This window comes from Phalacrocorax aristotelis, chromosome 2 (assembly GCF_949628215.1).
Source record: "Phalacrocorax aristotelis chromosome 2, bGulAri2.1, whole genome shotgun sequence".
Lineage (NCBI taxonomy): Eukaryota > Metazoa > Chordata > Aves > Suliformes > Phalacrocoracidae > Phalacrocorax > Phalacrocorax aristotelis.
This window is the reverse complement of record NC_134277.1, coordinates 81,250,865-81,395,043: the sequence shown is the minus strand read 5'-3', so window position 1 is coordinate 81,395,043 and position 144,179 is coordinate 81,250,865. Positions and strand designations below refer to the sequence as shown.

The 144,179-nt window shown below is 36.8% G+C and overlaps 1 long non-coding RNA gene across 4 annotated transcripts; it reads left to right on the top strand.

Moving 5' to 3' along the window:
• Positions 1-58,314: 58,314 nt before the first annotated feature.
• LOC142053107 (uncharacterized) lies at positions 58,315-119,629 on the top strand. 4 transcript variants are annotated; one of them, XR_012659093.1, is made up of 6 exons: positions 58,315-58,456; positions 61,045-61,118; positions 68,879-68,927; positions 109,567-109,699; positions 114,905-114,993; positions 115,714-119,629. It is a non-coding gene; the product is annotated as an uncharacterized LOC142053107 (long non-coding RNA). The 4 variants fall into 4 exon arrangements; XR_012659091.1 differs by lacking the exon at positions 109,567-109,699 and adding an exon at positions 62,142-62,204; XR_012659090.1 differs by lacking the exon at positions 109,567-109,699.
• The last annotated feature ends 24,550 nt before the right edge of the window (positions 119,630-144,179 follow it).

Genomic DNA, 144,179 nt, shown 5'->3' with positions numbered 1-144,179 from the left:
GATTTATTGATCTTATTACTATTGGTTTTGCAAACTATCTTAATCTAGTTTAATGTCCTCCTTTGCTTCCTTTGTGATTTTAATCAGATAATTCAGTCATTTTGAAGCTCCTCCTTATCTTACTGTAGATTAGTTTTTACTATGCAGGTACAATTATTTCTGTTTTCTCTACTTGTGGCTTGCTACATCTGTCTTTTATCATGCTTTGCATTTTTAAAAATTTGATCTGCCTTGCCATCTGCATTATTTCCCTAGAAAAAATTCAAATATTAGGTGCAAATCTTCAGAAATTTTTTCATAACAACTTGGTAAATGCAAAATATTTTGTCATTTTTTAACTATATTATCAGGCTTGAACATCCAAGGTCATCTATAAAACCTTCTATGGTATTTTCAGGCAGTTATGCCTCACATTTCTATGTATATGAATTGTGTACTACATTTTTTCCTAGTGAATGAATGAACATAAATTGGAAACATATTTGGTAAATATTTTTCTTTTATTTCAGAAAATAATATGAATTTGTTTATATGCGAAAGATCTTGTATCACCTGGAAGACTCATAATGATATCTAAGACATAGATAAGAAAAAGCTTTGCAACTGATTTAAGTACATATATACAAATATTTTTCCAGTATCTGCAAAAACAGGAGGTGAAATGGGGAATCTATTTTTCAGTTGAAGATCAGGATTCATGACCAGGAGAGAGGGTAAGGAAGAAGAAAAAAAATTACTTATATAGCATTGGATCTAAATACACTGTTTCTGAGAACAGTGAAAGAAGTGAAGAATAATAACAATTTTTTTAAAAAAAAAGTAATAGGGGCTGAACTGAAATGCATCTTCAGAAGAAGGAAGAAGTTTTTTGGGAGATAGGTTGAAGGTACTACTAAAATAGATTTATTAAAAGAAAATAATATTTGACCTCAAATTCTGTTTGAATTGTGTAGAAAAGAAAGAGTTTAGGATGATACCAGTTACATGGTATTTATAAGAGATGGTGGCAATACTTTTAATACAAAATTCCATAAATATATTTCTTTTTTATAATTGCATCTTTTATCACATAACAGAATAGTGTTACCCAGGCATTAGAATGAATAATTTACTTTCTAGCAAGCTGGAGGAAAACCAGTCTTGCCAGAGAGCACAGAAGTGAGCTGTTGCTATGGCTTCCAGAAGGATCACCTTGCTTTCTTTACTTCAGGGGCAAATTTAAGAAATGAGATATGCTCAGTTATCAATGGCTGGCATGCCTGGGACCTCACCAACAAAGTACTGGGACTGGGAGAGATATAAGACAAAATTGATACAAGGCTGTGGTTTCTTTTAAGGTAGAAAACAAACAGGAGCCTGTTTCAAAATTGCTTTTTTAATAGAAAAGCAGGTAGTCTGTAAATATTATATAGAGGAGAAACGTATTTCTGTAAAAGAATGACATAAGGCAATGATGTATACTATAACTTCTGCACATGTCTGTGTATAACACTGAACAAATGTAGAATGAAATTATTAAAAAATTGGGGATCCAATATTATCTACATTAAAATGGCTTTTCTTTTCTGGAAATAACTTCAGGGTGAATGAACTTCCAAGTTACAGTAAGCTGGCATAAAGCTCTTCACTGGCTCTTTTTCACAAATCCTGGAAAACAGCTGAAGAAGAAAAAAAAGAAACAAAAAATTACCCTGTACAAGTAGCCATGCAAATTTCAGAGCTGGAAGGTTCCTTTTTGTTGGTTCAGGGCAATACAGCAGTGTCCTTAAGTGCACTGAAAAGGAGCTACTGATCCAGAGAATTCCGGTATCTTTTCGTACAACTTCCCTGAAGATCAGGAGCTCTAAGGAACGTTTTTCTAATACTTTATGGTTTGGATTCAGAGGTTCATGACTGCCCTGGGTTTGTATGGGATATAGTTAATTTTCTTCATAGTAGCTAGCATGGTACTATGTTTTGGATTTGTGCTGGAAACAGAGTTGACAACACATTGATTTTTTTAGCCATTGCTGAGCAGTGCTTATTCAACATCAAAACCTTCTCTGCTTCTCATCCCACCCCACCAGCAAGTAGGCTGGGGGTGCACAAGAAGCTGGGAGGGGACACAGCCGGGACAGCTGACCCCAACTGACCAAAGGGATATCCTACACCATGTGCTGTTGTGTTCAGCAATAAAAGCTGGGGGAAGTAGGAGGAGGTGGTGACATTCACAGTTATAGCATTTGTCTTCCAAAGTAAAGGTTACATGTGGTGGATCCCTGCTTTCCTGGAGATGGCTGAACACCTGCCTGCTGATGGGAAGTAGTGAATTAATTTCTTGTTTTGCTTTTTGTGCATGTGGCTTTCACTTTATCCATTAAATTGTCTTTATCTCAACCGACGAGCTTCCTCACTTTTATCTTTCCAATTCTCTTCCCCACTGCACAGTGTGGGGAGTAAGTGGGTGGCCATGTGGGGCTCAGCTGCTTACTGGGGCTAAACCACAACAAACGTTCATATAATTCACATACATAGTCAATATTGTTGCTCATCAGGCCTATGCAAAGTTAGGTTTCTGCTGTTCCTTTTGGTCTGAAGCTATCTTCAGTCCTATCCTGTTTAGTACCAAATTAATCAAGTGATGTATTTTGTGTACTGACCTGGAAAGAGAATGAAAAAAAAAGTCCAATATGAGTATCACTAGGGACATTCTCAGGTGCTCTATTGCTTGGCCTTAACAGATGGAAAGGTACAAGATGGAAAAAAAAAAATCTTCCTCTCACTAATGTTTTTTTCTGAGAAACAAAACAGAGTTTTGATGGAACAATTTTAATGGAAAATTGGAAACTCAGAAAAAGAAACAGAAACCTTCCACAACTAAATATTAAAATGAGGTTTTGTAAAAGTAAATTATTATCAACACTTTCCTAATTAAATAATAATAACGCCAAGTCCCTCTAAATGAAAAAATAAAAAAGCAAAAGAACCCTAATGACCCAAAGCATACTTTTACTGAAAAGTACCTGTTTTTGGAAGAGATAACAGCTATCTTGAGCCCTTTTAAGTAAAATACTTCAGGAAACTGCTTTTGGATTGCTATGATAGGTGATATAAATAAAACAATTTCTTCAGCAATGGCACTTTCAGTATGTGAAATGGCATATGTAAGAGGTACTTGCCTGACAGCACTGTGGTAAAGTAACTGGTCCAAATAACAGCCTGGGGCACCTCTAGGATTAATTAAAAATAATTAGTTTATTTATTGGCTTGGTTTTAAGTATTTGAAAGTGTATGTTGGATTACTGTTAGATTTGTCTAAGTGATACTGTAACTAAATGGTAATAAGTTTTTTGCTGATTTTGGTTGTTTTATTTCTTTTATTTTTTCTGGAAGGTAAGATGTTGACATGGGGACTGTGGTTTTAATTGCTGCACTCGCTGAAAGTTCTGTACAGCTCTTCTGTTTTGCACAGATGTTGTAACAGGGAACATAGTAAAACAAGTCACTTAAAGGTTTTGCATGGAATGATCAGTGAATGCCACAGAAGTATAGTCAATATAACTATAAAAAGTTATATTTACATATGTATGGGAACAGACACATACACAAGTACAGACATGACAATACAGACATTTACGTAGCAGAAAGGCATAAACCTGAAAGGAGGTTGTAGCGAGGTGGGGGTCAGTCTCTTCTCCCTATCAACAACTGATAGGATGAGAGGAAATGGCCTCAAGCTGCACCAGGGGAAGTTTAGGTTGGACATTAGAAAAAAATTCTTCACCTAAAGGGTTGGCAGGCATTGGAACAGGCTGCCCAGGGAGGTGGTGGAGTCTCCATCCCTGGAGGTATTTAAAAGAAGGGTAGACGTGGTGCTTGAGGATATGGTTTAGTGGTGGACTTGGCAGTGATAGGTTAGTGGTTGGACTCGATGATCTTAAGGGTCTTTTCCAACCTTAACGATTCTGTGATTCTATGACATTCCTACATTCAACATGATAGACCATATGCACGTAGTACACAGAAAAAGTCTAAAATACCAACAGGCACTGACAGTTTTGAGATTTTTATAAGACATGCAGATATAAAAATGCATTAACATGGGAAGGTCTGGTCAGTTTTGGAATGTGTCCCACTACCCAGTCATAGTAACATAAGCTGGGGTTGCACTAAGAGCATATACTTAATTGTAACATAAATTCAAGCTTTTGTAAAAAAGGACAGTCCCACATTCCTGCTTCTGCCTCTAGCCTGGCATTTCTTGCATTCCTGTGTCTGAGCACGAGCAATATATGCAGCTTCTTAGATCAAGGTGAACCCTCTCAGAAATACTAGTTTAGCCTCCTGATCTGGCTTGTCACAGGTGCAACTGCTTATACAGACAAAACAGCTACCTAGGTTCAAGACGACTCCTTGCAACAGCAGCCTGTATTTATGCCACCATGAACTGGGTAAGGAATTTCAACACGAAATGCAACACAGCCTAACCAGAATGCTAAATCTGATTAGATGGTAGTTAAGAATCCCCATAATTCCAAGCATAGATTAAAAGCAATGAAAGTATGGAATTATGCTCTTTTGAGAAATTCTAGCCTTAAGACATTTTTTATCCAGCACACTTTTGTACTACTCCTATACATCAGTGTCTATATACCAAATACCCAGCCTATCCATGTTAAGTTCCTGTATTGTTTTAAAAAATCGGAAATATCCGAAACTGCATGTAAAGATAGTAGTTTGAATTATTTGTTCATATTTTGTCTTGTCTTCCACTCCTTTCATATCCCTGCTTATTGCTAAAAGCGCCCTCTTCTGTGGAAGTCATAATACCATGAAAATTGTAGAAATACTATGAGAAAAGAGGTAATGGTTAAGAAGCCTCACTATTTGTGTGTGGAAATGCCTAAAAGAGGACTGATCTTTTTTCTACAGGTAGTAAAACAGCCTATGAAAAATACTGAAGAAGCTAAAATAGATTAAAAAATATTTAATGCACACCTGGTATTTGAAAGTCCAGAAATATGGAAAGGAAGACAGCTACTGCAGTATCTGGTGATCACGGTGGTCACACAAAAGCAAAAACAATTCTCAGAGCAAAGGTTGTGGGTAAAAAATGTGGCAAACTGTTGGGGAGAGGTTTAAGTTAGTCTACAAGTTCACTTACTTGGTTGAACAATGAAAGGTTGAAGTAACTTTTAATATGGCACTCTATGCCCCAGATTAGCACTGCCATAGCTTTCTGAACTCAATGTTAGTGAATATGAACTGTAAAACTAAAATTGCTGACAGTTCTTAAATTCATGTGGAGACCCTTTCACGTTTTTATCTTGAAAAATGCGCTTCAGTATCTCGGTTTGAATGAGAAAATCTTAGGAATGTAGGGCTGACAAGGACCACCTAGGTCACTGAATCCAACCCTGATAGTTACCAGTATGAGAAATCTTTCCTCCAAATGGGTTGACAAACTGCCTGCTTTAGCTGGGCCTTCACTTAATGAGTTGAACACCCAAGCACCACCACTGTCACCCAAGTTTAAGTACCAAAGTTTCAGGATTACATTGTGACACAGGAAAAAAGCAGGATATCTTAAGATCACAGTTTCCTGAAATATCAAGGAATAAAGTTAGAATAAAATTTACATATATACTATACCAGCTGTGGCTTCCTTTCAGTAAATTATAAACCTCCAAATAAAGAGAAACCAAAGATTTAAGACAGTCATTAATAGAGAGACAAAATATTGGAAAGAGAAAGGGAAAGGGGAAAGGGGGAAGGGGAAGGGGAAAAGGGGGAAGGGGGAAAAGGGGAAGGGGGAAAGGGGAAGGGGGAGGGGGAGGGGAAGGGGAAGGGGAAGAGGGAGGGAGGGGAAGGGGGAGGGGGAGGGAAAAGGAAAGGAAAAAAGGAAAGGAAAAAAGGAAAAAAGAGAAAAGGGAAAAGGGAGAAGGGAAGGGAAGGGAAGGGAAGGGAAGGGAAGGGAAGGGAAGGGAAGGGAAGGGAAGGGAAGGGAAGGGAAGGGAAGGAAAGGAAAGGAAAGGAAAGGAAAGGAAAGGAAAGGAAAGGAAAGGAAAGGAAAGGAAAGGAAAGGAAAGGAAAGGAAAGGAAAGGAAAGGAAAGGAAAGGAAAGGAAAGGAAAGGAAAGGAAAGGAAAGGAAAGGAAAGGAAAGGAAAGGAAAGGAAAGGAAAGGAAAGGAAAGGAAAGGAAAGGAAAGGAAAGGAAAGGAAAGGAAAGGAAAGGAAAGGAAAGGAGACATTAAGTAAAATGAAAACTCAAAATGAGCTTGGAAGCATGAACTTCCTAGATTGTGTCAGTTGCACGCACAAAAATGTATTTGACACCTCTTTTATCAAACCAATATACTGACATTATTGAAATATCTGAACTGGATGTATTTCAATAAATTCTTTTAGATTGCCATACCCAATTCCTTTAGCAGCAAAAACATTCCTAGAAGTCTAATAGTGGAGGCATAGTGTTCCCACCAGCTACACTATGTCACTCTGCTTTCATGGAAGTTCTGTGATCAATCTGCTAATTTTTGCTAACATTTAAAATATGATACAGACTGATAATTTATACTATTTGATGAAGTACCTATGGTACTGTAGACATCAGTGTAAAAATTTCATACTCTTTAAGCAGGAAATTTAAATTCACAGATCTAGATACACTTTGAGGAAATCTGGACATGCGATCAAATACAGATTTTTGTCCAAGGACAGAGCAGATTTATTTTATTTTGTGTAAACCATGAGAATTTCCATTGGCATATTTTTGCCTGGAAAATAGAAAAAAAATTAAAAAATTTATCTTTTTTCCCCTTTAGGAATTTTCAAACTAAAATAAAAATGCCTTTTAAAAATTGCAGTCACTGAAAATAGCTCTTTTCACTGTTTTACAGTGTTTAGTTCAGAGAACACTGGTGATGGATTCACATCAGCTTACTTGAGCTGAAATAACATCGTGAAAGAAATAAGCGCTAAAGTTTGCCAATATTTACACACACTGAAATGCTTATCAAAATTGCTCCTAATTAGAACCACAAAAATGCAGCTAAAACACTCTTTGCTTTCTTTTTTTTTCTTTTGTTTTTGGGTTTTTGTTTGGGTTTGTTTTGTCGTTTTGTTTTTGGGTTTTGTTTCTTTTTTGCATAATTGCCACATGGCTAGGAATTCTTTGAGCAGACTAGAAGACAACAAACAAGCAGCTAAGTTACCAGATTTGTGCAGGCAGCAGTAACTACTATTTTAGAGAACCCAAGTAATTATAGGATAGCTCCATGGCAGCTAGGTTTCACTTCACAGAAATGACGATGTTGCACATCAGCTCTGGCATGCAGTGAGGGAAAGTTCATTTGCCTTAGGTGTCCTAGAGGTTGTTCATCATTTAGATCACTCTGGAGGTTGGTTAATTCACTACTCACTCTCCAACGACCTTCAAGGAGCCATTTGTTCAGGGAAAATTCAACCCCTTTTTCATTTTTTATAAAAACAAAATCAGTGAAGATGGACAGCTTGGAAGATTTAAAAATTACCATTTATCAAGTACATTTTATAAAGAAATTGGATTTCAGAAAAGCCTCCCTCTGCATCTCACAAAGTAAGTGTAATAAACTTTCTTTTATGATGGCCTTGGGAGAAAATACTTCACTAATGAAAAGTCATGTTTTGTGTATTTTATGTTGCCTTAAGGACATGTCTGTGCTGTTAAGTTTGCTAGTCCCCATCTGAAGAGTTTGAATATTGTTATTCTTGATTATATGTACCATATATTAATGCTGACTTGGTCTTCAGAGACATTCTTTCATATAGTTGGAACAGTGTTGCATACTTCTTCACTTCTCCAGGTGTTTCCATCAATTAAAACTTCAGTCAACTCCTGTGTGAAACAGAGAGAAAGGGTAAGAGAAATGAAGACTGGGTAGAAAAGAGCTTCTTGTGGTATGATGTTAACACATTTGACACGTTTACTTTATCTTATTTTATGCTCTAAATAACATTTCTTTTTAACACTCACTGAGGATTTACAATTTGCAGTTTTATTCTTTCATGTAAGATTCTCCTTTATGACCCTAGTGGGAAAAAACCTTTAACTAAACTCTTTATATTTCCAACTGAGAGAGCCATGAATGAAGCTGCATGACTGCTGACTGTTGAAGAAGGTTGACTTACTACCTCTAGTCTAGTTAACAGAGGAGATGAGCATGGACTCCAGAGACAGACAACCTCAAATATTGGAGAAAATAAAAAGAGACATCCACTACTCTAAAATTGTATTAATGCTTATAAATAGAAAAACTCACTTGCAGAAGTGCTCTTATCCTCTTGGGTCATTTGTAGCAGTCTTTGTAGATAGTTAGCATGACATGATCTTAATTGCTTTCCTCCCCTTCAAGGCTCCAACAAATTTCACTGGCTCCCTCCCCATCCTTTAGAAGTACAGCCCTTGTTCCGTGAATCCCTAAGCTAATAAAAGGTTTCTGTCTGGACCTCAAGAATATTGTTTTCACCCATCATTGCCTGATATGATCTCTTTGCATGTGTAACCTCTTATCTGAACAGAAATTTATCTGAACAGAGCTAGGTAATGCAAAATCCACCTTCTGTTTCCAACTTCCAGATAACCCCTCTTCTAGAAACTAAACTTGTCATATCCCTTTCTTGTTTTAAAAAGCAAGGAGAGAAATTCTGACAATTCAGGTGTCATGAGACAGCAGCATCTCTCCATCATGTGCCAAGAATACAATGGTTAATCTTATACTGTTCTATGCTTTCTGGTGAACAGATAAATACTTATAGATGATGTTTGGTTTCAGGACTGTTGTTGTCCCCAGGTGTGAAGTAGGTTTCTAACTTCTGATATGAGCTCTCCTATCTGCTTACACTCCTTTCAACAAAACTTGCATTGCTTTGTAGCACCTCATCTCTCACATAAAAAAAAGGAAATATCCTGTAAATATTGCTGCTTTTGATAAGGCTACCACTAGACTATGAACTAATTCATTTTCTGTAGTACAAAACCCCTCCAGTCCTTGGTTGGAACCCCTGAGTCATGACAATATTGTAATTTGTTGACAGAGCTCCATATCATCCTTTCAGAATCGGAATTAAAGTTAGGTAGAAAATATTCTTCTACCTGATATTCTTTCTGTCTTTATCACATGTCCAACTTTTGTTTTTCCCATGGCAGGTCCGTATTGTTAGACTCAACAAATATTTGTTCAATTAAAATATTTTTTTCAATCCTTTGCTTATGCTTCTTCACTTTGTGGTTGTTTTTTTTTTTGTTTGTTTCAGTGTGGAGCAAGAAGGAATGTTCCAATCTGAGATAAGAACATGATTTTACAAAGATTTCTTTCAAACTGTGTTACAAAAACATTGTTTTTATTGAAGGGTATGCTGAATAAGAGTAGGAGAAATGGTTCTATGTACATCCAAGGCAAAAAAAAAAAGTCTGAGTTCCTTATATATATGTCATTCCTTTAAGATTGATGGGAACTCTGTGTGCATAAGTACTACATGAGTGGACCCTTAAAGCACACTGAGGAGGAGGCTGTGTAGCATTTAAAATTCAAACACAGCTTAATCTTGGCCATTAGTCAAGATCAGGCATCTTGGAAGACTTCCAGTTTCACAAAGTAACCCCTGTGAAAGTCCTTTAAAGGAACTCTGTCTTAGAAAAAATCCAAACAAGTGAAGCTTTGATCCATAAATCATCAGAGAAAGCGAAGAATGGCAAGCTTAACTTTATATTTAACAATAGTCTCTGATCTGAAAAATCATGTTGGAGTGAGTTCAGAAAAATGTCTGTTCTGTCTTAGGATGTAGCCCTTTGGAATATCTATTTCAGCATCTGAACAAAAAAGATCATTTTTAAAAATCACAACATCGATATTGAACTATTATAAATAATGAAAGATAACTTGTTTGTCTCAGAATTCTCTTTAAATTCTTTCAAAGTTCTAGTTTGCTCTTAATTATGAACAATTTCCCATGCAAGTAAAAATGAGTGTTAAGCATGCAGTATGTGACACATTTGCTAGTTTTGTGAAAGACTGGTTAATCCCATGCACTAGTGCTCTGTTGTAAATGGGGTGAAAGGAATTCCTCCTATGCATTGTACCTGCATGCTTTTCCTACAGGTCTCCTCTTCAGAGAAGAGAGAAGCACTTTTCTCTTCAGACAGAGAGAAGGCCTCTGTAAGAACTGCTCTTTTTTTTTTCCCTCCACATTTGTGGATGCTACTGAGAAATGCACACAACTTTGACATTGTTCCTCACTGTGGTCATGCCAGTATGCTGGGATTTTTCACAGTGTTACAAAAAAGGACCTGCTGCAACGTACTTTTTTCCCAGGTTACTGCAAAATTTCATTGCTCTTGCCTGTGGCCTTACCTGCAAACTGATCCTCTAACTGTGAATCCTAATTCCCCTCTCTTCATTAAAAATAATGATCCAGAATTTTTGTTGTGCTATTATTCAAGATGGTAGTGCAAAGGAAATGTTGCTAGGTATATAAACAAAGTCTGACAGTTCAGAGGTCTATTTGAAGTCACTGAATAGCTCTGCACTTACTACATGCCTGACATGCAGTTCTTCCTGTGGCTCAGCACACTTATTTTCCACCCATCTGAAGGCTTTTTCATTAAGGAAGGATGGAGGGACCAGTATGCCGTCCACCAGAATAACATACATAGCCAACGTGGCAAGCTCTTGCTTGCAGCTAGGAAGGAGTGACTCACAGGTTGTGTGAATTGTTCTTGTATGTTATATATAGGGTGGTGGTGAAGCTGCTCTCTCCTGTTTCCCAGGAGTAATGTCCTGAGTATTATCAAGCATTATATAGTCTCTAAAACCACATGAGAATTTAGTTCATAAAGGAATAGGCACCTGAACACTTTACTAATCCAGAAAGTCCATTAAACCGTGTATGAAATAATCCTGCTGAGAACTCAGCTTGCGTTTAGTGTTTTCTATTAATAATAATCTTTTTCATGCTGGGTGGTTGAGGAAACGATAGTAATTTCTCAGCTGAATAGTATAAATTTGCAATACATATTTTCTTCTAAAATCTATTATCTTTAGATAAATGTTTTTTAAATTGCATAATATGAGGAAAGAAAGGGTTAAAGTACGGCCTCAAATCCCTCACAATTAAAAATATGTCTTAATACATCTTTTGGAAAGATTTAAAGAATGCAATACTGTCCATTCCCTGCTGTGAGAAATAATTTCCTGGAATGTACTGTGGAGAAACTCTTTATAACCTCTCTCTCCTTCTTCTCCATGCCATCTGTGGAAGCAAGGGTGAGACAAACTGGTGTATGAATTGAACCTATATCTTCTGCTGGAATCATATACTGGGAGACAGGAGATGATAAGTTATGCAACAGACACCAAGAGGTAAGGAACCTACTCATCTAGCCGTTCAACAACTGGACAGTCAGTCAAGATCCATCTCTAAGGAACTTTAACAGCAGAGTGAAAGTCTGTTCCCTTCCAATTCCAATGTCTGGACTTATTTCCTATTTAAAGGGAGCTTTGGAGTGGTCCTATGACCTTCTTAAATTCCCCAAAGTAATTTTAGCCCTACTTCAAGAAAAGCACCCATAAGTGGATTTTATTCTCTAACCCACTTCTGTACAACAAAGAACTCAGGAACCCCAGAAAGAGACTGGGGAAGTGTCATTTAAGCGTACCACCTAATGTGCTGTGAGCTACTTCACTCCCCTTGCTGTAATCCTGTTTGTGTGACAGCTATGAGTAAAGTGACCTCTCTACACTGTAAAACTGGGCCTATATTGACATAAAAAAATTATTATCCAGTTTACCAATATTATTATGCAGGTTCATAATGTCTTCTCAGAAAACTTCCTTTCAGGTCTACATGGGTGACTACTTTCCCCTCTCCCTGTATTAGACCTGCAAATGCAACATGAATGCTGAGCTTACTGCTGTTTTGTGATGGTCTCTTTGCAACTTCTTTCCAAACAGGTAAGACCGGAAAACACACAGACGTGGTATAAGTGACCTGCTCCTTTCTGTTCATTAACAGAGACAAAATTCCAGGCTTTTTTGCTGAGCAGGTTATGGAGCAGCTGTAAATATGATAGGATCCAATTTCATCCCATTCACCTCTAGTCCTCTGTCAAAGCAGGTAGAAAGTACTGAAGTCTCCTTCAGCTAGACCATGCAGGTGTGCCCAGCAGCATACCAAATTAGCATGCATATTTGGACTGACAAATCTGTTGCAGCTATTCCTAAACCAATACTTTCAAATTTGCTGTTTGAACAGCACATAAGTCTGGTTTAAATGTGACCGTAAGATTACTTTAACTGTATGTTGTACAAGTACCCCATTGCTTTTTAAGCTGATAATATTTTTTTTTCTTTTTCTTTCCTAATAAGTGTCACAAATGTCACTCTGGGTATAACTGGAAGTGGACAACAGAAGCCTCGTTTACAATATTCTTTTCACATATATTGAACCTACATACCTCTGGTGGACCAAAAAAGTCCAGTGAGCTATGTGGAACATGACAGTGATTTTTTTTCCTTTGCATAAAATAAAGACTGTGTACGATATAGAAGGTTGCCGTAAAACAGACGTAGAGATGCCAAAATATTATTTGAGAGTTTTATTTTTAAGCATTGAGCCTGCTATGAATGATATAGAGAAGGTAAATTTAGGAAAAACTTGGAAGTATCATTTAGAAGAAATGTTGCAACTAACCAACACTGAAATAGCTGGAAGTAGATTTCAGTTGCTGCTCAACACCTTGTATCCTTTACTGGTCTCAGCTAAAAAAAAAAGACCATCAGAAAATAATAATAATAAAAAAACAAACCAAAACAAAAGAACCCAAGGGTTGTATGTCTAGATAAAAAACAAAACAACAACAACAACAAAAAAAACACCAAAAACAAAAACAAAAAACCCACCACCACCCCCAAAACCCCAGTCAGTTTTTTTCTTGCAGTATGAAATGTAAGCTGCACAACTATAAGAAACTTTAAATAAAATCTTTTCTTAATTCTTTCAAAGCCACTACACTAATATATAATTTTTGAATGGAGCATACATTTTCAAGTTTAGGTGGAGAAATACCTCTCACAAAGAAAAACTAACTGCAGACATTGCATCGCTCCTCTTCTCTGTCCTTTCAGCACAGAATTTAAACATTGTCTAATATCCTACACAGACTGGTGGTTCCACATCACATTGGTTTTATAAGTTTTAGGGCGTACCTATGTGTATAAGAGTCAAGCAGACTTTAAAACTTCAAAGCACAACTTATTTGAAAGCATTACGTTTCAAATAGTCCTTAGTTAAGCAAGATGTAGTTTCTTTCCTGCTCATATGCTTTCATGTCACTCCAAAGTTTGTGTGACGCTCAGGTTCACCCAGTCTCCAGTAATCATGAATATGAAAAATTACATTCCAGTTTTAACATCTGCTGAAATCAACAACCTGGTAAGGTCATACAGTAACAAAATACATTTGAATAAAATTTGAAAAAAAGTTATAGGGGATCTTCTTGCTTATGCTTATATTTTGTGGGTGAGATGTATTGACATTATTGCTGACAGATGAATAGATAACACTTTTTTAAAGTACCTCTGATGAAAGATACTCCAGTCTGCCAAGTAATCTGTTCCAGTGCCTAGTCTCTAACCTGAATCCTTCTTGTTGAAATTTAAGAAAATTATTTCTTTTCTTCTCCATATCTGCAATGGAGAACAGATTGTTTCTGATAAGTACTTGTAGGAATGGGACAGGTGGTATATTTCTATCTTCTTGTTTTGAATGTTATGCTCCTTTCAGGAGAGGGATTAACTCAGATACTCATCTGGAGACAGAAGAGACTTGTTTCTTCCCAGGAAACAGCTGAATCTGGCAAGGAGCAGGGCTCCTGGAAACCGCATGCTGTGGCAACCAGAAGAAGGGAGTGAGAAAGTCACTTGAAAGATGTAGAAGTTTGCAGGTGGAGGAGAACCTGAGCTGCTGAGAAGAAATGGAGCAGACAGGAAATTTTCAGAGGTGTTGGAGAGGGTGCACAGGGAACTGGGCATGATTCACTGTGACTTAGTCACTGAGGCTGGAAGGAAAGAAATAGTGGGATGGGAGAGACAGTACTGCATATAAATCCTTTATATTTCTAATCTGTCTGTATTTAAAAAGCTAGGAATTCTAGTTAATAGTTTAATAATCCCTGGCTTTTGTGAGTTTAAGAACAATTGGTTCTTCTTTGGGGATTTCACTATAAAGAAAAAAGTAAGTAGAGACTCATTGCAAAAGCCTGACTGACTTAGGGTCCTGCCTGAGGAGCTTCTTTAATTTCTATCATATTCGCTGCTGTCTTATGTTTTTGATAGTAAATACACATCTTTCCTGAAGTGCAACATGTAAAACTGCATACACTATTATAGCTGCGGCCTTACCAATCTGCATAAAGTAGGAAGATGTGTAAACATCTGTATCATTACACAGATATGAATAACGTGATCAGTAGTTCATATGTCTGTTCATAAATTTTTGGGAGATGTTTGTTTATTGTAAAAGCATAATGTCAGTACATTGGCAATTAGTCATCTGCCAAAAAACCCCCAGATCCTTTCTTGGAGAATTATCAAGTTCTAGATGTTTAATTTTTTTTTATCAGTACAGCTGGTTATATCTGTTCAGTGTAGTATTTCGTAGTTCCACTATTTAATCTATCCCTATTTCTGTATTTCTATTTATTACAGCATCCAGAACAAAGGCAGACTTCTTTTTGCAAATGGACCAGCTCTACTCCAGGCAAATTAACCAGTCAGGTTTGCATATTACAGTGGTTCTAGCTTTACTCTTTTTCTGTGGTTTGCTCATGGGGATGTCTCATACAACACAGCATCTAAAGCCACCATGACATCATAAGTGCTTGTACTTTTCTGAATTTGAGGCTGCTAAATGTCACTGACCAGTCAGTGCCAGTGACATTTGGGCCACCCACACACTTTGGAAACTCCTGTGCTGCAGTTACAGGCTCTTATCATTTTCAGCCATCCAGAGTGTTATTGCTCAGATGCTAGCCTCCACTGCCTGCTTCAAAATCTGTTTCCAATATATTCCTCTCAGGAAACAGTTTGCCTAGCCACATCTAATTTCCCTTTTCAAGTATTTGGTTATTCCTGTCACATTGTGTCATGTGATCTCCTGGCTATGGTCATTTCACTGATGTTTGACATTAATTTCTTAGCTTGCTCAAACTTATATTCACCCACGAACATGCAGCCAATCATTATTAGTATCAGGTAACACAGTCCTCCTTTAACCTCTGACTATCCTATACGATATTGACAAATTTTTGTTTCTCCAATATCCAAATTTGTTTCTTGCTCATACTTAGCTGCTTGATTTTGTCACTCACTTCATCACATAGATGTAAGGATTTCACCAGATAAATAAAAGCCGTTTCTTAAGTAACACATGTACCTTACATTTAGCTTTTTTCTGTATAACTAAATCATATACACATTAATTCCTATTTTTGAAGTTTATATATAATGTAATGTAGCCTTGTAAGTTCCAGATTTGGCCTGTATAGCACTGCTTCATCCTTGCTTCCTAGCTTACATGTGACATCTATTAACGCTCTCCTATTCAAAGGCCTGTTACCCTGTCAGAAGAGGAAAACAGACTGGTCTGATAGGATTTGTTCTTGACAAACCTACACAGACTCTCATTCATCTCCTTGTTGTCTTCACACTGTTTAAAAGTAGTTTGGGGTTTTTTGCTTTTAAAGAATCTTTTTTACTCTGAGGAATGAAGTCAGACTAACTGCTGTATAATTCTCCAGCTTCTTCTTTTCTCTTCTTTTATGTACAGGTTTTTGTGGGTTTTTTTGTTGTTTTTTTTTTTTCCAAATCATTTGGTACTGTAGCTATCTTCTAAGAGTTTTCATAGATAACCACTAAAAGTTTTTTGATTGCATCAGCCAGTATCCTAGGATGAAGTTCATCAGATCACATTGATTTAACTTCTTTAAGTGCTCTGCAACTCATGTCTTTCCTATTCCATGTTGAGATCTTCTCCTTTTGTTGCTGATATTAATTATGCTAGGCACTTCTCCTTAATGGACATTTTTACTGCAGATTGATGCAAAAAAAAGCTATTAAAAGCTTCAGCCTTCTCTGTGTTATCTGTACATAGCTTTCCTTCTTGATTAGTAGCAGAACAATGCTTTCTTTGGTCTTCCTCTTATACTTAGAAACTGATTTCTTGTCATTCTTACACTTTCTGCTAATTGCATCTCATTTGTGTCTTGACCTTTCAGTTTTTTTCTTCTACCCCTAAGCTTTATTTTTGTCCTCAGTAATCTGTCCCAGTTTTTAGTTTCTAAGTGTTTCCTTAATGTATTTGAAGCCAATGAAGAACCCATAGTTTAACCAAGCTGATCTCCTACTAAACTTTCTATATTTTTCTGAATTTATATTTATTGTCTCAGTAATATTTCTATGAAGAATTGACAGTTTTTCCCAAATTTACTCTTTTTTGTAGTCTTATCTACTAAAAGAAATACTCACTACTGAGTTTCCAAGATTTTTGCAGTTTAGCTTTATGAGTAGATCAGTCTTCACAGTCCAAGGTAACTCAGGTAGAGAGCTGGGTAACCATTCATGACTTAGTAACATTTATATTGTATTTTATTACTTGACAATAAAAATATTAGAAAAAAAATTTCTTAAATGTCCTGCATCCATGCAAACTTGACATTTTTACAATGTTTTTCTTTTTTACTCCGGTTATTTTTACTGCCATGTTTTTTTTCTCTTTCTATGAAGTACCAAAGCCATTAAATAAACTTCTGGGTTTTATTAGAGAGTATGTCACCAACTAGGACAATCCATACTGTTTTCCAAGTTCTTTTTCATAAGGCATGTGAACAAATATTCTGCTATGGGGAGACCTGGTTTGACATCAGTTGTGAGGACAGAGATGCGTTATTACAAAAAAAAACCCAAGCCTTTGGTTCTTTTTAGAATTTTTTAAAATTATATTTGCTCTATAAAATTCCACATTCATTTCCATACACGGATATCTGAGACAATAATTGCCCAACCGATAGTATGTGATCACCTTTGTGATTGTATGTGACCACCTTTGTTAGAAGCCTGACATATATGTGTAATGGAAATAAATTACAAATAAATATATGCAAATTTGTGGTACTAATTACTTGAGTCTCTGTTATATTTTTCTGCATATCCAGCCTGCTTTGTAAAGGCATTTATTGGCTTTGTGTGGCAAGGTTTTGGTAGTGGGAGGCTACAGGTGGGTTCTCTGAGAAGATGCTAAAAGATTCCTCTATGTCCGATAGAGCCAATGCCAGCTGGCTCCAGGACCGACCCACTGCTGGCCAAGGCTGAGCCCATCAGTGGGAAGGAGTGAGGTCCTGACAAGTGGCAGGGACATGAGTGACAGCGGCCAAACCCCCTCACATACAAAAGCAGCCCTCAGGGAGCGCAAGTGACGAGGGTGTGGCAAATAGGGTGTGTCACGGCAGTTCCTGTAGGAAAGGCAATGTGTCCCTCCCAGCTCAAGAGGTAAGTTCAGTAAGTTCAGTGGGTGAGAGGGAGCGTAGCCATGGCATCCACCTGGCAGAAGGCTCTATCCTCTGCACTAGCCAGAAAGGATGTATCAACCCAGACTGGGCTCCCAGGAAAACACACAGCCATCCAGGTCTCCGGCTGTGAGGAGTGCCACCAGCTTGCTCTGGAAGCAGATGGCAGCAGAAGGGGACAACTGTGTAAGGTGTGATCAGATGGACAATCTACTTGGCCTGGTGGCAGAGTGTCGTGGTTCAGCCTCAGCTGGCAACTAAACACCATGCAGCCGCTTGCTCACTCCCCCCACCCAGATGGGATGGGGAATAGAATCGGAACAACAAAAGAACTTGTGGGTTGAGATAAGAACAGTTTAATAATTACAATAAAATAATAATTATAATAACGGTTATGATAATAATGACAATAATGTTAATATAATAAAATGGAAAAGGAAGGAAAAAAAAGAAAAAAAAACCACAGAAACACAAACGATACAGCCACTCACCACCCGCTGACCAACGCTGCCAGTCCCCGAGCCGCGATTGCTGCCTCCCTCCCCCCGGGCCAGCCCCTCCCCGTTAACATACTGGGCACGACGTTACATGATATGGAATATCCCTTTGGCCAGTTTGAATCTGCTCTCTTAGCTGTGCCCCCTCCCCTCCTGGCTTCTTGTGCACCCGGCAGAGCGTGGGAAGCTGGAAAAGTCCTTGACTAGTACAAGCACTGCCCAGCAACAACTAAAACATCTTGTGTGTATCAACATTATTTTCATACTAAGTCCAAAGCACAGCACTACGGCAGCTGCAGTGAAGACAATTAACTCTATCCCAGCTAAAACCATGACACCTTTGACACAGTCCCCCCACAGCATCCTTCTCTCTAAACTGGAGAGATATGGATTTGATGGGTGGACTGTACAGTGGACAAGGAACTGGCTGGATGGTCGCATCCAGAGGGTAGGGGCCAATGGCTCAATGTCCAGATGGAGACCCATGACAAGTGGTGTCCCTCAGGGGTCCATACTGGGACCAGTGCTGTTTAACATCTTCTTCAATGGCTTAGCGGGGTCATGTCCACCCTCAGCAAGTTTGCAGATGACACCAAGCTGAGCTGTGCAGTTGACATGCCAGAAGGAAGCGATGCCATCCAAAGAGACCTGCACAAGCTGGAGAAGTGGGCCTGTGAGAACCTCATGAGGTTCAACAAGGTCAAGTGCAATGTCCTACACCTGGGTCGGGGCAACCTGTGATATCAATACAGGCTGGGGGACAAAGGGATTGATAACAGCCCTGCAGAGAGGATTTGGGGTTACTGGTGGATGAAAAGCTGGACGTGAGCCAGCAATGTGTGCTCACAGCCCAGAAAGCCAACTGTGTCCTGGGCTGCATCAAAAGAAGTGTGGCCAGCAGGTCAAGGGAGGTGATTATGCAACTCTACTCTGCTCTGCTGAGACCTCACCTGAGTGCTGTGTCCAGATCTGGGGCCCTCAACACAAGAAGGGCATGGACCTGTTGGAGTGGATCCAGAAGAAGGACAGAAAAATGATACAAGGACTGGAGCACTTCTCCTATGAAGAACGGCTGAGAGAGTTGGGGTTGTTCAGCCTGGAGAAGAGAAGGCTGCGGGAAGACCTTATTGCAATACTTTATTGCAGTACTCTTTCAGTACTTGAAGGGGGACTATAGCTTCTGTCCATCCCCTCAGACATCTAGGTGTGGCTGTTCTCTGTTCCACACCATGCTCTCCCTACTTAGTTTTCAAGTTCCCAGCTTTGACTGTCTCAATGCTCCTTTTGCACAGTTTGCAAGCCCTCTCCCCCAGACTCAGCTGTTTATCAGGAAAGCACTTTCTCTTTTGAGGGTCAATCTAACTTATTCAGTTTTCTAACCAGATATAAGGGGCAAACTGCAATCAAACCAGTGAAACAATCTGTCACATTGCCCAGACTCTTTCTACCTCATTTAGAAATTATTAAGTCCTTATCAGTACCATACATCCTGATTATAAAGTATAAATATCTATACGATATCATTTGCAGAAGGGGAAAAAATATGGAATGAAAACATTCAGTTTAGTGGGCTCCTCATGTTGACATACATACAAAGAGATGAGGCCCACTTAGAAAATCCTAGGAATCATTGAGTAGTCAAGGTGTTGTATTTGTTTGTATATGCTTATGACCTATTATTGAAAGCAGACATCTGGGAGAAAACAAGGGTATATAGAGGGCGATCAGTAGCACAGGAGCTGCATTTGTCTGACGTAAGTTCTGAGTCAATCAATGAAAAGAGTGGAAGAAATGTTTGAGTATGGGGGATGGAATTAGGGCTGTGTAACTAGTAGTTGAGTGTTTTAGTATAGGGCATGTGGTGCAGATTTTCAATGCTCTTGAAAAAACAAGGAATACTTAGCTTCTAGTTTAACTTATTGAAATATTTTGTTTGTGAAGACTTCTGTGTGCAAAAAGGGATTATAGGAACCTGAGAACACATAGATGCTGTCATTTCCTCAAGCCATGGAAACTCCATGTGAAATCTAAATGCTTGGGTGCAATGTGACCTTTCTCTGGAAACAGAGGAAATCATCCCTGTGAGGACTGGGCAGTTGTCACCATGGACCATGGTTTCACCTAGAAAATAGCACAAACAGGAGTAGAAGCATTTTGTATGATTCTTTTTTTACAGGAGCAGTGATGGAAAGGGCACTAATTCCTATCTTAACCCAGGAAAACAGGCGAAAGGGGAGTGTGATGCTTTTTGGCAATGGGCCCTTCAGTTGAGGAAGAAAAGATATCCTTCCGGCAGGACTATTTTTTTTTAGGCAGCATTGAACGTGTGAAAAATGGGGATGTTTTGTCAGGGTGCTGGACTTATGTTTCCTAGGGTTCATTTAATGGAGGTATGAGGAGTCTCAACATCTACTGCTTTGATCTACCAAACTGGTCCGTTTATACCAAATTACATGATAATGCAGGTGTAGTCCTAAAGAGGCAACAATATCTGAGGGGAGGTGAGAGGGCTGAAAGGGTATAGGGTAGTGGTTGATTAAGAGAAATAGTGTTGTCAGCTGGCATGACTGCACTCAGGAAACCTCTTTTATTCATTCTTAATTACATTTAAAATTAGTTTGGTATTTCTGACATATATTTTGCTGTTCTGAAAATGCAGGTATCTGCTTGAGACATTCCCATTCACAGGGCTGCAGCAGCTGATTGAAGGAAACTCTTCCTTCTTGTTTTTGAGGCCTCAGGGACTCTCCAAAGGGATATATCTGAATCACTTCAGCTTTTGTGTCAATCAGAATCAATTAACACCTCTTCCACCTCATCACAGACCACAGCTCCACACCTTGTTTTACTTGTTTTTCAGTTGTGCATGGAAAATAAATGAAGACCTGGTTGGCTGAAGTAACACATTGATCTTCCTTGAAATATGAAAGCAGTGCTGAATATACTCATATTAGTGAGAGGAATGTTTACGGGAATATCATGAGCTTTCTATAAGAAAGCTTTCATTTGAATATTTGTCCTTCAATAAGTCTGATGATTTTATTTTTAATTAACATGGGATAAATGACAGTTAAAATTAAAACCATTTATATTTAGCAGCACTAGCATAAAGAAATAGCATTCCTAAATTAAAATCTTAAACTGATATTAGCGTTGAGAAAAGAATATTTCAAATAGCTGAGAACTGGCATGTATCACTGTCAAAAGGGAAACACATGCTGTAGTATATTCCCATTGATTTGTTTATAATTTATAAATTTCTTTTTAAACTAAATATATAAATAAAAATAAACTTATTACTATTTGCCACTGAAAACTGTTACTTCTCACCTTAGTTCTAATAACTTATTGAGAAATGGTTCCAAACAGTGTATAGGATGAACATTTCCTTTACAGAAGTATTTTAATATATCTTAATGCTTAAAATTTCATAGGTCTGTGGAAAATAAACAAAACCACAGCACACTAAACAAAATGTTTTTCTCATTTAATTGCAATAAGACACTTCTGTAAACGCTGAGTCTTTCATTTGTGATGTTCTAATCAATAAGCAATTAGAATATATTTCTTCCTATCACTGCTAGTTTTGCTCTACAAGAGTAAAACATAACATTTAGTAATGCATAGTGGAGTTAGAAATTGTATTACATTGTATTCTTTTATACTAAAAATAACCTTTCTTTATCTTCATTCCTTAGCTACTACAAATTTTAACTTCTTTATTTAGTGCAAGATATCTTAGTGTTGTATATTTTTGGCTAGAGATTAATGCAGATTTTATTTCACTTCTCTAGCTGAATTTGCAATTCTAGGAATAGTGATATGTGGTACAAAATAAGTACATATTATATATTGAAAACAACTTTGCATTACAAAAATAAAAATAGCTAGCACATGATAAACAACCTTATCAAATACCTTTCTAGTAAATCCTGTTACTCTGAAAACACTTTACAATCAATTTGAGCTTCTTCCTTACAAATCATAGCCTCTGCAGAAAAGATCTGATCAAAATATACAAGGCTGGGCTGTAAAAATAGGCTTTGTTCTAGGATGTGATTGGTTCTTACTCTTCTACCAATAATTATCTTCCAGAAAAAATTAAGTACGCTTCAACCAGCAATCTCATATGTTATAAATGTACCTGATTATTCTCTCTGTGTGTGTTTGAATAACAAACTTCTTTTAAGGATTAAAACCAATAAGAATTGCTTTTAGTCATATAAAGTGACTATTAAGTTCTGTCTAAGAAAGTTGCAACCTTTGATCTTTTTTATTTTAATAGCTCAATTACATCAGAATGAAATTTGAGTTATGCTTAACAAAATCAGAGATTACATTGTGTTTGAGATGACATTGTTGAAGACAAGATTTTTTTCCTCATTTCTGACAGAGCCAGTAGCAATGAGGAAAACAGCAGCAATGACTGCAGGTTTAGTCGGGATAATATATTTGTTACACTCATATAATCAAGGTGCCTGTAAGGATTTTGTTCTATGGCAATTTCCATAATAAGTCTCCTGCATATACCAGCCCTTGCAAAATGGGATGAACCTAGCCTTAGTCTTAGACAGAAAGCCGGGGTCATTAAATAGGAAAAAAATGAGAAAATATGACTATTCAGCAGCCATTTAAGATTTTTTACTCCAAAAAAGTTTCTGTTCAGAAATACACATTGTGATTAGAAATGCTTTTCCAGTTACTTGCAGGGTTCATCTTATGTCCCACTTCTTTACTAGCAGCTGGCATCTTGGAGTTAAACCTCCTGTGATAAACTGTTCCTTTCTGTTCCTGAGCATTTGTGCACCTTAAGTTCTACTGTCTTCACACAAATTGGAAAATACAACCTGGATGACATAAACTTATAGAAAGAAAAAGGGGACTGAAGCAGCTGTACATGATAGCTGAATGTTTGATTTAATGCATCTTCTTTGTTTGTGTTTTTTATGCTTTTTCTTCATTTGTGTTCATGTTTCTGGCGACACATTTTCCATGTGGCAAACTTGCTGTGAATGAGGTTGGAATGGGTGTGAAGAGCAATAACTCCTAAAAATCCTGGATTTTCAGCAAAAAGTGGTTGATAGAAAAACCTTGGAAATACCCCAATCTTTTTCTTGGAAAGCAATTACTTGGCAAGGAAATAAGACAGAATCCATCTTTGAAATGCTGCTTTTACAAAATAAGGTCTTATAAAAGAAGAACTGACATTTAACATGATGAGTTATGAGTAATTCCGGCTGAGATGGAAGGATTCTGTTTTTCCCTCATATTCTCCATTATGGAGCTTGTTAAATTTATCTGTATTGTAAATAATGTTCAGAAAAGTATGTTTGTTTTGAAATTTTTTATATTTGTCTATCTTTTTTCTTTTAAGTAATGATTTCATTGTTTCTCAATCTTCAGTTGTCACCAGAATATGCGTACATTATCATAATTTAAGTATGGAAAACCAAGGTTTTGTTCTTCCTGAGTTTGAGGGTCCATTGATCAAGCTACCTGCTCCAACTAGTCTGCAAATTCTTTGCAAAATTTTGTTTACCTGATGTCTCTTTTCCAGGTTGCTGATGACATAGACTTTAAAATTGTGGCTGGCATTAAAATGATAACGTAAAGGGTAGGACCAACAGTATTTCTAAGAAATTTGACAATTTACTTTATGGTCTTAGTATTTCATAAGCTAATGAGCTATCACAAAATATCTGGTACATATTGGTATGAGCTGTGCATTTAGCCATTGCAGGTAAGTCTAAATTATTCAGAAGAAAATTTACTTTTCATGGTCTCGACAGGACTTTTTTAGATACTTCGGGTCTTCATGGCAAATGAAATAGGCATTTAAAATAGAGGAATAAGGGGTAACATTCTATTTTAATTAAAATTGAATTGATATCTGGATCAGGCAGTTATGAAAATCTCACAGAAAAATTGGCAAAGAGAGGGAAAACTAACTATTTGGAAATGACAAAGTAATCAATAACAAAAAAAAAAGTCATCAGTAAAGAATACAATAGTTAATAGTTATACTGGAAAATAAAAAGGTGGAATATAATATTTTTTCTCTTAAAATCAAGTTATTTCATTTTTAGCTATGCACTTTGTCTAATTCTAGTTTTCTATGCACCATTATGAAACCCTAAAGGAAAACAGGTTGCATAGGATGAAGAAATGAGAAGGGGATATTGACATAATTTGCTTCCTTAAAATACAGTGAAATACCAAGCATTATTCTAGCATTACGATATTAGTTTGAGGATCCCATAATATTGATTACTGAAGTATCAAATGGGGGGAAGAGCTGAAAAACAACGTGAAACTGAAATGAAAAGATGTTAATACTCACTACCATCTGTGAATTCTGAGTGACTCAGTGAAGCTGATTTTAGAGAACGTCAGTCTCTTCAGTTAAAAAAGATGCCATAGGAGAGCAAGTACTCTAGAAATACATATACATATGAAAGTTCAATCAGTACAATTTTTTAAAATACTTTGTTCCAGGTAGATGTGGTAGGTTGGCCTTGGCTGGCTGTCAGGTGCCCATGAAACTTCTCTATTACTCCCCTTTCATCAGCAGGACAGGGAGAAAATACAGTAAAAAGCTCATGGGTAAGACAAGGACAAGGAGATCACTTACCAATTACAGTCATGGGCAAAACAGACTCACCTGGGGGAAATTAATTTAATTTATTGCCAATTAATTGTAACAGAATAGGATAGTGAGAAATAAAAAAAAACTAAAAACACATTCCTTCTGCCCCTCCCTTCTTCCCAGGCTTCTACCTCCTTCCCCTGAGTGGTCAGGGGGATGGGGAATGGGGCTTATGGTCAGTTCATAGAGCTCTGTCTTTGCCACTCCTCCATCCTGACACTCTTCTGCTCCAACAAGGATTCCTGCCCATGCACTGCAGTTCTTCATGAACTGCTCCAGTGTAAGTCCTTTCCATGGAGTACAGTCCTCCAGGAACAGAATACTCCAGCATGGGTCCCCCATAGGGTCACAGGTTCTGCCGGAAAAGCAGCTCCTGTGTGGACTCATCTCCAGAAGGCCACAGGTCCTGCCAGGAGCCTACTCCTGCATACCACCACATGATGCAGCTTTCTTTAGGGCATATCCACCTGCTCTGGCAATGAGTCTGCCATGGGCTGCAGGTGGGTATCTGCTCCACCGTTACCCACCATGGGCTTCAGGAGAACCTCTGCTCTGGTGCCTGAAGCACCTCCTCCCTCTCCTTCTTCACTGACCTTGGTGTCTGCCAGAGTTGTTTCAACCACATTTCCTAAGTCCCGTCTCCCAGCTGTTGCACAGCATTTTTCACTGCTTCTTAAATACACTGTCACTTGAGGCACTACCACCTTTGCTGATTGGCTCAGCTTTGGCCAGTGGCAGGTCTGTCTTGGAGCCTGCTGGAGCTAGCTCTGTCCAACATGGGGACATCTTCTGGTATCTTCTCACAGAAGCCGCCCCTGCAGGCCTCCACTTCCTCCTCCCCTGCTACAAAAACCTTGTCACATAAACCCAATACAATAAATTATTTAAATAAATGTTTTCTTTCTCAGTGGTCAAGACATTGAATATATCTTCCCTTATATGCACTAAAATGACTGTTATACAGTTGTTCGTCACAAAATACTGTGATTTTTCTACCAATGCAATCTTCATAACAAACCAGCATGGAGAAGGAAATCCATGTTGAAATGTAAATATCCATTTGGAGAGAAATTTGTTTTTGAATCTGAGTTGTTGCATTTAAAAATTTTGAGGTTCAGAACTTTAAGTTTTGCAGCTATTGTAGTCATTTAAGCATCTTTCTGCTTTGTATCACTGGTGATTTTTACTAGCATACTAAACACACAGATATTGCTTAAAGCCATCTCTATGCCCCAAAATAAAGAACCTGATAACTGTCATCTATGATATAACACATGAATTTAAGAGTTAATAAATTAATATAGGACAAATGTAATTTTGCCTGTCCCATAAAGAAAACATATTTTCCAGGTGTATTTATAACTATAATATTGCTGCAATATTGCTGTTTCTATACAAGTCTTCTCCTCTAAACTTTATTGATAATGTTATAAAACCACTCCATCTGTGATCCATCTTGCTTAGACTGCCATTCTCATCCATTACTAGTAACCTACAGATACAGTAAGTTAAAACATTGCTACAGGAAAAGGTCAGTGATGTTATCTGACAACATTTTCTTTCTGTTTTCTGTATTTTTTTTTACCCTGTACAAGTTGTTTTAGTTTGCTGAACATATGGTACACACAGATCGTAGATTCAGTCTTACTGTCAGTTGCTCAGGTATAATTGACAGCTAAAAAGTACCATTAATAGACCTTAAAGTATTTTGTAGAGTAAGTTGTTTTTAAGATGTGGGTATTTAAGTGGGAGCTGTGATAACTCTGGGACGGACAAGTTCATCCCTTCTTTTTTATTTTTTGGTTCTGCTTCATTATTTCTATTCTTTCAGTTATAGGTGTTACAGCTTATTATTTTAGCAACTAGTCCATGGCTATTTCTCTGTATTTCTGATCGTGAGATGAAACAGCATTCAATCAGTGTATTTTCTCTGTCATGATGGCTATGGCTGAGAAGGCGCTCGTCAGCCGTTAGTTTCAAATGCTTATAACTTTGAAGGAGTTACCCTGTGGCTTGACATTTTATGCACTCATTGTTAGCTCCTAGGGATGGTTGCTCAAAATTGTGATGAGTACCTTTTTGCTTAGATTTTCATCAGCTTACACACTTTAAAGCCTTTCCTCCTTTCAAGCTCATACACACTAGCATAAAAGATAATAAATCCGCTATACTTTTAGCCTCTGATAGACCAGGTATTTCTCCTACATGTAGAAATACTTGACTTAAAGGAAAGAGGATGGTTGCCGTGCACTTTATTGCATGAATTATTATAATTGAATGGGAAATGGACTAACGATTCAAATAAAATTGCAGGAAATAGAAACCACTATTCGCTTGTGCAGGAACGCCAAAAAATAGAACAGAAAAAACGTGTTGCTGGTTATAAGGACTAAGAAACAGCAGGCTGACAATACAGCCATCTTAAATATTGCTCTGATTGAGTAGCTGGATGATCAAGTAGGTGTACATAGACTGAATCATTACGGTTGGTTCAAGGTGTGTGGAAGGGAAGCAGAAGTGTGAAGGCAAGAAAGCAAATGGGAGACTTCTTTCACTGAGCTAAATCGCATAATTCTATTGCTTTGCATTCATGCTCCCTCTCATTAGCTTTAATGTGTATATTTTGGAAAAAGTAACATGAGCTAGAAAGTATTGACAACTCCATTTTAAATTTGGGGAAGTAAGTCAGATAAAGATAAGTAACCTGAGCTTTCTTAATTCTCCCTGAATCTGAGAAACTCCTTCAAAATCTTTGTCTCATCCCATAAGCATTTTATTGCCTGAGCTTTTACCAGAAAAGCTTTCTCAATGCCTAAGTAGCCTTCTTCACCATGCAAAAGTGCAAGACGTTGGCAGTGTGAATCAGTGCACATCCTTTTTTTTTGTCGTTAAAGAGGCTGGTGCAATCAGCATTCAAAGCATGTATGAGAAAGGAAGAAAAAATGTTTGTAGCCTATAGCCAGATGTTAACCAAGATGTTGTTCAATGAGGGGGAAGATGAAGTTTTGAATCCTCACAGGTTAAGAGTGGGGCTGAGCCTGGGTGTTTTCTGTATTTGAGGGGAGCAGTTTAATAAACTTTTCCCAAGCTTTAAAGAAAGGAATAATCTTTGAGAAATGCTATCAGTACCTAACTCTGGGACCAGATTTTGGAATATGAATCTCAAGTGGAGTTAGAGTACTGACCCTTGAAAAGAGGTAATTCTGGAGACATTTTTTCGTTCTATGCTTTTTTTTTTATTTTAATGGCATCATATTCTAGAACTGTTTAATACCTTTGAGTTATCTAATTCTTCCCAGATACTACACAGGTTTTTTGATAGTCTGTCCAGAGCATAGACTAGTTTTTGGGCCAAAGCCTTATAGCTGGTTACTTATATATTTGGAACAGAAGCACGTGTCCTGGAAATAAGTCCACATCTTCTTCCAGGAAGAAGCTTGTTTCAAGGCAAAATTAAAATCCCAATCCAATTCTGTAATGTTCTTTTGAATTTCTAGAAACGGACTTCATCTAGCACTTATGTTACTTGTATTTAAAGTAGTATCATTAGGAACTGGTCCCTGAAAGTCTGACTTCCTTTCTCTTCAGTCTGACTTTGAATTTAAGTGCTATTTTTCTCACAATCATATCTACAAGCAATTCATATTTTGTGAAGTTTAAGCTAGAAATCAGACCTTTGTTCCAAAGGTATTCTAACAGATGCAGCTGACTCTGTCTTAACTTAGCTAGACTCCAGCTGATTCCTTCTGTCATTTCTAATGTCTCACTGAAATCCCTTGCAAGATGAAGGAAACAGCCGAGTGACAGCAATATCTGTGACAGTCAGTAGCCAGAAAACAGATGACAGGTGAAACCTCTTCACTGTGTTCTCAGAAACTTCTAGCTGTGAAACGCATCTTCTGACTACGCTCTTCCAATGCATAGTAACAGAACATGTTCAAGGTTAAAAGGTACATATCAATAAGCCACAGTTTGTTCTTGGCTTTAGCTCTGTACAAAAGGCAAATACCAGATGCTACAGCCTTATGATGCTGCACATGAAAAGCTAGCATGTCATAATAGGCAGCAAGAAAAGGTAATTCATATGGCTGTATCCAGAGCAGAACCACCTTCATATCACTGAGAGCTACAGCATCTGTTTCTTAGGTCAATGTTCAATTTCATGTTTCCTTTTTGACAGTGAACAAACACTTTCCTACATGTGAGAGAACATTTTTTTTTTTCTCAGAAACAGCTTTTGTAAAACTCTTCTAAAGATAAAAACTAATGCTACCAAAGAAAGGACTAGTTAGGTCCTAGGACTTATCTTCTATCATGAAGTTCAAGTCCATCATCCTAGGCAGTACCCCTGAAAAGTCTGGTGGTTTAGAATTAGTCTTAGCTGATAAAGACAGAGTATGGAAGAAATTTCAGGTTGCAGCAGTCAATGTGTATCACAATTTAGTCATTGCACAAAGTCCCTCAAGAAACTTTATATCTTTACCAAATGTTGCTTTCAGCAACAGGTCATCAAGGTCACAACACATTGGCACACAGCACTGAAACACTCATGCAAAAGCACAGGACTGCCTCTCCTTGGTGAAAGTCAGACATAGGATATTCTAAGATATCAGTGGAAAAGGAAAAGACATAGTTGGAGCCCTGACCATCCCCTCTGTCCGAAGAAGGAAAAAAGAGGAATTCAAATTACTCTGAAAGGTAAGACAGGATGGAAAGAAGACCGTGATCACTGTGAGCACCTCAAGGGTACAATAGGCATTCCAAATGCAGTGCCATAGCCAACCTAAGAAGAAACTACAAAATACAAGCTGGACTAGGGTGGTCAACAACTATGCCATTGCAGGGAATCTCAGCCAGAGCTCTTGGAGATGGGCGTATGGGTGCTTGTGAACCTAGACAGCTGAGTGTGAAGAGAATTAATTTTCTTTTTGAGATCCAGTTCCCTTCTAAAGGGTCATTTTCCTCAATTTGCTGGTGTCAAGAAGTGTATAGTAGAGTTTGATGAGTGTTTTCAGGGGGTAAAACCCATTTGAATCCTTTCAGCTTCTTAGCTGTTGTTAGGAACAGCAGTAGGGCTTACAAGCTGAGGGCTGCTTCCAGCTGGTAGACACAAATGTATGATATGAGTAGAGAACGGCAATTTAGATTATCTCTATGTTCACCTTAAACATCAGTAAAGGCAGACCCCTTGAAATATATCAAAAGCATTATACTTTGCATTATAGTTTCTTTGCTTCCATTTTAAACTGAAGACTTTGTTTTATACATTACTGAGGTACTATTGTAAGCAAATACTAATTTAGTTTAGCAATTTCTGACTCTTTTTAGAGGTTAATCTTTTGAAAAGAAAGCAGCTTGACTGTCCTTTTTGAATTGTTATCCTATGAAAAACTGTGTGTGGGAGTTGGTAGTCTACTGAGAAAAATCTATCGCTGATATCCTTAGCACTTCTGCGTCTAGTTGTCAGTTTTGCACTTTTCCTACAGTTACCATTCTACACTACTTTTTTCTCCTGTCCTCTTGTATTTTATCTGTTGTAAATTTCTTCATTCATTTTTATCTTTCATCTTCAGAACTTCATACTTTATTTTTCTAATTCTCAGTAATATTTTGCCATTGCCACACCATGTAGTCATTTATTCTTTACTATAAATAACCTTCCAACTTCATCATGGCAGGCCTGTGGAGATGCATCCCTTGCAATTATGCATTTCTTGTAGAGAGATAGCTGTCCCTCTCAGGCAAAATGTACAAAAGATTCTAATATAAATCTAATGTGATACGCATTTTAATTCGTCTTTGAGCTCAGTAGGGGCCTTTATCCTACACCCTTTATGTAAAAAGCAATAGTACCAAACAGTTTAATCAGTTATAAAAGATGATAGCCTGGCATGCATACTTATCTCAGGCTAGGCAGCTGAATGCTCATAATCAGCAAAAGAGTAGGATGGGCATGGTTAGAGAGTGCTGTTTGGTATTTTACCTGATGTACTTTCCAAGGATATCAATCCTAAAATCTCAGGGCCTGTAGTTTCCTGTACTTCAGTGAAATTGTGCCTTTTGCTTCAAGCTCACGCCAGATTAGGGGTCGGGGAGTATCAAGCACCTCTTCAAACCATGCTAGGAAGATGGCTGTATAGCTTCCAAACCCAGAACACAGCTCTGAGTGCAAATAACTGAATTCATGCAGAGGGGAAGCAGAAACTCTGCTGAAGGTGGTGGAACTGCTCAGCAATGGTGGTGCCACTCCACAGGATACTGGAGCAACTATCCTGGCACATCAAAGGACTGAATCCAGAGCAGGTCCAGAGGGAGGATGCAGCTCCCCAGGTCTGGGGCTGTAGGGAGTATCCAGGGTCACTGTCCATGGCTGGAGGAGGCAGTGAGGGTTTCCTTGTATGCAAAAGGTATGCATTGGCTGAGGGGCTGTTACCAGGTGAAGGGGATGTGGGTGGAAGTGAACAGACTGCGAAGCATGAGGGAAAGTGAAAGGCTGACAGTCTTCACTGAGGCCCCACAAAGACAAGACTGAAATTCCAGCTGGACAGATGGAGGTGGCAGCCAATTATTCTGCTCAACTGAATGGCAAGTTGTAAGGCTGGGACCTGTGACTTGTGACACCAAGAAGGCATCTCTTCCTTTGCAGAGTTGAAACTGCAGAGCATGTACAGTGTCCTGATAGCAGGCAAGGGGCAGAAAGTCATGTCTGGGGACATATCAGAGCCAACTATGAGCTTCAACCATGGGTCTGCACCAAGAGGAAGCAGCAGGAGGTAGTGGGGAAAATTCTTGCAGCAGACAGAAATCCATGTCTACTGATCTGACTTCTCCAAAGGGTGTTTCTTGCTTGCCAGGGACTCAGATGTGGAATGTTCCAGAGAGACTGAGGCTTGTGCAGTACTTGCTATTGCAGTCCACATGGACACCAAGGATGCTTTTAGAGGAGATCTTGGGTATATCAAGAGTGTGCATGCTGTTCTGGGAGACAGAGTCAGGGACATCAGGAACCCTGCGTGTGCCTCACGATTCTGTTGGTTTGGGAAGGAACAGATGGATCCTGTGAGTCACCATCTGTTTTTACAGTTGTTGTTGTCAACAGGGTTCTGCCTCTTTGAGGATCCAGGACTGCTTGGGAGAGACAGGATCCACCTGTCAAAGTAAGGCAGGAGCGTCTTTGTCAGCAGGATGACCAACGTGGTGAGGAGAGCTTTAAACAAGGAATGATGGCAGAAGGTGAATACAACAAGCAGTTAAATGTTGTAGCAATGAATGGAATAGCAAGCAGAGTAATAGGAACCAGACACACCTAAAGAAAGAAAAGATGGTAAAACACCAGCTTTAAGTGTGTGTACAAAAATGGATACAGCCTGCAAAACAAGCAGGAGGAGCAAAAGCTCCATGTGCAGTCACAGAACTACAATGTTGTTGGAATAACTGAGATGGGTGAGGACAGCACAAATGGAGTACTTCAGCAAATGGAAACAAGCTCTTCAGGAAAAGCAGGGGAGATGAGAGGGAAGGTTGCCCTCTATGGTAAAGAGCCACTTGGATGTATGGACTCTTCTGTGGGATGGACAATGGACTCATTAACAGTTTGTGGTTCAGGAATCAAGGAGAGGCCAGTGAGGGGGATAACATGACGGGACTGTGTTTCAGACCACCCTATTCAATTGAAGAAGTGGGCAAAAACTTCTTTAAATGACTTGAGGAATCTTGGGATCACAGGTTGGTGCTCTTGGAGGGCTTGAACCTCCCTGACGTTTGCTAGAAGGGCAACCCAGTGAAGACTTCTGGAGGGTGCTGGCAATAACTTCTTGATGCAGGTAGTGAATGGGCCAAACAGAGGTAAGGCACAGCTGGGTCTGCTATTCACTGGCAAGGGAAAAGTGGGTTGGATGGGGCAATCAGTCACAGCTTTTTCTGTAGTGACCATGAAACTGAAATGACTGTGAAGCTGAAGATACCAAGAGAGTAGCAGAATATATATTCTGGACATCAGACAAGCAGATTGCAGCTTGTTCAAGGAATGGATTGAACTGCATTGAAGGCAGTTCTGAAGGGTAAAGAAGATAAGGGAAGCTGGCAGATCTTCAAAGACAGCTTCCTTCATGCATAAAAATGGTCCAATTTGACAATCAAAAAGGCAAGCAGATGTATCAGAAGACTAGCTTGGCTAAGCAGGCTCGGCTCATGAAGAGGCTCATGTGCCAAAAGACTGTATATGCAAGAGGTAGAAATAGGGACAGGCTACAAAGAAGGAATTTAGAAATCTTGTCAGAGTATGTAGGAATAGTGTCAGTAAAGTCAAACATCCCAAAGGGCTGACACTTGCAAGTGAATTCAAGGTCAACAAATTAAGCATCTTCTACATTAACAGTAAAAGGCTGAACAAGAAAAATGTGTGCCCATTGCTCAGTGGGAAGGGTTATTTAGCAAGCAACAAAAGGCAGATAATGCTGAGGTACACAATGCTTCCTTTGTCTGAGGGTTGAACAGCAAGGGTAGGTGATGACTAAACAAACTGATTCCCGTCTACGACAAAACAACTGGATTTGTGGTTGAAGGACAAGATCATAGAATCATCACACAATCATCAAAGAACAGCCCAGGTTGGAAGGGACCTTGAAAGATCATCTGGTCCAAGCTTTTGTTGGAAAGGCAGCCTAGATGAGTTTATCTACAGTATGTAGCAGATTATTTAGTTATCTATTTAGTAGATAACAATGAATGTTATCTACCTCAACTTTGGAAAGGCTTTTGACACTGACTTCTACTGTCTCTGAATGGGCAGACAACTAGCTGGCTAAGCACTGGCTCCATGGTTGGGCTCAGAGGCCTGTGGTTAATGGGTCATAATCTACATGGGTCATAACCTGCCTGGAGACCTGTGACAAGTGGTAGAGATCTGTGAGAAGTGGAGTGCTGCAGGTATCTAAACTGGGACCTGACTTGTTTAACCTCTTTATCAATGATCTGGAGGAGGTAATGGACAATGCTCTCACCAAATTTGTAGATGAGACTACTTCAGTGAGGTAAGCCAATATGCAGGAAATCAGAGCTGCCATCTGGAAGGCCCTAGTCAGGCTAGCGGAATGGGCAGCATAAGCCTCATGAAATGAACAATGACAAATATCAAGTGCTGCCCATGCACAGGCTGGGGCCTGGCTGATTAGGGGCATCTCTGCAGGAAAAGACCTGGGGGGCTTGTCAGACACAAGCTGAGCATAAGTGAGAAGTGTGCCCTAGCTGCAGAGACAGCCATAGGCATTCATGGGGGTACAGCCAGGACACTGAAGGGAGGAGCTATTCCCATCTGCTCAGCACTCATGCGATCCCATCTGGATACACTGCTTAGTTTTGGTGCCCTCTAATATAGGAGAGACACTGGCCAACTGCAACAACACCAGTGGAGGGCCAAACTGGTCAGGATTGGATGACTTGCCCTGTGAGAAGCTGAGAGAATGGGGTTTGTTTAGCCTGGAAAGAGGCTGCCTTGGGGTGACCTCACACAGCCTGCCCCTACCTGAGAAGAGGTAAGCAAGAACAGGAAACCAGGCTGTTTCAGCTGTGCATGGGAGGGGGAACAAGCTAACGAACATAAGTTGAAACACGAGTTTCATTCAGCATACAAGGAAAACTTTCTCACCCTGATGACAGCCAAGCAGAAGAAAAGTCTGCCCAGAGGCCACGCAGTCTCCATCCTTAGAGGTTTTCAAAAGTCAAATGGATAAAGCCCTGAGCAACCTGGTCTGATATCTTGTTTTGAGCAGGAAGCTGGACTACAGATCTCCTGAGGTCCACTTCAACCTGAATTATTCTGTGATTCACATTACTCTACCCAGTGAACTGGAGCCGCTGGATGGCATTTCCTGTCACCTGCATTCTGTTAGCAGACATCACCAGCAGAGCAGTGATCACCATTTTGCTGTTCCTAAGATTGTTTTGCATTAGGTATGTGATGAATGCATTTTATTTGGATGATCAAAAGACATACTGAAAAGCTATTCTTTGACAAATATGTGTATGAATAATTAATATTCTCAGGATGTTAAATTGTGCTACAGCAGGGAGATTTGGCAGGCAGCTAACAACATATAATGGGTAATGCTGCTGACTTGGTAGCCAGAACAATGATCTATGATAAATGCAGGCACTAACAATAGATTTGCCTGGCAAGTAATGAAATATTTTCAATCACTTTATTAATATAGGAAGAACTGTTAATTGTACTTTTTCACCTTCAAGTTTCAACTCGGTTTTCATCACTTCTTGCTGTATTTAAGGATTTAAGGATTTACTTAATCTTCCCTTTTGGAAACAACTATGCAATGAGCAAACAAAACCCCCCTCTATATCTGCTTTCTTTCTAACAGGAGTACATACTGTGACTCATGGATAAAGTACACTGGAATTTACAATGCTCACTGATTACAAAGCCAAACAAAACAAAGGGAGACAATGTGTCTTCACACTGTGTCTTGCAAACTGTTGTTTTTGAAAACCTGTGGTGGATATTCATAACTAGGACACTGTTTTTCTTTGAAAAGACATAGAGGAGAGTAAGGAAAACCATTCTCTTCTAGAAAATGGTCAGAAGTGGAGTCTTAACACTTCTCTAGACCATGGGTATGTTGCTTGCTATCATCCTCCACAGCTTCAAACATTTGGATTATAAACTGTAATTTATTTTCTTCCTTTCTGAGCCACTGGCATTTACATTAGCAAGCATTTCTCTGAACTCATGAATACTTCTACAAGTCAGAGCTGAGAATCACCAGGACTTGAAAAAAAGCACAGAATTCCATGAGGTTCACACAGAACTGATAATGGCAGCACGTATTTTCATTCTGAGGCATGTTTACGTTTCAATACTCATATAGGGAGCTGAATAAGTGCACAAAAGTCTGTATCAAATATTATTGATTGAAAAGACTTAAACTTGTATTAAAAATGCAGATCTATTCAAACTAAAGGACATATTGATGTCTTAAGCTTTAAAATAGGAATCTGAAGCTTGTGGATTGTCTACAGCTTGTAATGAAAACTTAAGCAGGCCTTAAGGTTCTTACATTTCTATCTATCCTTTTACACATTGTACTCTTAAAATCTTAAATGTTTTGCTCCATCAGGTTATTGAATGAAGAGTTATGCTTAAGTACAGTGTAGTTAACTAAACTCAAGATTGTCAATTGACTAGTCATTTGATTTATCTTTCTGTTTTGGATTTTTAATTTGGCAGGGTTTTTTTTGAGACAGATTTTCTTTACTGACACTTTCTTTGCTGGCATCTTCTAGTAAATACCCTTATTAATTTCTGAAATGTCTGCTACATTATTTGGGTTATATTGCTATTCTCTTATCAAATGTAAAAGGGACTGCAGTCTTTTCAGACATGGAATTAACAATGCCTTATTTACTTACACACATCTTGTGCAGAATAAAGTACTCTTAAAAGCAATATTGCAGCTATCCCGGAATGAGTTAATTTACTGCAATGCTTTTAGCATTTCTTTTTGGAAACCTAAATTGTTCTATTTTAAAAGAATATAGATGTAGATACATGTATAAAACCATAATATATGCATTAGTGAACTTGAGTTTCACCTTGCAGTAACCTGGCAGTCAATGCACAGGCTGTTCCACAGATAGCATACACATTTTCAAGATTGCCAGATACACAAATTGGCAAAATGTTCAGCACTAGCTTTAACATTTAAAAGAAGCATTGCATGACTAATGAGAATAGGGGAACAGTGCTAAAAGTAGAGATTAGCACCGAGGGAGACAGAAAAGAGCCGTTTCTTGGCAACAGGACTGGAATCAGTGGCATGTTAGCTGGAATTTCTGCAGTTGAAATTTCCTAGGTACAATGGTACAGTTGTCTGTTGAAGGTAAAACAGGATTTGTTTATATTTTGTTGCTAAGTTATTGACAAATCCAGCATGTTTTACAACTTTAATTCTTTCTTAATTGGAAATCAGTCCTACAAAACCATGGACTTTCTACCATTCATCAAAGCAGGAATAATAGTATGGACATAACCCTCTCAAATAACTCATTTTACTGAAATGTGTCTGAATAGTTTTAGAGAAAAAAGTGCTATTTATTGCCTTTCTTGTCCTTATGGTGTATGAAAAGATTTGAAATGGTGGAGATTTTATATTTAGTATAAAGGAGGATCGGTGTGTGCTCTTTGTTCTTTTTTCCAGAAAAACTTTTTTGAGTGGTGAACTAATAGGATTAAAATACACCTTTTGAGTGCCAGTCCATCGATGGGAAGTTTGTTGAACACATCTAGCCTAACAAAGGCTACAGGTAAGGCTGCAAAACCTAGATTAAGCACTGCATTTTCATGCCAGGAAAAACCTCAGAACAAAACCAGTCATGAGTGATTTGATGAATATGGAACCAATGTAAGTTTTTTTTTTTCCAAATCCTAGTATTCAAAAAAGGATATACTGAATTTTTATTTGATTTAAAACATCTGAGTGGTTAAGAACAGAGGTGTTTTTTTTAAGAAAAAAGTTAAGATACTTATCAACTCATGTTTTTGTAGAATCTGAGACATCTGAGCATCATTTCATACTTCAGATTCCTAAACAGTCCTATGATGGCAGGACCAAGGAAAAGAAAAATTTTCAAAACGAGAAAAGGCACAAGATGGAACCCTACCAAAATTGCTGTTAAATAAACCCGAACCTCTTCTGGCTTTCTTTTTATACAGTACAGCATAAAGAAGCGTCTTGAGATATCACTTCTTCACAGAAGTATCTAGAAATGAGCAAAGAATCAAAATTAGTTGATGTTGCCATTACAGCTTTGAAAATTGATTCAATTCACACTACTTGCAAGAAAATATGTACCAAATTAGTATGTAACCAGTCGCAATTTGAATCAATTTAATCAATCTCTCAAGATAACAATTCTGCTTAAAAATCAGTTTCACCTGCTAAGGTCATTAATGAGGTGAATCTCATCACTATTCATTAGATATGATTCACCATATTCCATAAGAACTCTTATAACATTAAATGGGTGATTAGACTCTAGTGGAAGATATTACCTGTGGAAGAATCATTATGATTCATTTCCCTTTCTACCTCTTCATTATGTCTTCTGTCCACTAATATATCTGTGAGGCTACCCTCCTTGTCAATTCCTTTTCCACTGTAAGTATGCTGAAAGGAACACTATTCCAAATCAGTGAAAAGGCAATAAAAGCTTTCTCTCTTCATTAGCCAAGACTAAAAAACCCCAAACAACCAAACACAATCCCCGTCCCAATACCCCCAAAACTGAAGCACCTTTTATTCAACTACCACAAGCCTAATCATATATCCAATGTCAATGGACGTATCTAATGACAGTGATTTGCTGATAACTTTAACCAATTACAAATACTATAATGAAACATATTTGGGTATAATGAGTCTTTCTGAGTTACCTTTTGAGTCTGTAATACTTTATCAACACTCATGACAGACCAATTTTAAGGCCATACAGAGGTAATAATTCACTGCTCAAAAACCATCACCCACTCTTAGACATAAAATAGCTAGTAAAGCTGAAGGACTATCCCATGTGTTAAGTAAATGTTTCCAAGTCTTAATATAGAAAGTCAATGCTGCAATGAATTACATTTTTAAAGCACTCCAGCTTTTCATTTTTGCATTTAGACTGTCTCCAAAAGAAACAAGGTCCAGATACTGATCACAACATACAAATACCACATCTTTGTATACAGCAGCAAAATCTACTGCTGAATTTTTATTGTGATGCTTTAAAGAAAATAGCTCTAAAGAAAGACATTCTCCACTTGTGGAACAAAAATATTCACAAAGCATCAGGTTGTCACAGTTGTTGGATGGCAGAGATAAGGAAAGATGGTTTAGTTAATTCACTTTCTTTGAACTTGAAAGCAGAAAATTTCTCAGATTGTATGGGCACCAATGTTAGTGGGGAAATTATTCTAGACATTAACTGTGGTACTTGACTCCTAGCATGTTCTTCTATCACAGATATTATCTTGCATGATATTTAGAATGAACATGCTGAAAAAAACAAAGGAAGCAAAGACCATTTTTGCATTTTGCCACTGAAGCCATTGATGTCATTAGTAATACTTACGTTTCAAATTTCAGGGCTTCACGTGTAAAGAAAAATATTTTAGAGTGCTGAAACTTATTTTGAGTTTTAAAGTCTAATTTGCTCTTGTTTTGATCTTACCTAGATTTGAATATATCTGCAAGATTCAAATATACCAATGTAAAATGCTGTTACTGATAAATCATGGGAGCGATTGAAGGGCTTCATCCATCTCTTTTTAAAAACCCACATGAAATGAAAGATTTGTTTCAGTTCAGTGAGAGCAGAATTCTGTATCATGGTATCATTAGTACTGTAGTAACTGTCACAGTAATAACTGAATGCATACTAAAAACTGAAACAGTCGTTCCATTTCTGAAATCAGAGTAAAAGCAATTTGAGATTTTTATTTATTGAACATACTAAAATTCTACAATGAGTAAATATAACATGTCACTTGAACTATCAATATATTTAGGAAACAGTCTTGTGAAAAATTATAATAAAACACACTGGCCAATGAAACATAAGTTCATTTTCAGGTGTTTCTGCTGTTTGCTGAAGTGGTCAAAATCATCATCTGAATGCTGCACCACTGCAGAATATTCTTGACAAAAAGCCATGATGAATTATGTCTCCTTATTGGAATTTTATCTGCTTGTGTATTAACTTACATTTGTTCATGCAGCAAATCCATTTAGAAACTCAGTATGATTATTGGACTAGGACATAGGGATTTTAAAAAGCTGTTACTGTTTTGACTTGCACTTGTTATAACACTTCCTAATGTTTTCTTTAGCCCTGTTCTTTAAGATCTCAGGTGATCTCTAATGGGGGTTCCATCATGTATTGGCTGAGTGCTGCTAGGCGAAAGCAGATGCAAAGCAACAAAATTTGATTCTGAGCACCATAATTATAACTGCTTATTGACTGAATCTTCAGACTTTGATGTTATGTTGTAGCCTACATTTCATAGAAGGTTTTTTGGGGTTTTGTTTTTGGCTTGGTTTCATTTTGGTTTTGGGGGGGTTTTTTTGGTTGTTTTTTTTTTTTTTTGGGGGTGTTTGTTCTTTTTTTTTAATTTTGTAATCTTATGCTAAACTTCTGGTTAAGCTTCTGGTAGTCTACACAAACAGAATCAAATTTTGAAATTGCTTTTGAAGGCAAAGCAGTCAGCACTTGAGCTGCACAAAATAACTAGCTAGGTTCCACTGAGTTTGAGGAGCATTCTTCATTTTCTAGGCAATGAAGAGCTAATAGATTTCAGGCAATACAGGTCTTTCTGGCAGCATGTTTTTAAAAAATGTATTATTACTTTAATTATATTAAATTAATACTTTTGTTTTAAAAACCCAAACAAACAGGAAAAGTACTCCCTAATTTAGAATCAGAATAGTGAATAAACACGGAAATCAGCTACGATAGGAATGTCTTTGTTGTTTTTTTTTTTTTTTTTACAGTAGCCAGTTTCTCTGCACAGATAGGGAGGAAGGAATAGAAGGAGCAGGAAATGTAGCATTTTTTCCTTAATCTGTCAAATATACTTAAGTAGTAGCTCACATTAGTGTAAATGAACAAATCACAATTTTTTCCTTTTTTAGTAAATTGAGAAAGTTAATCTGGTTCTGTTAACAGAAAACTGTTGGACATGAAAAATAAAAAGATCGAAGTAAAATTACACAAGAATCTTCCGCCTAAAATAAGCATGAACATGAAGATGTCCAAATCAGGAGCCCTGTGTGAATCCTTTCTTCTGCTCTGACACAGCTCGGAAAGAGAAATCACGTAGTCCTGTAGCACAGTACTGCCATTGTCAGTAAGAGCCTGTAAGCTCTGCACGGAATCTGCAATGCCTCAGGACCAAGGCTTATCCCCCTTGTTCTGTCTAAACTTTGTTTGGCCTGCCCGTTTTACTTGATTTAGCTGTGACAGCAATTTCTTTAATTTACCAAGTGTCTATGGCAAATTTACTTTAATTTTTTATCTTACATCCAGAGTTTTACATAGAATACCTGCTTGTTACTGCTAGCTGGCCAGAATAAGATTTTTACAACTCTAACACAATAATGTAGTGTCAAAAAATGCAGGTCTGGTATGACTGCGGAGGCCCTGAAAAATGGAGACACAGGATGCAACGTAGAGGAATAGAGGCATGGGATGAGAAGAGAGGGGACACAGACTTGGCACTGGAGCTCCCACAGCTACCAACAACTCTCTAGTGGTCAGTTAAAGACATGCAGACCCAGGGCTGGGAACACCTGGTTTCAGGGGTAACAAAGAGAACACAGAAATAGTATCTGGCATGTAAAATCCACCATATATAGTAAATTTTAATGTAACATGGTGGTGCAAAACAATGAAGAAAAATAAATGTATAAAAGCGTATTAAGAAAAGGTCTTTCAGCAGTCTGCAACTAACAATCTCAAAACCCAGAGGAGCAGATAAAGGGTAAGCTGAACAGCAGAAAACAAGGATAGAAATGAAAAGTGTGTATTACAATTTTAACTGTATTGATATTGAAATTATTTCTATATAGAGGTATTGTAACTGTCTTATTTATCTTTACTCCCATAATAAATAGATTTAGACCAATGATTTTTGAGACATTTTAAATATATTGAAGATAAATAGGTACAGGTGTGCTTTCTCTTTGCCAGTAAACAGAATCTTGACCAAAACAAAAGTGAATTAGACTCTTAGTAAATTTTATCCTTTTTAGACCTCTTCTCTGTTAGCAGTCCCTTTACAGAAGTTTACAGTTGTTGCACTGGTGGGTCATGAGGAAGTAATTGCTCTGCTGAGGAATATTTTCCAAGAATTTGTATAGGCCTGTAGCACGTACTTAAGGAGTTATAGGAAGCACTGCTTTTCTGAATGTGGGCTAATTCAAAGGATTTCTTCTGTAATGTTTTCCAGATTAGTATTCGATTTTTCTATGAGTACCCGTATTCAGCTATTCTGTACAATGCTTGCATAGTGTCTATATGGAGTGTTCTATACCTAGTCTCTAACCTGTGAAACAGAAATTGGTCTCATGTTTAAACTGTGGGTTACATGCAAAAGCAACTGGGAAATCTCGATGGTGGTGTTTGTTTCAAGAGGCATTTGAAGTGTGAATGCTGGATACCAGAGTAATTGTAGAAGTCAATAGATGCAGAAGAGTCTCAGCAAACGCAAGAGCTCTGCTTTGCTCTGTTTAGACCATTTCATACCAATCTGCACGTCTAACTGCAAGTGGTCAACTGAATCTGTAAAAAGCCTCCTAGTTTTCTCCCTCATTACACAAAAATCTGCATAAAATCTCTTACTAACTTCTCAGACACTTGAGTGGAAATAAAAGTGTACTGGACCACTTTATGGTCCATGTCCAACATCAAACAAAAGAATTAACTGTCATTTGGACTCTCCATTGACTTGGTAGATACAACCAGCACTTGTGTTTTATAGTCACTGGTTTCATACTGAAGATCTGTCTTCTTCAGTCAAAACAGCAAAGAACTATAAAGAGAAATATAGCATGGACAGCTGGAACTCTGTTTTGGTTTTTTTTTTTTTTCCTTTCTAACAATTTTTTCTTGTCTATGTATATGTAATATGTATATATGTCTCATAAAATACATACATCAGCAGTTAGTCCCACAAGGACAGAGCAACTAAGTCAGTAGTCCAGAATTTCTATTTGTGTATACTATTTTGTTAACCTATTATCATTCCTTTATTAACTGAACTTACCTCAATAAACATTTATCTTTAAGAAATTCTATTTCTGCTTGTCCTTCAATTCAACGTGTGGCATGTCATTATTCCTTAAAACTGGCTGTTCAGAGTTGCTTAGCAAAGGGATCTTTGCTGTCACTGTCTCATTATAAGTAATTGTATCTGTCTTTGCATGTAGATGTTGAAAGCTGTAATTCCTCCTATTTTAAAATCGTTCCCATTCTTTCTTATTGACAAGTGCCCTTATCCAAAAAAACTCCTATTTTTTTCATATTTAAAGGTACTATGTGTAACTGTAAAGGTATATTGTAGGATTGGCAGATTGCTAGGGGTTCAGTGTAAATGAATTAATCAACAAAACCCACTTCTTCTAAACAGCTTGCATTTTTTACCTGTTGAATATAATTTGTTGCTTTAAAAAATTTCCTTAACCTGCCAGCCCATGTGTTGACTGTATGTTCTGCACTTGGCACATGCCAGTTGCTGTCCTCATTATGTTGTGGCTTAGATGAATGATTCAGTTGTTTCTTTTACGTCAATGGGTAACTGCAACTTCAACACAGTGTGAGAAATTGGGGCTGACTCTTCAGAAATAATAGAAAAAAGAATGGAAGATGATTCCAGGGTCAGGAGGAACTGTATAGGCATACATATAATACAAGCTGATTTATTTTTAATCTTAGATTTTATTAGCTATAGTTTTTATCTGACTGTTCAAAGCTATTATTTTTTTTCTCATTTTACATGAGTTACATGTGAAATCAATCTCTTCCACATACACCGAGGTAATATAAGTCCTTGTTTATAAAAATGTGGACTTGGTCTTCACTGTAATGTTCTGACCCTCTCTACATGTATTTACATATTTCTTTGCAGGACTGAAGTTGTATTCACTTAAGGCATTTGTTGACTTTATCTTGAAAATGCATCTTGAAATATGCTGTGGTCTCATGATATTGGGCATTGCCTGGCAATATTCCTCATATCCTCTGGGTGCATTTGTTGATCTTTTTTCTCCTCTTGCTTCAACTTTGTTCACCTATCACCCTCTTGAATGTCAGATAAACTGGAAGAAATAACATAATTGTGCATATACAGTCCTAATTATGAAGCTTTTCTTCACGATTTAAAGTATTTGTGTCAGTTTTAGACTACTGTTTAGGGAGCAAGAGTATTTTTGTTGTCCTGTGATATAAATAACTGACTTATTAAATTTTAAAAAAAGTCTCCTTTACTTAATTTTGACAGTCTTTTTTCAGCTGTCATTATTTATTATAGACTTTTACATAAAGGAATTGGAAAGTGCATGTACATTAATCAAGCATGGTGTGATAGTGTATTTTGCAGCAACATATAAGAAAGCCAAAAATGACCAAAAGATCACCCCCCACCCTATGTGCCTTGCGTTTTCCAAAATCATTCACAAAGGTATTAAACAACAAACATGTAGGAACAGAGAAACAAAGGTCTTGCCAAAAAGATTTATTGTGTCTAATGCGGATTTGTCTAACATGGACTTTGTTGCGGTAGCTTTATAGCTGTACCTGACAGTACCAGCATGGTGTCATTGTTGAATCTTGGCATTTTTGATAGCAGATAACTATGACAAACTGATAAAAAAAAGGATTATCCTTTATCAAACAAGGAAAATGAAGGCAATATACTATTTTCCACCTAACTGGATTTTTGGCACCAAAAATCTTTTTCAAATCAAAATGAAACAAAATTTTTAGTCTTCATGTGGATGATTGGTGAATGCAGAATAAAAATTTAGTTTCTAGTCTAATTCCATGTTAAACCGCTTCCTTTGCTTTTCCAGTTCTAAATGTAGGAAGAGAGGATTATCCACATGATGATAGTGGTCCTGGTATGTATTACATTTGAAAACTGAAGCGCATTAAAACATTAAGTTTTCTTTAATGAAAGGCACAAAATAGTTTTCCTGGTTTTAGGATCAGACTGAAATATCTTTTGGATGTATGCTTTATAATGACCAAAATCCTCAGCTCAAGTTCTCAGCCAGAAACTTGATATTAACACACATTTTCTGAGAGCTGTTAATAAATTATTCCCTCTCAAAAATACAAAGCGCTTTTAGAGGAGAAAATAAGTTTTATTAAAGACAAAGAACGGAGCATACACAGGAATGCCATCAAGATGAGTTCAGATAAATGAGTACCTACAGTATTATTCTGATGTTTAATAATTCTCTTATTTTCCAGGATATCCTGCTCCATGGTGACAGAAATAGCAAAATAAAAATCTGGATGTAAATCTGTGTTCAGTGAAGTGTCCCAGGCTTCTAAACAAAGAAATCCCTCCCAGTAGCTTCCAGTTGTTACGTAGCTTTGCCATTGCAATCCATCTCAGTAGTCAGATTCAGGGTCATCTGAAATGTCTGTGTTTTCTGGCTTCTAAATGAAATAACTGTACTTTTCACTTCTATAATGTTTCTCCTTGGTGTCAGGCCTAACTCAGCACAGTCACTTTAGCTCCAGTGATTGTGAGAAGAAATCAAATTCTGGCACAAATTTATTCAGTTTTATCCTTCTATCAGGGACAGGTCAGCGAGAAGTAGGACTCCTGAACAGAAGATTTTTCTGCCAAAGATTTGCTCTTTTTCCATCATGTAAGTATCTCTTTCTGACCTCCATTAATTTTTAGTATGACTAAGGTTCAAGTAATGCCTTTTTTAGATTTCTTTTTAATTGTTTTTATGCATACAGATCAAGGGATTCAGCTGTGTGTACTGCACAAAAAGCTTCAGGTCACTCTGCCGCTTTACCTTCACTAAAGAAGAGATTGCCTCTGGTGCCATCCCCATGATTTTAGGAAAGCTGATGTGGACATTGCCTCCCATGTTTTCCATATACAACTTCACCTCTGCTGGAGTCCTTGTCAGCAAACATATCTTGAAGCAACATTTGGGCTGCTTTGTTTTGCAATGAAAGAATAGTCAGGGCTTGAGCACATAGTCTACTTTCACTTTTGCTCTGGCTTGTGAATCCTGGAACTATTTGCTCTTGTGGGTGAACACTTTGATTACTGAGTATATATTCATGTCATTACATGAACCTATGCTGTTTCGAAAAGCAGAAGGTCTTTCTTTTCCTTTCTTCAAGTAAAAACAGATTAGTGTAATTACTCCTGTGTTGGCTGTACACTCATTTTCCTCTCCTCGAAGAAAATAAGCTATTTCAGGTCTAACAGTTTTAAGTTTGTACTGTGAAAATAATTTTTTAAAAAATTACATAAGCTAATACAGAACTGGGGAGAAAAAAAAATGTTATATAAAACATAGGAAAAGGTTAGCTATATTTTAAAGCCAAAAGGTTTAATCAGTTGATATTTAACCCTTAGAGAGAATAAAGTATATATTTCAGTTAGAGGTATCGTATGCCATGCACACAGTTTGTATTTCTAAATCAGAATTATATATATGGCTCCTGATATATATAATGGCTCCTGATTTACAGCCATGTAAAGAAGACCATAATCAAAATGTATGTTATTTTCTAATTCTGTTACAAGGGAAAGAAGAGCTGGGAGAGGCTTGCCTGAGAGCTTAGTGTGCACTAAATTGATTCATAATATGGTTACATTAACATGACTATGCAGACACTGGCATAATATTTTTATCAACATGGATTACTTTCTTTAAATTACCTAAAAGAGCAGCTCTGAAAGTTTTATTTACAAACACTGTAAAAGAAACTTTTTTTTTTTTTCTGTAGACTTACCTTTAGATTGTGCTTACTGACATTCATCCTTTCTATCTATCTTGTCTGTGTATCTTCTGTGGTAGATGGTATATGAGATAATCTGTGACCCATACTAATTTTCTGTCTTTCTTTCATTGGGATTATGCTGGGCTGATAAATTCAAAATGGTTTTGCTAATAGGGATAATAAATTTTATTAATTATCTGGATTATCCTTTCTTTTGCACACTGAAGGAATGTAACATATTTATAGAACAGCATTAGTTTCACTTATTGGTTGTACCTATTGTAAAATTATTTTCTGAAACTCCAAAATGATTTTCATATAAGATTGAGGAATATGTTTTCCTGTATGTATTTCTAATATTCATTTATTCTGCAGATATAATTTCACTGGGAGAAAGACTATAAAGCTATAGATCAAGCAAAGTAAGCTGGTTTAGTTATGAGGAGGTGACAACTTTTAATCTTTCTGCACACTAATTTAAGTTTTGTATTCTCCTATGAAATGTTACACCATGTCTTCTGAAGTAGGCATGGATTCTATAAAATGATTAAAAATAAAAATGTATGCATTACAATTATATTGTGGAGGGATAGCTTGATTGGTATCAATTCAGGACTCTTGGAAGTTGCTTCCCCTAAAATCTCTGCTTAGAAATGCTGGTATTTGCTTTTTTGCAGCTTTGCCTCTTCAGGTTTTTCAGTGTCTGACATTCTGAATAAACTTAGCCATGTTGCTTCCGCCTGTGGTGAGAAAAAGTGTTTGCATCCGAAGGAAATGTATTTATATGTTTGAACCCAACTCAACTTAAGCCACGTTGAATATACTGCTGTAGATCCTTTTAATATAGTAACATTCTGCTTTAAGCTGTATGATCTCAAAGACAGCCAAAACTTCAAATCTGTTCTAGAGAATATATTCTTACCAATAGGCTTTCATAATGGTGGATTCTGAAGGTCTGGCCTCACTTCTGTTGATGCCAGGAGTGGTCAAGGAATGGCTAGAACTGTCTTATAAACAAAAACGTAGGAGATTTGGGTGTTAATGTTGTTACCTGTACTGAGTTTATTATTAAATTGTTACAATCTCATTTCAGGTATGTGACACAACTGCCAATATCTTTGAGGATAGGGGAGACCTGGCAAATGACTAGGAGCATCATAAGTTTCTAATGTCAATTCCATTCCAGCTCCTGGCAGGCTTCTTGATCAGCTTTTTTCATCTTGTGTTGTTATGCAGTGTTGCAGGAGGCTGTCACTGACTGTTTCCTATCGTTGCTTGATATCTATTTCTCACATCCATCATCAGTTTCTGAAATGAGGTACAGAAAATAGAAATAGAAGAGACATATCTATCAACTTCTGTAACTTTGTACTGCTGCTTAGATCACATCCTCCACAGCTACAAATTGGACAATTCCTTGAGCCCCATATTGCAGGAGGAAAAATAACTAATAGGATGCAGAAATGAAAGTGGGAGTTAAAAAATATTTTGGCATTGAGTTTGTTGGAGTTGAGAGCAGGGGTGGCATAAACTGGGGCAAGATGTGGGCCAGATGCAAGGCATAAGATTTTAATATCAAGAAAATAGGAGTAAGGTAACTATGGAGGCAGAAGGTAGACAGTGGTAGAAGTTTCATCTTCCATCCTCCATCCAGAAGTGGTAAGAAGACTGAAATTTTGCTGTCCTCTGAATGAAAGCAGACAAAAATTGTCCTTTGAAGGGAGAAATAAGTCTGGTTTTACATCCCTACTCTATTCTTGTCTCAAAGAAGAAAATATATGTAACTATATGCAGAGATAATGAGCTATGATAAAGGAAATATATCTGGGAGTGACAGAGAATAGCAAGATCCTGAACAAGGCTGACATAGGTTTGGATAGGCATGCCAATTCTGAATATTTAGTCAAACCTTAATGTTTCTGTCTTTAATACTATTTTGACTGGACTACTGCTAAATAAAACATGTCAAACTTGGTATATTCAAAATGCTGATTTCTGGTACAGTGAAACCTAATGGAGACCTAGTTTCAAAAACTGTTGTAAATAATAGTTTTCTCCTAACACTGAGGCCTAGGTATTGCTGGGGGTATTTCTCCTCCTTCCACCCACCTGCTCTTTAGGTGCTGCATGGTATGGTTGATTAAATGAACCTTCTAAATTACACTTGCTAGGAAATTCTGCTAATGCATTGCCATGTGCGTTACCACAACACAGCTTGTAGCTATATAAACAGATTAGAACTGATTAAAGTGTAGTATTTCTTTTGGTCTTGTTCCTTCTCGGAATCATTAAACACACTAAATGAATTCTTTAAAAAAAAAAAACCAAAACAGAGAAGTTAATTAAGCAGTCATCCTTTTTGCTCTTGTCCTACCCAAAGGCTTGTTTTTCTGATTTGCTGGTTTCACTATGTTTTTGAAGCAAAACTATTTTGAGTTTTGTGGGACTGAAAACAGAAATTAAAATACTATTGGGCTCCATCCAATTTCAGCTAATGGATGCTTTCTTACATTTAGTATATTAAATTGCACAATTTTATATGGCATTATTTTAAATGTGTATTATGTCATTCCCCCTCTACAATGTCATATCTGGAAAATAAAACAAAAAATACTGTCTTAAGAATGTCTCATTGTATCATAGTTAAATAAACTATAGGCAATAATTGGGGATTGCATGCCAGCATACCTATAGCTGGGAGACCAGCTATGGAACAACAACAGTTGTACCGTAGTTATTTTTAGGCAAGTCAGTCATCTTGTCACTTAAATATTTCAGCTTTCTATGTCAAAAGCTATTGTTTTTGAAAATCCTTACAGTTGCTATTACCATAATTGCATCTTCCTTTTGGCAAATTCTTACATCCTACACATATGCAAAGTTGAGGCATACAGTGACTATAAATTTTTTTAAAGGCAGTTATATAAGTCTGTATCAAGGTGCACAGAGAGCATTAGACATAAAGATGTGGAAGTTTCTTGCGAATATTGTCATATCTTAACTGTTGTGAAGGACTATGATTCTTTTGCCTGCCATTCTTTACAGTGCACAAACTAAAGAGGCATTTCTCAGCAAATTATCCTACAAACACTTGCAATAGGACGACCTGGCTTTCTCACACTGAGGTTCTCAGTAAGGCATAACTCTCCCTTGAAAGAGTATTATTTCCTTTTCCATTTGTGGTCTGTCTCCATCTTGTGCAGAAGTCAGGACAGATCTACACCCTTCAAGGTACTGATATGTTTTAGGCTTTTGTATTGCTTTTTCATAGAAGCATGAATATTCCTTTACCATTCATGGAAGGAATATATATTTTTAATCTGTACTAGAGAAGAGAGGCAATGCTTTCAATACTGAAAGTGGTGCACAAGGTGTCTTATACATAGAGCATGGCACACTCCTTGTTTTTTGTCCCAGGCTTCAGTCCCCTGACAGTGACTACTTTTGTCACAGAGCAGATGACAGAGACACCCAGCTGATGCACCAGTTTGCACAGCAAACGCTGGGATCCTGAAATCCTCTTGAGTTTCTGGGTATTTTTTCTGGGAACTTCTGGGAACCCTTGGAAGAACCTCAGGGTTCCTGCTGCTGCCAAGTAAGATTAAGGATAAGTTAAGAGTAGCTCTAGCAACTTACGACAAATTTTCTCAGCTGCCCTTTATCAAAGTGTGTCTGCAGTCTTTGTTCCAGCTGACCCCTGTTTAGGGAGGGTCAAGCACCCTTTTAGTCCATGCTATGGAGAGGCCTATATAAGAACCAGATCCAGAGTACAGCTTCTAAAGCACAGACGTTTTTGCAAAAGAATGGGAGGAGAAGGAGGAGACTGGGTGGTATGGCTAGTTAGTAAATTTTCTCTATCCAGCACATACATCCTTAGATATGGTGATCATATGGCACAGTGCACAGGCATTGCTAGAGAAACTGTCCCTTTGCAGTTGGACTTTGGGACCTAGACAGAGCTTCGGAGGGGGATGCAGGGCTCATGCTGTAGGGAGACTTCTTGCTAAAGCTGGGACATGTAGTCTTCTAGCCTGCAGGAGGTATGCAGTTATTGAGAAGACATAGTAAAAGAGCTGTGGGGAGGAGGTCAGCGTACAGTGCAGCACCAGAGAGAATGAGAAAGATCAACTGGATCTTCCCTAAGACCCTGCAGCTTCAAAAGCCTGAACTTTCCCCTGCAGCAGAGGGGCAGAAACAGGCTGCACCTATGGAGTTGAAAAGTAGAAACTATCATCAAGATTAACACTGGAAGCCAGTGACTTCTTGTACTAGGAGGAATGCTTTTGTCCCACCTTATGATTTGCAATTCATAATGGATTCACTGTCATTGTAACTGATGAGCTTGGAGTGTCATCTAATGGAGCATCTCTGGGTCTCTGTCTGAGATACTCAGGACCACTAGAAGGAAGCAGTGAATGACAGGAGTAGGGACTACTAAAGAAGACGGAGGCCCCTGCCTGCTAACATGATTTATCATCTAGGAATGTTTGCTGCTTCCTGGGGCTCGTGTTTTGGATGTTGTGGAAATACCATAAGTCAGCAAATATAAGAACCTTCTAAAACCAATTTGTAGTTTTAGAAAGCAGGCAGTCTTTATTGCGGCTTACAGGGGATCACTCCACCTAGTGTGTGCACCGAGTTGCTCTACTACAAGGGTTATGTGCAATCAAAATATACCTATTCATTAAATTTCTAGGAAATAATTACCATATTCATACTATTCTTGGAACTCATTAATATATACAAATGTCCTTAACACATGTGCATTTATGTTCATTGGTGGTCTTCCAGGGTCCTCTGATGGCTGTCGATAGCCTTTCTCACTGTGTCTGCTGATTGAACTCAGTCTCTGGGCATGCTCAGTTCATTTTTAGCTTGGTTACACAATTCTTACTGATACTAACCTAGCTTATTCTAGTACATTTCCCTTATTTATTCTCAAGGACACAGTGTCTCCAGACTCCCTTCTATCTAATAACATATAGCAAGTTCTAAGACTATCTTATTTGTAAAGTATTCCAAGTATTTCAAATTTAGCTATGTTGCTCCAATTAGAAGGGGCTGTATGTTCTTTTGAAGCTGGTGTCAGGTATTAGTGGAATGGTTGCCTAGGCTCATCCAGCCTTCCAACTACTCTCTCTGCTACTCTTCCATGTAAGTGCCAGTGATACTGCCAGGGTGATCCTGAAAGTATTGAGCATGACTGCAGGGTTCTATGTGCCATGGCCATGGACATGTGGGGCCAGGTGTTCAATTCTGCTGGTGAGGAGGAATGGCCCTGAGCAGGACTTGACAAATTCTTCAGATTAACAACTGTTTGTGCAGATGTTGTTGGCATCAGTGTTTTGGTTTCTGTGGCCATGGGACCCTCTTTGAAGGTCAACAGCTTCTTGGAAGAGATGGGGTCCATTTGACTAGACAGCACAAAAGTATCTTTGACAGCAAGCTGGTCAACGTGGCAGGGACAGCTTTAAACTAGAAACAATGTGGGAGGGAGTGGATGTCCCAATAAACAAGTAAAGAGGTTGGAGGATATGGTAGGCAAGCCAAGGTTCCAGGATGATGGGAACAGAAGAAACCTATTAATAAATAAAACATAGCTGAAAAGTAATCATGCTAAGCTTAGGCATGTAAAGAAGGAAATGTCTGCAGAACTACCTTATGAGGAAAGCTCTCAGGTCTGTTCTGGTGACTCTTCACACTTGGGTATGTCTCTGAAATACCACTACACTAATACACACAGCACGGGGAAACAAACATAAGGTGTTGGAGGTCTGTGTGCAGTTACTGGGCTAAGACCTCATTGGGACTGTGGCGCCGCAGTGTGATAGCTTGCATGACTGAAGCATGCAATGGAGGGATACAGGCTATTTAGGAAGCACAGCCTGAGAAGGTGAGGAGGGGGAGTTGTCCTATGTATGAGAGAGCAGCTGGAATGCTCAGGGCTCTGTCTTGGCATGAGTCAGGAGCAAGTCAAGAGTTTACCGATTAATATTAGTGAGCAAATCAACATGGGTACTGTTGTAGAGGGTATCTGCTATAGAGCTCCTGATCAGGAAGCAGGTGAGGCTGCCTGCAGATGACTGAAAAGCAGCCTCATATTCACAGGCCCTGACCCTCAAGGCGAGCTTTAACCACCCTAATATCTACTGGAAGGACAATACCACAGGACTCAAGCAGTGTAGGAGACTTCTTGTGTGGATTGATGACAACTTCCTGGCACAGGCTATTGAGGAACCAAGGAAAGGTGCTCTGCTGGACCTGATACTTATAAACCAGTTGGTCAGAGATGTGAAAGCCTTGGCTACAGTGGCCATGAGATTGAAGTTCAGTATCCTAGGAGGGAGTGGCAGGGCAAGAAGTGTGGCAGAAGAAACCATCAGTGTTAGTAGTGTGGAAGAAGAAACAACCATCAGCATTATGGTCCTCCTTATGAAGAAGTACAGAGCCTGAAAACTTGTCACAACAACCCTCACACACCTGTCCCCAGTGATTTCAAACCACTTACCTTAGGCGCCGGGTGAGCAGGGAAAGCATGAGCATAACACCAAGAAAAGGGGTAGAAACTGTGGGTATAACAATTTTAACTGTATTATTATTACTTATTATGGAGCATATAACATACTCCAATCCTGCAATCACCTTTGCTGCCCTGATGTTTTATTTCATGACACTACTGACTTTATTAAATTACAGAGTTCTGGAAATTATTGGGCAATATGTCTTTTAGAAAGGTATGGACAGAACACATTAATAAAAAATTTGAAAATCAGCTAGTACACTTTAAAAATGCATTACTGTAAAGTTTTGTTTTGTATGGTGATGAAAGGTAAATGTTGTAAATTAGGCAAGTCACATAAGAGTCAAAAATATGATTGCTTGACCCTATTATTCCTTATAGTTTCAGGCATTCTAATACCTGTTTTATAAATGCACTGGTGTGTTTTGCTTTTAATCACAATCCTCCTTCATCTGAATGCAATACCTTGCAGAAGCTTTGCTCTTTACACTCACCTGCTGGGGCAACCATTATTAAGTTTACAATGTGATAAATTCTTCATTTTCACCTATTCTTTCCCGTCCACCACTGAAAATTCAGGACTGAAAAAGCTGTCATTCATCTTCTGTCCTTTGGTAATACAATGAACAAAACGGGGTTTGTGCCTCATAATGCCTCTAGTAAGAGTGTGTTTATGCACTCTAAAAAAAAAAAAAACCAACTACAAAGACTTCTAATTTCTAATAGCTGTTTCCATCTGGTTCATTTTAATCACTAAGGACTCTGTCTCATTTTAAGTCAAAAGTTATCTTCTCCATTCTTTTTACAGTATCTTCTATATTTTAGATGTCAAGCTGAAGTTTCGAAAATTAATTCCAGTCTACTGCCTCATTTCCTACTGGAAAAAGCTCTTTCTTTAGAACAACTTCTGGTTTTTAACAGAGTACACACTAAAATATTGTGGTAGGAAAAAGTCCTGAAATGTAATGTCACATTGAAGATGTAGAATTTTACAAGGTAAAACTTCAGTTGAGATTCAAGCTCTCAAAGGCAATAATCTGCCTTTCTTATGAGACACACTGCAACTTGCCAATACTTTTAATGAATGGGATTTATTTCTAATCTAGACTTAAATATTACATCTTTGGCCTCTCTTCAGTTTGTGTTGTCATATAGTGAGTAACAAAATGGTCTCTCAAAGGTTCACTTGGTTTCTGATTTTAAGTCTCAATTTAACCATGAAAACTCTATACTTGGGAATACAGGTAACATGTAGAAAAATGTAGTGATATGCCCAAATACTGCATTTGCATAAAGAAAAAATAATTTTATGTATTTTTGTGGAACATTGTTTTTAACTTATATTAACATAATTTATACGTATTTTAAGTACTTTCTGCTTCAATGCAAAATATTAAAGAGTAATTGCAAATTTGTTTAGCCTGCCAAACAATGAAATACTGAGCAAAGATATTACACATAGGCTAAGCTAACATATTTCTAATACACTAAAAGCAAATTCACATTTAAATTCTTGATTAAAGATGTATACTAGACAATGAAAATTCCTTGTGCAGCATTCCTTATTGCTTGGTAAAATAAAGAACTGTAGACAACTCAGAGTATTTTATTTTATGTGAGTGACAAAATGTGATGATATTAGCAACGTTTTAAAGTGAACACTAAACTAGGTGAAGGAATTAGACTCTAGAAATGAAGAATTACAATTTGGCATTTGAAATTACAAATTTTCTGTCAAAAAGAAGTTACTAATTTGAGAACAGATGATAGTCAATCATCTTTGCTGATACTGGGCTTTATCAGTGTATGGCTCTTCTCCATGTCTTTCCTGTGGTGCCCTTGATTTTTTTCCAACTGGCATCTTCTATAAATGAATTAATTCTATCAGAAAGAGACTGTAAAAGAAACAGTTGATAGAGCAGAATTCCAGTATTTGCTCTTTTTAGAAAACTGAAAAATTGGTATGTTATCTCATACTTCCATAGTCTGTGTAACTGATTCAGTAATGCTATATAATTTTACAGTAAGCTTATAGTAACTAAATATGGGTTTTCTGTCACTTCATTAGCACTTACATTTGAACTTATGCAATATTTAATTACAAAGCACCCTTGAAAAAAGAAATAATTGACACTTTTGTTTTCATGTGGACAAATAAAGCAAGTACAAGGAAATAGAGCAAAAACCCAGATTTATTGTAATGTGGATCCTATTTAAAAATAAGTTTCATATAAATAATATAAGAAGCTTTATATTAATATGTGGTGGGCTAACTTTGGCTGGCTGCCAGGTGCCCACCCAACTGATCTCCCATTACCTCTCCTCAGCAAGACAGGGGGATAAAAAAAATGAAAAAACTCGGCGTAGAGATAAATACATGGAAATCTCACCACATACCATCACTGGCAAAACAGATTTGACTTGGGGAAATAATTCGTTGGAAATTAAGAAAAGAGTAGGATGGTGAGATCCAAAGACAAAACTAAAACACCTTTCTTCCTCCCCTGCCCCGCTTCTTCCAAGGTTCAACTTCACTCCTTCATTCCTGACTCCCCTACCTCCTCCTCTCCTGTATGATGAAGGCAAATGAGGAGCTGCGGCCAGCCCCCAGCAGCCCCTCTCTGCCGCTCCTTCCTCCTCACCCTTCCCCCTGCTCCAGCCCGGGGCCTTCCCAGGGGCTGCAGGGAAACACCCGCCCGGCCGGGGTCCCTCCCGGGGCCGCCGGGGAATCTGTGCCGGGGCGCCGGGAGCGCCTCCTCCCCTCCCGCCGCTCTCCTCCCCTCGGGGCTGGCGGGGCTCTTTCTCACCCCCTTCCCCTCAGCCCTGGCTGCCGGGCAGCCCTTTGCCCCCCGTCCCTGCCTCCCTCCGTGCCCCGGCCGTGCCCGCCCGGGGCTGAGGGGCTCAGCCGGGCCCTGCGGTGACGCCCTCGGAGCCGGCTGGAGCCGGCTGGAACCGGCTGTGTCCGGCGCGGGGCAGCCCAGGCTGCCCTGGCCATCCTCATTGGCCCACACTTTGCCATGTAAACTCACAAAGTCATATATTTTTCATCATAACTACACTGATACACTAAGAAATTAATTGCTACATCTCAATCTATTAACTCTGATAGTTTATGGGTTTGGGGTTTTTCTTATACCTCTAGCATCATCCCATATTTTTCTGCAGTTTATACTGGAGGAGAAAAAGGGCGGAAAGAAAACAACCCACAAATGGAAATGCTTTGATAGCCACATGTAAGCACTCAAATTTTCACAATATTATCCAAGAGGAGGACACCTCTGATCCTTTAGAAACTCAGCATTAGCACCAGCAAGAAACTTGAACTGACTGAAGTGCACAAAAGCATAATAAACATATTTAAACATGTTTATATAGAAATTTAAGAGTATTAGACCTGGTCTGATGTGTTGCACCTTAGAAGTTATGCTACTTAGCAGTATTTCAGGAAACAAAAATTATGCAAGGCCCAGGAAGTATGATCGATGAATAAAAATGGAATCGTGGCTCCCAAGAGGAAGAAAACAATCATTTAATTCCTAGTAGACACTCACAAAGAATGACACATGAACTAATGGGCTTAAACTGCAGGAAGGAAGATTCAGATTTGCCATTCAAAAAGCTTCCCACTTAGCGACAGCAACACACCAGAATAGACTGTAAAAGGGGTAGTCTTCTGCCAGGAATGACAGAAATAATGGTAAAACATTCCCTTAGAAAAGTGATGGACCAATTGAATCTCAGGGCCTCTTACAGCACTTCTGTTTTACAGCTATGTAAATAAGTAATCATTACAAAGGGGAGCTACAAAGTTATCCTATAATACCAAAACTGTTTTCAGAAAAGAAAACATTGATGTGTGTAATTGTTAGGGCATAGGAAAGCCTGATTTGAATTTTAATCAATATATTGCACTTTTCTTAGAGGGGGAAATTTTTTTAACATACTTATTTCTAAGGACAATGTAGTTTATTTTTCAGTGGTTGAAAAATGGAACTGCTTTTACATATGGGAAATATGACTAAAACATTTCTTATTTTCCCCCTTTACCTTCTCCCAAAATTTAAACTTTGATTACTCCAACACTAATAATTTTGCTTAAAGAGGTAGGACAAAAAGGTAATATAAATTTTAAACTTTGAATCAAATAAACTTATTAATTTCCACTTATTAAAGTCTGAGATGTTCAACAGAAAGTGTAAGTGGTGCCTGTCAGATGAGGGAGGTTGAACTTGAACTGAACTTCTCTATTAAATAAAGATGAACAACATGGGTTGGATAGGTGAATTTACAGATGATGCTATGGAGAAGTCATCAACTCAGCAGAGGCTTTAATCTGATTTATAAGTTTCTAATTTATTTGTTGACATGTTATGAAGTTTTGCTGAAAGTATATATTATACTTTCTAAAGTCAGAAAGAGCAGAACCTTAGTTCGTGGCAGGGTTTTGTTTTTATGTAATGAACTTTGAGGAATGGATTGTAATAAAGTGAATCTGCATTACTGCTCAGTTTTGCAGCCTGACAGTGTAGTTATTCTTTGAATATTAAAGATTTTGTTGCCACTTGAGTAAGACTGAAAAAAACCCCAAACAGATGAATTGTTAGGGGTTACATAACGTACTCATAGGTAGTGTAGGGACATTAAAAAAAGGTACAGTTTTTATTCTAACTTTGTAAGTCCACAAAGAGAAAACATTTATATTTTATACTCTGATATTGTTTATTTAGGAAAGATGATCAACAATGTAAGCAAAAATCACAGTTTTATTAAATAACACTGTAAACAAAATTGAAAGCTTTATTAAACAGCATCTATGTGTGAGATACAGAATCTAGAATGTGAGCCTATCTGGCCTAAATGATAAACTGCCAGATCACACAGAATTTGACAGAGATGTCTTCATCTGTTTAAGATAAAATCTCCACATTTATGTACATAATTGTGGTCACTGACTTGTTTTCCACACTTTAATGCAGCTGAAAGTATCTTATTAGGGATGACTTTTGCCTTATCCTCAGATTGTTTGCTTTTTGAATTGCACCTGCTATATATTATCGTATCATATCGTATCATCATGGGATGTATTTCATGGCGCTGCTGTCTCATGATACTAACTTCTCATCCTCCCTGTTCTCTTTGGTTTTGAGTAAAATCCCAGAGGTTTATTTTATGTTTAGTTCATGCTTTGCTGTATTTAATTCAGTTTTTATCCCTCTCTCCATTCTAATCAAATATATTTTTAACTATATTTTAAAGATACATACTGCTGGAACTGCTGCATGTGCGTGTATTCTTGAAATAGACTGTTGGTTCATATTTAATATGTTCTAACCTATTTATTAAACTTATCAAGTAAGATACTTAACTGCCTTCCTCCATATCACACAAATACATTCTGCTATGCTCAGTATGCATTGTTCGTCATTAGTATTCCTTATTTGCAGTGAACATAATCGCAAACAGCTGTAGTGAATGAGAATATTGAGTAATTTGAAATGATAGCCTTTTTAAAGGTCAAAGTCCTGAAACAGGCTGATGTAAACTCACTATAACTTCCAGCTCCACACTGATTTCCTGATGCTGTTGAAACCAGGAGTCTTGCATACAAACTGTATTTTTATTATTACTTGGAAATCTTTTGGCTTCTTCAAGTCCTTGTGATCACCTTGTGGTAACTAAAAAAGGTAAAAGTCAGATAATTTTTTATTTATAATCTGAATTTATCTGCTGTGAAATAAGTACTAGAAGTCAGAATTTGACAGTTCTCGGGCCAGGCTTCACTTTACCCCTGTTCTTATGGAGGTAAGATTAAAAAACAGAGGCAAAGGTGTAGCTGTCATTCTGTTGAGGATAACCCTTTTATGCTTGAGATATTCCTCCATATTATCTGGCCTAGTTTAAACATACTCTGTATTGCCAGAACTGTGGAAAAGTACTATAGAACAGTACATAATTGGGCCCAACTGGCCTGATCCTTCATCACTTTATATCTTCTGAAGTTCTTTATCTGTGTAAAGTAAAAGTAAGCATAATTAAGGGGCTAAAATAAAAAAAAATATTTTGCAATGGGTAGGGCATTTTAAATTAAACTATAATTAGAAGTTAATATACTAATTTATGACTATGTATGTCCCTATTTTATTTATTCTTTCATATATCTCCACGTAAAATCTTGACCTCAGTAATATTTGATTTGGAATTTTTTGATATATTTATCTTCTTTCTCTGAACCACATCAGATAGAAGAATAGCCTTTAAAAGGTGGAATTGTCAGGACTAACTTGACATATTTGGTCAATTATGCTCATCTTGCATTTGACAGTTATATGGATTTAAACGTAGTCATCCAAACCTGTAAATCCAACATGTATACTTTTTTGTAATGTATTATCTTGTAGGAGTTTACAGGACATAGCTCCTTCCCTTCATTTGAATCATTATGTTGAAATGTATTGCTGGGAAAAATGTAGTGGGTTTCTTGGAAGCCTGCATGAATTATTTGCTGTTAACCCAGCAGGCTTAGAATATCTGAGAATTATCCTGCAGGAGAGTAATTGGCCAAAAGTCTTCCTTTTATGAAAGGGAGAGGATGGGCTGGAGGAAAAAGTATGATGCTTTCGTTTGTAGGCTTGTCAGAAGAGCAATGCTCTAGGCAAATATAATTAAAAGTGTATTTTGAATTAAAATTATATTCTTTGATTGGTACAAATCCTGAAGAACTTCCTAGGAATTGGACCCTTATTTTCATAAAGCTACAGATACTTCTGTCACATTTGGAAATGTAGTATGTCTGACTGTTAAAATGATCAAAAGTTGTAAAGGTCAGTCTTAAAAGCTTTTAAGAAACATCTCTGTGTTACTCACTTGAAAGGGTCATGCAGTGTTACAGTGATGGCACAGCAGAGGATATGTCAGTTTTGCAAAGTGAAACATTTCCTCTTAAGCAATGTATTTGCTTTCTCTTTTTTGAGACCTTAACAGATTAACTGAAAGGTGAGTTGCAGCATGCTCTTCCTAGGAACTCAAGTAATTTGTGCTCCATAACACTTGAGGGATATCCATAGTCTAAGTTGAAGTCTCACAGAAGAAATCCTATGCATGCTGTTAAAAATTTAAGGACAAAGTCCATGGACTTTGTTGAGTAATCTGACATTAAAAAAAGGCAGGCCTTCAGGAACATCTTTCTGCTCAATTCTTTTAAGGATGTCTCATTTCTAAAGTTTAGTACCCTTTGCCTGGTTTGTAGGGAGAAGAAATGAAAGTAGAGAAAAAAAATTAAAATAGCAGAAATTTTCCTAGGTGAAATGGCACCCATCTTTCCCCTTTTTGCTTTGTTCATTTTTCAATGTGTGCATGCATGTGTGTTTTCTTTTTGAGAGTGTGCGTTTATAAAAGCATTCCAACTTATCAAGAATAAAAGTAACTTTTTTGATCAAAGTCTGGTAAGCAAGGGGAAAATATAAAAGGAATGTAAATGATTGCCTTTAATCAATCATTTAATATGGTGCTGTCACAGAAAATTTTATTTCTTTACAAAAACAAAGGTAGGAGTTGTCTGAAATTTCACTTTTTGTGATTGTTAATGAGTAGATCTGTTCCCATTTTTGTTCAGAAGTCTTGCAAATAAAATTGTGTAAGTCCAGTTGTCAAATATTTACAAGCTGTTATTTGTTTCTAGCTTTTGTTTCAGGCATACTGCTATTTACTTTATTAGTGCTTACTGTGTTAGGACTATTCAGTTATTTTAAGGAATACTGCAGATTCAGTACATTGATATTGCCATATTTCTCATTGAGGTTCCTTCAACATGTCCAAAAGGGTTTGGAACAGCCTTCTAAGCAGCTGTAAAGCCAGTAGACATTTGGACAGGAGTGTCTTTTTCCAGAGTAGCCATACTTTGTCAAGTGGAAAACTACACTCAGAGGCATTAGACTGGAAAAGAAAGCTTTGCCTGGTCAGAAAGAAACCATAAACTTCCTAGTTCAAATATTCTAAATGGGGGGCGGGAGAAAAAACAAACAAACCTAGTAGTAGTACTTTGTCTTCTTTATTATGGTTCTTTAAAACTTTAAACTTTAAAAGCAGTTCAGTATTCTACACTACATTTCTCTTTTCATATACATCATCCCTGCCCACATGCCTCACATCTCCTTCTTTCATTGCTGAAGTAACTTCAGTACAATAGTGTTTAAGAACAAGTCACATTTACATAGAAATAGTGGAGTTCTGGTTTTGAGCAACATAGTCTTCTAACTGCTACCTTTTTTTACAGATCTGGCCATTCTTGGTGTCATTCAGCATTGACTGAATATCTCCAGAGGAAAGGAATTAGACAATAGCTGTCAGGTTAGTAAACTACTGTCTTTCTTGTACTGGGGCCCCAGAGCTGAATGCAGTACTCTAGGTGGGGTCTCACCGGAGCAGAATAGAGGGTCAGAATCACCTCCCTTGACCTGCTGTCCATGCTCCTTTAGATGCAGCCCAGGATAGAATTGGCTTTCTGGGCTGAGAGCACACGTTGTCAGTTTTTCATCCACCCGTATCCCCAAGTCCTTCTCTGCAGGGCTGCTCTCTTCATCCCCCAGTCTGTAGTGATACTGGGGCTTGCTCCAACACAGGTGCAGGACTTTGCACTTGGCCTTGTTGAACCTCATGAGGGTCACATGGGCCCAATTCTCAAGCTTTTCCAGGTCCCTCTGGATGGCATCCCGTCCCTCTAGGAAATCAACTGTACCACTCAGCTTGGTGTCATCTGCAAACTTGCTGAGGGTGCACTCAATCCCAGTCTTTCTCTGCATCCATCCATCCAGTTCCTAACAGTCCAACCTTCAAACTCATATCTCTCCAATATAGTGGTAAGAATGTTGTGGGGGACCATATCAAAGGCCTTACAGAAGTCTAGGTAGACAACATCTGTAGCTCTTCTTTTGTCCACTGATGCAGTCACTCCATCACAGAAGGCCACTAGGTTGGTCAGGCAGGATTTGCCTTTAGCGAAGCCATGTTGGCTGTCTCAAATCACCTACCTCCCTGTCTTCTGTATGCTTTGACATGTCTTCCATGAGTTTCTGCTCAGTGATGTTGTTGGGAACAGAGGTGAGGTAGTTTCCAGGCCCCTCCATTCTACCCTTGTTAAAAATGGGTGCAAAATTTCCCTTTTTCCAGTCACTGGGGACTTTGCCCTATTGCCACAAACTTTCAAATATAATGAAGAGTGGCTTGGCCATTACATCAGCCAATTCCCTCAGGACCCTGGAATGCATCTTGTCGGGTCCCATGGACTTATATATGTTCAGGTTCCTCAGGTGGTCTCGAACCTGATCAACCCCTACAATGAGAGGGACTTCATTCCCCTAGTCCCTGTCTTAGTTTCAGGGACTTGAGAGATGTGGGAATTGAGAATACCATTGAAAACTGAGGCCAAAAATGTTGGTGAGTACATCTGTCTTCTCCGTGTTTGTTGTCACCAGGTCTCCTGTCTCGTTTACCAAAGGGATACGCTTTCTTTAACCTTCCTTTTCTAGCTGACATACCTGTAGAAGCCCTTCTTGTTGTTCTTCCCATCCCTCACCAAATTCAGCTCCAACCGTGACTTAGCTTTCCCAATTCCATTCCTACATATTGAGGAAATGTCCAATATTCTTCCCAGGATACACATCCCTGGTTCCACTGCCTGTGCATTTCCATCTTACACTTCACTTTGACCAGGAGGTCCTTGCCGAGCCATGCCAGTCTCCTGCCTTCCCTGCCTGATTTCTTATCTATTGGAATCAAGAGCTCTTGCGCTCTAAGAAAAATGTCCTTAAAGAGCTACCAGCTCTGTTCAGCCCCTTTGTCCCTGAAGGTGGTTTCTGAGGGGGTCGCATTCACAAATTTGTTAAACAGTTGAAATGTTATGCTATGTGCTATTATTGTTTTAAAATATTGGTAGATGGCGATATGTTCTAGATATGAAAAATTCCTGTTTCAGAAGGGAAAACAGCCATGCTTAAAAGCTGGCAGTGATCAGGTGAGACAGCCATCAAGTCTGTCTTTTGGTTCACCAGAAATTCTAGACTAGGGTGGAAAACAAGTAGTTCCAGAAAAAAAAATTTACTTGATTGGGAAATAAACTGAAAAAATATTTGAAAATATGTTGTTGGACAATTGTCTAGCTCTCTTGAAAGTACCCACATGACCACAAATCAGATAATTCTTCCAGAATATGTCTTTCAATTTTTTCTATAAAGAACAAATGGGTACTCTGTGTCAGAGCCGCTTTTTAAAGGTGTTTTATTGCCTTTTGGTGTGAAGAACTGGAAGATGGAGATGTGTTTTTTACTGTAAACTTTAATCTGAGAGACTCTGAGGCTTTCTCTTCTTCATAGTCCTCTCTAGGTGTTGTGCCTGTGGTAGGTCCCTGGAAACATAATTTTTTTTAAAGGGGTTTTGTTAATTTTGTAACATACAAGTTATGAGCCCCTAAATCCATTTATTGACTAGGGATTTTAAAATTTTATCTTTTCTTTTTTTTGGTATGCTATCAATTGACCTCAGCGAGATTCCATTAGAAGCAGATTTCATTTCAAGGGGTTTAATTTTGCTGAGACAAATGGGTAAATCACAGCACTCACCATTCCATACATACCATACTTACAGCAATATAAGGCCAGTCTTCCAGCATTTTGTTAATTAAAATGTCATGGACGAGACTGCAGTATGAGTCTTTGAGTAACCATTAAACTCAGAAGATCTGAAGAAACTGAAATGGTAGAGACTGAAATAGTAATTTCTAACACATTGTTATGACTCTGAAACTAGGAAATGACTGTTCAGTTTTAAACTTAATGGAGATTTTACTGGATAACAAAACATACTAATAAATGACTGGAGTGAGAATAAAAATCTCAATATGCACTGGTTTAATTATAGTGTAATAACATTTAGTGCAGTGTCTGTTAGACATATATTTTAAGATGTGGCATTTAAAGTATGGGCTTTTTAACCAAAGTGTTATTCATAATATTAACTGCCATCCTTCTCAAACTTTTGGCTATGCATGAGATCATGCATAAAATGTGTTTTTTTCTTTTTGTACAGCTTCTTGAATCATGACCAGAAACATTCAATAGGTTTCTTGAAAGTGAACAGTAAGAGAAAAATGGAAATTTAAATAAGCCCCAGTTCTTCCATTTACTATCATGAATTAATTAGGACAAAGACAGGAATGTAATATAGATCAAGCTAAGGTTTATTTTTGGGTGTTTTTTTCTTGTTTGTTTGTTTGTTTTTGTCTTTTTAATATGGGTGAATACATTCTAATCTATAGTATGATTTTCTAAAGATAGTCCTATTCCTTCGTCAATGTTATAGCTAGCATGAGTTGCAGTGTGTCTCTAAAGCATGGGGTCTTTACTACAGCATGAGGTAGTGCAAAGATGTCACTGAAGGTTGTCACTTTCAAGAAGTTTTATGAAATATTACTTCTCTATTAGATGTTTCTTCAGAACCTGATCTTGGAGTTTTGCAACTGAAAACCCTATCCTGAAGTCCCTAATTCTTGTTGTGACCTTCTTAGTTCACTATTTTACTTTTACAGCAATTTAAAGAAATAGTGCAAATTCTAGTTACTATAGATTACTGTACACATAATTTGATGGAGAGTGTTTTGTTCTGGAGGTACTTTCTGATGAAGTAAACCATGTAGTAAATGAAAATTATCTTGAAGGCCTTTAAAAATGGAGTCAACTGAAATAAAGCCACATCTTCCTGCTTACTCTACTGGTATAAATCAATTACTTCAGTGTGACTAAAGGGAAAAATACCTTCATTGTGTGAGTAGCTAAATTAATCACAGATGACAGAAGAGCTTCTCCCATTGTTCATTCACAGCTTGTATAAGGAAGATATGTTCAATTACTAGACATGACAACAACTACACAAAACAAGTAAACTGTACATATGCAGAAGGGTAAAAAGATGAAGCCTTATTTGGTACATTCTCTTTTACACAACACTAGTGAATTGGAACTTGATATGTTGACAAGTATTTTTCTCATTACAGTTTTTCTTTAAAACCTGGAATTAGGAGCGTGCATCCTATCCCCAAACTATGTCATTAATACCCTTCAAAACCAAGGCTTTTGTTTCCCTTACCACTCCCTTTTCTACTTTCCTGTCTGAATTTAATATCCATTGAGTGTTACTATTTTCCTCTTTCTTTGGAAAGGAATGGCAAGATATTTGTTTAACCACCAGTCTCACACATTGCAGTTGACAGTAATAAAACTTGTTTAGATATACCGTGTCCTTGTTTAAATAAGAGTATTTCAGCTTGATTTGAGACTCAGTGAATACTGTGGCAAAAAAGAATGTCATTATGGTCCTTTGATTTTACAGAGTACAGAAAGGCTTTGTCCCGGGGGCTCATATTCCAAGCACTGATCTTGCCATTGCTCTGGTGTCATCCACAATTACGTTTATCTTGAGCTATTTGTTGAGGAGCTGTGGCGACCTATAGAACTGATAGTGTGAATGGGGGAAGTTACATTCAGGAAGCTGGCTATTTCGAATTACAACTATTAAATGGATATGTCAAGTTTTTAACTTCTCCAGGAATTGCTGGGGGCTCCCCAGTGAGTCTGGGCAGGCCCTGGCAGTCAAGGCCTGTCCCACTGCCCCAGCCAGGAACAGGGCAGCCTGGGGCCGCCAGAGCAGCCTCAGCCCCTGGCATCGGTCACCTCCCTGGGGATGGGGACAGAGCTGGGTGCAGACCAGCAGGTAGGAGGTGCAGGCAGGCTGTGACATGGCAGCCACCACAGCTCAGGCTGGGCCCTGTGGCAGAGCCTCGGCCAGAAGCAGCTGCCAGGGTTGGAGGCCCTGCTGGAGCCTCTCCCTGCCACCACCAATGAAGCAGCCTAATGGAAGCCCTATATACAGAGATGTATATATGTGTAGATCTATAACTACCACTCATATATAAGTTTGTGTGTGCATCTGAATACAGTTATATGAATTTCATGGTACAAGAAAGTCTGCCATCATTGGGATGACTGTCTGATGATTTTGTGTATGGCTGATGCAGCTTCTTGCTTGAAGGAACTACTTTACAGTGTTGAACTTCATGCCAAGGTAAAAGTTCTTCATTAGGTATAAGGCATAGAGGACACTTTCTGAAAACTGTGATACATATTGCTAGGTGGGAAATTGATTTTCTGATTAATTTTAGTTTAATCATAACTCTAAATTGGAATTTTCTGTAAATGGGGTCAGTGTCCTAAATTTGCTCTGTAGGCTTTATTAATATTTTTTTCTTTTTTTGCACTTTCTCTGTAATGAAAATACACTGCAATTTTTCTTGTGGTTCGCAGACTACATTCGAAAACATTTGAAATATACTTTTCTATCTTTTCAAAATATCTGGCATGCTTACTCTGAGATGACTTTTCCTGACATAATGCATTGTTTTTCACATGATCAATATCACAGAGTATTAGGAGAGCTATTCACTCCTAGACTGATATGGATTTCTAAACTGACTGTTGTTTCCCATTTTTTGCTTCTTCAGTTTTCTTCAGTGCCTCCACCTTTCTTTGCATAGAGACTAGGAGAAATTTCTCATTAATTATACAGGAATTGCATAATCTTTCTGTGTTTGCCTCAGAATTTGGATGCCAGAATTGTTCTTGTGGGAAGTAAAACTTTTTTTGGCCTTTTTCCCAGACTATGCCATTTGATGCTTAGTTATAGTACATGGGAGTTTTTAAAGTGAATATCTCTACTTCAGTTATGACTATACGCAGTAGATGAAGCAAATGCTTAAAATCTATTCTCGTCTGCAAATACTGATCTGACTAAAAGACACTTTCTTTAACATTTTTTTACCTCCTTCAACATAATGTTCAAGAATCTCTTCCACTAACATGATGTTTTTATAGATTGTTCTTCACTGTTCTTAACTGTGCAAATTTAGCATTGTTTTATATCAGGATGCTCTAGCTTGCTGAAGAAATGGGCAGCTCAGTCAATTAAAGTCAAGTTCTATCTTTTCTTCAATTTCGTCGAATCCTTATATTACATGCTTTAGTGTTCTTATACAGAATTGTTATACTTCTATAGTTATGTAGAACATACATTAGCCTAAACGTTACTAGTAGGTTTGCAAACTCTGATCTACAGGAATTTATAACTGAAAAGATTTCTGTATCTTAGGATAGGATTTTATGTAAAATCAGTCAAAAATATTAACAAGCGCAGGCTCTCCTCTTTGATTCAAATGTAATTTCCCTAAATTCTTTTGCAGGGATATTTTCATCTTGCAAGAATCTCAGCAAGTTTACACAGCTCTTTCTTAGTTTTTATAATTACCAGCCAGTTGCAATTTCAGAGTACTCTAGAAGCATAACACTGGTTATTCATCCTAGAATGTTACTAGAATGCTACTGGTTATTTATACTCGAATGTTTGCAATCTCATTTCAGACCAAGTCTTACTGGTAAGTTCTATATCAAAGCGTATGAGGCTGTTCTTGCTTTGAAGGGTTGACTAAAAAAAATGCAGCACAGAATAGCAAGACTTTGGTTTGCAGAAGGTACTCATCATGATCTTTTGCTTGTTTTATTTATTGTAATGTATTTAGTTCTTTTTCATTTTGAAGAAAATGAGAACTAGACTGTAATACTGCACCTCAGCTGCATGTTTATATTTTTGGGATGACTGGAACAAACTACAAGCAGTGCATTGCTTTTAATTTTCCAGCCACCTGTATTCCAGCACGATAACAGGCACTTTAGAATCTTGTGTCCTCAGAGTACATTAGATAAAGGCCAGTAATCATTGTCAAGTGCTAAATATTTATAAACAGCATAAAGCTTTTTGCAATCCCAACAAATCTAGAATAAATTTCCTATAATGCAAAAGTGCTCCCTCCAAATGCTTTCAGATTACAATAAACAAAATGCATTAGCTTAAAAAATACAAGCTTCATTTCCTCTCTTGCTTTGGTAAATAATTGGGTTGTTCATATAAACTTGTAGAATATTGTGTTATATAACATAAAATTTTCTTTCTTTTTTATGGAGAACTTAGGTCAGTTATGACCTAGATGTAAAATTATCTTTCTAAAGCTTTTTGTTTTGTTTTATTTTCTTTCTTAAATGATACTGGGGTCTTTGAAAGAAAGCAGGGTATTTGGTTTTTAAAGTTTCCTTTACCCGTGCTGCTTTCAGCGATCATAATCAAGACAAGATAATCCTCCATTTGGCATCCTAATAGTTTCCATTATAACTGACTGACAGAGCTTTACAGTGCTATGAAATACTACTAAAATGAGGATCAAATTGTTTTCTCATTCTGAAAAAAAAGTGCAAAAGAGGGGCAGATCTCCCTGGAAGTTTTATGGTATTGTGCACTTGAGAAGGATAAGCTTTTAATATTTTTCTCTAGGGAGAAGCTTGTAAAAAATAAGTCAGCATGTAACTCTTGGAAATGCTGGCAGTATAAGTAGAGATTTATTTTTTCCCTTCCTGTCCCAAATGCCTTTAGATTAACACACAGAAAGATAATGAAAAGAAGGTAATGAAGAGACTGCTTTAAGTTTGGTCATCTTCAGGTGCCCACTTGCTACATGAAGAGTTCATGCTATTATCCCATGCTGAATTAAGCACACAAGCCCGAATGGAAATGGAAACACAAATCAGCAATTAATTGTTGGATTCAGTTCATTTAATGATCCTCTTCATGGTGCAGTGCAAAGTCTTTTGCCTGTGTTTGTCTCTGTTCCAAAAACTCTGTCCATGTTGAGCTGGGAAATAACACTTGTTTGGAACTGTGACGGTTTTCCTCTTCAAGTGGAGAGATGTACTTTTTCTCTCTCTCAGTAGATTTCTGAGTAATTAGCCATCTACAGTTCAGTAAAATTTTCCCTCCTGATATTCAGCAGGACTTTTAGCCTGAGGTCATAAGGAGTTATGTTTCAAAGATTTTGGTTTTGGTTAATTTCAGTCCTAGATTCAGCAAGGTCCAGTTTTCAACTGCAAGCCTATTTTAGAGTTAAGGTGAGTTATTTCTGTGCTAAAAATTTTTATCACCATAATTTTAATTATTGTTCTTTTTGTTCTGTTTAATAGTTGCTTCCTAGTTATGGACCTTGAAGCCAATACTACAAAAGAAAACAGGGTAAGCAAATGCTTAAAGAAAACATGTACATTATTGGAAGTCTTCAGCTGAAAAGTAAATATTACTTCATACATTAGAGTTTCATATAAAAAACAAATCACTTTCCCCACCCCTGCCCCTATTAGTAAGTAAATTGATTGTGGAATGGGATTTTGTTGACTGTAAAGATGGTTGTAATGATTGGGTAGCTTAGATGCACATGTAAGTGCTTAACTCAGATAAAATTTCTTTTAATTCTACTGCATTCCCTTCAACAAATTGCAGTAACCAATTTGCTTTGAACATGACCATACTTTCAACGCAGTTGACAGTTAAAAGGTCCTTATCCATCCTCAAGAAGGAACCTTATAAACCGTGATGTGAGAATGGGCAAAATATTCTGCCCAGCCTCAGCTGGAAGGAATTATATCAGTGAACTATTGCCTTCCTGGAGACTAGACAGCTGTACAGATAAGCCTGGCTAAGCACGTGCTTAACTAAGACTGTGAACAGAAATAGATTGTCTATCAACATATTAGAAATGAGGTTGTAAAAATGAAATGCAGTGAAGCCTGACCAGTTCAGAGAGGTACCAGAAAAACAAGTTTTCCTCATCTGAGGAAAGTGTAGTTTGTCTTTCAGCTCAAAATGTTTCTTTTAAAAGTCAGTAAGATTAATGGACTAAATAGTATTCCTTTTTTGCCTGTGACAGAACTTTATAAATCCTTCATCCCTCCCCTCCTGCCCATTAGAACATCCTGGATTATATTGGGTTTGGGCCTATTACTGTCCATTATTGTTGACCAAGTTGCTTAAATATGCATATCCACAGATTCATTGACCTTGTATGCAAGGCTAGAAATCACCACATTTTGCTCTGTAAGATATGCATTTTCACTTACTGTGTTATTAATAGAAAAGAAAATCATTCCAGAACTTTAAGAGTACTTGCAGTAAAGCAAAAACAAACTCTTGCCAAACCTATTTTAGCCCCAAAGCATGTTGACATGCATGTTTGTAGGTAAAAACAATGTGGCAAAAGCTAGTCCTTTGTCAGTATAAATACAAGCAGTCATTTTCCACCTGCTGAATATGCTGTGCAAGGCTTTCATTGTCTGTTACATCACTTCTATCAGCGCTATGTCAAGAACAGAAAGTAAGTCTCCTTACAGGGTTTTCTCAACGCAGCTGCCAGTCTTCTGTTGTTGCAGAGGTCAGAAAAGGTCACATACCCCTCCCTCCATTGCTACTTTTCCTTCCCAGAGGGTCTTATTGGAGTGGACACTCCTGAACACCCCTTTTGATTTCATAATAGTATATGTCATACATATGTCACTGCAAAGATATGAGGTCTGATTTCTGGTATTTTTTTGAAAATGCATATGAAATTATTTTGTGTGAAAAATTCTCAATAATTTATGCAAAAGACCCATGTCGTTGAACCTGTTTTCTGAAAAATCTCCTAAATGGGAGCAATGGAGGAGTGACAGGGAATATTGGCTTTAAAGTAAGACCTGTTAATTGGGTTTTACTATTTCCTAAGAAAAATTAATCACAAAGTGAACTTAGAAAAGAGTTACTACTCTCGAATAACACCTTCCTGTTGGCAGCTACCATAGAGGAAGGGACTGTAACACTACACTATAATAATTTTTGAAGTTACACAGATGTGTTTAAAAATGAATGCTATTTAACCACTAACTGTATTGGAAATTAATTTTTACCCCATACAAATAAATAAGACTGAGAATCTTCACCTCTCTTGATAAATTTTAAGCTACTATCAACTGACATGTTCCAGCTTAGCATGACATGCACACCTGTGGGGGTGTGCTCCCCCCCACCTTGTATAAGCAATAACCACCAGTGGGGGTTGTGATGGCTGCATCCAGTTTATGCTGGACTTTGGAGATTGATGGCAACACAGTAGCCAATGGCTGTCTAACACAGCTACCCAGGTGTCTTGCTGATATGACAGTATGTCTGAATATGCAAATATGACTAGAAGTCAATCATCTTACTCCATAAATTGTGGACAGCCCAGGGCCCACTGAGCTCTCCTGCACAGCAGTGGGCTGCACGCCAGGATCTCCCCTTGACTAGGGCCGCCTCTCAAGGTTACTCCTCGAGACTGAAAGATTCCTTGCTGCAACAGATCCTCAGTAAGAGACTAATAGCACGCTAAATTTTGAAATCCTAGCTGAGTGATATAAAGGATCAATGGCTTGTATATAATCCTTTAGACAGAAACCATTGACCAAGTCTGGGACTAGGATTGGATCCAGCCACACTTAGACTCCTCTCTGAGAGGAATTTAGAAAGCAAGGGGGTCCTTTCTGAACCTCATGACTCAATGAGAGGGTCTTCCTGACAGTTTTGTCTGACCCTCTTCTCTATACAGTAAATAATCACATGTACATTGCTATCAAATCTTGTTAAACCACTGTTGCATTGCCATTGAACTTTGTTAGCTCAATAAAGTATATTGTTGCTTCTCTCTTATAAGTGAAATCCACTCTCACTCCATCCGCGACACCTTAATGTGACCTTTCATATACAGTTACAGATTAATGTATCTGACAGTGAAAATGTTTTACATAACCATGTATAATAGTGTAGGTATTAGTAGAATACATCAGCTATTATTTCTGTGGCCCCTGAGTTTATCAAACAAATTAGTTTATGTACAACGCTATCAATTATTTAACTACAGGTACCTCTATGTCAAAGCACACACAAGAGCTTTACAAACACAAGATGGCCTTGGAAAAAAGATCATAGTTATTTCAAAGATCAGTCCAAACCAGCAGTGTTGAACTGAAGCTAATATACACAGGAGTCATCAAACTGTGCTAATCATGGATTTATATGTGTATAGTCATATAACTGCAGTTAGAAGTGATTGTCGGCAAAACCTACCTGGAGTGTGAGAAGGGCTGATTATATAGTACTTTTTTGTGTGTGTAAATATGCACATTTTACTTATTTTCTGCACGGTTTCTGCAAGCATTTTCAGTTAATGCTCTGGACATAATATAAAGGAACAAGGTAAATGTAAAGCAAATCCAGGGTTTGATGGGAAAATGTTTGAAAAGTTCTGTTCTCGTTTTAGGTACTATATTTTCAACAGGATTGTTAACATCAGCCTCCCCAATCAATGCTCTATACCTTTTGGCAATACGCTTAAGTACAGGAGAATATAGCTCTATATACTTTTTGCAACTCAAACTGTTCATTGGAAAAGGATTTAAATTCTAAATCACTTCTATTTGTATTATATTTCCACATTGTAGTGAGTACCTTATATCAAAGGGTTAAGAGGTTAGCTGTCATTCAGGATCAGTTATAATTGTTTCTTAAAAGAAAATGAAAATTAAATGTTAAAACAGAAATTAAATATTAAAATGGAAAGTTGGAGACTAAAAAAAAAATTAAAAAGGTCCAACAAAGAAAAGAATAAAAACCTTAAGAATATAAAAGTGAAATGTTGCATCCAGTGGGCCCAAACCTTTACACTTACTGCTAGGGAACAAAGTCAATAGGTTTATACATACATACGTATATAGATATATTTATTTTCTTTTTTAATGGAAGACTGCAGAAGAAAGAAACTGGTAAAACCAAAAGAATCCTAAAAAAAGTGTATTTCATTTCTGGATTTAAACTTATGGAAATAAGTAGCTTCCTTTCTATCAATGCTGTCTTTGTAGTATGAGCATATTTTGGTATTCAAGATTATATTAATCATAGTAAGCATGGGTCTAGTGAGTAAGTGAAAAGGAGATGGAACTGCTGTGAGGCATCCTGGCCAGAAGCATATTAGTCAGTTATGAAGATACATGTATTTGCATATATTTTGAGTGCAATGATTGATGAGCTAAGCTGATGAATATCACTGCAATGAATATCACTGAAGTTAGCAAATATTTATATTGTTTGTCTTGAAATCCTGATTGATATAATGTTTTTGGTAGTATTTCACATAAAAAGCGACTCACAGACAAAACTCACAGGCATGAAACTGAAGGACATAGAAAAGAGTGACTTGTAATTAATTGCATAGATTGTTGTATTCATACAGTTAAAATTTCACCATATGATTCTGCAAAGTCCTGTTTTAATCCACATGACTTTTATTTAAATATTGAGATAAAAATTAGTATGTTACTGAAAAGTATAATATGAATATATTTTTTCCCAAATTTCCAGAAACAAACTTTTTAAGAAAATTGAAAACAAAGTCATTATAATTTGAAACTCTAACTGTATTTACCTTATTTGCCCTTGAGCCTTTGCTAGATGACACGTTAGTTTGGAAAAACAGCATTTTGCAGTTAAGCAGGTATTAATAGCTTTTATTGAGGATTCATCCTGATTCAACTCATGTTACTATTGCCAAGAAAAGTTATCTTCATTATCAGAGTAAATATTCTTAAACTGCATAGAACAATAATTTTATAAGTCTTACTCCATTTGGTAAGTAAAAGGGAAATAAAATTGTCACAAGGAAATTAAAGGCAACAATACTTCCATTGTTTAATTCACATATTCATAATCTGATAAAATGATTACGGAATTTGTCTGGCCACCCGTAACCAAGAGTTTAAGTTTACCCATACTGTGTGGCTTGTCAGCTCCAACACCATTCCCCAGAAATGCTTGTACAGGCAAATAAGTGAGGCTCTCGAAATTAGATATGGCTGTAGAAAAAGGTTTTACTGGACTTTATCTGTTGCACTTGACTAGGCAGCTTGTTCAAATGCACATGTAGGATATAACTCCTTCTTTCCAGGACTTAATATTATTCTGTGTCTAACATTCCATAAATTTGTATTTTAAATTTATGGGTAAGATGCACACATTTAGTAAAATGTGTGGCTGTTCTGATTTTAAAATCCAATGTATTTTCTGCTTCTATGATCTGTCCTTGTTTGTTTTTTTTTAAAGTATAAAAGCCAGGAAACCTTTATACATACTTTAAAATGCATTACCAAATCAAAATTTAACTCTTCAGTGTTGGAAAATATGAAAACCAAGCTGTCTTGCACGAACATGCTGGTATCAAAGATATAGTTTTGACACAGTACATCTGATGCTGGGACAAGCAGCTCTCTTGTATGTAGGAGGCTCGAAAAACCCTTGTCATTCAGTTGCTTCCAATGCATCTCTGGCTGCTTTTGCTTTGCTCTTCTGTGGGTCAAAAAGCAAATATATTTCACAGCCTTTTATAGTCTTAGAATGGTATTTGATTTTTACAGCATGTTTTGATCACTTTGATTTTGGCATTAAATGTTGCACGTTAGTAAAATGGCAAAAGGCAATATCCCAGAGAACAGATCCTGGTGTTCTCTTTTGCTGAAGACTACCTGAGGCATAGACAACGATTCTCTAGCTAAATTTTGCTGTTACTTGGCATTCTTTGAGGTGACACACTCATTCAAATTATACTCCCAGTAAAGGAGCTATTCAACAGTCTGTATTACAGGAGATACATATTCAAAAAAGATGATGGTAATAAGAAAAACATACAGTTGTTTCATACAACATCCAAAACAGACTTTATGAATTTTTCACTCAGAATTATTCCTGTTTATAGGCTAAACAATTTTGACATTTGACCAGAACGTTAAAAAACTTTTTACTGAGATGTGTTGTTTATCCTAGATATGACAGTGAGCCAACTGGGGCATGGTGTCAGCAATTCCAATACATTCAATGCTGTAGGGGAATAGACAGGGATCGGCGACCGGAAGATCACGGGCTGTGACGGAAAGATAGACTCCTCCCCATAGGAGTGGCAGGAACAGGAAGCGCAAGAGCTATATAAGCGTGTGACGCAGCCAAATAAACGGACATTTTGTATCCATTACATTGATGTCTGTGCATCACTGTCCCCAGGGTGGGTAGAGCCCTGTGTCCCGGAGATGTGGCCCAAGATAAGTTCTCCCGTAGAAGCGTACAGCAACAAATGCAAATATGACGCATTCTTTATATTCTAAAGGACAAACAGTAAATCACCTTTTCTTCTATGCCAGATCACACCTTTTAATGGAGAACCTTTAAAGAGGAGGGGAGATCCTTTTCACTTTCCTAACAGAAATAACAGTTTTCTGCTGACTCCAAACAAAGACATTAGATTCTTTTCATATGACTGTCAGATATTAAAGAAAGATAATATTTTACAGAGACAAGTTGATAAATGGATGCATTTCCTTGGGGAAATCTTAAGTTACTAAAGTATTTTTGGAAAATATTCTATAACCTTGATATTGTATGCCAAATGAAGCTCATCTTTTGATTTATTTCCCAAATATTTTGTCTTTTTTTATAATGACCTCTTGTACATCAGGACAAATTATTATGAGGATGAAGTTTGTGTCACTAGAGCCCAAGGTGATGTCCTGTAGCAATGCCTTCTAAGCATGCTGAAGGACTCTGAAGGAGACATGTGCAATGCCATTTTTTTCCTCCTGTTTTGGGATTTTGTCATTTCTCATAAATCAGCCTTTAATGAGAAAAAAAAAGAGCAATAAACGCTATATAACTCATAGGGATTATGGAAGTCAAAAGTGTGGCCCTAAGTGTGAGATGGATTTTGCTTTCTGAACCAAGTTTGGAGCTCTGGCAGGATTAGACATTTAAGTTATCTGGAAAAATGGTTGCTTTTTAGTCTTGAGTTCACTTTTGTTCTCCTCACCACATGCTTCCTGAAGTATTTTGGTAATAATATGAAGAATTTTATGTCAGTCTTCGAAATAAATGAACAAGATGAGAAGGGGAATTTGTGTTGAAAATCCAGTCTCTCATCCACCTGTTTTAACAAAACTTGTGGAAACTTGATTTTGGATTTTCTTAAAGTTGTTTTTGAAAAACAAGCTAAACAATTATGACATCGAGGTCTCAGTAGTTTTTATCACAGAAGAAAATTTCATAGGGGTCAGGGTGTTCAAAGTAGGTGTTTTTAAGTTTGTGGTTCCTTATGAAAAGGAAATATTGTGTATGCTTCAAAACTTCCGTTTTCTATCAGTATTCCTGTCACTGTATCCCATTCCTGTTTTTCACTCAAAATTGTCAACATTGCATTTTCATCATAAATTTCCTTACTCTCAGTCTTTCATGCAATTAATTCTCTGGATATGCTGTTGAGGAAATGGGCTTTGGTTTAGGAAGCTTAGGTTATTTATGGTTCAAGACTTCTGGGTTTTACAGAGTTGAAGTCATAATTATGTATTATTTTTCATAGTAATTTTTTTAATAGGGTAATAAACCTGAGTGAATACAAAAAAGTGGAACTGATATAACCATAGATAGAGCTCAACTGATTTATCTCATCTGTCTTAGGTAATGACAGGAAATGGTTTATAATCCTAAATACAGTATCCTTGACTTGTAGGTTTTCTATGTTTTAAATTCCCTTTCTGTTTCAGATCCTACTGTAGTTCAGTCTTCTGTTACAATATAACTGGAACTTGGAAAACAGCCTCTGTGCATTATTTTTCTTACCTTCTAGTATGTATGCTGTTAAATTTTTCTTTGTATGTGTTTTCTGTGATACACTAACATTATTATTTTTCTTTCAAAATCTTAAAAAATAGCAATAGGACAAAAATCATAACTATGTCTTCCCAGTGTTAGCCTTAGGCAATAGTAAAAATATAAATGGATAACATATACTTTTGAGAGAGTGAGCCACACATAATGCAATATTATACTACTACTATTGTTCCCATGTAGGGTGAGCAAAGACAGGATTGTTCAGCTTGAAGGTGATAGGATGATGAAGCCACATTTAGTGAAAATAAAAATCAAATGGTCAGTTCCTAATGCAATTAACTTTACCTTCTAGATGGGGATTAGAGCAGGCTTGGACCTAGTCAGCATGATAAAGGGGGCCCCAGAATAGAAGTCTGTTTCAGAGTACAGATTGGTATTACTTTTGGGGTTTCTTCCAATCTCTGTCCTTGGTGAAAATAAAGTTTCTCCTCCTGCCAAATTTATATCTTCTTGATGTCTAGCTTCATTGCTAACAGACAGGGTATCTCTCTTTTGCTGCAGCTCATACCAGTGACCTTATGCCTGTACCTAACTGGCAACCTCAGATACTCCTTGTTAAATTAATGCAAAAGTCTTACAAAGCTTAATAGAAATCAGTTGTACTGAGTTTTCTCTTAAAATTGAAATAAGTATTTTCTGTACAATACTTGATTGCTTTAATAAGGGGGCATGTAACTCTTATGGACAGGGTGTTGTAGCATACACACATACCCTTGCACTCTGAAAAAAAGAACATGTTTTATTCCTCTCGCATATGGTAACATATATACTGCTTACATGGTATATGAGGAAAATTAGTAAATACATGGGTTTTTTTAAAAAAGTAGGCATCGGGCATCATATGTTATGTCTGTTTGCTCTGAGATATAATTTGCACACCAATGGTATTTTCAGTATGAAGATGGCTGACTTGGTCAGTGATGAAAAATATCAAGGTATAAAACAAACAAAAAAAATCATCTTTTGCACCAAATAAAGTGCCTGTAAACAGATGATTTATGGCTTGTTATGTGACCTGTCTCACTAATAATGAAATATTCAAATACCATAACCTTTCCCATCTGTTCAGTGAACAGCTGTGACTTGGTGTTTGGCATCTGATCTTTGCAACAATTACACTCACTCTTTACATAAGTAATACAGGTGATGATGTTTTGGAGGCCAATAAAATGTTCAAGTGTGTCAGTTAAACTAACATACACATATGCACTCGAAGCCCATTCCCAGCACAGGGTAAAGATCATAATAATTTCTGATCTTGAAGAGCTTCTAAGAAATAAGGAAAAGCTGGGCTCTGGTTTTCCAAAGTTTCAAATCAATGTTCATCAGGTGATGAAAAGCTGCTCGTACAACACTTAACAATACTGATTGCCTTTCAAGATGCCTGTAACAAGAATAGAAATATACTGTTGCAAATTTATAAATCTTTGGTTGAAATCTGTGAAATTCCAGTGCTTACTGTCTGTTTTGTTCTATTCTGATATTTATATAATTTTTCTTAATTTTTCATAGATATTGCATATTTGAAAATTTTTGAAGTGAAATGAAGTAGAGCTTGCTGGTAGTACTGTAGGTCATAGAGAAATAAGTGGTGTAAGTGATGTTGAAACTGTAAGTGACTTGGAAGTACTCAGAAATCTCAAGTATTTCAAATGTCTGCTTTCTGCAATCCACAAACTGAGTTTTCTGTTTAAGCTTGGTACACTGTGCATAACTTCATCCTTATACTAATCTCAGGCTATGGAGTTTCTCAACAAGAAAAAGCAAACTTTGTTATTACCATTCCTTTAAAATATGTATTACAGTATAAACTCTATAGTGGAAAAACAATTTTGTAGTTTAACTTGGAATCCTTTCTAGTTTAAGAGATGTTGACTACAGATAAAAACACTTATTACAGCCTTGTTACTCTTGGTTGTTCCGGAGTTCACATACAAGAACTTGAACTTGTTTTTGTTGAGGGAGAAGGGAAAAGAGGATGCCTTGTTAATGGCACTTGACTGAACCTGCAGTATTCAGTCTTTTGTTTCTGTTTCTGCAGTGGCTTTTGTCTTGCATCAGAGAATTCTCTCTGGGGTCCTAACCTCACTGCTGACACCTTTGACATCTTGACTCCTCCTTTTCTGCATATCTTTGAGGAAGGAAACTTGTTTTCTTCCATGAATGTTAGTAATCACTATCTAACACTAAATGTGCTTATGGTATTTTCCTTCACAAAGATGCTGAGACTTGTCTGGAGCTTTTGGAATTATCAGCTCCCTATATCATAATGGAAATAAATTTTCACTTGAAGATATGTATTATAAATGGTTCTGAGTTGAGACAGAAGTGAAGAAATGTTGTGTTGAAATACATGAAGTTTGTCATAAGTAATTTTTTTCCTATCTACTTGTATCTCTGCTTTCCTACCTACTTTTCTTGTAATACCTGCTTAATATATGATCATTTGAGTCGTAATGATAAGCTGCCATAAGCTTCTCCCTAAAAATTTCTTAGTTCTGTCTAAAATGATACCTCAAAATACTTTATCTCTAGAGAAGTATATTTCATGCTGACCTGCAATTGCATACAATTCCATTATTTTAACACTCAAAATGTGTTAATTCATCATTGTTTTGGAGGCTTCCCTGATTCAAATCTTAGAATTCGGTAACTTGAAGTACTATGAATTTTCAGCATATTTCTGTTAACTTGTTCTTTCCTGTAGCTTTAAAAAAACTGATCATTTAAGAGCATATACCTTTCATTGTATTTTGTTACAGAGCCTAATTTGTGAGATAAATTTGTCAGAGACATTCTTTTTCTGATGTTTATCTGTTTATCTGGTCTTGAAAGTATTCTTTAATTGGCATGTTTTGTACTAACTTCTTAACCTGTTTCTCTTGGGCAGACTGTCTGGGTGGTGGAAGCTTAACAGCTTACTTTGAACTTACTGAACCCATAAAAACTTTTATCACCATGCCTTTTAACAGCTGCTTCATCTGTTAAATGTTATTACCCACAACTATTTTTTAATCTGCTCTCTGTTTCATTACAGTTTTGGGGTTTGGTGTGATTTTTTGCTTTATTCCTGAACATTTTTGCAGACCTAATTTTGGTTCCTTTCTCTTAGTTCTGTGTGACCTCCAATATCTAAACTTTTGCCTTCATTCAAGTGAAGACAGTCAGAGTTGTTGCGATATTTAACACTTTCATACAACAAAAAAGTTAATGTATCTTAGTTGATTTTCTGTGGATTGAGAATGATGCTGAAATGTCCTTAATGTTGCCTTTTCTCATCAACTTTCTTGATACTTTTGAATTGTGTCATTTTTACTGTTTTGTTCTTGACACACTTTGACCACATTTACATTTGGTTCCTTTTTATACTCTGATATCCTAAAGAGCTGATCTAAATATCATTTTTCAGTACTTAGAAGTTCCAATGTCTTTAAGTGGAGAATTTCAAGTTGATTTAGAAATATTTGCCTGGGAGCAGCGTACACAGATTTTGTACTGTTTTGACTGTGGGAACTGCATCACATTGACCATTGCTTTGACTAACAGGACACTGACAGCTCCAGCCTTGTTACTGACATCTATGCAGATAATGCTGGGAAACTTTTTCGACTGAATTGAAAGTTAGAATTACAATACTTTATTTATTTGATAGGATTTTATTTATAGACATTGCTGTGAAAACAATATTTGTCAGTTGGCTCCCAGTTCTGTATTAGCTTTTTGTTGTACAGGACTTAATTTCCAATGAATTGTATCTATGGTGAGAAAGTTCTGAGTTTTCTCTTTCATTTTGACTCTTTTGTAAAATTATTTATCATTCATTTTGACTAATTCTAGAGACTTTAAGATAATCTCAGTTTCAGATATGAAAGTAAGTATTAGTGTCCTTACAAAATGCTCTTTTTTTTTCTCTGAGAAATTTCATAATTCTGAATTCTCTATCTCTTGTGAGGGAAAGTGATGTTAATAGAACAAAATTCTAAATAGAAACATAGCATGTGCTTTGGCTTTTTCTCAGCTCTCTGAAATGTGTAACTGATGTTGAACTTAAAATATAACGTTTTGATCCTGCAGCTATATATAATGAGTATCAAAAGTGGAAGAATAGCTTGAGATACTGGAAAAAATATAACTACAGACAGATGCAATGCAAGAAAATAATTTAATTATTTTGGAATCTAAAAACCATGCTTTCTAATGAAATTTATTGCTGTAAATTCTATAAATCATTATAGAAACTGGATGACTACGTGACAATACAATAATAAAGAGTGAAATAACAGTTCTGGCTGCATAATAAATTTATCTAAAGATATGCTGATGCATCTGTTGTGTTATATGTCATTTTTTGGAGGGTTTGGGAGATATTTGCAGATTAAATGTTGGAGTGGATATCAAACATAGCAAAAATAACTAAGATCTGTGTACAGTGTCTGATAAGACCTGAAATCTGTTTCTCTGTGCAACTGCGTTATAAATTATACTTATGCATATTTAAATTATTTTATACATGTCTTGCCAGGGTAGTCATAAGTAACTTGGAGTGTCAAAATTCTGCATTGAAATGCTTGCAGAAATAAGATATTCAGGCCCTAGGAAGATTTCAAACATACAGTTCATACTCTCTTGGATACAAGCATCTTTATCTCCAGAAGAAGAGTTCATTTTTAAAACTTACTCTTGAATTTTTCCCCCTGAAGTCACAAAACCACTTTTATTTCTACTTCTTTCTTCCTTTCTAAAATATTTTTCCAGTGTTTAGATATACAAGTAAAGCCACAGTGCAGTTGACTATGAACTGTGAAGTGTACTTAACCTGCAACTCTGTACTGTAATATTTTGATCCCTGCTGAGGGCAAGATATTTTGGTTTTTGTCATTGTATGTATATACATTATGAAGAAGTGCTGCCATGAGGACAATAGAGATAATTTGAAACCCATTTTTTAAACACATTCTTAGAAAGCAGTAAAACAAAGCCAGAAAGCTAAAGCATGTCCCTGTATTACAATATTAAAGCTAACAACTGTAATAAAACAAAACCAATAGTCTTTTTAATACTGCATAGGGAACTAATACCTTTGATTCTTATGCAAACATCTGATTCTCATATGAACATCCATAATCTTAGAAAGACCTAGCAAATAAAAGATACCCAAGGGTATGTATATGAAGCTTTTTAAGAATCTGAACATGCTAATTGAATGCTTTTGCAGTTCTATTAAGCCAAACAATTCTGTGTTAATTACACATGATTCTACATAGACTAAATTTTTATATTAAATAAAATTAAGCAATTTACATTAAAATAGGAACTTTCTATGCTGTAGCTAGCATTCCAGAATTGTGTTACAAGATATATAAGTACAAGCAATTATATATATTTAAAATAAGCCAATCTGAAAAGCTCCAAATCAAAACAAGTTCTACTGTTGACTTTGGTGGAAGGAAACATAGGGCCTAAGATGAGTCCTCAGGTATGATAGACTGGTATGTAGTTGAATCATTGCTCTTTATTCAAATTAATAAAGTTCAAACCTTCACTTTTTAGATGCTTCTTATAGCAATTTATAAAAGTTGCTATTCTAAAGCAGAGATGTTTGACTATTGAAATATGCCATGTACATGAACTTGATTCTTCTGCAATCCTTATTCCTATACCCAACTTCTGTTAATTCTTGTTTCCTAAGATAATTTCTCCAACAGTTTTAACCACACATCAGCATTCATTCAAATATAAGTTGTGTTTCGGAACTTGCAAGTTTTCGTCATCGGTGTGCTTTTCATTATATGGATGGGAAGTGTTCAAAATAAGTAGTGTCATAACTGGATGAAGGCAGGTGGATTTGGGGGGAGAATAAGGAAAAATAATAAAAAAAGTTCTTATGTCAAAGGATTTCCAACTAGCCATCTGGTTGCCCACTCTATCCCGAGAACAATACACTTGTCTGTCTGAAAAAACAGTAAGTTAATGTCCTACTCTTGAAAACACCATTCGGGAAGGATAAAAACATTGAGGCAGGGAGCAGAATTCAGGTTATAGTACAAAGAGAATAGAAAGGTTAGAAGTAAGACAAGTATAAATTATTGTCACTGCGAAATGTAATCTATTTGTGATGGAAACTGTTGTGACACCAGCAAAAATGCAGTAACTCTCAATGTGAGATCTTCTAGGAGAGGAAGGTGACTAATTAAAAAAAAATAATCTTATTTTCTTAAATTCTCATACCTACAAACTCATAAAAGCTGTCCAAGACGTTTGTCCAGCATTCAGGCACCAAAAAGCTTGTGTCGAAGAGATCTGCTCAAGATTTCATTCCGTGAGATATTGGACAAAGAACATCGGTTAGTAAGACCACCTCATGCCTCCTGGTTGGTTCTTTCATTGTCCAGAGGGTTTGCTTTAAACAGAGCCTTTTTTAATTCTCTTTTGGTGCTGATGATGATTACAGTCTTTCATCTGCATCTTTTCTCACCTCTGATTATTAGCATTTAATCACTGACTTCTGTTTTCTTATCAAGATGTCTCAGGGCACCAGACCTGTGTTCACTATCCTTTTCCCCATAATTTCTTCATCCCTTACGTCTAGGTTTTAGTGTGGGTGTATGTCTTCCTCTCTGTTTTCCTCATCTAGGTGTTCTGAGAAGCGAAATGGATATGTGCTTTGACCCTGATGATACATTGTTATCATAACCATTCTTCTAATTTCTCCAGCGTTTCCATACCTGGATATTCTTCTTCATACCAGTTTTACAATTTCTATTATGGTTTTACACATATGCAATGAATTTGTTAACATTTTGTAGCAGAGAAGATGTAGCCCCAGTATTTCATTTTGAAGACACTTAATGACATACTTAACCATTTTGCTCTAACTAGATTTGTCTTTCACCTTAGGTTGAATTTTGATCCAGTTTAATGCATAGTAGTTCTCAAGCAAAAGTTAGTTGGTTGTTTTTGGGTTTTTTTTAAGTTTTGAAGAAGTTAACTTATATCAAGACCACATATTTTTACAAAGCAATTCTTTTGGGAATTTAGTTGTAACATATATTTCTCTGTGTTCACTCAGTAGGAAAGCAGTATTTTTCCATTAATGCAAAATGTACATCTACTGAAAAATTAGTATATCCTCCAGAGAATTTAAGGATAAGAGGTTTATTTAAAGGCCCCAAACCCTACGTTCACTTACCTCATCGAAACTGGTACATCTTCTCCAAGTACTGCCAGCAGCCCGTTTGGTTGATACTGCCTCATCAGGTTTCTTCTGGTGTCTCTCTGTAGTTCCTGACTAAAACCTGGGCCTAAGCACTTTTTTTGTGACAATCTATTCACTTAACAGTCCAGATATAAAAGGTTTTTTTTTAATGTGCTTTAGCTTCAGCAGGTGAGTTCTCATCTGGATGATCTTTGCAGAGCCCAGACTCACTTTAGCAATGCATTAGCTAAGATTGTGAAATCTGTTAACGGTTTCTGCTTTTTGTAAAGAGCCTGTGACACCTTTTTTTTTTTTTAACAAAAGTTGTTAGAAACTTAAAGTTTACAATTTTGCAATTTTCTGCTAAGATTTTCTTCCAACTTAGGTAAAATTCCAAACTTCTTATTGTCTTGTGTATGCAATGTGAGGTAGCAGATAACTGCAAGGGTACAAAATCATACTAATCTGTTAATCTGAGAAAAGTTAGAATGGTTATGTATACATACACATTCAGCATACTGCTATCCAATTCTGTAAAACTTAACTTCAACCAAAATAGATCTGGAATATCATATCTGGTGCAAAATTGCTTTTGCTTAAAATACTAAATTGGACAGTTACTGAATTGTAATGAAAACAGTATGCAACAGACTTTGCAATGATTTGAGTTTTAATCAAATGAAAGAAATTTTGGACATAGCATGAAGAAGCTTTGGGAAAATGTTATGCTTATTCAAAAAATAAAACATATAAGAGTTTGAATGGGACATACTGAAAACAAATTTATTTAGGAAAATGCTTTGTGTTATATGTAGGTTCTAAGAGAGATTAGTGAGCACCTCCAGCTTTATTACTGTGAATGGTGTAAGAAGAGAGGTTTATTGTAGACATCGGATGTTTAGAGGAAATAATGCTGATATGTTGTCAAAATGTTAAGAAACTTTCAACCAAGCTACAGAAGTAGTAGTACATCACTATCAATTATCTGAGGTTAATGAACCTGTAGAAAGTCCACGTGTCACTTTCTGTATAGACGGATGGGTCTGCTCTTTCCACTGTCACCAACTATAATTTGGGTATTATTTTTCAGTTTACATTTTCTGAGAGTTGTAAGGGACACAAAGTAGTAGATAATTCATCACACAAAAAGGCAATCTGTGGTGAGTTCCTGGTTTACCGTAACATTTGTGTGATCTTGGATATGTTGGTCGTCTTGATGCCTTAGTTCCCTGCCTCCATAAGGAGAATCATTATCTTGAGCCCCAAAACAATAGGATGATGAGCTGTAGGGCTATACAGATATGTTCCTAATGACAAATTATTTTTTAACTCCTTTACATTGCACCGCCCCAAAAGAATAAATGCCTTTTGAAAATTTCCACTCTTGGCAAACTCTTCAGTACCATTTTGCTCTTATTTAGTTAAGTCACGCTCTCAGTTAAAAAACAATTCTTGCCCAGAGCAATTGTAAGAAAGTGAACTGTTCATTGCATGTTTCTCTGGCTAGATTATTTTTGTGTTAAATAGAAAGAGGATTATTTTTACAGAAGCTCAGGTTTAATCAAAAAGCATTAAAAGAAATCTTCATACTAGTCAGAATTTGCCAAGTCCAGGAGGGAAGTAGAGACACACTGATGCCAAGCTAGACAAAAATGTGTTAGTATTTATAATGTATTCTCATTAAATCAGGAGGCATCAGGATTTAATAGGCTTGGAGTGCAATTGAGTCCAACCAGCTGTCTGGAAAACCTCTGTGTTGTGCACCTGTTTGAATACGATTACTCTGCCTTTTTACCCCATCCATTATTTTCATTCTTTCTATAGCTCCGCTTGCAAATATCTAAAAACATTTTATTTGACAAATTAAAATCACTAAAATGTATAGAAAGTATGCAGAAAGAGAAAGGAAATGGATGATAAGGTCCATCGAAGTGGTAAGACTTGGAATCATGGGAACTGAAATGGGCAAACTACTGGGGAGTGTATTGTGGCAGACACATACAGGCATAGGAAAGGCCTGTGTGAGACCCTTATGTCTTCTTTATCACTAATTGCTATGAATTCACTTGCTACATTAGTTAATATATTGTCTGAATGAAATAGATCAAAATGTGGAGAAAACTGCATGTTAGTGGGAGAAAGTAATATATATTTTTAAACTACTTGCATTCTTTTTATGCATTCCTTAGCAAAAGAGATATATAAATGAAATGTTTCAATAATATTTCAAAAACTTTCTTTTAGGATTTGGCTCAGCTAATGTGTCATATTTCTTGTGTTATTGCTAAATTGCAATGATGATGTTAGAACTGATAAATCTCCTAAGTTTCAAAGCCATTTCATAAATTCATTTACCTATTATTTGCCATTTGTCTTTTGATGATGTATCTGCTGCTTCTTATTTGAACTATAGCTGCTGAAAGATACTTACATCATATTTCATACCAAGGAAACTGTGAACTGCAGAGAATTGTATTTGTTCTAAAGTATATACACTCAAAATAATTAAAACTGTTTACCCCAATTTGGTTTTGTGCAGTTGCAGTTTTTAAACTTTACTGTAATTTTTCCCAATTTTAATTTTCTACCCTATCTTTCAAAACAAACAGACCTTCCAAAACATAAAATTCCCCTGCCCTGCCCCACATTCCACTTGTTTTTAATTGCAAAAGGACAGTAACAGTATGATGCTGTGTCCTGATGTTTTCTGAGAAATATTTACTAGAGGGCTTTGTTTTAAATATTCTTTGAGCAGTTTAGAATTTTTCCAACTAAAATCGTTCTAGCCACATTCTTTAACCAGGTTCTCAATTCTGCTTTTTTTGACCATTTAAAAACAAACACATAATGTCAATAGGACAGAAAAATCAATTTCCAGACCGCAGAACCCTGGAAAAGAATCAAGGCATTTCAGTAGTCAAGAAGGGAGAAGATGCCTAAAAGCACTCAAAAATTCTAGTGAAATCAATGGGATCCTGATGGTCTGTAATGAGTTAGAGCTGTTTTGCACAGATGCCTGGTTCCTGGGACTGGAATACTATGCCACTGGAGTCCTGGATGCATTAAAAATACAGGGTCAGGCCATGAGGTTTGAAGCTGGTAGATATGCGTGATTCTTATCATCAGGAGTTTGGAAGCCTATCAGAACACCTGAAAGCCCTCTTCCAGGATATCTTGCCAACAAATCTACAAGTATCACTCAGCAACAGAAGAAACACTGAATAATTTAGAATTATCAATCCCAGTCTGCCTGTTTGAACTGGAGGAGCAGAATCTTTAAGCAAAGATTATCTGACACAGCTGGGAAGTGCCAAGAAAGCCCACTTGAGACTGCTTAATGGAAAAATAAACAGGGAGGAAAAGTCATTGTGCAGGATAGAGCTTGTATGTAAAGTATAACCAAATTCTTATAAAATGCTGTTTAATCAGACATGAAAAGAGAGTTATGGGAGTCCTGAGTTCTCAGTAAGGCTGTGTGTGAAAACTCATTTACATTTCAGAACATAGTATGTTTAAGAACCTTGTATCTTTGTATCTTTTTTTCTAACTGGAGTCCTAAACAGGACCTTATGTTCTCAAATCATATAGGAAACATATTGTAATAATTAATTTTCTGAACACCACCCTTTTCCCCTCCTGGGTATATACTTATATATAGGAAACTTTTCATAACTCTATGAAGAAAGGTTTGAAATAAGAACTGTTTTAAACTTCAGTAAGAACTAGAGAGTAAGGACTGAAGTCTCTGTTAGTTGCCTCACCTGCTGTGACACTGAGAACTCTTTATTCTGTAATACTGCTCAAGCTGGCAGGGGAGTTACTGCTCGAAAGGACTTCACACAGCAAGAGGCACATTGAGGTTGGTGGCAAAATACCCAGGTGTGGTGTGCAGCAATACTAGTTCAGTCAGTGTCTTAGTCTGAGACACTGATGTTGTTCCTGAAAAATAGTAGAGTTGGTACTTCATGAAATAATGTCCAATAGTAACAGTGGTGACTTGAGTAGGGTTTGTCTCTCTAAAATTTCAATGCTTATAAGTGTCAGCACTAGTTTTGGAAAGAAATGACACTTTCAGGAAAAAAAAAAAAAAAAAAGCTCAGTTCTGAAATAGAACAGATTAAAGGTATAGTAGGTTCCTATTATGAAGAATGATTCTTTGGTCTACTAATGCTTAAATGTAAATTCTTGTACGACAAGGAATAATTCTGTATTTGTATCCACTGGTAAGTAAAATAGTACAATCCGTAGCAGGAGGTCTTTGTTTTAATACACAGTATAGCTGGAAATCATAATAAAAAGTCCAGATTTTTTGTTTCTCATTTAGAAAGCATTATTCTTTCAAATTTGAACTTTCTGTGGTAATTCCCCTAATTTAGATATTTTATTTACAAGAAAAAAGATGTCCAGATGTTTCAAGATTTCTTAAGACTTAAGAACATTTATTTCTTTCTTCCAAATCATATCTATTGTTCAATGTGGAAATACAAATTATTTTATTAACAAAACAATAATGAATGGGAATAGATTGCTCAGAGACACTGTAGTGTCCTGCTAATGGAGATCAATCTTAAAATCAAGATCTTAAAACCCTAAGCTTGTTAGCATTGATGACAATCCAGATAACATTACATACCATGTCTCCCCCACAAAATAGAAAATATACCTGCAGGAAACCCAGATGTTACCACCTTTGTGCTTGCAACATGAGCTTCACACTGAGGAGAATTAATGGCATATTATTTCAATATGATTGTCACAGGCATCAGAGCTGTGTGAATCATTAATTCATGCTTTATGTACTGTTATACCAGATGTTGTCCTTGCCAAAGAGAACAAACTAGTCATGGTAATACAGTGAATCTCCTAAAGGTGATTCATTCATCTCTCTATGGAAGTGTAGTTTGCTCCCAATGCATAGGTACTGGGAGGCATCCTTTCACTGCTGCACAGGTGTTGCTATGGATATGCCTTTTTACACTGGGGGAAGGCAGAAAATTCACTAGTGCATGGAGCATTACTTCAAACAACCTGAGCTACCATACAAAACAGGTAGAAAATACTCTACGGCTTGACTTATCATCTGTGTGTTCCCCCTTGACCAGTTTTGCTGCTTTGTGTCTAGCTGTGGCTTTTTTCATTTGTTTGTTTGTTTGTTTGTTTCAAAATTTGGTTTGGTTTTTTTCTGTTTTGTTTTCTGGGGTTTTTGTTATAAATAAGTTGTGTTTTTATATCTACAGATTAAAATAATCTTTAAAATTATAAAATTGATGGAAGGGAATTATGTAACAGCTGATAGAATAGCTTATTAGCTAATAACTGGGAGAGACAGGACTTTGTACAAAGTTCAGAATACTTTTAAGCTGTTACAATTATTTAGCAAACAATATATAAAGGCTTGATAGTGTTGAATGTGCATGCTTTCAGGTGTACTGATATTCCTTAGAATGACTATATGTGGCAGGTCCAGGCCCACCAATGTCTTTATAAGTAACTCAGATGGCTAGTATTTAATCACTTTACAACAAACATAACCTGTGACATGCAGCACACATGAATAAACAAGATGCTTGGCAAACGCTGGTTCTTTTATCCTTGATAGACTGTTGTGCTCTGAAGGTACTCTTGGGCTTACTCATGTGCTGATCAGCTTGTAATGGCCCCTGGTATCTGGATATCTGAAAAGGTTTATTAGCATGTGATGAAGAATCTGACTCTACTGAAAAACCTGCCGTATTCCGTGCCTGCAAGACAACAGAGATAGACACTCAATGATAATATCATAACCAAAAAGGTAATCCTAAGAAACAAGTATGAAGTGACTACTATGTATTTACCTCAAGAAAACTGATCATTAAACTGATATTAAAAACTGATATTAAAGAAACATTCCTACTATTACCTAAAATAATTTATAGACCTTAATGAAGACATTCTGGTTTTGTGAGTGATATAAATTACATGTATTAGAAGTTTGGATATTTTTTAAAAAATCCAGTCCTTCCACAAAGTGTAGGCCGACTTGTGTGAAAATGCCTTTTGATTGGCTGTGTGCGTCACTTCTTTACCTTCTTTCTGTGTTGGATCAGCCAGGGACATGGCAATAAGCGGGCAGAGGTCTATTCTTTCATCAGTCTGACCCTGGGGAGGAAGGAGGGAAAAATAGAAAGGACCAAATGTTTCTCTGCACCTTGTACAAAGACTGATGTTTCTTCCTCAGAAAAGATTTTTCTGTGATTACCCACTGCATTGTATCCATTTTATCTTGTAGATGTTTAGTTAAGTCTGAACTGTCATCACTGAAGAGTTGTAGGTAAACATCTACCAGTAGTAAAATGCAGTTTGAAATTCAGTTTCATTGAAATTGCACAATGCCAGTATTGGGGTGAGTTTGTATAATAAGCTTGGGGGTTTTTTTATTGTAAAATTAAACAACACCAGAAATGAATCCCAAGCTTTACATATTTGTTAAAATATATGTTAAAAATAGTTAAAACTAATATGTGAACTTTCAGTTTCCTGGTTTGAAAGTTTTAATCATTAGAATTTGCCATTGCCACTTATTCAGTGGAGTTTAAAAATACACATGTAGAAAGGCAGATTCTTTAAGCAGAGGTGTTATGCCATTCTCCCTCTGAATGTTTTTTATAGCAAGCAGCATTGTATCACAACGTGTCAAAGTAAACCAAGGCACAGAGAATTTATTTTAGGCAAATGACTGAATTGTGAGCATCATAAAAAGTTGACATTAGTCATTTCTGGAGATACTTGCTGCACTGTAGGACACCTTGCTCCATAACTCTTGTAGAAACTCAGCAAAACACAGGGCTCCACGCCCTCATATGGAAGGGAGAGTTAAGCTCATTGCTTAAGAGTTATTATTCCCATCTCCCCAATTTACAGAAATTCCCCAATTCTGAAGATCTTACCTCCTCCCTATACCTTTTGAATATTGCTGAATGCTTTTGCAGCTCTCTTTGGTGGCAGTTGTTGAATAAGGGAAGAGCTGTAATTAACTCTTCAGCTGAGACCACAAAACACAGCAACTGTGGCATGAAATAGAAAATTAAAATGCATACAGCATATGTGCTTTTGTGCTGGTTTATTTTTGAAATTCTAATTGTATGCTGCCAAGTCATAGACATCTTTACAATATGTCTAAGCTCAATATGTCATTAGATTTTGTTCCTTTCCATAATTTAGGTTCTTGGTCATAGAACTGGAAATAAAAGAGTTGAGTAAGAAGTTGCACATGGGAATTTCAAAATATGGTAACCTGCCTTTACAGACTTTCAGTGAAATATTGATCAAATAATTTCCATTTGCATATATCCAGACCGAAATATTTCTCATGTTTATTATGTGTGAACCTCCCTACTGTTCACATTATCTATGCAAGATTTTTGCATGCTAGTTACAAGTTAATAGAGGAATTATATAAGTGGATCACAGCACTTAGAATAGCGTTTTGAAAATCCACAGGCTTTCTGTTGCTGTGCTTTATTTTCTGATGTCTTCCTGTGTAGATTTCTAGCTATTTTGCTGGAAGCCAGAGAACTCAGGTCCACACAACACACAACACACAACACAGACTCACCGTGGAAGACTTTTTCTCTCTGGCAGGTAAAACTGTGATTTGGAAACGATTCACTGTAATCTTACATACAAACCGTTACTCTTATTTGTCTTCAGTGTTAGTAGCCAGTGAGACTTACGGATCACTACTGCTATGCAGTAATTTCTTTTATTGGTTGTTTTTACTGGCTAGTTTTTGTACTAGATTTTGTAAGACTAGCATTGAGGAAGAAGAAAGTGAGCTACTATGTTCTGTTAGGTTACTGTTATGTAGTGTGAAGTGAAAAAAATGTGGAATATAATACATGTGTTGATAACTAAATAAAGACTTTGACACTTGGAAATTGTTTGTCATGCTGTTTCTCTTTAAAAATAAAGATATGGTATAATATAAATTTACATGTAAATGTGTCTTAGAAAGCTGACTCGAAGTGCAGTCATTTTAAGAAAAATGCTTTTAATAAGGTTATTGGATTCCATAATTGTTTTCCTGTAATTACTTTTGGTGTTAAAGTCAAAATATGTTTTTTATTCTTTTCCTCCTCCTTGTCTTCCTCCCCCATCCTTCAAATGCTAGTTTTCCAAACTCAGCCTATCTAAACGCTGAGACACATTCACAAATGCTTGAGACTCATCCATTGTGTCTCAACCTGTAGGAAGGATGAATGTGATCATAAGTTAGCGAGCAATCTTTCTGGTGGTGAAACAGCATCTTGCTCCCCCTTTCCTGGTTATGTGGGCTGCTGGTCATAGGAATAAACTCACAGACTGTAATTTTTTTTTCTTTCTGTAAACTCAGCAGCTGCAACACAGTCTCAGCTTCATCGTGTTTCAGCGGAACTCCAGCTGTCCTCTATACAAACCAGATGGGTAGTATAGATACATACACCTGGATTATGTCTATGAAAAACTTTAGGGTGAGGGAGTATAATATCAATTGTGGCAACAGTGATGGAGGTGATATGCACACTAGATGAGTGAAGGGCACAGTGGAACTTCCTTCCTTTCTTCAGTCTGTTTTCATACATATGCTTTTCCCAAGAAATTTCTTGGCCTGCCATGTAATACCCTCTAGATATGCCCCTCTGCACTGCCAGAATGCTTCAGACCCCAGTCCATGCAAGCTAGTGTCACCTGTGGTTTCAGAGCTCAAGGGTGTATTTGGAATATATGAAGGGTTCCTCCAACCCTCAAGCACAGATGGTAGTTCTGACTCTAACTGTGATGGAAACCACCACCTTTAGAATTACTTTCGAAATCACAGCCTAAGAAGTTATTTTTATCCCTCAAGAAAATATGTATCAGGTAACTTTTTCTTAAACAAAAACTGTGTTATGTGCTTGTTTGAAAATATGGAAATATTTTGAAATTGATCATTGCTTTTAGCACAAAAAAGTAAATTTTGCTTATGTATTTGCAAAAATGTCCTAGAAACTTGTGATCCACACTCTAGGGGAGAAAATTTGCTCTGTGCTCTATGAACTGATTAAATTCTATACTGACAGATTATGTTGTGTATAAATTGTCCATAGACCTCCTGTACTGAGGCAGGGATCTGTCTCCTAAACCAGTAAGCCTGTTTCAATCCTTCCAATGTTTACTGTATTCCTATATTTTTTAAGAGTGAGTTTAAACTGTGAGACGTGCTGTGCTGTGTTTACTTATCCCACTATATTATCACAACATCCCCAACAAAGTAATCATGACTTTTCTTCAGCAGGAAACCTCAGCAATTTTGAGAGTTTGTTTATATTTTTGAGGAGGTCATAAGATTAATTTTATTGGTAGAAAGCCTGGCAAACATACTAATTTCAACATATCAGTGTGTTTATTGCTAGGACTGCTGACGTTATCAGTATCATAAAACTTAAGTGACATTGTCAAAATAAAATAATTTCCATTAGTGTGAGGATATATTGCTTACATGAAAATTGATGGACTTGGTTGTTCTGCCCGAAGCCATGGCCTCTCTTTAGCTGCTTGCTACGGTAGTGATGAGCTTTGTGGGAAGAGGCACTTTCAAAGAGGATGCTCTTAGCTTCCTTTTTTTTTTTTGTTTTAATCTGGAAAAATGCCTCATTAATTTTAGTCAAGTTTCAGTGTGTAATTTTCATTGTGTTCAGTGTTGCCTTTTCATTTTTTAAAAATCAACCTGGGCAGTTCCAAGGGAGTAAAACTGTGCTCAACTTCCCATTAATAGTTTATCACATAGCCTGCTGCTGGTTTGGGGTTTTTTTTTGAAGTGAAATATATGATTGTAATACAGTATCAGAATGAAACTGTTAAGAAAACATTTTATTAGAGCTTCCTTTTTGTGAAGGGCTAAATGCGTACTCTAGATTGATTCTGATTCAGACTATGTGTAGAAATGCATAGATATGAGCCCCCACTTAAGTTTATCAAACAGGAAATAATTTTACAGTAACATTTCTAGAGAAAGAAGATCCAGGGAACTTAGACAGCCCTTTAAGCCTTGATGCATCTGTGTTCCCCTATTGCATACTAGGAGAGTGTCAATGGCTTACCACAGCTGCATCTTTTCTTACCAACAAATTACAGAGGACGATAACAAGCCTGACTTTTTTCTGTGGTTTGGATTTCTAGTCTTATTGGAGTGTAAATATTATGTTCGCAGAGACCAAGGTAATTGATCTGCTTGCATAAGAGATCATATAAGCAGCAGCACTGTAGGGTTTCTGAAACATAAATGTGCTTCCTCTTTGGTCTGCAGGACTTCCTGGCAAGGAAGGTTACCACGTTAAGAATAACTAAATAAACAGTTACCGTTGTCAAATTAAAGTTCTACATGCAGAGATAAAATCACAGTCATGTCTATAACTTAGATGATAAATGGCAAGTCCACACTAAAATGAGGCTAAACTGTGGAAACCATTATTGATCTTCAGTCATGAAGTATACTTGGACTTTTATTGTCATCTGAGAAAGAGGATATAGAGAGATCTTACTGTCTGTTCATTTCTATCTCCAGTTGCTCATTTCTTCTTATCAGCTGAAGATCACTGTTTTGGTGTTATTTCTGGGTGAGTTGCATGAGTTTCCCTACTCTGTTCCAGACAAAAGCAACCAAATTGACTCAAGCTACTGCACAAACTAAAAATGAGCTATTTTTTATTTTTGTATCTCAGAATACTTACTTGAACAACTGAGGAGGGGTAGAAGTGTGAGAACTTCCACTGGAGGGATGGTAACAGGTGATGAGGAAGAAGGCAAAATCAGTTAATCAAAAACCTATTTTGCAAGTAGAATATTGATCCAGGGCTTGAGTATAGGAGTGCTGTTATGGTACCCCTACACATATGTGTGGTACATTTGTGTTAAAGAAGAAACAGTTGTTGGAAAATAGACTAGTATCTCCAGGCTCACTTAACCTACTGTTCATTAATAAGAATGTCTTATTTTTGTACTTAGAAAAGCAAAGCTGTTTTAACTCATAAATTAACTGATGGCAAATTGGTTTATATCACTAGGGGTTTTGTACGTGTATAAAACAATTTTGTGTTCATTTCAGGAAATACACAATATATAATAAGTACATAACAGAAAAATACTAAGTATGTATTAAATTATATGACTTTTGTCTCTGGACAAACTATTGCTTATATTTTTGATTTTGTTGTAATAGAAGTAACAGAAATGCTTCTCTGTAATGTGTGCTTTAGTAGGTTTACCGAAGTTTTTATTTAAAATATTTATATTCCTTTCCTTACGACTTTGTCAGAAGCATATTTTCAGTTTGTCTTTGCTTTGTTTTATTATGTATCATAATTTATTATTGAACTAAAGGAACTCAAGAGTAGTGGAACCAAAATACTGAAGGTTTAAAAAGCATAAGCACATGAAGAGAAGGCAACAGGAATTACTTTACACAGTACAGAGAATCATACCTTCTCTCTGCTGAAAGCTGATCTGAAGGAGATTTGGATTATTTTTGGCTGTTGGACGATTTCTTCAGTCTGGTGTTTCAACACAAGAGGACTACGGGCATTTTCTTACTGTTAGCTCAAGAAATTCTTTCTGTTCCCTAATGATACAGGATGACATATCCTTATTGGGCTGTTCCAGTTTTACCGATGCTCTCACCCTGTATGGCTTGTAGTCTACTGAGGACTGATTGTATGATCCTCTTACACACCTTAACAGGTGTTACTATCAAAAGCACTTATTGCAGATATATGGCCGCCCCCTCTGAATAAGAGGGTTTTTTAAAAGCTCACTCTAAATAATTTTTAATGCTAATGATGTCTGTACTGTATAGCTGTAGATGGCACTTAAGTAAATGGGAAGAGATGAGCTCTGTGTAACTGAATAAAAGGTGACTGCAAAAATGTTCTATATTAAACAGCAGTCTGCACTACACAAAACTGAGACTAGTCTCAGGTATTGCAGTGTTCCTACCTTTTGACATCGACAGTTACAAAAATACAATTGTAGTTACCGTTGATGTGCCTGAGAATCTAAGAAATGCTGCTAACCCTGGAGATGTAAACATTTTCTACAAAAGCAATGAGGTCACTGCTGAGGAATGCTGACCATTTGTACATGAAAACAGTTACTTGCCTGTGGAAGGAAGATATAGTTACAGTGGTTCTCAACATCACTGCAGTCAGTGCTTGTAAAAATTTGTGTTTGTGTACCCATCTCATATTGGGCTATGCACTTTTCAATAGTTTTAATTATAACACATGATAATAATACTTGTCCTTAAGTTCACTGGAAGTCATACAGAAACTGAAAGACTGGAAGCTGATTCTTTAGGAGAAAAAAGAAACTTGGTGTCTAGTTTCAGGTAAGACTATTCACACCAAGATTGACCTGAGACCAAAACCAAAGAGACTTCTTCTCATTTGGGGAAAGAATGGACTTAAACAGTGACATGGTACATTGAAACCAGAACAGCCTGAATGATCTAAAGAGTTTCTACAACACAATATTAACTGGAATAACCAGGGGGTCCATTACAACTCTTCACTGATGTTCTGTTGGAGTAAAACACATTTTTTTCTCAAAATACTGAGCAAAAAATGAACCTGTCTCAATGGTTCTTGCCAGTTAGAATCCTCCACTGGGCTTTGTTGTTCTCTGCTGTTTTCAAAAGAAACGGTGCCACTAACATTTAGCAGTGTGAGGGTGATTGTGTTTCTCAGGGGAATCATGGCCTAATTTAATATGACAACATGGTATAAATTATAGGTTGTCTGTCAGGGTGAAATGAAACTGTAAGGAAAGGATGCTCCGTTCTGAAACTTTTACCTTTTGTGAAATTGTAATACAATGTTTTCAAAGGAGAAACAGAGCAAAATAACTTCCTATAGATTTTGACTGACAAGGCCATACTACGTGCCAATACATGTTTTAGGAAGTGATCCAAAACTCCAAGAAATTTTAAGAAATTTTTATCTTTGACTATTAAAGAACAAGTTCAAACCCTTTATAGATGGAAAAGAAGATTTCAGTAACAGTGAAATGTGAATGTCAGCTTGATAAATAATTTTAGTCTGCCTTGTGACAGTGTTTGGAAGTTTGTGAGCTCCCCTTCCTACCCCACCTCGCTCCCTCCAATTTCCTATTTCCCCACTCTTAATTCCAATGGTTTCTGTTTTAGAGCTGGTAAGAGAAAGTAGGCATACTCTAAATTTGCAGCTGAATGAAGTACAAAGTGTCACAGTTTCTGTTCAGCTCACTGCATTTGGCAAACAGGCTTGGGGAGACTGACAGTACCTGCTGCATTGTCCTAGGGACATGGGAATTGAGAGCACTGAGCAGGAGAATGGGATGGTGGTTCAAGTAAAACTCTTACTACCTCTTCTCTGCCTTACAGCAACACCTGCAGCCCAGTAATTCTGCCTGGCATGACAACAGGCTAATAGGGCTAGTGAAAGCTATAGTTGCACGCTGTTGCTGACCTGAAGGACCCTTTCAGCAAAGTTGTGAGAGAACTGGTCTGACACAGTGACTGCAGTGGCAGTCATTAGCTATTCACATTACATGTTTACAGAGAACTGAGAAAAGGAAATTCACATAATGTTGCAGCTGTAAAGGGTGGACCTAGCTAATTTTGAACTTTATCCATTAAGTGAAGGAAAATTCCTCTATTTCAGGTTAATTGATACTTCATTAACGGCTTCAAAGGAAAAGTAATAGACTCTTCACTGTCTGTTAGTGGAGTCTAATTCATATTTGCAGTTCAGTGAAGTCAAACTTTGCTGCAGCAGGAAATAGATATAGTTTCATTTAAGCAGACCCCAGTACTGACATGCCATTTTCTTTCTGTTACCTTTGTATCAAAAGCTTCTAAATCCTGCCATGGCAAAAGAGAAATTTCAAGCTTTGCTTTTAGAATGTCTGCATTGTCTGCATATTTTGAGCACAGGTGGTGCAAACAGTTTCATACATCAGTATCATATTGCATTTGTTAGCTTTTGGTTTCAGCATATCTGATAAGCATATCACAATTCTGAAACATGTTTGGGGCATTTACACTAATAACAGATAGACAGCTCCTAGTTTATAAATGTTCTGAAAGATGCTTAACAAATCTATGGCATACTTGGGTATCCATTTTCCGTATCACTGTATAAGTAAAGGTTTGAAAGAGAAAGGTGTAAAAATCAATTTGAAAAAAAAAAAATATCATGAAAAGTACTTGTTCCTAAACCACCACTCAGAGAATGAAGCCCTAAGTGGCCCATTCATAAAATTGCCTTCTATTTTATATGCATACATAAGCAAGTGAACAGCTCAAGCTTTCTCCTTTTCTTTTTTTGCTTTGAAGTTGGAGTAAACTGATTTTACATAACAGCATCCAGATTAGAAAAATGGCAAACTGAAGGTACTGACAGAAAGACTGATCTGGATTATAATCACATCAAACACACAGTTGAACAAGAACACAAAAGATAAAACCTTACATGCCCAGTGTGGGTAAAAAGGAAAAATAGAAAAACATCTGTACCATAAAATAGAAAAAAAAAAAAAAAGTTAAAAATTACTGTCTCAGATAAGAGGTTTCAAAAATGCTTGAATCCATTTTCAGGACAGACATTACTGAGAAAGAAAAATCAACACTCTTTTCCACACCTAAGCAGTAGGTACTGGAGTGTCAAAATTATTTACATTATTTTTAGATTGTGTTTAATTCATGGTGACTAATTAGCTGCTACTTGACAGCATATTAAGAAACCTGAATCCAGTTTCAAATACCTTCCAGCGGCAAGTATCTACCCATGTATTGTGCATGCAGTAGGCATCGGTCCCAAGGGGAGACACAGTCTCTGATCATAGGATAAAATAAGATTGTACATTTGCTGCCATAGCTGTAGTCTGACAGTGTGCAGCTTTTTACAACTTTGTTCATTTTACATTGCTTACAAAACAGCTTCTTAATTGTCAGGACTGTTTTGTCTTGTTCACAGATGTATGCATACCCTGTCTCATGAGCAGTCAATTTATTTTTTTTTTATTTTTTTTAAATGAAAAAATAAGTCCTACAAACAAAACCACATTTTGCTGCTGTGTGTTAAACAGATATGAAAATTATAAAATTCAGCTGGAATGGTTTCTTCAGTCACATTAGTCCTTTAAGGCAGATGTGTGATCTAGGAATTGAATGACTTTCCAGAAAGTTTGTCACTTGAGTTTCTACATATAATTAATGCAACATAGACATAAAATAAACCAACTATAGAGTTGTCTTACTGTCATTTGTTAGGATTTGGAAGATCAATAGGTTCATAATAATGTTTCAGTATATTTCCTCAGGAGGGGGAGGAGGGAGGTTGTATGTCAGCACATGCTTCAAAGCCTACGTTATAGAATAAGTCCTAATTAGTTCTTTGATACTAAGCTCAAATGTTATTTCTGAAGTGGTTACCAGAATTCATTAAGCCCAATTAAAGTAAGAATAGTCTGTCACATAATGTTAAGGTTAAAGTACAATGTGTTTGTAAGCAAATGGGGTTTTTTTCCAAGAAGAACGATTTGTCAGATTTTTGTGCTTTTTTTTCCTAAATATTTAGTCTCTGTATCAGTTCATTGTATGTTGAAAGGAAAGGTTTTGACATGCACTCTTCACATTGAATGTTGCAGTTTCTCCTTCAGAAGAAAGCTGATCAAAATACATTCATTACAGTGGCTGGAACAGAAATTTCTGTTTCACCTAAAGGGTGAATAGTTTGCCTGCTTACTTCAAATGACTTTCTAGAAAACATGAGTTAGTTACAGCTTCTTATTTTTTGGGCAGTTAATGCATCACTGGAGTGACAAATGAAATCTTAGTTGATTGTTTACAATACCTGAAAAGCAAGAGCTACATTTTCTTTGCTGCCAGAGGAAAAATGCTATGGGTTGCTGTTACACTGAAACTTGTTTCTTATTTGAGAATAAGGGCCTAATTTTCTTTAGTTTTTTAGTCTTCTTCTAACACAACTAATACTGAGTAATGTGTTTCCAAACACCCAACTTTTTTAATTCTCCCAAACTCGTATGAAGAAAAGTAAATAGTAAACCACTATGGTTAAATAATAAACTGCATCATGAAATAGTTGTGTAACATAATGTTTATATTGTGAAGCAGAAAAACATGTATATGTAATTGCCACATTCTAGGAATATATATGTACGTAAACTAACTTTCTTTTCAGCCTGGATCTGGTTACACTAGAACCCATGAACTTTTAGAAATTGGATATCAAACATTTTTTTGGCCTAGTATTTCTCATTAAAAAAAAAAAAAAAAAAAAAGAAACAGCTTCTAATACTGGAACATCTGGATAAATTTTTGGAACAAAATGATCTTTGTGAAAACCTTTTATGTGCATGTAGTAGAATAAAAGAATTAATAAATTAAAACAACTGGTAATTCTAATACATGCAGAAGATCTGGCCCATTGCCTTTCCTTCAGATATTACTGAAGCCAGTTGGTATCATCATGTGGTGCTTGAGAATAGTGATGCTACTTGTGCTGCCTGCTCCCTATCACAAAAATCCTGGGGTTATGTTTTTAAAGCAAAATGGGTCCACTACAAATGAGATTAAAACATTGTACTTACAATCAGATGTTTATTCTATGTATTTTTAAAGAACTGCAGCACCACTGAAGATGACAGTTGTCTTTAAAGGTTTCTCTTATTGACCTCATCTTGAACATATTCTGCCTCAGGGTGCTTCAGCTCCCTGTCTACTGGGAATGAAGGGGGCCAAAACACAAAAGCACACAGTACACTTTTTTCGTCTGATGCATGGGGAAATTTGATTCAGTGGAGCAAGCAGAAGACAAAACCATAGTGGCAGCATTAAGTATTGCCTTCATTTGTATATCATATTTATTGTGGCTTTCCTTAATGAGTTTTTACTAAATGTTCATTTAGAAACTAGGGAAGTGTAAGCTGAGGAGTATCAGACACATGACTCCTGAGAAATGGTAGTCTTTCATATTTTTCACCAAAACTAGCTACTATGAAAGCTGAAGAAAAGTTGTGCTTTTTAAAGTCAGACATAATTTGTGTTGTGCATGTTCTCCTATATTCCTTTCATGTGTCTGAAGGCTCTTTGTTACTTTAGCCCATCCATCACTAAAAATGTTGTCTGTGTCAGTCCACCTAAAGGATTCATCACAGAATGAAACCTCTCCTTTTCACTGTACAATGAACTGATAACAATTAAAGAGAAAACACTCAGTAAATTCTAGTAAATTTTGACTTGATATTTTTAAGTAAATATTTCTTCGATAAGCTGAAGGTGACACAAAGAGGATGCAATAAAATCATCTGATTGCAGTTACCCCAGATGACATAATTGATCTCTATGCAGAATGTGCAGTGAGAGGGGAAAGTGAGCCTTTAGAAAACATAGAAATTCAATCAAGTTTTTCTTTAGTTATGAAGCATCTATACAGATGTTGCTAGAAGGGGTTTTACTGGAGAAGTAAATTCTTTATTCCTCTCTGTATTCAATTTTTTATTGAGAAAATGACAGAGATTCAAGTTTTGATAGGTTAAAGGATGGCTTTAGGTGTAACTAAAAAACAAAGGTACAAAGAAAGATCTTCACAATATTTTAGCAAAATCTATCAGGAGGAAGATAGCAACTTGTGCAAAAGGACACTCTTCTGACTGTGAAATTCAAATATTTCAGTAATTTACAGAACTGTTACGCCATGAATTTAGGGTATAAACCCATTTTATAGACATTTTATTGGATGCTCAAAAGAGGGGAGAAAATAAACATTTTCATGGTGGACAGTAAACATTTTGCAGTGGACAACAGGCTGACCATGAGCCAGCACTGTGCCCTTGTGGCCAAGAAGTCCAATTATGTCCTGGGGTGCATTAAAAGGAGTGTGGCCAGCAGGTCGAGGGAGGTTATCCTCCCCTTCTACTCTGCCCTAGTGAGACCACATTTGGAGTACTGTGTCCAGTTCTGGGCCCCCCAGTTTAAGAAGGATGTGGGACTCCATGAGCAAGTCCAGCGGAGAGCTACGAGAATGATCAGGGGACTGGAGCATCTCCCTTATGAGGAAAGGCTGAGAGACTTGGGTTTGTTTAGGTTGGGGAAGAGAAGGCTGAGGTGGGATCTTATCAATACCTATAAATATCTAGAGGGTGGGTGTCAGGATGATGGGACTGGACTCTTCTCAGTGGTGCCCAATAACAGGACAAGGGCCAATGGGCACAAGTTGGAACACAGGAAGTTCCACCTCTGTATGAGAAAAATCTTCTTCACTGTGAGGGTGCCAGAGCAGTGGCACAGGCTGCCCAGGGAGGTTGTGGAGTCTCCTTCCCTGGGGATATTCAAAACCCGCCTGGGTGTGTTCCTGCGCCCCCTGCTCTGGGTGTGCCTGCTCAAGCAGGGGGTTTGAACAAGATGATCTCCAGTGGGAGGTCCCTTCCAACACCTACCGCTCTGTGATTCTGTGATTTTTCACTGGTTTTGATGCTTTTAGGAAACAATTGTCAGGTATTGTGACAGCACAGTGCAAACATAGTATCAAGGCAGTAATTTTTACTTACATGCATACACTAAGTACCTCTGTACACCTGGGTTATCACTTGCAAAAGAGTGAAAACCATTGGCTATTGCTAGCTTTCATTAACCTGCCTTGAAAAAAAAGGCACCTCATTGATACTTCCATTGTATTTTACCTTAATCTTCATGTGCCATTAGTCTGTAAAAGGTGGGGCATTTGTTGCATGAAAATTAAAATTATGATAGCATAACATAAATCTGTATGAAAAAGGCAGTTAAGGTTCCCCACTCAGAAGCTGTCTGCCGATAAGAAAGGTCACTTGCTTATTGCAAGAATTTGCTCAATAAAGACAAAAAAAAGTGGGATAATTAACAGCTGTCAAAATATAAAGAGTATACCCTGAAAGGCCCTGCCCACCTTCTTGACTGTTATGTAAATTTTTCTGCTTCAACATCATGTATTAACCAATCCAGGGAAAACACAGGAACCTTGCTCCTCCCCAGTATAATAGGTCTTATTGCTTTAATCATTCCCTATGTATTTTCTCTTGCTTAAGGGTTTGCAGGATTTTTCAATGTAGTGATTTCCTGGATTCTTTAATGCAGTTGAGCTTGCCAAATTAATACTTTAAAAAATGGGGGAAAAAAGGTCAGTTTTAGGAAATCAAATATCTGAATTATTTCAACCTAAAGCAGACACAAAATTAATTATGCCATACACTCCATTGACTATTAAAAATATTTTTAAAAAAGGCCTGTGATGACTGACTCAGATGTGGAGATTTATTATCTACAAGCTTATAACAAGTTTCTGCTAGTTTTTCTACTTCCACTTATAGAAATGGTTTATGGCTTCATCATTTCTTCTTACAGAATCAGGTCTGTAGTTTGATACTATGTGCTCTTTCTTAAGATGATGCTTTGTTATCAGCTTTTATATAGCGAAAGATATATGTGCTTGTATTTATACGTATGTATACGCATGGTGTCCAAAGTAAAAGAATTATGGTAAACCAAGAGATGCCTGTTTATGATGTGAGAATGTAAAATTAGTGATAGTGGGTCAGACAAAAGGTTCATTTAGCTTGTGATCTCTCTGAAAGTGGTAGGCTAGAGATAGAGTGTGAGAACTATGTAACAGTATAATGAAAATTTCCCAGAATATTCTCCATTTTAAACATTTAATTGCTATGGGAATCTGTTAGCCCATGGACAGTGCCTTTGTACTTAACAGAAAGATTTCCTTTTGATTGGTTTGAACCTGCTACCTAGGGTGAACCTGGGGGCATCTGATTTCTTGTCTTGGATGAGTGAATAAGCAATCCTTTCTTACTCCCTTTGCCATCCATGATTTTGTAGATCTCTGTTATATCTTCTAATCATCTCCTCCTATGCTGAAGAGTTTTAGTTTGAATTGTTTCCTGTGTGAAAACAGCTCCGTAACTGTTTCATCATCCTTGGTTCCCTGCTCCGAACCTTTTCCAGTTTCACTGTGTTCTATAAGACAGGGCAGACCATTCTTTCTGAATTCCCAACAGATAAAGAAAGTACCTAAATATTATTTTTTTTCTCTCCTCCCCCATTCTATTTCTAAAGTTTTATTCCTTTAATAAGAAAGTAGCTATGTACATAAGTATGGAACTTTTGGTGCCTAGTCAATGCGTCTAATTTGATAACTTCTGGCAGTGTCAGGAGGTGATAGCATGAATATAGTAGTGCTTATACATTTCCTTTAAAGCCATTTGAAGTAAAAATTTAAAACTGAGGTCAAGGGGATATGAATCAGATTAATTATTGTGACTTAATGTATTTCCAAATATAGCTTTGAAATAGATAAATTGAATTTAGCTCTTCTGAGACTATTTAGTATGTAATTCTCTTATTTTATTAACCGTTTATGTTCTTTTAAATTTTATCACATAAAATTGAGTTCTCCTAGCTAGATAATTTTGGGTTAAAAATATTAGATTCTGTCACTTGGAAATAATTCCTTTTCCTAGTTATTTGTGTGATCTTTGTCACAGATGTAAGAATTTATACAAAACTCAGTTTTAGTGAAAGATCATGTAAGTTTCAAAAATTCAGGCAATAAAACCATAACCAAAGAAAAAGGGTATTGATTTCTCTAAATAACAGGATGATAGTTTATGTAATATCTTCAACCTGGGAAAGGAAGGATTAGATTAATTAATAACTTTTGAGTGTTGATATGAACTATGAGCAAAAGGCTTAAGCTTCCTGCTTCAGTTAATAAATTGAAGTGTAACAATTTCTAGGGATAACATTGGAAGAGACTAATTTCTAGGTAGACAAATGACTCAGTGATTTGCATACGTTCCATGGAGTAGGATACCTAGGCTATTTCCTCCTTCACACATTCCTTGATGATTGTGTATGAAGTGCAGACAGGAGAAAGAGGGAAAAGTTTCATATTTTCTCCCACTTACAACTATGAAGTCCTGGTTTTTATCCATATATGGAGCAGGAAAATGCTTTGAAACATCTAGCGTGTTGAGGAAGTTAAAAACAGTCAAGAAAAGCTATTTCTTAAAGAACGTTTCCAAAGTGGGAAGAAAACAACTACAGGAATGTTCACTAATTTCTATATTTGCTTAGAAATAAACACAAGCTTAAAAAAAAAGATAACATGACATTCATGGTGCTTTATGAGGAATAACACCTCAGTTTTACTGTTTCCCATAATTTATTTGAAATTTTTCATACAGCCTGTGAAAAGGGAAAATACTTATTTTAAGGAAGCAGAAAACTTTATTGGCTGATGTCATTGAGAGAGGCAGGAAAGGTGTTATGACCAAAGTGTCAGAACACTTTACTAATTGTTCCCTCCATAATACAGGTGAACAATAATTAACTTGGATAAAAGTATACGGGAATGTATTTTCTATTTCTGCTCACATGGTTGAAGCCATGACATACATGTGAAGCACTTTTAACCTCACAGCGTTTGATTTATCAGCTTGACCACCAGTTTTCAGATGCATTTACTAATTCTGTTTGTCACAGGATTAGGTTTCCACACTTACTTTAACTAAAGCATTTCATATTTAACTCATCTTTCCATAAATTTTCTTCTCAGGAGTAGAGTCATAGAAAAGTCAGCAGATTTTTTTAACACTTAGAAATCTCATCCAACAATGAAATCAAAGACTGGACTGTATCTTATGTGCTTTTAATATTTAACTTCTTATTTTAACAGTCCTGACTGTTACTCTATCTTACTCTTTGGGTATTTTTCAATTTAAAAAAAAAAACAACAAACCAACCAACAAACCCAAACTCCATTTAGAAATAAAATACTATTTCTTCACATTTTCATCTTAATGAATATGCATAGATTTATACATGTTCATATATTCATAGACGTATCACATTTTAAATATAACTTTCAATTTTGAGATCTGTTTTTGTATGCCAGGATAGTTGGCTATGGTATTTCACTATGTTGGTACTTCTTTGCCAATGGATTATATGTTTATATCATTCTTATGTCAACAGGAGTGTTCTTGCATATTTTTTTTAAAGTCTTGCAATGGAATAGAGCCAATAGAATATCTTGTGTGCCATATCTCATGTCTGTAATTGTTACAGAGAAATTAATATTTTGGCTTATAAATATATCAAATATCACAATAGTCCCAGCATTTTGTAAACACTCCAGACTGAAATATATGTCCCCTATAGTAACTGTGGAATAATGTGAAATGACAAATCTTGGCTGACTGTGGGAGTTCCAGAAGAGAGAAACAGAGCTAAATTCACAAGTATTGTAAAACACATAGGTGGCTTCACTGTATTAGAATCATAGAATCATAGCATATCTCAAGTTGGAAGGGACCCATAAGGATCATTGAGTTCAACACCCTTCTCCTCACAGGACTGCCTAAAACTAAACCATATGACTGAAAACATCATCAAGACACTCCTTGAACAATGACAGGCTTGGTGCCATTACCACATCCCTGGAGAGCCTGTTCTAGTGACCAGCCACCCTCTCAGTGAGGAACCTTTCCCTAGTGTCCAGTCTGAACTTCCCCTGACACAGCTTCATTCCATTTCCTCGTGTCCTATCATTGGCCACCAGAGAGAGGAGATCAGCACCTTCCTTTCCGCTTCCCCCCTTGAGGAAGTTGTAGTCTGCGATGAGGTCACTCCTCAGCCTTCTCTTCTCTGAGCTAAACAAACCCAGTGACCTCAGCCGCTCCTCTTGTCTTGCTCTCAAGACCTTTCACTATCTTGGTCTTCCTCTGGACACACTCTAAAAGTTTGGTGTCCTTCTTGTATTGAGACATCCAAAACTGCACACAGTTCTCAAAGTGGGGCCGTACCATTAGAGTGTAGAGTGGGACAGTCATGTCCCTCAACCAGCCAGCTATGCTGTGCTTGATGCACCCCAGGACACAGTTGGCCTTCTGGATGCCAGGGCACACTGTTGACTCATATTCAACTTTACATTGACCAGAACCCCCAGATCCCTTTCCATGGGGCTGCTCTCCAGCCTCTCACTCCTCAATATGTAGGCATAACCAGGATTGCCCTGTCCCAGATGCAGAATCCAGCACTTACTTTTGTTGAATTTCAGACAGTTGTTGATTGCCCAGTTCTCCAGTCTATCCAGATCTCCCTGTAAGGCCTCTCCACCCCTAAGGGAGTCCACAGCTGCTACTAGTTTAATAACATCAGCAAACTTACTTAATGTATGTTCAGTTCCTGCATCCATCATTTATAAGAATATTGAAGAGCACTGCCCTAAAATTGAGCCCTAGGGAATTCCTCTGGTGATTGGCCACCAGCCTGATGTAACCCTATTTACTATAGCTCTTTGAGCCTGACCTGTCAACCAATTGCTCATCCATTGTATTATGGACTTGTCTAGCTGAATGTTGTTGCCATTAATTTATTTATTGGGGTGCTTATGACAGCAGAAATGGCTAATGTTTTTCATTGTAAATATTTACATTAGTTCAAGATTATTCATTACACAATGACTTCAAGTTTCAAAAGGGATGTGGTGGTGTTTTCAAATAAACTTTTTTTGGGGGGTCATAAAAATAATAATTTTTACTCTTTCTAGAACGAGTAAATTTTGTATGCAAATTCCAAATTAGCTGCTTTGGTTAATTTTTAGAACTGCTGGGTTTTAAATATTCTTGGATTTTTTTTAGGGTTTAGAATCTGCACGCAGTTCTAAAAAAACCTTATTTTGCCCTCTTACTTTTTGATTTTTAAACTAGCTCATGTTTTCAACAGTTGTCTGAATATATTAATACACTGTACTATATCTGCTTTATCTGTTGACTACGCCATAAGCTAATGGTATTTAACTATTAATAAACGATCACCTTATGGCTGTAAAATAGATCACTTTAATTTTAACATTTTACAGGGCAGCACTTTTAAACAGAAATATCCCTGAAGTTTTTAGGGTATGTTTTATTTTATTTTGTTTCAGTTGAGTCTCCACCATGAAATGAAGAACACTTATTGTACTAATTGTACCTTCTCATTCAGGTTGCTTCCTTCACGCAAGAAAAAAATAGAAGCAAAGATTTTCACATTTTGAAGGAAAACTTTTTCACTCTACTATGACTCATTTCATGAATAAACAAAAAACTTTTATTTCCTGAAATGTCCAGCATGTTTTCGGAAGGCTATACTGAGAAAACGATCAGAAAAAAGTAAATACTTGCACAAATTATTTGCTTGTATCATTTTAGACATAATTGCTCACCCATAATAAAGTAGAAGGCATTAAAATGGCAATGATCATTTGACAATTATTATCACAGATATCAGTTATCCACTGTAAGTAAAACTCTAGATATTTTGCATACTGCTGTGTGAAAATGGTTGGTGAATGTCCTTTTAATGGCAAGGCACTGTATTTTGTGATTAGTATTTCTCCCTTTCTGATCACTGTTGGCTGCTCTTCTGTCCTGTTTTATTTTGCTCCATACATGGTATAGAGGAAAACAGAAGTAAAATTATTTTTTCTCATTTTATATTCTCCCATCCCTACATGGATATTGTCTATGAGAAGCAGCTCTTCTCGTTACAATATAATGACTGCTGTGGTGACTAGAGGAATGAAACACAACATGGTTTTAACAAGGTTATTGTCTCTAAGATAACTTAAGTTGCTGAGGTCCTGACAGATCTGCTGACTTTTCTCAATGCCTTTTACAAGGATGATTCAATTACATCTATTGTGGGTTTCCTCCAGAGGGAGTAGAGAAGAGATAAAAATAGCCTTTCAGGTTTCTGACCAGATCGTTCTAAAAGAAGATTGTTTATCCTAGCATACAATCAACTGTCTGAGAAGATTTTCATGGCCTAGATGATTTTTTTTTCTTTCAAACTGTTATTCACTAATTCATTTTGGAATGAAATCAATCAGCATTCAACTTATGATGCACCTTAAAGGCATCTTGTTGGAGTGCAGTGTTTTTAAAAAAGGAGCTACAGATAAGGTCAATTTGTTGTTAGATTGGTTGCATGTTTCCAAAAGTATGCAAGCAGTTATTCAAGACAAAGTTAAATTAATTTCAATATTGGAGAATATAGTCTGTTTTTCAAACCCAATGACATTCAGAGGGACCTCAGCACACTGGAGAAATGCACTAACAGGAGCCTCATGAAGTTCAAAGAAGGGAAATGCCAAGCCCTGCGCTGGGGCTGAACAGCCCCAGATACAAATACACACTGGAGGCTGACTTGACTGGAAAGCTGCTGGAGGGCAGCTTTGCTGAGGACATTTAGGTAGTGGTAGACAACAAGCTGACCATGATCCAGTGATGTGCCCTGTGGCAAAGAAGGCTAACAGCATCCTAGACTGTGTTAGAAAGATGGTCACGAGTAGGTCTTGGGAGGTGATCCTTCCTTATTATTATATAATGAATCCTTACTATTATATAGTGATATATATTATATTCATTATTATTATGTTTATGCCTTATAATAAAACTTATTGTTGTTAATATCATAATTATTAATAATAGAATTGTTACTTAGGGAATTACATTTTTAATATTATTAATTATATATTATATTATTTTATTAATTTTATTGTCTATATAATATTATTTTAAAATAAAATAAAGTTATTATTTAAATATTAAACATAGAAAATGAAATAATATTTATTTAATATATAATAATCTAACAGAGTTACATTTATAAAACAATATCTAGTATATTATAATATATATTTTTATACAATATAAATAAGTATATGTAAATTTTTATAGATAGATAAATAAATAGTTATACATATATTTAAATAAATAGAATATATATGATAATCCTTCCTTATTATTTTATAATTAATCCATTTTCAGCACTGGTGAAGCCACATCTGGAGTGCTCTGTCCACCTTTGGGCTTTTCAGTACAAGAGAGACATAGAGTCACTGGAGCAAGTCCAGCACAAGGCCACAAAGATGTTTAAGGGACTGGCTCATCTTTCATATGTGTGAGTCTGCGAGACCTAGAATCATTTAGCCTGGAGAAGAGAAGGCTCAGGCGGATCTTATCAGAGTGCATAAATAGCTGTTGGGATTGAGGAGAGAAGACAGAGCTAGGCTTCTCAGTGCTATCCAGTGTCAGGACAATATGCAATGGGCACAAAATCAAAGACAGGACATTCTTTTTAAACATAAGAAAAAACATTTTTCTTTCAGAATGGCCAAACACTGAAACAGGATCTGTAGAGGGGTGGTTGAATCTCCGTCCTTGAAGATACTCAAAACCCAGCTGGACACAGCCCTGAGCAGCCTGCCCTAGCTGACTGTCCTTTCAACTGGGGTGGTGGGGACAGAACTATGCAATCTCCAGAGATGCTTTCCTGCCTCAGCTCTTCTGTGATTCTGTAATTTGTTACATCAAGAAGGAGCTCTAGCTTTAGCTGGGTGCTTTTACTCTAAGGACATCATATATGAAAAGTAAACTGGAACCACAGAGGTACATTAATATAACTCAGCTCAGTTCATCACCTGTTGTAGCCAGAGGGAAGCAAAGAAACATCTGTGTGGATGGGACCTTGTGAGATTAACAAGTCTGAACCATGAACAAAAAATTCATATGAAATTCATATGAAATACTTACAGATTGTGAGCATCTGGCAAATTTGTTAGTGGGGAGCTATCAGTCCTCCATAAGGGAAAAAAAGAATAGCTGTCAATTAAATATTCCACAGGGAAAAAACTAGAGGAGGGAAAGCAGTATCATATTGAAAAGACAAGGTAAAGAAAAGTCAAATCCAAAAAGAACGTCATCAAACTAATTGACCAGAAAGTTGATGACAGTAGCTATATGTAGCTGCATCGAAGCTCAAGTCACTTCTAATAACGTTTTAAACCTCTCTCAGTAATCCTCTTTACCCGTAATTTTAACTTTCTCCTTCCATATCTTTTGCATTTGTTTCTTCTGCTTTCTTTCTATTTATTCTTTTTTCTGGCTAGGATTAATTACACTACTGAATTCCTGGCTACACAAATGTTACTTCTCTCTCTAATTTTCTCTTGCAGAATTCCAGAGGAAATATGAAAAGTGGTCTGAATTATTTCTGAGGTCTACAGTTTTGCTGAATCTGTAACCTTCTTAAATTTTTATATTCATTATTTTATTTTTTTTTAAATTGAGATTTTAACTGTTCTTTTAGATTTAGAAATTACTTTTAGATACAACACAAATGTGTTTTCATACTCACAGCTTCACCTGAATGTATAAATCACTGGAAGTGTTTAAAGGTGCCTCCTCCTTGAATAAAAAAGGAATTACTAACCAAAGCCTTCGGAAGACAGTGTTTATTCCCATAAGAGGGAAACAAGTTTAGAACTAGAATTTAAAAAATGCATTCTGTTTAGAGTTAGAAATTACATGAGTAGAAGAATCTGGATGTACATCTGTAGAGTTTTCTTATTTTTCATCTATGCACTTCATTTGGAATTATTATGAAAAACAAGTTAATCCCTATGTACTGTATATGTTTATAGACTGTAAGAGAATGACCACTCAATCTTAAATTTAGTCTTTCTAAGCCATGCTTCTGGATGATAGAACAGCATTTTGAAGTTTTCTCATATCCTTCCAATGTTTCAACATCGCTTTGAAATCACAGAGGTAGAACAGGGTATGGTGGTCCACTATTGATCTTCTTGAATATTAATGGAAAAGAGATTACTTCTCTTCACGATTTTTGAGCAATATTCCCTTGGTCATCTTCAGTTATAGCATTATTGTGAATGCTCTTACAAAACAGATGTTTATGACTTCTGTTTGTCAGTGTTGCAATATATAATTTTAAAATTTGCAAGATTAAATTTTGAACACAAGCTATACAAATTCTTCTAATGCTTATAATCCTGCATTTGACTGTATTAAAATGTTCACACAAAAGAGCCCACATTTTTTAGCAGACAAGATAATCTCTCTCTGAGTGGTTCCTATAACAATTTAATCTATTATTCTTTTCACAAATTTTGCCAAGATATTTATTCCTGAGGGGTATGGAATTGCCTGCATTAAATCCCTGAGATACCAAAGTATCTTATAAAGGTTCAGTTAACAATTTAGTTTGTAATTTAAAAATACTCAGAGTGAAATATGTAATATTGATTCATTTTTTAGAATATGTAGCAATGTGTCTATGTACAATGCCTTATTAGAAATCTGTTATTCCAACAGATATTTTATCAACCAAATTTGATTTTTTTTAAAGTCAAAACCAGAAAATTTCTATTTCTGCACTATTTTCTAGTGCATTCTTTTACATTTGATTAATTTCCTTGCCATTGTATAGTCTTTCCTGATTCTGCCCCATATCAGCTCTTTTTATGGACAGCACTGATATCAAAGTAACTGGTCCATCCATATCTGAATCTGCCTGTCCTTTCTAGTATGTGTTTAGCTTTCCTCATTAGTCAAGTTACTTATTCTTACTACCTCACACCTTCCTATTTGATGATAAAAATTCCTTGAAAATAAAGACTGTTACCCGATACGGTGGGTTTTTTCAGAAGTTTCCAAGATGAAAGCAAGAATGCTTATAATCAGACCACTGCACTTTTTACACTTTGATCAAATGACCTGAAAAGTAGTGCCTGTACATTTATACTTTTTTATATAGGAAAAGCTGTCATCATAAAATGCTGTGAAATTTATCAGTGAACTTATGTCTCTGATCTTTCCATCTTTTTCGGATAGGGAGGAATAAACATCCCATTGTCTCCTTACCTGTCATTGCACATTCTTAGGAAAATGAACAGACTGAACTGGTAATGTATTCTGTCCATTTGGTCACATACTTCAGCCTTTTGTGTAGTCTTAATTTTGGTCACATGATGATTTTTTGTCTCCTTTGCACTTTCCATCATTATTTTTAGAGTAAAATAGGAATTGGATGACCACTCAGTCAAAACAGAAAACACTGAATCTTAATACATTACAATGCATCTATGACTTTACCTATATATCGATGCTTTAACTAACCTCATCCTCATCCTGCCATGTGTTATGAAATAAAATTTTCATACCTCATTCATTTGCAACAGAAGATGATGGCATATCACAAGATTATATTTTAATAACAATAAGCAATCTAATAAATGAGGTGTTTTGTGTTTGCCTGTACTTTACGCTTTCATGATAAACTGGCAATTCCACTAAAAACAAGTGGAATTCCTTGGAAGAAAAGTAATATTACAGGTACATGTTCTTGCTTATTCTTTGGAATAAAGGATGATTATCTTGTTCTGTTTCTTTTACATGGCCTATATTAAGTAAGTACAGTGCGGTACTCAAGGCCCTCTTAATGTAACAAATCAAAGTGTGCAGTGTGTAAAGTGCTCCAAACCTGAACTTCCACTGCTCAGTTATAAAAGACAATATGCATCAGGAAATGTTTTACCAAATTTTTTCCATCAGATTGTCTAGAGAGAAACAAGGTGTGACAGCTGGCTATTGGTTATATTTGACCATGGTGCTATAGCATATCAGTATTTCAGTACAATACAGCTGAATAAAATGTAAAAGCAGGGCACATGTTGCTTTTGTCTATCAAGATGTGAAATACAGACCTTTCTGATGCAAGGACCTCAGTAGGAGTTTTACTACTGACTTCTGAGCAGTAAGTTTTTAACAATACATAGAGTTTTTTCAAGACATAGTTTTTCGTTTCTTTTTCTGGAACAAGGTATTTTGAATGGAATCATCTTTTTTTCAGCTTTATGCTATGTGATATTCTTTCATGTATATTTGCTTTAGACCTACACATGCTTGAAAAAAGATATAACAGACACCATGCTTTATACGATATTTTTAGTGTGGATGGATGTAATACTCCAGATGTTACACATTTTAAGGTGGCTGAAAGAACTCATTAAGACAGATCAATTAACAAAAACTAAAGGTAAAATGGAAAATACCCAACTTAACTTTTCCTCTCTTTTATTTTTGTTCAGATTGTACATGGGCCTTTCAGAATGGTTTGGTATATGCCAGAGAGAAAAATAGGCTTGAGTATACATCTAAATCTTTCAAACAGAATTTGCAAAGTGAAAAGGCAAGGGAAAGGTAAATAGGAAACAAAACACAGTAAATCAGAATCAAACAGAATGTTTTTCAAATTTATCAAAGTCAAAAATAATGAGTTTGTGGGGTCTCAGAAACATTCAGTACTTCCCAGTCATCTGAATAACCATACAGAATGTCATGCTCATCAGTATAATGTCAAGCCAAACTTAAGCCATCCATTCAAGGAAATACTTTTTTTATTTGAAAACTAGTTCTGCCTAGAAGGCTTCTTGGATTCCTTGGACTTAAATATGTACATTTCTCCCTCCTCACCAATAACCTAGGCCATTGAATCATAACAGTTCTTTCTCTTCCATATCCATGGTTCCATTGTGTCTTGGTGAAGAAAAATCATTAAGGTACTAGGCATCTGGAAGTGGATAAATAAGTAGCCAGTATATGTGTTTCTGAGCATTTAAAGAACATTGTGCAGCTTGGGTACCTTTTTTTTTTTTCTCCCAGTGAAGCTATATTCTCCAATCTGTTTCTTCATTTCACTTTTACTACATACCGTATTTTAATTTCATAATTCCTGATTTATTTTATTCTGCTTATTTTTCATTTGTTCTCCTATGTAGAAATTGCTTTGAAACATGAAGACTTTAAATTCTTTCTTGCAATCTTATTTCTATTTGGTGTGATTTCTCTGTATTTCTCAAAGCTCCATATTTGTCAGGTTTATTTCAGATAAACTCTTTGTACAGTTGCTTTCATATGTGGACATAATTTGTGATAGTAGGTACGAAACTATAATATATTTGCTATTAAACTATAATGCATTTGCTTTTAAATTAAAAGTTGTCTAGCTGCATGCCTGTTTGCCAAGCCCGGATTTTGATAAACAACTAGAATTAAAGTTCTGTTACTGAACACAGATGCAAACAGTACAAGTAGGTTGTGTTACTATATGCTGTACTATAATAATTGCCATTTATTTACTTTGACAGAAGCATGGGTTAGGTCCAAGGTATAAATAGTTGCTAATTTGAGTTTTATACCATTTTATTCTGTCTAGCATGAATTGGACCAAGTAATCTGTTGCTTATAATGAGGGTTTTTTTGAGTAAAATAATCAGTTTCATAAAAAATCTATTACTTTTTACAGACTATGTCAATCATTAATTTAAAAGCAAGTTGAATTTAGGACACCAGTTGGACTAAGGGAAGAGAAGGAAGTACTTACAGAAAAATGAGGTAGAGTATCTTCAACAAACTTCTTTTTTAATCCTTATTTTGTACTTTTTGCCATCTCTTTTGTTTCTATCCTTAGGCAAGGCCTAAGAAAAAGGGGACAGGAAAAGGTTTTGGACTATAAAATACAAGTTGTTTCTTGAGTTAGCAAAAAATGCTAAAACTCATAATTAACAAGCAAAGGCTCAGCAGTATCATATTTTAGTGCTGTGTTCTGAAGTGCTGAGGCGTTGCTGACCAGATTGTCTTGTATTGTAGCTAGGACTCGCTGGATGAAGGGGAAATTTTAGTTTTAATTCATCTGTTGTTGGCATTCACTTCTTGCTTTCCATCATGATAATGCTGGTCTCCAGGGGAAACTTTCGAAGGTGATGTTAAGTTCACAGAGAGGGCTGTCAAGATGGATAGTGAAGAAATGTCAGTGAGGCTTAAGTAGTAAATTAATCGTTTAATCCAACAGCTCCTGTCCTCATTAGAGAAAAAACTAGCTTTGCTTTTTACATCTTGAGGTTAAAAAGAGAAATTGTTCCATGGTTACTGAAACTTTCTGAAGGAGACTTGCTAATACGTTTGGGGTTTTTTGATCAAGCTTATGTCTTGTGCATATCAAACTGAAAAGATGAGTTCTGTGCTGAAAAATTTGTGCATGAAAAGCCACTAAATCTCATACTCTCTTTTTAACATTCACCTTTGGCCTTTGAAACATTGTGTCTTGCACCTCAGGCAACCCAGCTCACCTCTTTTCTGGAAAACCACACCTAGTGAAAGAAGATGTGGTGCAAAAGGGAACCCAGAGTGCAGGCATCCTCAAAAAAATGATGAAGCTCAACAGAAATGTGGGAAGAAAAGGGGAGATGAGAGGCACACTGATCATGCAGGAATGAAATAATGGGGAAAATAAAAGTGTGGGAGAGAGAGCAGAGTGAGTTTACTAAAAGAGAAATGACGGAATATTTGGAAAGGGGTGGAAGTGAAGGAGCCTTTCTACTGAGGAAGTGACAAAGAGGTAGCCAAGAAGCATATTCTGTATTCCTTAAATTTCATGCCAAATATAAATGTAATGTTGTCTGTATTTGTATTAGAGATAAATAATAATAAAAATGATAAAACCAATAGTATACCTGTAAGTTTTGCTTTAAATAAAATGGATTAAGGATACTGAGCTAGAAAAATGCACAGAAAGATTTATTACATTTTGTAGAATACTGACAAATATGGCTATTCTAGTTCTGGTACATAAGCACAGACCATTTACAACACCTGTTTAAATAAGTGCAAAATTGGTTCATTTTTATATACTTAGTTTTTTTCTGACGTATTGCATTGTAAATTTGTACTCTGCTCAAAACCTTCATACCTAAATTGTGTCTTTTGTTTTTTTGATTCAAATCTGATTCTTAACTCTTATTTCCATAAGTGTTTTGGTTACAGCCAATTGCAGAGATGGGGCCCACAGGATTAGAAGCTAAATATGTGCCTCAGTCCGGCTTTGGATCTCATTACAGGTTAGAACCGCACAGGACCATGGTTTGCCATCTAAATTTTTAGTTACTGTGCCACTCTAATTTCCAGATTATGATTGTCAGGTTTTTTCAGCACAAGTAGATTTAGAGGTGGGTTTGTTTGTTTTTACAGTAATCTTCATGTACTATTTTTATAGGACAGTTTATTTCAAAATTGTTTGCAGTGCATGAGAATAGGAATATCCTTTTTCATGGTCTTATGAGATCGAAGTTTTAGATCCTAATTTTAAACCTAAATTCTGTTGCATTTTAGATCTCAATTCCATTGCCTTCAGTTGTAGCTGACATAATCTGCAATTCCTTCCTTTACAGTACACAGTGAAAAAAGCCCCTATGAAAAGTTTGGTTTAAGTGACTAGCCCTGCATTTCATAAAAAATTACCTGGAGAGGAACAGATGACTCTCAAATTTTATGCACATTTGCAAGGATGTCAACCTTTCCCTGAACTCCAGCCAACAAGATTATCAAAAATACTGAGCTGTGCTTTTCAGAGAATGACTGACGGAGGTAACTGTACTCTTTCAGTCTTTTACTGGACGAAGTCCCAGCCATTAAAGTAAGGACTTGCAGGCTTATTTTTCTTTTACTATGTAAGACACTATAGCAGAACAGGTTTGAAAATAGGAAAGTCCTTTTTTTAAAAAATAAATCTTTTAATCAAATCTGTACTTCTAGCTAGTTACTTTGGGTATTAGCCTTTGATTCTCATTCCCTATGCTGGTTATTTTTGTTTTGTTGTTGGGGGTTGTTTTTTTTTTCCTTTGAGACAGTAAAGATTTTACTAGGGATTAAATGCAAAATTAAAATAAACTTTTCAATAAAAATATTAACGTTTAGTTAAACCCGTTGAATTATATTTTTTCTTCTTGCTCTATTTTGACCCCTCAAATTAACTTATGAGACCCCTTTCTGTCAACTATAATAATCATTTATTGCAGTGGGAAAATCTCTTCTACACAAAGAATGGTATTGCATATTGATACACAGTGTTGCATATTTGTTGGAGAAAATAACAAAAATCAGTTTGTGGGGTTTTTTCCCTTTTAGTGTTCTCCACCCTTACCAATATTTAAGAGTTAATAAGACAAACAGGGTATTAGATAAAAAATTCACAAGTATGAATGAGGACTGGTGTCAGTTAATGCACCATGATAATGTCTAGCATATTCAGAAGCTCATTCAGAGTATATGAGGGAAAATTATATGGAAAAATTGTTCATTTTATTTTCTCAGTATCTGAGAGCAGTTTAGCCCAGTGGGCATTTCTGGTATTTTTTTTTCTTGATTTCAGACTATATTATCACATAGAACATGCCTAATAAAATATGCATTTGTGGGTATTACTTCCATTAAGACATCAGCAACAGTGAGATAAAAAAATAGAAGGATATTAATATAGAAGAGGAGAATGCATCATTATCAAAATACTTTCCTATAAAACACTAGATGAATCAAAGAAAATTCTTTGGCTTAAGCTGCAATAGCACAGGGACAGTAATTGCTTGGCTTTTGTAGATGTATTTTTTGTATCTCAGATCAAAATTTTTAACAAGCTTTGGTGCTGGTAATATTTAGAAGTGGTGTCTGACTGTGTAGATTTGGAGAAATTATTTCTTTTTCAAGGCTTTTAGTATAATGTTTCTGTCCTGGAAATTTCTGTGTATCTAAACTTAATATGTTTAACATATGATTTCAGATATGAATTTACTTAAAATTTTAATGACAGAGAAAATAAAAGCAGCTTGTATAAAAAAAGCTCTGAGATAAAAGTCTTCCTCATATGAAGCTTTACTTGTGAGAACTTAATTAGAATCATACTTACGGTGAATAGAATTTGAACAATTTCAGGAGGGTTTTTTTTAAGCTCATTAAAATGTACTTTTTAATATATTTTAACAGATAGCATGCATCTTCAATACTTTGCACCAATGCAAGGAAAAGCTAATACATACTTAATATTTTATATACATACATACTTACAAAGCTATGTTTCAATATCTTTTTTAGTTTTCATTATGCACTCTGTTGCTTAGCTATAATTTCAAATTTAGAAAGTAAAACAAATGTTGCACTATATATTTCTATACAATCTTTTTTAAAAAAAACAAAAGTAATAAATTAGTAATGGCAAAATAAAATTAACAAAGAAACTTTTCTGATTCATCTAGAAGAATCATCAGAAGTAGGATCACATCTGTTAGAGTCAGAGTTTTGGATTTTTTCATTTAAAGAGTCCTGAAAAAAATTAAAGGTAAGTACATTCATCTGTTTGAAGGTTTCTAAGGAAATTGGGACTAGTCTTTTGCCCTGAGCTTTCCAGAATAAACTGAATGGTTGTTCAATATTCACTGATGTTAGAGGGACAAATAGTGAACACAACATAGGCCACAGATGTTGGCAAAACACTGCTCTTTTTTTCCCCAGTAATATAGAATTTTCATCAGTATTATATTTTGCAAGAGTGGTTCTTAATTACCTCAGTGCTTTCAACCAAAATCTGTTGTTGGGAGGGTTCTGTTTTTCTTTTTAGTTTATTTTTCTACATGCAGTTCAAAATTTGCAGTTTTGTAACAGCTATTTATTCCTTAAAAAAAAAAAAGCACCTGTAAAAATGATTCCATTGTTTTTGCTTTGCTGTGTGTTTTAGGTGTATGTGGGGAATTCACCTGCGTTTTCTTTATGTACACATAATTCCAATTATTCAATGCTAAATCAATAAGTATGTGAATAAGAGAGAAACTATGCTGAATGTACGACAAATGTACTCCTGAAAAATTATTGTTAACTGATCAAAAATTTTCCATGGGAAACATTTCTATTAAAAATCTTTTCTAAAGAAGACATTGAACTAAAGTTATTGTAATGCATCAACACCTCTCATTTTAAGAACAGTGCCTGTACTTGTTAATCAAAGCAAAAAAATGTGTCATAGTCATTCCAATTCCTGATTTTGACAGAAATTTTTTTTTTCATATATTCGAAGTTATTGTTTTAAAATTCAATACATTTTAAACTGTTGTCTTCTTGGACAAGTGTATGACTGAGGTACACATTTCCATGGGAAAATAAATAAATCCTTTACTCTGCAGATGAATTAAATGAATCATGTTCTTACACCAGCCATCCATTGGTCTTGCAGGAATTCAGCTGTGAGACTGGGTTTTCAATTCATGCGTCCTAAATATTGTCATAACTCTGTGTGATTATTTGCCTCAGCATTTAAGCTGGTATAGTTTTTAGCAATTCTGGTTGATTTATTTTATTAATCCCTTCAATATTACAATATTTGCACCTTCACATTTTAAAACTTTGCCATGTTTCCTTTGCTTGGACTACTGTGGAATTTATCTCAATTACTTTATGCTCTCTCATGTTTTTATTTTTATTTAGTTTGACTACCCATCTTCACAAATTATCATCACACTTTAGTATCCTTCAGTCGTGTTCTACCCATAGTTTACATTACATTCGTCTTCGCTGGTTGACACAGGCATTAATAGACATTTTAGAAAATTGTATCTGAATACTGAAGACACACAAGAATGTGAACTTCTTTTGAAAGAAAAGAATACATTTTTTCATGACGATGTTCTGTTGATCTTTTGAAAGGAAAAATAAATTAAGATCCAAGAACATATAAATAAAAAGTCAAGACAGAAAGTAGAAACTATTAGATTATGTTCCTCTTTATGAGACAATATACATACTTCAGAGTAATCTTTGTTTCTATTTTGTAACTGTAGCTGAGTTGCTTAGGGTTCTTTTCTGAGTTTCTAGAAAACAGAAATTTGCTATGGGAAGAAAAGTTAAAATAAGTTATTGACATCTTCAGAAACATGCAGGAATGGATGGATGATTCCAAATGGTAAATATTTTCTTGTCCTCAGGATTTTGTTTTTCAACTTAATTCCTCATCTCTTTTTTTCCTGCATTCCTAGCTTTTAGTTGCACACTATTTGATCTTGTTTTCCACTTTTATTTCCTTTTCTGTGTCTACCTCCTTCCTGTTATATGTATTTTTTTATCTTTTTATGTCCCCAGCTCTCTGTTTATATTCTTCGTAAGTATTGGCAAACTCATTAATTGTACTGATTTGGAAATTTACAATGTATCTTGGGGAAGAGAAAAGAAAAAAACCCTTAGACATATGCTTTTTACTATTTTTAAACAATTTGTTTATATGTTAATGTGTAATGGGACTGCAGTCAATAAGTTTTGTTTTCTTGGTTTCTTATTGATTTAAATTTATTCAAGTACTTTTTAGATATCTTCTCTAGCTGGAGAACACCTCTGTTTTCTTCCTGAAAAGCTAGGTGTGTGCTTTTCTCTTGAGAAAATGACACAAATATGGATTACAAAAATACTAATCACTTCAGTACAATTGGAACTAGTGATTGTAACTAGACATTTTCAAAGGCCTTGTTTCCCCAGAAGAAAATGAAATACCATTCTGACAGTGATTGTTTTAAAATGATACAGGCTGCTTGTGAGTGTAACTGATATGCCTTTAGTTCTGAAATTACCTCAGATTATGCTGTGTCTTATGACACTTCCATACCAAATGTAAACTTTTGTAACTGATGATGATAAGTAATCTAAAATTATTCAAGTACTTTCAAAATATGTTTTAAAAAAAATATAAATCTTTAAAAAAATACTGACAAGAAAATGTGTTTAATAGATGTTCATTCCTACGAACAATATTTATGGATGCTGATCTTATTCATTTTGGAAGTTGATATAATTTACTTTTCTGTTGTTTTAATAGGAGTAGACAGAGAGATGTTATGGATCCAAATTGACAGGCATGTAGAATAGCAGGGGAACTGGAATGGTAATTGATAGACATTTTTGCTAAAATACTAAATATCATACAGAACACAGGTAAGCCCACATAATACATAGTTTCTTCAAGGTCTGCTACTTATTCTCCAAGCTGAACATAAGTTTTGTACCAAGGGGGAATGAGTTTCAATTTCTAGTATTGTGGGGTAGGTTAACCTTGGCAGTCTGCCAGACCCCCTACCCAGTAACTTTCACACTTTCCTCTGCACCCAACAGGACAGCAGGACAAAATAAGATGGAAAAGACTGTGGGTCAATTACCATCACAGGTGAAACACACTCGACTAGGGGAAGTTTAATTTAATTTATTGCCAACTAAAAATAGAGTTGGATGGTGAGTAACAAAGATAACAACTAAAACACCTTCACACACACACACGACCCTTCTTCCCAGGTTCACCTTTACTCCTGACTCCTCTAACTCCTCCTCCCACGTGGGACAGGGGATGGGGAATGGGGTGCTATGGTCAGTCCATAACAGCTCCCCTCTGCCACACCTTCTTCCTCACACTTGTCCTCTGCTCCCCCTCACTGATTGCAGGGACTCAGTCATGAGTCCTTCATGAACTACTCCAGCATGGGTCCTTTCCACAGACTGCAGGGGCTATGTGTTTCACTATGGTCCTCTCCATGGGCTGCAGGGGGACAACCTGCTTTACTGTGGTCTCCTCCACAGACTGCAGGGAAATTTCTACTCTAGTGCCTGGAGCACTTAATTTCTTTCTTTGCCGACTTTGGTGTCTGCAGGGTTATTTCTCACACCTTTTTTTTCCTCACTCCTCTCTCTCAACTGCTGCACAACATTTTTTACCCTTTATTAAATACACTTTCCCAGAGGTACCCTACCCATGGCTGAGGGGCTCAGATGTGCCCTGCAGTGGGTTTGTTTTGGAGCCGGTTGGAACTGGCTGTGTCTGACGTGGGCATAGCCCCTGGTCTCCTCACAGAAGCCACTGCTACAGCCACTAACATTACCAAAACCTTGCTATGTAAACCCAGTGCACATTGGTAATACGTGCTATTATGTATTTTTAAGGTCATTGCCTGTAGAATAGTCCAGCAACTGGGCTCATGAGTTATTGAGTTTGTGACTGTATTGAGTTCAGGAACTTAGTGTCTTACTCAACCAAATCCTGACTTGAGGTCAACAACTTTCAAAAGGAGGCCTTCCTAGGTTTTCTTCCTTTAAAGGAAACCATCCTACTGGCGAAGCAAACTGGTGTGTTCCAAAAACCACCATAGTGTGAACAGTATAAAGCAAAGGCTTTGGGGATTTATTTCTGAGTTCATCTATTCTGTAATCTCAGACAGTTACGAAAGTCAATTAAACAACATAATACTGAGAAAAAAGTTGAAGCCCACTATCTAAGTGTTCTGTTGCCACGATAGGGCTTAGCTGCTCTAATTTTTAACTTTTTTTTTCTTTCTGAGGAAACAATAGAAGAATGTTGTGGTTTAATGTTGCAAGTAGGTCCATACAAGTTTGAGGGCAATAAAAAAATAAGATGTTTCTTTGTTTCATTTTGGATGACCAAATAAAAATACACATTAAAAGACCATGAAGATCACTCATTTGAGAAACTGAAAATTAGAAATTAATTTTACTTAATAGATTCAGTAATGAAATTATAATTTTCTAACTAAACTCTTTCTCAGTAGAAACCAGACTATTTCTATGTAGACTCTTTCTAAGAAGTTTTAAAATAATATATAATGAAGTGGAAGTTTCCACTGGTTCATACTATTGCTCAGGCAAGTTAAGAACAGAATTTTCTCATCTGACTTCTAACCATGCTATCTTGGAAGTGGTACAGGTATTTTATTATGCTTATAAATTCAGTGAAGAAATATATATTCAGAAGTACTCAGATCTAAATCACTTAGAAAGCACAACTGATCTAGAACAAAACTGTATCATCAGTGAGCCTAAAAACAAACATAAAAGCAATTTGTATGTCACTTTGTTCACTGCAGATATTAAAAAAATGAATCAAAATTAAAATCAGAAAGAAAAGAAAATCCCTTCTACTTTATCAAAAGTTCTCAGAACACTTCTGTTCAGTCCTCCCCTCCCTGCCATCTTTGAGTGAAAAATAGATTTCAGTTTTACTTCGTATAAAGTAATACTACTGTAAATCATAAATTGTGCTCTGTGATGCAAAAGGATCAAGTAGTCTTAGAGAAGAATAACGAAAAAGAATGAAAATGGTAGGTATTAGCACTTGCAAGTATTAATAAACAAAATATTTCCAGTGATGTTTCGAGACATTCTTCTATGATGTAAGATGGTGTCCATTTCATTTAGCCAACCTATAGCATTAAGAAACTGTCTTCTGCAAAGAATAACATCATTGAGAGCAACTAACCTTGTTTAATCACTGATTATTTTTATATTATTGGTGAAAATTGCAGTTGTTTCATGTCACTGTTTTATGGAAGGGGGAGCAGAGGAAGAGTTTTCATTCTCAATTTGAGTGAGCAAGATTCTCTTCAGCATATAAATAGAGGAATCAATTACCTCAGAATCTATATAAAGATAATTTTGTCTTTGCAGATAATGAACTGGTTTTAGTGATGAAACTGAAAATGAATCCATTACTAATAATGAGGCTGAGAATGCAATAGAATTATACACCACCTCTTCTGGCAAAGACACTCCATAAATCATAGGGTAAAAAATAAACATGGAAAGTCAAGGACATTAAACTATCAGAAAAATATACACTTGTAAATGTAAATGTACAGTGGATAGTGCTTGAACTTTTACGTTCATATTACTAGCTTATATTTTTGCAAAGAAAATGTTCTGTGCTATAGGATTTAATCTATATTGTAAATTGCAGTTGCTGAATTTAATAAGTTAATAATCTGTTATATAAATTAGTAGTCCATATTCATGGACATCTGTTACTCAAATTTCAGTGTGGCGTGTGCTGTATGGCAAAAAAATTGATTTGTTAAAAAATGGACGCTTAGTATTCTTAATACAGGTTGGGAGTATACATGGATATTTTCCTTTTTATCTGTGGCTCTACATTGCTTGCTTAAGAAAGAAAAAGAATTTGTTTCCCTGACTTCATGCTTTTCTGTCATATACCTTAGGGGCAGTAAGGTGATACAAAGGTGACCAAAAGGATGAGAGCAAAGACTTACAGACTCATCTATGTTAAGACCAGAGGCACCAGTTAAATCATTTGTCTGCTTACGTATTTAACATTGCCTGTGATATTAAGGCCAATGGCTTACAGTGAATGTAATAATTCATTTTTTAAAAGTATCCATTCTTTATTTCAAAAGTTTGAGAAACATGCCAGTCTTCATTTCCCTCGATACTTTGACCACATAAATGAAAAATCTTTCTTTTATACATTTTTTGCACTTGTTTGCCTTTTCTCAGCCATTACCTAAGACTATTAACTTTACAGTCAGTATTCTCTCCTGTGCTCATGCTGGTATAGTCTAGTTAGATGTTGGTTTAATTTTCTCACAGATACTCTTCATTGTATCTCACTGGCATTTTCATAATTTCTGAAGTAATTTTTAAATTGTTTTTCTGTACACTCTTCAGACTTTCAGCTGCTTTATAAACCATGGACAAGTGTCACTCTGACTTAATTCCTCCCATTTTCTGTGTGTTTAGTATTTTAGACAGCCATATTAACTGCTTGCCTCTGGAAAACTTTCTGACGTACTAAGAAACATAGGCAGCATTTATTATCAGTTGCGCTGTTCTTTGTTTCTTCCTGCATGAGGGACACGTAAAGCAGGCGAGATTTAAAATCTTGTGTGCCATACCATATACTTTCCCTATATAGAGCAAAGGAGTGGACAGCGGAGGCTGAGTATTATATTTTTGCAGTGGTTTTGCTAGAGCTACAAATCTTCTACTTTAGCAGAGATGAGAAACTACAGATGTACCAGTAGTTTTAACCCCCTAAGGTTTAGGTCATAATTTAAAGAACTTAGTCCTCTTTGAGGCTTTGAAGATGATAGCCTTAACATTTGTTTTGGTGCTTCACTGAGCTTGGTGTAATGAGTATAGTAAGAGATCTAGCATACCTTCATTATTTTTTCAATACAGCATTCCATTACTTAACAATTTATTAGAATTAAATCCATCAATGTCACTGAGACAATGAGCTAGACATTTCCATATTGGAAATACAAATAAGAAAACAGACAAATGAAAAAGTTTGCAGCAACTTCTTAAGGAAAAAAAGAAAAAAATATGTTTCCATTAAAGATTTCTTTAAAAAAGGATGAAAAAATCTCCATTAGATCATTGTACTTAAAAATTCTGAAATTTTCTGAAAAAATGGCCAAACTATAGCTTTTTCACTTTAAGAAGCTTACTCTGATTTGAAATAAGGTCCTGGCTATATTCAATGCAATTGAATATTAAAATACAATGTAGTATTATATACAATGAAGTATATATATATTGTATATTATTGTCTATATTATATACAATGAAGTAGTTCTGTGTATAATATCATTTGCTTGCATAATGTTTACCAATTCAGCTTCTTAGACATTACCTAAAGGAATAGGATGGACATTCTTAAGGAAATAAGGAGAAAATGCCATTATTCTTGCTGTTTCTAAATGTTTACCTGTTCTAGAAATTGTTTGTTCCTGGCTAGAAATAAAAGACTAAAGTACCTTCAACTCTCCGATTTTCAGTGGAGACTGGCAGTTCAAAGAAAAAACAAAAAACTCAATTCTCTGATTATAATGCAAAGGACTAGGGCAAAAATAAAATAAATTCTCAGTGGTTATCATCTTATTGTGTTTGTATTACCTAAATCCTAAAAAAGAAATAAACAACAACCTCCAAATCTCAACTGAAATACTATTGAACACCGGGGGCTATTGCTAATTACTTTATTTTTCTCATATACCTCTTATTAAATCAATTTTTAAGCTTCCTCTAGGTTCATGAATCTCAAGTATTTCAATAAGAATTGTGGTTTTAAATAATTCTTTAACTTTGAAAAATACTGTAATGTTCAAATTGGAACTTTTTGAGCAGGTGAGGATCTGAGTACATATACATACACACACATTGCCATCCATATAAAGGAAGTAATCTTTTTGCTGAAGGCATATTTAAAGCAGATAACAAATACAACTTCTTAGTAAAATGATATTACTAAGCCACAGATAGTTGACAGGCTGAAGGTAATTGTCCATGTCACGTATAACTATGACTTATAAAAAGTTGTTATTTCATTAGCATATCTGAGGAAATCTATGAGTAGTAGTTGCAAGAAAATTGCCTGTATCAATGTTTTTGTCTCTGTAATTTATTCCAGCTAGTGTCAGTTGTCCCTTTCTCCTTATATCTACAATACCTATGTTTGCTATTGCACATAAATAATCTCACCTTTTAGGCAGCGGGAGGGGATAGTGTTGCCTCATTTTTATTTGTTTTACTCTTTCTTTCTTTCTTCTTCAGGAAAGTTAAATATTTACTAACTCGGGATTGGATAATCAGTGTAATGTGGTGAGTGCTTACTGGAACTGAGAAACCTCTCCAATGTCTGGTGGATATATACTGTAGAAGAGCACAGCACAATTCATTCTGCTTCTTCCTCCTTTCTAAAATGTTGCTGGTAAGTGGTTTTTTTTGTTTTCTCTAGGGCACTGGAAATGTCCTTGACTGTTTCTTCTTTCTCCCTGTGGCACACTGAAGCTTTGGTCTTTTACCTGCTTTAGGTTTATTTTATTATGTCTTGGTGGGTAGGAGGCATTTTCTGACTTGGTTAACGTGTGATAATACATCATGGACTTATTAATATCTAAAGTAGAAATGTAACTTCTACATCAGGTTATATGAAAAAGATGGGCCTGCTCTTTTGTATGGATTTTGCTGTTACACACTTTAATACAGAACAGTGAGGTTGCTCCAAAGCTAGGCAAAGTTTGTAAGGATTTTTTTTTTTTTCAGATGACAGAAAAAGAAAATAAACCCTCTAAATGATGCCATAATTTTTTTTTCTTCTTCTGTTAACTGGTCTCATTTAATAAAACTTGAAGCTATCTGTCCTGTGGAGAAACTGGCTTTTCTTACAGGAGACAAGGGCTCCTTCATATACTAGGAGCATAATTCTATTATAATTTTATCTGAGTTTTGCTCATACACCTTCACAGAATCACAGAATCACAGAATGGTAAGGGTTGGAAGGGACCTCTGGAGATCATCTTGTCCAACCCCCCCGCTTGAGCAGGCACACCCAGAGCAGGGGGCACAGGAACGCGTCCAGGCGGGTTTTGAATGTCTCCAGGGAAGGAGACTCCACAACCCCTCTGGGCAGCCTGTTCCACTGCTCTGGCACCCACACAGGAAAGAAGTTTTTCCTCATATTCAGGTGGAACTTCCTGTGATCCAACTTGTGTCCATTGACCCTTGTCCCATCATTGGGCACCACTGAGAAGAGTCCGGTCCCATCCTCCTGACACCCACCCTCTAGATATTTATAGGTGTTGATGAAATCCCACCTCAGCCTTCTCTTCCCCAACCTAAACAAACCCAAGTCTCTCAGCCTTTCCTCATAAGGGAGATGCTCCAGTCCCCTGATCATCTTGGTAGCTCTCCACTGGACTTGCTCAAGGAGTTCCACATCCTTGTTAAACTGGGGGGCCCAGAACTGGACACAGCACTCCAAATGATGTCTCACTAGGGCAGAGTAGAGGGGGAGGATAACCTCTCTCGACCTGCTGGCCACAATCCTTTTAATGCAGACCAGATTACCGTTGGCCTTCTTGGCCACAAGGGCACAGTGCTGGCTCATGGTCAGCTTGTTGTCCACCAGCACTCCAAGCTTCTTCTCAACAGAGCTGCTTTCCAGTACTTCAGCCCCCAGCCTGTACCGGTGCATGGGGTTGTTCCTCCCCAGGTGCAGGGCCTTGCGCTTGCTCTTGTTGAATTTCATGAGGTTCCCCTTGGCCCAGCTCTCCAGCCTGTCCAGGTCTCGCTGGATGGCAGCACAGCCTTCTGGTGTATCAGCCGCTCCTCTCAGCTTGGTATCATCTGCAAACTTGCTGAAGTTAAACTCTATCCCATCATCCAGGTCATTGATGAATATATCGAACAGGACGGGACCCAGCACAGACCCCTGGGAACACTGCTGGTGACAGACCTCCATCCAGACTCTGCCCCATTGATCACGACCCTCTGAGTTCTGTTGCTGAGCCAGTTGAACCTTCTTCTCTCTTTGTTGTATTGTAACGTTTCAACAGCCTTTTTAAAACTGATAGTTTTACAGCTTACTTTAATTTCCCGAACTGGACTATCTCTGCTATTTCCAAATAAAAAGTCATCTCACCTCAGTATATGATATCTGAATTATTTTAAACTTAAAACAGGGGTGTGATTTTTGGTTGTTGGTGCTTATTTCCAGGTTCTGAAAAGATGTGCAATTTTATTCTAGAAAGATTATATGGAAATAAATGGATTTATTATACTTCATCGGTATTCCTTTGGCTCCCCTCCCTTCTTAATTTGGCAACTTTGTATTTAGATCAGTTTCACTTTTATTCCGTACCAAATTAAGGACCACTTAATCATTTGTCCCAGGGCAACTGCCTTTCTCCTAAGCAAAATTCCTGTTAATTTTGTCCCAGATATAAATTTGCTGTTCTTCATTATCATGAGGTTCAATTCATTCTCTTGGAGACATCCCAGTTAAGTGGATTTTCCAAACACACATCTGTTAGGTGAAACGTACTATCCGTAAAAAAGAAAGCAAAGTATATGAAATTCAAAGCTTTTTTTTTTTTCGCCAAATATGCATTTACCTGAATTCTGCCCTTGCTGTATATATTCTTTGGACTGTGCATATGCCATAAAATGGAAAGTGGTTTTCTTTCATTTCCTTGCAACCAGCTTGGCAGAATTCTTCCAAAAACTGTCCAACATAAGTGTCTCCCTGGATAGGATAATTTTATTCATTTTTAACCTACATAGGATTGAATCAAATAACTTGTAAGAAAAATATGTTTTAAGAAATAACTGACTACTTTCCTAGCTATGCACTGGAAATATTTACAGCACACCAAACACTTCATAGGGAAGTCTAAAACTTTATGTTTTGATCCTCCTTTTCTGAAATGGGTTGTTTCCTTTCAGTGAAGGATGTATGGTGCTTTTGTTTGCTCAGTCAATGCTGTGTATGTAATTTCTTATCTGCCGGAAACTATAAGACTAAAGATAGTTGGCATATATACTTTAAAAGTACTATGGTTAGAGAGAGAATGCATAAACTGGCATCTGTGTTTGCTCTTTCATATGCTTTTCTCCCTCTTGAATTATTCATTCAAAAAGTGGAGAAAACAATACTAGGATCAGTGTTGGAGACAGAAAAGCTAACCCTTGCAAGAAGGCTGCAGTTCTTATTAACATGCATTGACCTAGAATTGCTTATTATGTTGTGAACGCTACCATATGGCATAGTTGGCTTAGCAGAAAGAACTTGGAAATGAAGGACTATCCAGTTCATTCAGTTCCTATGACAAATCTGGGAGCTCACAAACAAAGAAGATTTCATCCCAAGAAGACATGAGTGAGCCTCAAATCACCATTTGGGATCTCTGATATATTGGAAAGACTTACTTGTCGTTTGAAAGAATGCAATACAAACTGTGATGTACGGATCTTCAGTGCATTAAGCAGGGAAGTAAGTTGGACGAGCTGATTCCTCCTCTTAGCAGTAAATAAATTCTAAATGCATTACATCAGCCTCTTTGGTAGTAGCTGTAAAGGGGCACGCTGCATACAATTAGCTGCCAGTTCTAAGTGATAACTGAAGTTCTTTCACAGAATTATTTCTCTGCTAAGCAATACTGATTTATTGTTACAAGATTTATTGTTGGCTTCTGCCTCTTAGTTGATGTTGTTTCAGGATTCATAGTCAGGATCCAAGTTACACACTCCGATGAAGTCTCAGACATATTTTTAATGGACTTTTGTAAACTCTGAATGACATCCCATATTTTAACTTCAGCTAAATGCTGTGGAAATTGCTCCCTTTTTTATGATATCTATTAAGAGCTGAAATTTGCTGTAATATAATTTCAGATGCTTTTATGTTTGAGGAAGATATTGTTTTGGGGAGAAATTTCAGAAGAAAAAGAATGGAATAAACAACTGTGACAGAGATGACTATGGGAGCTGAAAATTTGCATTAATAGAAAGTTCTTTATTTTTACTCTTTTGTTATTATATTTTGAGTAGAATGTTACACAACATACATATAATATTTTGAGTAAATCTCTTCTACAGATTCTGTATAGTACATTCCAAATAATAAGCAAAGGGTCATATGATTGATACTTATATTATTTTGCTCTTCTGTTTACTGAAAAAATTAAAAAATGTTTTTGTAATTGAACCCTATATTGTAATCCTACTTAACTGGACCGAGAAAAACAGCATACTCAGCCTTGTTTTCCCAGACAACTTAAGGACTCAAACACAGGACCATGTAACCAGAAAGTAACTGGTTACCATGAAGCAACCGATCCACCGTAATTTTGTGTACCTCCTTTTTCCATGACAACTGTGAAGCGACAGGATATAGGAGATGCATCTGCCCTTGAAGCAGGGGATTTTCATGTGTTACTGTTCATCAGCTGACATACTACAGCATGGTACTTCACTATTTGTTCGTTTGAGCTCTTCAGAGTTAAATTGTATAGCTACAGGAAAAGACTTATTTTGGAACTTAATTTGTAAATCTCTGACCATTTTCTTACCTTTGACATATTTTTGCTATTGTATATTTGGTGTTTTAGTAAACGTATTATATTTGCTACAAGGTATTTTTATTATATGTTATTATTTGCAGAGCAGCATATGTTCAGTTTATTAGTTCCTGTTCCCTGGGTTTATAAAGTCATAGTCAACCTTACTATTTTTAATCTTTTCTGCTTCCTGCTTAGTTATTTGATATCTGTCAATACTTCCAACTGTTAATCAAGAAAACTCTAACTCCAGCTTAATCTTTCACCTGGATACTAAATTCAGGTGTGCAAATTTATTAGAACTCTAAGGTAATGCAATCATCATCACAAAAGTTGATGAAAAACCACCAGTAGTTGTCCTACTTGATTTTATAATTTGGGAAGAAATCAGTACACAAGCTGTCATAGGGAAAAGTCAATGTGAAAGCACTCAGCTCTTAATGGCATCTGCTCAATTCTAACAGACTAGATTAAGCTATTCTGGGCTGAAAGGGCAAGGAAGCAGTAGACATATCTTGCCACATAACTGGTAGTAACTTCACACCCTCATAATAGACTTGAGTGGGAAACCAGAGTGTGATAGAAACCCCATGTGAAAACCCCTAATTTGCTATAGGTATGGAGGGAATCAAGGCAGCTGGGCTGGGGCTATGTGATTTCAAGGCTGTTGGTGTCTTATGCCAGTTGGACTCTTGTAGCTGTACGCTTCTACGGGAGAACTTATCTTGGGCCGCATATCTCCGGGACACAGGGCTCTACCCACCCTGGGGACAGTGATGCACAGACATCAATATGATGGATACAAAATGTCCGTTTATTTAACTGCGTCACACGCTTATATAGCTCTTGAGCTTCCTGTTCCTGCCACTCCTATGGGGAGGAGTCTATCTTTCCGTCACATCCCGTGATCTTCCGGTCGCCGATCCCTGTCTATTCCCCTACAGACTGTGAGGTGGGCAGGTGTTGCAGATGGCATGGCTCTCCGCCACTAGCTGGCCACCCCGGCTAGTAATTAAAAAAATAAACAAACTTTAAAAATAAAACAAAAAACAAACAAACAAGCAAACAAAAACAACCAACGAAAACCAAACAGATCATATGTCACTAAATGGTGCGGTTCTCTTTTTGTGCTCAGCTGACCCCAATTCCCCTATTACACAAACAAACAAACAAATGGGTAAAAAACACTAAAGCAAAAGAAGATCTAATTGCTGTTTCCTGGATCAGGACTGCCAGAAAGTATGAATGTTACTAAGGAAAGGCAATTTTAACACCTTATTCTAGATGAAGAACAAATGCTTAATTTTTTGCTGGGCTCTGGAATTTCCAGAAATTCTGAATTTACTAGAGTAAGATTAATACAGGGGTGGAAACCAGAAAAATATGGTATTTCATAATCCTTCTGAGTTGCCTGCTGTAATTTTTTGTACTTTTCCGTTTTCATGGTACTCTTACACCACTATAGCATACAAATACCTAACAATCAATGGCTAGGGAATTTCTCCTAAATTAAATCATACATGTTAGATTATTTTAAAGCAGTTATTTTGTTGCAATTCATTTTTATGGGTTTTATGACTCCTTACAATGCTATTGTGCTTCAACCCAGATGACAGATGTTTTCTGCAATGCGTAATTTTTTTTTGAGGAAACATATTTTTCAGAAAGTTTTCTGAGACTCTGATGTGAATAAAAAGTTTATACAATTATCCTTGACCTTGGGAGCTGGTTTCTGTGACTCAGGTTTTCCTGCCTATAAATATTGATCTCTAATACTTAGATTTAAAATCTGCATGTTGTCTTAGTCCCCATTTCAGTGATGATGTAGTTGGTCTTCGAGTGCAGATTCCTGCATTGTGCAAAGTACCTGGAAAAATGGGTCTTCAGGTGCCTGTGTGCGCTGGGCGTGGCTGGCAGCATTGCACCCAGGGATGCAGGGGGCTGGGAGCTGCCCCCAGCCAGTCACAGCCTGATCCAGCTGGCTCAGGCTCTGCTGGGAACTGCCCGCTGCCTGCCAAAGCCGCAGCCGGGGTGTGTGACACTTCTGCGCAGGCCCATTTGAGAGAGAGTGGCATTTGGGAGGGTGGGAGGAGATGGAGAAGAGGCAGAAGAGGACATTGCTGGTAACGCGGCTGATGGCACGCTCTGGGAGGAGGTGCTCCACAACAGAGGAGGTGCTGCTCTGAGTGACTGGGGCCCACAGGCAGCACACCCTGGGGCAGGGGCACCCTGGAGGGACTGCAGTCATGGGCTACACATGCTGCAACATAGGAAAAGGAGTGAGAGGCAAAGATTGGCACACAGGAGCTGTTATGCTCAGGATCCCAGCCCCCTGCACTCCTCCACTGCCCGTCACCTCACTGAAGGAGCTGGGAGCTACTGAGCGTAACGCATGTCAAAAGTGAAGGCAAAAGTAAAGTGACGCTGAGACTCAGAAGCAGGGAGGACAGGAGCTTGACTGGAGCTGAACCTGAGGAAAGGGTAGAAAAGGCATTTCCCTAACTCTTCGTTTAACTGCTTGATTTCTTTTTCCTAACATCTAGATGGATGATCAAAAGTTTTGTGTTAATTGGCAGTAATTGAACAAAGTAAAATTCCCCAAGATAAGACTCTCTTGCCTGCAACAGCCTGCACAGCATCTATCTCTTGGTTTTACTATGTCCACTCTCTGATGCCATTAAGTAAAATGGGGTAAATATGACCACCCTTTTCTTCAGATGACCTCAAAGTAAATTCACTGATGTTTTGCAAGACACAGTTGTTGTGAGTTAAACACTGCCAAAAAACTTGTTGAAGAAATGAGTAATTCTGTTGTGCTGCTTAAAGCAAAAAGGGGCAGCAAATGGGTAGTAAACAAAGCTGAGGCAGATAAAGTTGTTCCTGATTTTTCTTTTGTGATAAGGGTGGACCTGTTGGTACAAGGGGTCCAACGACAGCTGATCTTTTAGATGTATGTAGTCTGGACTACTTTATCTGTTGAAAGAAGGAAAAAAATCTATATTTTTCTTCATTGTTCAAGTGAATTGCTATACAAGCGGATAGTATTTGTGACTTTTGTCCCATGAAAGTAAGCACTGGCCTCTCTCCTGCACCCTGTATTTCCATTATTAAAACTTATGTTTATGTTGTTAGTAATCCTGACACATTTTTGGATATGCACACATATTCTGGTGCTTTCCAAGTAGAGCTCTCAGCTAGCCCTCCAACTATCCAAAATGGCTCTTACATTTCAGCTGGCGGAGAGAGCGGGTTAGACATACCAATTTCACTTCAGAACCGAGCCTGTAGGAATATATTCCATTCACAGACTGTACAAAATCTTTTTCTTGCTGATGTTCTGCTCTGTTAAGGAGCCTGCAGGAATGTCAAATTTCATAGTATTTCAGTCTCCAAAGCATGGGCAGAGTGATTCGGGTAAGAAAAGACAAGGCAGTTCTCTGAATGAGCTGTGTAGACAGAGGGGAATAGAAATAGCTTTGCTTCAGTACAACCAGGGTGCCTTATTCTGTGGTTCTGGCACAGACTGTGACTTGAAAGTGGGATGCAATGGCACTGTGTCAGGAATTATTTTGTTTTACTGCTGTAAGGCCATTTGTTAATAAAGAGCTTGGTAACTCTAAAGCGAAGGTAATGGCATATATATTTTTTTTTCATTTTTAACCTATAATGAAAAAGCATTTTTCATTTAATGAATAGATGTTTAGCGATAATTACCAAATTTTTACATCATTAGAAAATAGACCATTATGTAACTGAAAGTATGATTCAACATTTGTGACATGCCAATTTTCTGTGCACATAGAAAATCAGTGCCATTTTGCTAGAAATAGAAAAACTTGTTAATTATCATTAGGACCTTTTACTACAATCCAAGTGGGGCTAAACAGGAAATGTTTGCTGTTTGCTGCCATATGAAAATTCTGTGGCCACAACTAGCTTTTTGCTGAATCTTGCACATTATTTTTTCTCTGTGTACTACAACCACAATGTGTATGTGCACACACCTGCAATCTTGAAATAAATGTCCTTTTCCTGTTTTTCTTAGTCTAATAACATGAAGATGTAACAAACTATGTTACTTTCAGGTATTTAAATTATATCTTAATAATGTTGATGTCACTGATTATTCACTTAATGTCAATGAGTTTGAGTGCCACTGTTCATGTGAAGGAATAGATATACTTTTTTTTCCCCTTTTTTCCATAAGGCTTGGTTAAGTATAAGGATCCCTTTGGGGTAAGAGTAAGTTTAGGAGAGACTGATTCTCTGTGTGGGTTATGGAATGACAACATAGAGTGACAAGAGTCTTATAGTACTGTGTATTTGGTTTGAGAAAAATCACAGCAGTTAACTGGTTACAGAAGAATCTTAAGAGTAAATTTTGCATGCAGAAGAGAACTGAAATGAGAAAGAATCCCTTGACATTTAGAAAAAAAAAAAAAAGAAAATAATAAAAAAGATGGACAAATTGCCCTCATATAATATCTCGGAACAGAACCGAAGGATGAATGTATTTGCTTTTAGCAATCTGAGTACTAAAATATATTCCTAAATATATACTGACCTTATGAAATCAAAATGTGAAAGTTTACAATCGGGTTGTGTTCTGGGACACATTATACAGCCCTGAGCCTGCTTTACGCCTTCACACATGTTAACTTTGCACCTCCATCATGTTGTTTATGTCCTGTTTAGGTCATTTTTATAACACTAACAACTTCTCAGCTAGTGAACATGCACAGTTTTATACATATGTACATCATACAGAGCCCAGCCACTAAGTGTGATTTTGGCTAAGGAAAGGATTTCCTTTGACAGCAAATGTTCTCTGCTGTCATTTGAAGACATTAGTTCTGTTAGTTTTTTACTCAATTATTTTTCATACTACATTGTTATAGGTCCTCGGCTATGTAGATGTATTGAGAGTATGCTAATCTTTGTAAAGCCATTTTGTAAAGCTTGTGGGCAGCAACTGCTCAGTTTCCAGTCACTCCATGGATGTACATGCCAGGGTAATGAGATCAAGTAATGAGCTATTCATCACCAGAGACCTTTGGGCCTGTTCCTGTAATGAAGGTTTTGGAAGTGGGTAACCTTTTCATTTTTCACTTCATGGAGTTTTCCTTCTAAGTAAGGAGGAAAAAAATCTTGTGTGTCTTGTTTTACATCTATTGGCGCACTGTGAAAGAAATTTCTGGAAGCAGTGTTGGCGAGTAGGTTACTGATAAGGTTGCACTAGTAGTTTGGTAACATTGATAGACTAGTTTGTTTACATATGTTTAGCCTCTGGATTGATTTTTCTATGAATCACACAGCTAGAGGATATTTCTGCATAGAAATTGAGCCATAAACATTTTTAATGTTCAGATACTGCATATAAACGACAACAGAGGTTGCCTTTATAATGGTGAAATATTCTTGGAGCTCAATCTCCTGTATTCAAAACTGATGCAAATTACAGATTTTACATATGAATGGAAGGCATAGTGAAGCATTTAGGAAGTTCATAATCTAGCTGCATATCCATCAACATATAAAACTAAACATGATAAATTCAGCTTAAACACTGTTCTTTGGTTCTGTGGAAAATTTGTAGAAAAGGAATTTATATTTAGTAAGAATCTTTACTAAATGGTAATTATACCTGCTTTTGCAGATTTATCATGACAGTATATATTAAAGGAATGTTGCATCTAGAACTTGACTTTCTAGTCTTTGCAGAATGTTTATCAAACAAAACTCCTATAATAAGAGAAAAGAAATATAACAGATAATAATGGGATTGAATACTATGCCCTCTTCTGTTCCACTTGTGTACAGGTTACTTACAAGTAGACTGACAAGGGCTTGGTAATTTGGAAGTGGAATTAGATGACCTGATTATGGTACCTAGTCTCTGTGCATATAGTGAAGACTCGAAGTTGATTGCCTTGCTATAAACATTGAAAAGGAGTATATTTGGAAAGGATACTTTCTGTGAGGCTGTCAGGAAACATCTACACAAGTTCACTAGTTTGAAAGCTCTACTGTTTGGGTACTTGCATTGATTTGAATCCTGTAACGTTTCAAGGAAGGAGAATTGTAATTTTGTTCCCTTAAAAAACAGAATTTAAGGCAATATTGATGTCATCTTAGTACTGGTCAGTGCTCAGCTTTTGCCAGGAAGTGTAATATCTGGGTTAAATAATTCCTTTACACTGAAGTTTTTCAACCTCCATGTATAAGGGCACAAGGCATTGTCTTAGCCATTCTTGTCAGATGTGTGATTCCCCTTATTGCAGCTGTATTATTGTGGAAAAGAAAGATCACTGAGTCAGAGGGAAGATGTCTGTACTGCAGTGATCAAGATACTTAGTGGATTCTGAGAGTTACTTCATAGGCCAATTGTTAATTTGAAGTTATGCAGTCATAGATAAAATACAAAGCCTGTCCTTAGAGATTGATACATCCATTTCCAGTGCTTGCCTATTTCGTTGGAAGGGTCTGTGAATCCTTGTATTCAGACTGTCAGGTGCTTGTAGACAAAAAGAGGACATTATATGGACTTTATATGCCACAAAGATGGATTAAACTTAAAAAAAATCAGTCTCTTCATAGAGCCACAAGGCTGAATTTCAAAGATAAAATAGTTTGTACTATGTATATGTTATATGAAAGTCACAGTAATCTGGTCTCTGAAAGAATGTATTTTTCAGGATAAATTTCAACAGAGATTAGCATTCAAGGGAATTGAAAGGGAAGTTGTTCAGAAGAAGGAATTTTCTTGATGGGTCCACTTTGTGAGCTCCCCATAGGCAATTTTTTCACATTTTCCTCTCACCAAAATGTTCATGCGGCTTTCTCATCTACAAAATTAAATTATTTGTTGGGTGATCCAAAGCTTTATTTTATTTCCTGCAGCAGTATAAAATACAGTCTTAAGGAAAATACCTTTTTTTTATTTTTAGGTTGATTTCAAGGTAAAAGGCAACTCTGAGGTTGCCAGTTTAAATCTCAAGAGTCATAGATTAATCAGTACTGACTACATGCACATATTGCAAGCACAGATGCCTATGTGTTTAAAAACACCGACTGTAATACAAAGACATGAAACCTCATTATTGACTGAAAATCTTGTTTCCCAGATTTTCCCCAGATACCAGTGAAGTGTCATAATATTGAAATAAGTGAAGACACCTGCATCTAGGCTCTACCCACATTAAGGCCTATGAAAACAGTGCTTTTCATATACTACTGAAATTACTTCCTCTGAACTTACTGGTAATCACTTCAATACCTAACATAAATAAATCAGTTATGATGTCTTGGACTGGAAACTTTCACTATGCTTTCTGTGCTTTAACTTTAATCCCAAAGACTGAAGAGAATTTAGATTTCATATAGCCTTGACCTTTTCCCTAATTATAGATGCTTCACTACTTCCTATTACACACTAAGTATTTACACATCTTGGGTAGATGAGATGACCTCCATGTCCTCAGAAGTGATTATTAGAGATTAATTTATATTGATAAAAATATTGATTTTTAAAGACTAACAGCCAGATTCTTCACAGCCCAGTTTCTTTATAATTGCTTAAATGTGTACGCAGTGAGTGCAAAGTAGGTGGAAAATGCTACTACTTTCATTTGCTAGGCTGTATTATTAATTTCACCAAGGTTTATATGGCTATGTAGCATTGAAGATAAAATCAACCAAGTCTTGTATTTAGCTATTGGCAGAAAGTACAATATTTTCTGAAACACATTTTGAGTTTCTGCACTGGCTAAACAAAATGTACTGGCAAGACTGAAAGCTCATAACATGAATCTGTGGTGGTTAAGATAAGAAACAAATTTCTCCTTCACAGTTAACAATATATAAATTTTATTTCTGATTAAGATGCTTAGAGGAACGTGCATTTACTAAGGAACTTTGTATGTAAAACATTTTGAAAGACTTTCATTCCTATTTTCCTTTATGCAAATTCAGTTTATATGATACAAATTCATATTAGACTCCAGAGATATACTATATATGTTCACAGTGTTAGTACTCTAACTCCTACACTTAGAGGAATAAAATACAGTAAAAGATAAGCCAATCTGAAATACATTTTGTATAACACACTGATTTTTAAGAGTATGGATTTTCTTACAATAAAGTTTAATGTTACCCCATGATACTTGTCCTGGTTTCAGCTGGGACAGAGTTAGTTTTCTTCATAGTAGCTAGAATGGGGCTGTGTTTTGGATTTGTGCTAAAAACGGTGTTGATAATGTGGAGGTGTTTTAGTTGTTCCTAAGTAGTGCTTACACTAGTCAAGGACTTTTCCAGCTCCCCAGGCTCTGCCGGGTGAACAAGAAGCTGGGAGGGGACACAGTCAAGGCAGCTATCCCCAGCTGACCAAAGAGGTATTCCATACCATATGACATAATGCTCAGTATATAAAGCTGGGTGAAGAAGAGGAAGGGGGATATTTTTAGTTACAGCATTTGTCTTCCCAAGTAACTGTTATGTGTGATGGAGCCCTGCTTTCCTGGGGATGGCTGAACCCCTGCCTGCTGATGAGAAGCAGTGAATGAAGTCCTTATCTTGCTTTGCTTGCAGGCATGGATTTTGCTTTACCTACTAAATTGTCTTTATCTCAACCCATGAGTTTCCTTACTTTTATTCTTCTAATTTTCTCCCCCATCCCAACTGTGGCGAGTGAGTGCCTGCATGGTGCTTGGCTGATGACTGGGGCTAAACCACAACAATACTAAAAATGTATGATGGTACGTATTTGTCAATTGAGTAGAAAGTTGTATTACATTTCTGATCAATATGAAACTGAGACTTTGTTAATTTTTGTATGTAAGGTGTAGTATCTTAATTCAGGAAACAGTTTGAGAATAAAATTTTCAAAATGTGTGCATCCTACTGCCGTGGTTCAGCCCCAGCTGGCAACTAAACACCACGCAGCCACTTGCTCACTCCCCACACCCCTGTGGGACGGGGGAGAGAATCGGAAGAGCAAAAGCAAAAAAAAAAAAAGTGTGGGTTGAGATAAGAACAGTTTAATAATTACAATAAAATAATAATCATAATAATATTGATTATGATAATTATAACAATAATGATAATATAATAAAAAGGAAAAGGGAAAAAGGAAAAAAACCCCAAACCCACAAACAATACAACCACTCAACACCCACTGACCAATACTGCCGGTCCCTTAGCCGCGATTGCTGCCTCCCCGCCCCGGGCCAGCCCCTCCCAGTTAACATACTGGGCATGACGTTACATGATATGGAATATCCCTTTGGCCAGTTTGAATCTGCTCTCTCAGCTGTGCCCCCTCCCCTCCCGGCTTCTTGTGCACCCGGCAGAGCGTGGGAAGCTGGAAAAGTCCTTGACTAGAACAAGCACTGCCCAGCAACAGCCAAAACATCTTGTGTGTATCAACATTATTTTCATACTAAGTCCAAAGCACAGCACTGTGCCAGCTGCAGGAAGAAAATTAACTCTATCCCAGCTAAAACCATGACACCTACCCACTGAGGAACAGCTGATATGCATGTATATCAAGACACAGAGTCTTACACATGTAAATTATCTGACTTTGTGATATCCTGAATCAGCCATGAACCTAATCTTCATTAGGTCAGTATCTTACACAAAAAGATCCAGTGATGTTGAGATTTTTCCCCACCAGTTTTGTCTTTCTGGTGGTCACCATTTGAAGAAAACTTATTGGACACTAGCAAAGTAATTTACCAAATTATGAAAGTAACAGCTCTTCCTTTATTTATGTGAAAGTTCATGCTCAAAAATGTTTGATTTTCCATTAATTTTTTTGAGGGATCATTATTTGGAGATGACCATTTTCAAAGATATGTTCCAAGTTATTCTCAAAACAGATGTCATTCCAAAGCCAAACTTTCTTTCTTTCTTTCATACACCCATGAAAAATGTCTATATCCTGAAAGACTTCAGATTTTGGTTTAAGAGATCCTTGAAAATACCAACAATATTTCAGTTTAAATACAAGTTTCCTTTTTTTCCTTATGTGGGTGGATGACAAGGAAGGGGACAGGGAACAGAAAAGATTAATTTGCTGTGTTTTTGTCATTTGTGTCTTGGATCTTTGACCTATGAGCAATCTAGAGACAGTCATTCCAATTTAAGTGAGTACCTACTCCTAAGAAATACAAAGCATACACTAGAAAAAGAACCTTTGCTCCTCAGAAGTAGGTTTTTTACAGTTGTGAGGTTTTTCTCTCTTTCTTTAGTCTTTCCTTTTTTTGTACATTGTCTTACTGACAAAACACTGCACACAAAATATTTTTTTTTAATTATTTGGGGAGTAGAGGTAATGTTTCCAAATGGGCTGTAGAATTAGTGGAATATATAACTAAAACAATATTTATATAACTAAAGCAATACAATGTAACTATACTGACTTGCTGAGGATAAAGTTCATAAGGATATTTGTAGAATCTTAGAAACTTGATTCGTATATGGACATCCATTTAAAATAAAAAACTAAATGTAAAAAAGACATTTTAATGATTTATTTAAGCTTTAAATAAGCCTCTTTTCTGTTTATAATAGAAGATGATATTTTTTTTTTAATTACAGTAAGGACACTGTTGTAGATTAAACAGGCTAAACAGAAACAATTATTTGAAATTTACATTTCTCTAATGAGTACCTATTGACTCTTATGAGAAAGGTTTTATTAGTAAAGGTGTTTGTCAAAATGTTGCCAGAATGCCTTATGGCAAAAATTAGGCTTTTAAGATACTGTAGTAGAGAAATTTTTACTCAAATGTATTTCTTTACTTCCTGTCTATCCCTCTACACAATTGGCCAAAATAATTTGAAATGGCTGCTTTCTGTAACATCGCATAAATAATTAGTTTACTTGGAGCATGTTGGATTGCTTTCAACCTCTGCTTTATCAACCTTTCCTCAATAACTATTATTCCTCAGTATGTCTCTACCAACAGAGTATTCTGGTCTTGAGGTGCTGAGACAGAGCATCAAATAAGGCAAATTTAGAAATGTCATAACAACTAAATTAAATCCCCAACGTGATCACCACTGAGGAGCACTTTTCATTGTCTTAATAGTTACGATGTGGAAAGTATTATTTGAAAGATAGAACTCCATTTCTGAATTCATGAGATAGCTAGCTTCCTAATACAACCAACTTCAGGTAATCTGAAATAAAAATTAAAGAACAAAGGTTTTCAAATGACAAGTGTTCTGTATACAAATCTGAGTTACCTATAGACACTTTGTTCCCACATGGTAGTATGGGCAGAATTAACTTGCTTAGACATCATATTCACAGAACCACAGAATGGTAAGGGTTGGAAGAGACCTCCCACTGCAGATCATCTTGTCCAACCCCCCCGCTTGAGCGGGCACACCCAGAGCAGGGGGCACAGGAACACACCCAGGTGGGTTTTGAATGTCTCCAGGGAAGGAGACTCCACAACCCCTCTGGGCAGCCTGTGACACTGCTCTGGCACCTGCACAGGAAAGAAGATTTTTCTCATACAGAGGTGGAACTTCCTGTGATCCAACTTGTGCCCATTGACCCTTGTCCCATCATTGGGCACCACTGAGAAGAGTCCGGTCCCATCCTCCTGACACCCACCCTCTAGATATTTATAGGTGTTGATGAAATCCCACCTCAGCCTTCTCTTCCCCAACCTAAACAAACCCAAGTCTCTCAGCCTTTCCTCATAAGGGAGATGCTCCAGTCCCCTGATCATCTTGGTAGTTCTCCGCTGGACTTGCTCAAGGAGTTCTACATCCTTAAACTGGGGGTCTCAAAACTGGACACAGCACTCCAAATGATGTCTCACTAGGGCAGAGTAGAGGGGGAGGATAACCTCCCTCGACCTGCTGGCCACAATCCTTTTAATGCAGACCAGATTACCGTTGGCCTTCTTGGCCACAAGGGCACAGTGCTGGCTCATGGTCAGCTTGTTGTCCACCAGCACTCCAAGCTTCTTCTCAACAGAGCTGCTTTCCAGTACTTCAGCCCCCAGCCTGTACCGGTGCATGGGGTTGTTCCTCCCCAGGTGCAGGGCCTTGCGCTTGCTCTTGTTGAATTTCATGAGGTTCCCCTTGGCCCAGCTCTCCAGCCTGTCCAGGTCTCGCTGGATGGCAGCACAGCCTTCTGGTGTATCAGCCGCTCCTCTCAGCTTGGTATCATCTGCAAACTTGCTGAGGTTACACTCCATCCCATCATCCAGGTCAATGATGAATACGTTGAACAGGACTGGACCCAGCACAGACCCCTGGGGAACACCACTAGTGGCAGGCCTCCATCCAGACTCTGCCCCATTGATCATGACCTTCTGAGTTCTGTTGTTGAGCCAGTTCTCTGTCCACCTCACTGTCCACTCATCCAACCCACACTTCCTTAGCTTGCCTGTGAGGAGGCTATGGGAGACAGTGTTGAATGCCTTACTGAGTTCGAGACAGACAACATCCACTGCTCTCCCTTCATCAACACAGCCAGTCACGCCATCATAGAAGGCTATGAGGTTGATCAAGCATGATCTTCCCTTGGTGAATCCATGTTGACTATTTCTGATAACCTTCTTATCCTCTACATGCCTGGAGATGACCTCCAGGATGAACTGCTCCATCACCTTTCCAGGGATGGAGGTGAGGCTGACTGGCCTATAGTTCCCCAGGTCCTCCTTCTTGTCCTTTTGAAGATTGGAGTGACATTTGCTCTCCTCCAGTCCTCAGGCACCTCTCCTCTCCCCACGAACTTTCAAAGATGATGGAGAGTGGCTCAGCAAGAACATCCACCAGCTCCCTCAGTACTCATGGGTGCATCCCATCGGCGCCCATGTATTTGTGAGGATCCATGGATTTATGAGTATTCAGTCAGTTTAATCCTCTGCAACAAACTCTTCAAATAATCCAAAAACATTGTCTCATTTTTTCAACTCTGTTCTCTCTGTAGTGAGCTTTTCCCACACTAACAGCTTTTTCAAACAGATCAGCTACTTGATATTTTTCCTATGAAACTTTGTTTAGGGAAATGTCCATTGCAATAAAAGGCTACTGAAGATCCATTTGATG